Consider the following 144,179-nt stretch of genomic DNA (forward strand, 5'->3'; position numbering starts at 1 on the left):
AAAGTGCATGATATATGTTCACTTCCTGGTAACTGTTGTGAAGCGGAGGATGCAGCCAAAAGACGCTTCTTTATCCCTTGCCTGTACATGTGTCTGAAATTGTGGCATGTCAACACTTTAAAATATACAAAAATTAATACAAAAAAAATATGCAAAATTAACAAAAAGTTAAATCTAAAAAATGTTGTCTTATAAATGTCTAATCAAATGATCCTCTGGAGAGCACACTCCAAAAACTTGCCTATGCTTCTGATTTACACATATCATGAAATTTTATTGAGTAATCTTAAACAAAATTAAATGAATAAAACCTCAATACATTTAATCTAATTTTTATAAAACTTAATTCAATTTGATGGAATTTTGTAATGAATTTAGTTAATTTGAGTGAATGAAATTCTATCCATTTATCAATCTAAATAATGTTTAAGACATCTTCACTTATATCCATTAACAAATCACAGTAAAAGGTAGTAAACCGCTGTCCTCACATTTAGAAAAACTGAACACACTGAGTGCTGGTGTTAAAACTCGTGTCTTGAGGACCACATCTCTCCACTTATGCTTGCACATTTTAGTTACATCATTTACATCATTCAATCATCCTTATCCTAGTTAAAATCATTTTCTTAAATCCATTTCCTTCTTTCCCCGGTGGGCTGGTCAAGTATTTGGCCATTGGGCAGAGAAGTGGGGAACATAAGTAATTTTATGGAGGTTTTTTTATAGTTGCTACATGTTTAGGATACTGTTTTTCATTACAAATTCCATTTTATTTTTTTCTATTTTTATTTTTTTAGAAACCATAATTACATCTAACCATGGTAATGAGAAGCATGGTTTTACATGTGATTACCATGATGCTACTAATTCCAAAGTTAAACTCTGTGTACGATGCAAAAACTATGGCAATTTTCATAATAGCAAGTACAGAGGAGAATTTAACAAAAGGGTTTAAACCCTGAACACCCATGACCTTTTCTCCTCTGTAACTATTTTCAGTTCTGACAAACTTTAATTGAAGTAAAAAGTCAGTTCAATAATTAACTTGCCAGATGAAAGATCAATCAGTAAAGAAGTCAATTGAGAGAAGACGACACTTTAAAAGAACAAAGGGCTTGGATATCTCTAAGATGAGTCATTATAAAGTCATTATAATCATCAAGCAACCTAGCCAAGATCAGCGAATGTTAGGCTGTTCACCTCCACAAGTCCAATCAAAAGTTACAGTGCTTTACAAATATAAAAGCATCAAGCTCTGTTATAAAAAATTAAAAAAATTAATTAAAAAAAAATCATGACAATTTGGCTAAATTATATTGTTTTCAATTATTATTAATATAAGAAAAAAAAGGCTATTTTTATTCTTTATCATTTACTTCATCTATTGGAGAACAACAAGTTTGCCAACAAGATAACTTGTCAATGGACTTTACATGTAGAATACATTTTGACAGAATGCAACAGCTGCACCAAGCTGCACTGCAAAATGTGGTAACCTGTCTACTCGATCTAACCCATAAAATGACTTTTGTGGTTGTTCATTGGTTTCATTGTATTTTTAGGCAGGTGTTAGATCTGTCACATAGATTTAAATATGATTTCTCCCACAGCTATATTCCCCTATGATGAAGCAAATGGAACCAGACCCCATTGAAAATATGGCACCACCACCTCAAAAAAAAAAAAAAAAAAAAAAAAAAAAAAAAAAATATATATATATATATATATATATATATATATATATATATATATATATATATATCGTCTGATATTTTAATGTTTTGTTGTTGCTGTTTTTTTCTTTCACTTTAAGCCATTAAATAATTGTGCAAACAATTTCATGTGTCACATCCATTATTTTATTTTTTTATTATTCATTTAATTATGACGACCCTAAAGGTGAAGCCAACCTACATACTGTATGACTTAGTTGTCTCTGCACATTAAACTAGGACAGGATAAATTATATTTACCTTTACCTTTAATTTGAAAAGTTCTTTTTATAAGGTTTAATTTATGCCTTTGTCTTCTGACAAACATTTCCAAAAACAAAATAATTGTAATATTTTAAATAATTATTCATTTATTATTGACAGTTATTTTTATTACTATTAGTATAACATTTTTTTTAATTATTATTATTGTATATTTTAAAACTGAGGTAACTCTTTGCAAGCTGACACAAAACATCAATAACAATGACCCGTTTTTGTAGTAAATGCTTTGATGTGGTTTGATGAAATAAATGGTGGCTTTTGAACTGCTGTTGAACCAGTTAATGCCTTCCCTTGATTAATAAAACACTTACCTGGCCTTCATAAAAAGTGCTCGTTTCAAAGAGATCACATTTGTAGAGGCCTTCTGCCACAGAATTGTTATTTATTGTTAATAAAATTGAGTACATTTTATAGTCAACACTTAAATATTCTATATACATGCATTTATGTATGTATGTATTTGCATTGTATTTGAAAGATTATAGGACAAAACTATGAGAAAATGTCCACTGATTATTGAAAATACGCTCCACCTATGTATATTGTATTTGTACTGCATTTGTAACTGTTCTGTAATGAGTCAGTAACAGAAACATGTAAATCAAAATTTCCTTGACACTCAACCATAAAATAAGTTGGTTAACCATTGGCTGCACACCACCCAAAATCTTCTGGCACTTTAGAACTGAAAAGAAAGCAAGTGACCCAAGAGCTGCCCCTGACAGGAGGCTCCTCATTCTACAGACGACACATCCGAACACTGTTTTATTCTGCTAGCATTCATTGAAAAACAACAGCCAGTTTTTAAATTGTAAGATCAGATTATATTATTTTCATAGGTTTTTCAAAACTTCAGTATCATTTAACCTTCTATTGCCATTGTGAGCTACAATTAAGTTAGTATTGATGAATATCTATAGGCTGTATAAAATGAGAAAAATTATATGAAGAACAAACAGTGAAGCATTCATCAATTGAAAACAAGCCACAGATCACAAAGGAAACATACACTTTAATTTTTTTTTACAGCTTTAAGCACCATTTAGAAAAGAAAGAAAAAAAAAATCCAAATAAATAGAGAATATTGATAAACAGTAGTAGAGTAAAAGGTGACATGTGCTTTGCTGGACATCAGTAGCAATGTTTTTATTAGACATTTATACTGTTTTGAGCTCAACGCTAATAGTGTTAGTGACTAGGAATGGTGCCTGGCACAAGACAAATCATTTACAAAAGCATGCAGGATAAATTATTCTCAACAGTGTTTGGAGGTGGAGGGTGGGGCATCATGACATTACAATGCTACAGAATACCATCTGAGGCTAGAAAAACCTCTGAAATATAACAGGAAAAACTTCTAATTTAGAAAAACATTCTTGTCCCTGACATTTGAGACCACAGTATTTCTGCCACTTTTAAAAATCATGATCTCACTGACACACAATCTTTATCAAATCAAACTGAATAGTCATTTTGTTTTTTAAGTGGACCTATAACAGAACTCCTTTTCTCCATTAGTTGGCTTTGCTGTTGTGTGTTTCTGAGGCTCTGGCAAAGTTTCGAGGGTTGATATGGGCGATGTAATCTTCCTGGAACCGAGAATTTGGTGTACGTCGCCTTTTCCTTTCACTTTGTGTGGTGAAGAATGCATCTTCAAAACGCATACTGGAAGCCGTGGACTGCAAAGCACAATTGTATACAAACACATCAAAACCACACAACCAATAGATTAATGCAGAAAACGAACAACAATCAAGCATTTACCGACCACAGATACAAATTAAACAAACACAGAAACACAACTCAACAAAATATGGAAATACAACATAATGTCTTTTTTTTTTTTTTTTTTTAAGGAATAGTTCACCCAAATATGAAAATTCTGTTATATTTTACTTACTCTCATGTTGTTCCAAACCTGTATGGCTTTCTTTCTTCTGTGGAACACAAAAGGAGAATCCAATCAAAATTCCCATTTGAATAATTTCCTTTAAAGAGGAGTCACTATCCATTGCCATTGTATTGAAAAGAAGCACTGGAACATTATTCCAAATTTCTCCTTTTGTGTTCTGTTAGAACGACATGAGGGTGAGCAAATGATGACAATTTTAATTTTGGGGGAACTACTCCTTTTAAGTATATGATTAGAACAAAGAGTACATTAAAGGGCCAGTTCACTAAAAAACAAAAATTCTATCATCATGTATTCAGCCGAGATGTTAGGCAGAATGTTTTCCTCACTCCCCATTACATTGTATCTTTTTTTCCATACAATGAAAGTGAATGGTGACTCAGACTAAAGGTCGATTTATACTTCTCCTTCGAACCTACGCCATAGTAAGCTACGCGTAGCTATGGTGGTTACGGCGTAGGCTGACGTGCACCTCTTAAAAAATTTAACTGCGCGTCGCATCGACAAGACCACAACAGCTTTAACTGGGGCACTTTGTAACCAGCAAATTAAAAAGCACCTGATAAGAGTTGGTTATATTGCCTATATGCATTGTAAAGTCTTAAGACAGCCATTTAGTGTTCACCAAGCGAGGTATAGTTAATAATTAATTTGATGATTTCTTTTTCAGCACGGAATGTCAAAAGTATGCTGAAGTATTTTATTATTATTTAAGCGACTCAAGAGCAAGCATACAGTATTTTTCTCATTCGTTTGCTTCCTACAACACAGGCAACATGCATAATAAATAATAGGTAGCCTACCTAAATTTCAACATGTTCACTTACTTTGTAAGTGAATCGTGTAATCACAGAACGATGCAGAAGCCAACGCAGAACTATAAATTCAAACCAATGCGTTGGCCAATAGGTGGAGCCTACGCCGTAGGTTGAACGCAGAAGTATAAATCAGCCTTAACATTCTGCTTAACTCCTTTTGTTTTCCATATAAGAGAGAAAGTCATACAGTTTTGGAACAACATGACAATGACTAAATGAGACAGAATTGTCATTTTTGCGTAAACTATCTTTTTTAGTTAGAACTCACCAAACGACCTTTGACCTTTTTGGGCAGATCTTCATCCAGTGTGTAAATATCCTCTCTCTTTGCCAAATTTTGAGATCCATCTTCAAATTCCACCTTGCACATACAAAACACAGAACGTACCATAGATGATTAGTAGGGTAGCAGTATCTGGAACCAGATTCCAGGTTGTCTTTAACAGACATTCATATCGGAGTCACTGAAAGAATATGGCTGTGAGAGTTTGCGTGTACCTGGTACATATATGAAGTGTTAGAGCCAAGATACTTGGCTCCATAAAAAAGTCCATCAGGCCACTTCACCTGGACAGCCTCCCCCACCTCAGGAGGCCCAAGCTGGGCACAATCTCTGCTCTGCAATGGACATGAGAAGGAATTCTACTCAGAAAGCAGGTTAATGCAGGTTACGCATCAGGATGGATTAACATTTACATCTAAAATGCAATGTGGTCACATGTGTTTTTGACCATCTCTGTATGTGGTTTCAGTGATGCAATCACAAAACGTTTTGGATGGCATTTACACCTGTACTTAGTGCTGTCCACTTGTGATTGGATAACCCCATACGCATCTTAATAGGTGTAAATTTGGTCAGTGAGATATGGATAGCCATTCTTGCACTGTTTGTTTGCTTGTATGCCTCAGTTCATTAAAAACATGCCACAAACTATTCAGAGACACAACTTTTTGCTTGCCTCCAAAGACATGATGAAACTAGCAGTAATAAAGTCACTCACTACAATGTCTTCAGGGAACGTATCATTGCTGAATGAGCCATCATCGAACATGACCTCGTAGAATGTCTGGGCCGTAACCTGGGTAATACGAGAGCTATAGTAACGAAGGTTCTTGTGTTTGGAGATCACGGTCTGGCCCACCGCCAACTCACTTCTGCTCACTTTGACTTTCTAAGAGGGGAAAAAAAAATCCTGTTAATGTTAATAGGTCAATGACGTGACACTAATTTTCAGTGCCTTGATCTATTCATTTATTTAAAAATACATTATAAAAATGCAATACATGAAATGATTTTAATAAGCCTCTTTTTATTTTGTTATTTTTGTGGGGTAAAGTTACAAATCTCAACTGTTCCAAGCTCACAACCAAGACTAAGGATAATAAGTAGTAAAGTAGTTTTGTGTTACTTCAAAGTCAGTGTGTTATAACCAACATGCAGTAAACCATTTTGTTGCCATATGATGTGAAAAATCGCAGAACATGATGGAGCGAGGACCCTTGTAAACCCTCATGATTCTGTCATGGTCAGCAAGTGTTTTAACCCTTGGATGGTCATAATGATCAAGTCCCTACTTTGAACCTGCCGGGTCAAACTGACCCATTCTTTATCTTCAATTTAAAAAGCTTGTAATAAAGGCTCTGTTTGCTCTGTCTCTCTACTTTTGATCTTGAGTCGTTCCTCTAGGTGGCAGCAAACACTAGAAAAAATATATTTTTTTCTCTATCACCTTCTCTCACAATAAACAGATCTAAAACACCCCAATGCAGCTTCAAAAGTCTTGTAATAAAAAAAGCTTCAAAAGCTTGCAATAAAGGCTCTGTTTTTTCTATCTCCCTACTTTTAGTTTTAGATCATTCCACTAGATGGCAGCAAACACTTGAAAAAACAAATTTTTTCTCAATCACCATCTATTACAATTTACAGATCTGAAATAGGGGGAGCCCCAATGTCTTTTGTGACTCCACCCATAGACATCCAGTCTTTTTTGGGAACCCATGTTTTGTGGAATATCTTGGCCTCTGACTGGACTACAAATGTGATCTTGGTGTCATCTGAAATTTAAAAACCTAAAAAAAAAATGGTGTATAAAATGTAATCATCAATAGTCAGGAACATATTCAAATGATGATTTGTTAATTAGTACTTTTTTTGCTGAACTGCATTTGAGATATAACAGTGGATTATATACCCAGACAAAGCTGAGAGACCAGTAAAAATAGACTAATTTTGTAGAAAACAACCAGTTTGTGGCCATTTTGGGCTTACAGAAGCAGTGATCGGATTCGACATAAGACTTTTTTTATTTTTTTTTATTTTTTGTATCCACATGCATTTATGCATGTACACTATATTGCCAAAAGTATTCGTTCATCTGCCTTTAGACGCATATGAACTTAAGTGACATCCCATTCTTAATCCATAGGGTTTAATATGACGTCGGCCCACCCTTTGCAGCTATAACAGCTTCAACTCTTCTGGGAAGGCTTTCCACAAGGTTTAGGAGTGTGTTTATGGGAATTTTTGACCATTTTTCCAGAAGCGCATTTGTGAGGTCAGACACTGATGTTGGACGAGAAGGCCTGGCTCGCAGTCTTCGCTCTAATTCATCCCAAAGGTGCTCTATCGGGTTGAGGTCAGGACTCTGTGCAGGCCAGTCAAGTTCTTCCACACCAAACTCGCTCATCCATGTCTTTATGGACCTTGCTTTGTGCACTGGTGCGCAGTCATGTTGGAACAGGAAGGGGCCATCCCCAAACTGTTCCCACAAAGTTGGGAGCATGGAATTGTCCAAAATCTTTTGGTATGCTGAAGCATTCAGAGTTCCTTTCACTGGAACTAAGGGGCCAAGCCCAGCTCCTGAAAAACAACCCCACACCATAATCCCCCCTCCACCAAACTTCACAGTTGGCACAATGCAGTCAGACAAGTACCGTTCTCCTGGCAACCGCCAAACCCAGACTCGTCCATCAGATTGCCAGATGGAGAAGCGTGATTCGTCACTCCAGAGAACGCGTCTCCACTGCTCTAGAGTCCAGTGGCGGCGTGCTTTACACCACTGCATCCGACGCTTTGCATTGCACTTGGTGATGTATGGCTTGGATGCAGCTGCTCGGCCATGGAAACCCATTTCATGAAGCTCTCTACGCACTGTTCTTGAGCTAATCTGAAGGCCACATGAACTTTGGAGGTCTGTAGCGATTGACTCTGCAAAAAGTTGGCGACCTCTGCGCACTATGCACCTCAGCATCCGCCGACCCCGCTCTGTCATTTTACGTGGCCTACCACTTCGTGGCTGAGTTGCTGTCATTCCCAATCACTTCCACTTTGTTATAATACCACTGACAGTTGACTGTGGAATATTTAGTAGCGAGGAAATTTCATGACTGGACTTGTTGCACAGGTGGCATCCTATCACAGTACCACACTGGAATTCACTGAGCTCCTGAGAGCGGCCCATTCTTTCACAAATGTTTGTAGAAGCAGTCTGCATGCCTAGGTGCTTCATTTTATACACCTGTGGCCATGGAAGTGACTGGAACACCTGAATTCAATTATTTGGATGGGTGAGCGAATACTTTTGGCAATATAGTGTATGTATGTGTGTGTGAATGTAAGTATGGATTTATGTATGTATGTGTGAATGTGTGTGTGCTGGGGCCCTCCTGGGGGGGGGGGGGGGGTGTTTGGGGTGGTTAGGGGATGGGGGATTATAAGTATAGGATTACTTATAATAACATTTTGAAATTTTCTTCCACTTTACAGCTTTCTTGTAAGTTTTTATATGATCTGGCTCAAATTGACCCAGATTAATTTTGTTTATAGACAAATGAAATTAAAAAAAAAATTACATTGCCAGGTTCAGATCACCTCTGTGGAGGATGTCATGAAGTTTCAAGCCGAAAAATTTAAGTTGATGTAAATCACTGTTAAGTTTAAATGGGTCAAATTGACCCGAAAGTCCATAAAGGGTTAAAAAAAATAAAAAAATTAAAAAAAAATCAAATAATACATTTTGAAGACATTGCAAGGTGAATTCAGGTTGACAAATGTCATGATGTCATGGATCAATAAAAAGTTCAAGATATTTATAAACAAATACTTTTTAACATTTAAAAGTATAATTTAAAACCTTTTTGATAACATATATTCAGTGTAAGGAATATATGCTATTTTTTACTTGATGATTGTACTATTTTTTTTTTAATTTTTAGGGTCATTTTAGAGTCGTTTATAACACACAAGCAGAATGAAGAGTTTGTAAAACCAGTTAAAAAACAAATTAATTGAATGCAAAAAAATTACCCAAGAATGGTTTTACAGAGTTTGTCCTGCTGTTATTGAGACAATTACCCTTAGCTTTATCATGAATGAGGAGTTTTATCAGTAGCTAGAGGAGCCAGAGTACCTTGACATTTTTAACAATTACCAGAAGGTTATTACTGACCAAACCAAAGAGGACTTCCAAGAACATTTACAAGAACTTTAGGTTACTCACCTAACACCGAGTTCTCTGATAACAGGAGTGAGGTACTGTATCTCACTATGGGTAAACACCTTGGGTGTGGCCAATCCTGGAACATTTACATTTATGCATTTGGCTGACTCTTTTATCCAAAGCGACTTACAGTGCATTCATTCTATACATTTTGTCAGTTTGTGTGTTCCCTGGAATCGAATCCATGATCTTGGCCTTGCTGCTGTAGATCCCTTTGCATCGCACAAAAACGCTCATTGCTCTCTGTTCTTCTCTCTGGCGAGAGACAGTGCTCCTATGGGTGTGGATGCTCTAGCACAACCTTGGCTAAACGCGCTACTTTACGCATTACCTCCACTGAACCTGATTACTCCAACTCTAAAAAGAGTAATAGGATACAGCCATTCAGTCATTCTGATTGCTCCAAACTAGCCAGGGAAACTGTGTGCCCAGCTTTAGGCCATCCCTCTGTGCAGGGACCTCCTGTTGCAAGCGCAGGAGGAAATCTTTCATCCTGCCCAGACCGAGTAGCTCTTTGGGCGTGGCCCATGAAAGGCTAAATTTGAGTGTTATGGGTTTACCCCCGAGGGTGACTGAAATGATATAGAGCATGAGGGCTGCTTCAACACACTCTGCGTATGATTGGAAATGGGCTGTGTTCGAGCAGTGCTGTGCACAAATTGCCCTCTCCACCGACAGGGATCGTGGGTAGGTTCCTGGGCCGGTACGAATTCTCGAACTTTTCCACCGCTGTAAAGGCCATTCTGGGGCAAAAAATCTGGTTCCGCACCAGCCCCAAAAGGAACCGATTACGTCAGGGAGCGAAGGGCATGATTATGTTTCGTCCCCAGGTAGTTTCCAAACAACAAACGAGTGCTCTACTTGCGATTTGGTCTTCTAAGGAGATCCGCGATAAACTAGAGAGATTGCAATGGAAAAATTCAAGTCGGCTTCAAATCATAAACAAACTGAAACCTTTAAAGAGCATAAGAGACCCAAGCAAAAGGTGGAGGGAGCAACAATGTCTTGGTCTCTGTGCTCGGACACCGACCATCCAGCTAACTAACCAGGGCACTGAATTCAGTCAGTCTCGCTTGAGATAAACATTATATTTGCCAACTTTGTTAGCTTTCCTAACACTCTTTTCATCTTATTTTGTGCGTTGTTTTGTTCAGTAGGGGGATTACTCACTTAGGAAGATCGCTGCTATATCTGTTGTGTAAACTAGTAGGATTCTCAAATCAAGGCATAAAAATAATATTATATGCAATGGCAAAACTCCAAATGTAACCATCTGCTACACCAAATGTAATAACGATTACACGGTTACAGTTTATAGTACTTAGCAATATAAGCCACTTTAAAAAGTTTATATATAATAATGTAATTACGTTACCTGTCGCATAATATCATCTCTGTCAATCTTGTTGAGCAATGTATTAACGTGATCACATTTCTCTGTGCGTTTAAATATTTCATTATAAAAAACAGGAGTTAAAACTGTAGGCTACACAAACACTGTGACACGCCATGTTTTTTTATGTTTGAGGTAGTCACATAAAACTACCACATAGTCACGTAACCTGAAAAGCACGGCCGATTTACCAGCCAAGAACAGGCTCGGCACAAGAACCATCGCCATTTCGGTGGAAAAGGGCTAAGAGACACATTGTCCCATTTTTACGTTCAGTAAAGTATAGTTTTTTCTGCAGAAACTTATTCGAATACAATGGGTCAACACCCGCTTGTTTGCAGGTTTATGAGGGGCGCAAGGCGTTTGTACAGGGTGTCCAAACCACTGGTTCCATGAAGGGATATGTCCTTGGTCCTGAACGTGCTTTCTCAGCCGCTCTTTGAGCCAGTTGAAAGTATAGAATTAAAATTCCTTTAAAGGCAGCTTTATTACTGGCCTTAACAACTGCAAAGCGGGAGTGAACTCCATGCTTTGTAAGTTCATCACTCTTGTATGCATTTTCTGTGGATTTATCAAGAGTGTTTCTTAAAATGAAAATCCTTTCTTAAAATCTTGCTTTTGTGCCTAAGGTGAGCGACTCTGTGCTCAGCTGTGAGCCGGTGGATTTGCAAACATTTCACTCACCGCCTTTTTCCTCGCCGGAGGACAAGCGAAAAACATTTAAAAACATTTTTTAACACATTTTGTTTCTGGGGGCCTGGATAGCTCAGCGAATAAATACGCTGAGTCGCGAGTTCGAATCCAGGGCGTGCTGAGTGACTCCGTGCTGAGTGGCCCAGTTGCTAGGGAGGGTAGAGTCACATGGGGTAACCTCCTTGTGGTCACTATAATGTGTTTCTTTTCTCACTCTCGGTGGGGCACGTGCGGAGTTGTGCGTGGATGCCACGGAGAATGGCGTGAAGCCTCCACATGCGCTATGTCTCCGCGGTAACGCGCTCAACAAGCCATGTGATAAGAAGCATGGATTGACGGTCTCAGATGTGGAGGCAACTGAGATCGTCCTCCGCCACCCAGATTGAGTCGAGTCACTACGTCACCACGAAGACAGAGCGCATTGGGAATTGGGCATTCCAAATTGGGGAGAAAAAAAAAGAAAAAAAAGAACAAGTGTTTCTTTTCCCCTTCCATACTTTTAGAATTTGTGGGGTTCTTATATTTTGGACACTACGAGTCGGTTGACTAGTCTGCTTTGGACAGCATATCTGCAATACAGGAGTTGGCTACCCCAGTTCTCTGATAACATGAGTGAGGTATCTCGCCACACCAGTGTTATTATAGTAATTATTATTATTTTTATTATTATTATTTTAAATTTTCATTTGAATTTCAGTTTTAGTTTCAGCGTTCTTTGTTTTCTGTCGTTTTTATTCATTTTTTTTAAATAAAAATTATTTTTATTTCAGTTTTAGGAATTGACTAATCTATGACGTACATTAGCTGACTGGGTTAAAATGGAATAAACCTATTTATTGCACACTTTAAGGGTTAGTTCACCCAAAAGTACAATTTTCTCATCATTAACCCCCATGCCATCCCAGATGTGTGATTTTTATTTTTCTTCTGCTGAAAACAAATGAAGATTTTTAGAAGAATATCTCAGCTCTGTAGGTCCATACAATGCAAGTAAATAGCAACCAGAACTCCTAATGCTCCAAAAAGCAAATAAAGTCAGAATAAAGATAATCCATAAGACTCCAGTGGTTTAATCAATGTCTTCTGTAGTTCTATAGTTGGGTTTTGGGTGAGAATGGACCAAAACAAAAATGTTCACTATACACTGTATCTTGATAGCAGTCTCTTTGGGGATTATGATTTCAAGCTCAATTACACTTCCTATAACGTCATCTAGTGTTCCGAGCATGCGTCAAGCACTAGGAAGCTTGAAATCATGATTGTGCCTAGAGACTGTAATGACAAGATGTATAGTAAAAAGGTGTTATATTTTGGTCTGTTCTTACCCAAAGCCAACTGTATCACTTCAGAAGACATTAATTAAACAACTGGAGTCATATGGATTACTTTTGTTGCTGACTTTATCTCCTTTTATGGAGCTTTTGGAGTTCTGGTCACCATTCACTTACATTGTATCTACAGAGCTAAGATATTCTTCTAAAAATCTTCATTTCTGTTTAGCAGAAGAAAGAAAGTCACACATCTGGGATGGCATGAGGTGAGTAAAGGATGAGATAATTAAAATTTATGGGTAAATTATCCCTTTAAGTTCTGGTGGTACTGTTAATCTTACCAAAATAGTTAATTTCTTTAACAGAGATAATTATACAACTATACAGATTTAACCATAATATTATTTATTTTATACAGAAGCAATGAAACATGCTCACTTTGCTACTGAGATAAACGTATTTCCAATTACTGCCAACTAAAGAACAAAAATAACATACGTCAATTTAAAACAAACAGGGAGAAATTATTTTTTTTACAATAACGGCCCTCACCTCTACTTGTACTTTTAAGAATGTAGGGACATTGCAAAGTCTTGTAGATATGCCTGTGTCTGTGAATAAATTAACGAATGCATCTTCTCATGTTTAATACTAATTTGAACTAGTGGCCCAGGCGTGTGACCTTTCAAGACATGATGATAACGTCTGCTGTGTTTTTTGTTCAGTTTGTATAATGCTTTTCGTTGTTACCTCGTTTCTGCTGTCTTTGCCACGGTTTAGGAATGCCTGGTGAACATCTCTGTGAGAGCACAGGTGCAACTTCAAATTAGTGAGGTTTTTACCCTTCATTTTGGTGCCACAGATAAATTGTGACAAAACAAAGCATTTGCTTTTTAGAGTCACTGTTCTATTCAAGGTATTCCCACACAGCACTCCTTTGCTTTCTGCCATGAAACACATCTCGCACGTTTTGAAGACACAGAGTAGGCGTGGTGCCGAACACCTCAACCTATTGTTGTAGTGCATGATCTGACCATTCAAAATTTTACATTTTTTTTCAAGAGTTATATTGCTTCTTGATATTCACATATTGTAATTTTGGACGGAAAAATGAAATGAAAAGAAAAAATATGAAAACTAAATATCGTTTTTGTGTGTTTATTTTATTTTAGTTAGTTGTCAAGGCAAGATTTTTTTGTTTTCATTTAAAAAATGTCTGTATTAGTTTTCGTTTTCATTAACAATTATAACCCTGCACAACTCTTCCCTCCTTGCAGTTGCATGGAGAAGAGATTTGTGGAGAATGAAGTAGGCACCTATGACAGTGGTTTTTAATAGGGAGTTGGGACTCATCACTGCTGTGATTGGTCTGTCAATTGACAGATGTGGTGTTATTGGTGCTTCCACACGCTTGTTAAAGACTCTTGGTGCTAATGAAAATCTGAAAGGCACCATCAAAATGTAATAACCTACTCCCTGATGCATGTGTGAAAGTATGCGTCCTTCAGATCGACTGACGTTAACCAGTTTCTAATACGAATAAATTGAGAGAGTGTTTTGCGCATGAGCATTTTGAACTTGTACCTTCTGAAGGGGTTTGTTGAGGTTCCGCAAATCCAGAATGGGACTTTACATTGGCTATTTCCTCCTCCAAAATCCAAGCTGTTGACATTAACACACTGTTGAACAGAGGTGGTTTTACCATGAATTGCAGCCAATAACCCTGTTTTATTGTAGACAAAATCCAGGGGTGATCTGCGCATGAGCAGGAACTTTCTGTGTGAACAGAGGGGGAGCCGCTGAAGCGCTCACTCAATGATGGTGCTGCTCCACGATCTAGCTGCGGAGCTAGGGATTCCAGCTCTGAGTTTGGCATTATTTTGTGATTTTGTGTGTTTATTTTCACACATTGCTGTGCCCTTGGCCCTCGGGCTGGTCTGGGTTTTAGGATCCACTGAGGTGTCAGGAAATCTGTCTTCTCCCTCTCAGATAGGCCGAGCCAAATAGCCCGTTTGCCCACAGCAGAGAGACCCTTGCTGCAGTCGCAGCTCTGGACGGCTCCTCTTGGCATATGTAGGTTGAGATCCACAAAACACAGGTCTCTTCCCACAACGCTGCATCCAGCCCTTGAGAGCATTAAGAGCCTTTGCGTCTAGGGCTGAAGATCGGTAGACCTTCTGTTAAATGGAGGCCAACAATCTCACCGTCCATCCCGGTAATGAAGAGGGAGCAAACGAAAAGGCCGGCCAACGATCCGGGGGAAGTTGATTCGCCACCGACGCCTCGACTGGAGTGGGGCTGGACATCCTCAGCTCACCATCTCGTGCACATCCAGCCTAGAGAAGCCTTTAACAGGCACTCTGTGCAAAAACGGCTTGTCCCAAAAACAACACATCTCCACAGCGCAGGCTGGAATGGCTGGAATTAATTGTTGGACCAGGGCAGCATGTGACGGCAGCCATTTGCCATCATACAGATCCCTCTCTGTACCCTGGCCAGCTTGCCGTGGCAGTCAGTCGATGGACAGCTTGGCCGCCACCCTCCTACACATCTCAATAAGGTCCAGATCTCCCTGGCTGCCCAGCCAGTAAGGAGGACAGCAGTGAGAATGGCATCATCTTCGTCCTCCTTGCCATTGTCCTCTAAAAGACGATCATCATCATCGTCATCCTCCTCCACTTCCCTGTCCCCCATCAAAGGAGCTGGGTCAAAGAGGGGAGGAAGATCGGGGGAGACTTTGTCCATGAGTTCACCCCAGCTTCGCTGTCCCTGCACCTGGGGAGGGGGGTCTTTCTCCGCTAGCGGCAGAGTAAAACAGGAATCTCAATATTCGAAGCTGCGACCCACACTCTCCTTTCCAAGACTCTCCATACGAAACAGGAACAATGCGGGCAACACTCGGGATTAGCGAGTGCAGCCTGTGCATGCCTGACCCCCAGACAGGCGATACATAGCGGGTGCTAATCATTAGACGAGATCATAGATCCACAAGCCCACGGATGTGAGGGATCCTTTCCCTTCACTCTGCGAGCTCTCAGTTGCCATGACAGAACCCGAACTCAACAACAAAGCAGCAGTTCACCACAAAGTGCCACTTGATTCTGTGTTAATACCCTTAATGTGACAAGCGCAGCCAATCTGCCACACCACCACAACATACCGGAGAGGTAGAAGCTATAAAAGCTCAAAACTCAAAACACAAGCTCACCTCCACGCACTGGTTAATGCCACCCGGAGAAACGCAATATAAATACAGCAGAAAGTATATTCAGTTTGACAGTAAATATACTTGCAAAAAGAACAGCCGCGCTCTGGGACGTACCTGAACGGCTCGTCTGATGAACTGTTTAACGACCACTTCTTGTGTGTCCTGCTGAGGATAGTTTCCAATGATCTTCATGAGTTAAAGAATGAAAATGAAGTAGGCACCTATGACAATGGTTTATTTTAGGGAGGTGGGACTCCCTCATCACTGATGTGATTGGTCTGACAGACGTGGTGTTATTGATGCTTCCAAGCTTTGGCCACGCCCGAGGTGTTTACCCATAGTGAGATACTGAACAAATGTTACAAAGAGAACTCTTTCCTTTAGTTTTGTAAGACACTAAGCCCATGTCTAAAAAATTAGAACAGACAACAGATCGAGAATGATAAATCCGAACAATGGGCCAAGTCAAACTGTCAGGAGACAGATAGCAATGGAACCTTTTCACAGTCTGTGATGACGCATTTCCACCTTATTTAGCAGAGTGAATCAAGTAATCCTTTCTATATTTTAATTTTTTAAATTACAGTAAATTTAGATTATACTTTGTATTATATTACACTGAAATTAGTTAAAATAAATAAATAAAAGAAAATAAATAAAAAAATAAAAATAGTTACCACAGCTGTGATAAGGTTTCTAATATAGCTGCTAAGGGAGTGACAGTAAATTTGGCATCTTTCTCTCTTCTGTCGTAATCCACCGCACTCTATTTTTTTTTCTCTTTGTGTGAAGTCGTTGAAACGTAACAGTGGAATTTATATATATTTTTTTTTTATGATGAAGCAAACAGGAATAAAAAAATAATATTTGCCGTGGTCTCCCATTCACCACTATAGAAGTTTACCCTGCAACAGTTTACTTCTACATTGAAACCCGGAAATGTGAAAAGGGTCCGTAAAGAATCTGTAACAAACTGAATTTATCTGATAATTTTCATCCAATCAATATGTCTGTGTAAGTGGTCCTCATATTGGTCTGGAAGTACAGCAGCAGTGAGTATACTCACAGCACTGGAGCTCCGTGATTGGTGTCTGTGACAGGTGATAAAAACCACATACGGCCAATCATCAGGCTCCATGGGCACTCCAGCAGCGTGAGCACAGGTGACATGGAAAGAGGTGGGGCAACGGCCACATGAGCACTGAATACACGCTCCAGACAACTTTTTTATCCTGTTACGGCAATATATACACTTCTACAGACAGAGAGAGAAAGTATACAGAGTACACATAAAAGAAGGTCAAGACTTCAAACTGTCTAAAAATTGAAATGAGAAGAGAACAGTTCTTTGACCTTTTTTTTGTACTAAACCGGTGCTCCAAGAGACATTAACTTGCTCAGCTTTGAAGGGCTATTAAGATGCTTTTGCACAGATTTCAATTTGGTTTGCAATTCTGCAAACATAGCTACCTACACTATGCGGCAAAAAGAATGGGGACGCTCCCTATTCTTCTTCTTACAGGGTTTGGCTACTTCAGCTACACTCATTACTAGGTGCATAAAATAAAGCATACACCCATGCAATCTTCATTCAGTAGAAAGTGGCTCATTTTTGGACATTTTTCAGACTGTTATTCAATATAAACATGCGCTAACCGAACGTCTTTTGCAGCTGCGGCACTCCTATCCATTTCTTTTAACGTTTCACGCTATTTAAAATGTGTTTACATGTGCACCTCCCATGCTGCCGATCGACCTTCGGCTGGGGGGTGTCGGTGGACACGGCAAATGGGGCTCCAAAGGGAGTCAGGGGCTTTACATTAATGTGGCCCTGCATGTTGTCTGTATCTATGAATGTGAATATGTGTTTGTGTGTATGTGTGTGTGTGTGCTTATTGCTCACCAGTTTATATCTCTGTACAGGTATGCCACTGATGTCAATAGGAGCTCTCTTCACCACATCAATGAACTTCACCTCAGGAAGACCCACAGCACACATCACATGGGCCCATCTACAGCATGTATAATTCATGAGCTGCTTGCACTACATCTAAGAACACTGGCCTTAATATGTCTATATTTAAATAGTGGAGAATTGTTGTAAAAAAAGTATGCCCAATCTTATGCTGTTTTGTATAAACAGTAATACAACATTAACAACACTATATTCATATTAAAGGGATAGTTCAGCCCAAAATTCTGTCATCATTTACTCACCCATATGTTTTTCCAAACTTTTATGACTTTTTTTCTTCCGTGGAACACAAAATGAATTGTTAGGTAGATAACAATAAGCCTAATAATAAGCTAACAAGCCTCAGTCAACATTCACTTTTATTGTATGAAAAAATGAAAGAAAGAATTGAATGGTGACTGAGGCTAACATTCATCCTAACATCTCCTTTTGTGTTCCATGGAAGAAAGAATGTAATTTGGATTGGAACAACATGACATTCAGCTAATGTTAACACAATTTCCATTTTTGACTGAGCTATCCATTAAGGGCACTAAATGAGGTAAATTACCTATCATCTGAGGTTTTTTTCAATGCACCTCCCCTCAGGTTACACAAACAGCATTCCTATTAGAACAAACACAAACAGAAACAAACATAGTAAAACAGCAACCAAAAAACAGCCACGCTTTCCATTTTTAGGTTTAAAAAAGTGTTTGTAAAAAAAAAATAATAATAAAAAAAAAAAAAATGGGTGACAGTGATAAAGAAAACTTTGATTGAATGATTACATACAGCTGCCAAGTCTCTGCTTAAACATCGGTCACATGTCCATGGTGGGCCAAAATCATGAGCAGCAACACCGTAGCAACCTGTGGACCAACCAAACGGTTACATTATCTCCTTTGTGCTAATGAAAGCTAGTGTTTATGGATGCAAATGAAAACTAAAGCTAATGAAATATGAGTAGTGGCTTTTAACTTCAATACTATTGACAAAATCTGTGATTGTTTTGGGTTCTGGGTGGTTGCTTACTGGCCCAATTCAAAAGAGCCCACTCTGAAGTCTTTAGCTGCTCTATAGTACGAGTAAGTGTTTTTTCCTTTATATTTAGTGTATTGTGATTCAAAACGTTGAAATATTGTGATCTTTTACTCGCTTGTTTCTCAATGTCTATAGCCTCATTGTAAGCAATTGTGCTCGTGCGTTTATGTTGTCATTTTGATCACCAGTGTGTCGAGATGGCTGCTCAATTTCCCCAGTAACAAACTGTGACTCGAGCAGCACAGTGGAAGGGGTGTGGGTTTGACCTGTGTGTCCACTGCAAACTCTCATTCAGGTCTGCCTCCAGTCCAGTATGCAACGCCCTCTTTTCACAATCCAATCATCAACAACCGAATCATCAAGTCCCCACCCTACATTTGTTTCTTGTTCATTAAGCCGTTTCACTCAGAAATATGTCACAATACAGAAGTAGGTCACAACTTCCGTTTAATACCGACTTTAAGGTATCATTCATGTCCGTAGCACGAATGGTGCAGGCATAGTTACATGCTGAAGTTTGTAAGCAATAATAAATAAAGTGATTAAAAAGCACCACTTACTAAATATTTAATTTTTATTTAATCTACATATGCCAAAAAGCCTGCAGCAACAGAGCACCAATCTTGAGACCTACGCTGCATCCGAATATCCATACTTTCCTACTACATAGTATGCCAAAAACAGTATGCTAATGGAGTAGTATGTCCAAATCCACAGTATTCTTGAAGCAGTAAGCGAGAAATACCCAGATGACCCACTATTTCAGGAAGTATGGATCGACTTGACATAGCGAGCTAAGGTGACATGATGTTCAAAATACTGGGTTTAAAGGAACAGCGGTGAATCGTGAGTCAACTTTAAATGTTGTATATACCAAGATAATTGTTCCTTGTGCTTAAATGGTGCTTGTTTAACAAAACCAGAGCAGATAGTTTTCACAGTTGTTTTTACGTCATCTATTAAGGTCACGAGACAATGCCCACGTCCCCGTGCATGCATACCTAAAATAACGTACTGTTTTACTGGCCGAGAAGTTCATTCTTCATCAGATATAGTACACTCTGTGTGGCTAATTCTCACATTAAAAAAAATAATTATCAAACAAAGGAAGAAAAAAAAAAAACACTTTAAGGTATCCGCAAAGGCCTATTTCTGGTATAAGTTTTGTGGAATTTTATAAAGTCAGTTTGAATGCTTTTGTACTTAAGGCAAACACATTATATAATAATTTACAGTGCAACTGAACACCACAAACATACATTTTGTGTATGCATTAATATTAATGTTAGTTAGTGTAAGTTAGTGTGTTGTTAGTGTGTTGTCAGGTGATCTCATAAACGTACTGGCATGAACTTGAACACAGCAATAGTTGCAGGCAACAAGTGGACTGGATCCATCCTCCTCCAGGAGTGTATTCAAGGGACATGGACCCTCCTCGTACGCAAAGCAGATTTCAGGGATCAGGGGTCGTGATCTCAAGCCCACTTCCCGTAAACAAGATTCCTGTGACTCTGAAGCAGCACTCATCAAGACTTCATGCCTTCTCTCCTCTGAATTCTCAGGCTGACAGAGAACAAAACAAAACCTTGAAATAAATGCATTTGTCACAATATATACAGTTGTGCTCAAAAGTTTGCATACCCTGGCAGAAATTATGAAATTTTGGCATTGATTTTGAAAATATGACTGATCATGCAAAAAACTTTTATTTAAGGATAGTGATCATATGAAGCCATTTATCATCACATAGTTGTTTGGCTCCTTTTTAAATCTTAATGATAACAGAAATCACCCAAATGGCCCTGATCAAAAGTTTATATACCCTTGAATGTTTGGCCTTGTTACAGACACACAAGGTGACACACACAGGTTTAAATGGCAATTAAAGGTTAATTCCCCACACCTGTGGCTTTTTAAATTGCAATTAGTGCCTGTGTATAAATAGTCAATGAGTTTGTTAGCTCTCACGTGGATGCACTGAGCAGGCTAGATACTGAGCCATGGGGAGCAGAAAAGAACTGTCAAAAGACCTGCGTAACAAGGTAATGGAACTTTATAAAGATGGAAAAGGATATAAAAAGATATCCAAAAACTTGAAAATGCCAGTCAGAACTGTTCAATCACTTATTAAGAAGTGGAAAATTCGGGGATCTCTTGATACCAAGCCAAGGTCAGGTAGACCAAGAAAGATTTCAGCCACAACTGCCAGTAGAATTGTTTGGGATACAAAGAAAAACCCACAGGTAACCTCAGGAGAAATACAGGCTGCTCTGGAAAAAGACGGTGTGGTTGTTTCAAGGAGCACAATATGACGGTACTTGAACAAAAATTAGCTGCATGGTCGAGTTCCCAGAAAGGAGCCTTTACTGCGCCAATGCCACAAAAAAGCCCGGTTACAATATGCCCGACAACACCTTGACACGCCTCACAGCTTCTGGCACACTGTAATTTGGAGTGATGAGACCAAAATAGAGCTTTATGGTCACAACCATAAGCGCAATGTTTGGAGAGGGGTCAACAAGGCCTATAGTGAAAAGAATACCATCCCCACTGTGAAGCATGGTGGTGGCTCACTGATGTTTTGGGGGTGTGTGAGCTCTAAAGGCACGGGGAATCTTGTGAAAATTGATGGCAAGATCAATGCAGCATGTTATCAAAAAATACTGGCAGAAAATTTGCATTCTTCTGCATGAAAGCTGCGCATGGGATGCTCTTGGACTTTCCAGCACGACAATGACCCTAAGCACAAGGCCAAGTTGACCCTCCAGTGGTTACAGCAGAAAAAGGTGAAGGTTCTGGAGTGGCCATCACAGTCTCCTGACCTTAATATCTCAAAGAGATCTCAAATGTGCGGTTCATGCAAGATGATCAAAGACTTTGCATGACCTGGAGGCATTTTGCCAAGATGAATGGGCAGCTATACCACCTGCAAGAACTTGGGGCCTCTATTACAATACAATAGACAACTATTACAAAAGACTGCATGCTGTCATTGATGCTAAAGGGGACAATACACAGTATTAAGAACTAAGGGTATGCAGACTTTTGAACAGGGGTCATTTCATTTGTTTCTTTGTTGCCATGTTTTGTTTTATGATTGTGCCATTCTGTTATAACCTACAGTTGAATATGAATCCCATAAGAAATAAAAGAAATGTGTTTTGTCTGCTCGCTCATGTTTTCTTTAAAAATGGTACATATATTACCAATTCTCCAAGGGTATGCAAACTTTTGAGCACAAATGTAATGCATATACAGTACACAAGATTAGTACCTATGGTTGTGCAGTATCCATCAACACGTTACCTGATAATATGGCATGAAGAGGGTGCAGACAGCACAGTGTGGAGCAGTTTTAGCTGCAGTTATGTTGTACTCTCTTTCATGCTGGAGATGAGCTTTCCTGTGCTGCCACAGATGCACTAAAGGCTTTGCCCATTCCTCAGTCTCTGGCTCCTCTTCTTCAGCTATGCCCTCCTCTACGGTCTCTGAGACACACACAAACACACACACACAAATAAATGAATGATACATTTACTCACATTACCTTCTATTAAAATGAGAGGTAAAAATATTTTAAAAGAACCGCTGCACTGCTACGGTATATAGTACAAGAAATTGTATAGTTGAGCAAGTGAACTTGCAGCCTGAACTGAATGTGCTGAGAAAGAAAGACTGAGGCCCATGAATTAATAGACACAGGCAATAAACAAGACAACCACAAAATTCTATTGTGCTGTCGTCGCCAGTTGCATTCATCAAACTTATACAGTAGCATGATCAGTGTTTTCGGATTATGATTAATTATTAATGAATCAGTCAAATAGACAACATAAAATTAAAAAAATATTACAATACATTACAAAGTAGTACTGTTATAGGACTAATCATATGCTTTCTCAAGGAATTGGAATTGTTAGGTGGAATTGGAACAGGAGCTTCATTTATAAAGACGTTCCTAGAATGATCTTAAATGTGAACATACAACAATTTCATAAATGTTCCTACAAATGATTTATGAAAATGTCTGTACACTTGAAAACATTTTCCTAAATGCATCCCATTTTGAAAATCGTAATTCATCTTAAAGGTGCACTCAGTAACGTTTGTCTTTGTGTCATCTTGGACTTACACTGACACTTAGCGGCTTGGATGCAACATCATTTAAAATCAATGGTTTTCAGTTTCAGATGCCATTGAAGAAATTTAGTATTCACTGTCAGCCATGAGTACTTTAATCAATGAGTGAAAGTGTCAAATAACAGGATGGTTACTGAGATTATACAAGTAGTATTCGGCTGGTCATGTGATTCTAAAATGGCAGCCCCCATGTGCAGACCCTCTCCACAATAAAACAGCTTTTGTAAGGTTACTGATATAACTGGAGTCTTCATTTTAATGTGAGTGGTCATGATTTCCTACATATATTGCAAAATGACAATCCATGTATTTAGGAGTTAAACTTTTTTAATGAGGAAAAAATTACTGGTGCACCTTTAAAATCATGCGCACATGAATGAACGCATGGACTCCTCCTACAGAATGCCTACAAATATTCTAATTGATGAGACAAAATACAATAAAAGCGCATGCGCAAATTATTCATTCGTTCATTTATTTGTTCATGAGGAACATTCTTGTACGGTTGGCAAGGTTTTCAAAAAAAAAATAAATAAATAAATAAAGTGCAGCAACCGGTTTCTACTCATATAATGTAGCCTATTCAACAACTCATCATCAGTTATTAATTTTAATTATCAACAATAAATCCACACCATTCTTCAATCAATGTCCATATTCTTGCTACACCTTAATTCCAAAAAGAAATAACGTTCTTTTTTCGCTATTCTCTTCTGCTCGCTATTGATATTACGCTGCACTTTTCAGTCAAATCATTTGTTTTTACGTCCTCAACAACAGCAGACAAGAGGCTGATGGATGAATTGATAAAAAATGGTAACACTTTACAATAACGTTCCATTTGTTAACACTAGTTAACAAAATTAACTAACAATGAAAAGTACTTTTACAGCCTTTATTAATCTTGTTTATTGTAAAATTCAAAATATAGTAATACAATTGTTTTTCTGTGATCTGTGAATGCTCTTTACCCTCTCCCCTCCCCTCTCCTGTCCTTCTTTCTCCTTTATTAACATCAACCTGCCCAGGGACTACAGATGAAAATTAATCATCTTGGCTAAATCTGGCACATTTTACATTGATATTATGTTTCTTAATGTGTATTGTCCCTGATTAAATAAATACATTTAAATGGCGTGAAGCCTCCACACGCGCTATGTCTCCGTGGCAACGCGCTCAACAAGCCACGTGATAAGATGCACGGGTTGACGGTCTCAGACGCAGAGGCAACTGGGATTCGTCCTCCGCCACCCGGACTGAGGCAAATCACTATGCGACCACGAGGACTTACAAGCGCATTGGGAATTGGGGATTCCAAATTGGGAGAAAAAGGGAAAAAAAAAATTATATATATATTACCTAATATAATATAATAACTAATGCTAATGAATGGAACCTTATTGTAAAGATTTACCAAAAAACGTAGGCGAGTTATAAATAGGAGACTGTTTCCGGTGCTTTCAACCATCTATATATTGATTTAGCCATGTTTTAAAATATAATCTCTACACCTCCTCACTCTAAAAATGTGCTTGACATATAACATACCATATATTATACCAGCCTGTCATCTCACAGGTCTCAAAATTAATTTATTATGTAAACATGCAGGACTATAAATAAATATTCTGTTGCTCTGGATTAATATGTATTTCATTTATTAATAAATTCATTCTGTCACTGATTCGTATTTGCACCACTAAAAATCGAAATCAAGTCAGTGCACTAACACACTAGAGCATGAGCACAAAAAACATTCCTACACATGCTTGTCAGTTGACGTACATATAAGAACATTATAAATCCAGATTTATTCCTCTATTTTGAAGTAGGATAAAATCCATGGAATGTAGGATAAAATCTGATTGTATGTATGTTTTATAAATAAAGCCCCAGAACTGACAGATTTCTTAAGATTCCCATCCCTAATCCCCAAGTGTGCAATTTGCTCATAATTTGGTTGCATAGAAAACTAAAATGGTTAAACATTAACCGTCATCACTGGTAGTCTGCTGCTTTACTGCACTGGGAACTGCTCTTGCGGTGGGTTTTCTTAGGGGGTGACGCCAACTTTTGGTGGTCTTCTTACAAGTTTGTATGTGATACTGTGAGAAGGAGAGAGAGATAGATGTCAGTGTGAGAGAAAGCATACAAACATGAAACTGTTGTTTCCTTTATTGTGCATCTATTTATATGCGTATGTACATTTATTGATGCTTTAGCAATGGGAAGCTTTGTTTATAGTGCCAGTAGAACTTTCTTTCAATCATGAAAAAGTATATAAAGGAACAGATTAAAGAGGGTAAATTGTGATGGAAATGAAGGTGTGAACAGCAATTAAGCACTTAAAACACTTCATAGCGAAATCTAGTTAATATAACAGTGTGTCCTAACCAGGTGCGATGCGACAATTTGCCAGCGAAGCTTTGTCTGTTCACACTAAAAGAGAAAATGCTAACAAAACCAGTCAATCAGAACATATTTATTTTTGAATATACAACTTTGTATACGGCAGTTTTCATCAGTGAGATTTCAATCTAGGTGGCGCTTCCCACAGCGACATAACAGATACAGAAACCAAAGATCAACTAAATGTATTTTCACTTGTCTCATAATTTGTCACAATTGCGGCTGGTTAGGACAAAAGCTCTGCTCAATGGACCCTTTTCCATTTCCAGGTTTGTAGAAGTAAACTACTGCATGGTAAACTGCTATAGTTGTGAATGGGAGACCAGAGCAAATATTATTTTTCATTTACATTTATGCATTTGGCAGATGCTTTTATCCAAATCGAATTACAGTGCATTCAAGCTATACATTGTATCAGTTTGTTTGTTCCCTGGGAAATAAACCTATGATCTTGGTGTTGCTAGCGCTATGCTCTACCAGTTGAGCTACTTCTCCGTTCTCATTTGCTCAACAGTAAAAGTCGACTATTCGACGACTTTCCAAAAGAGGAAAAAGAATAGAGAGAGATGTACTTCGACAGTCAGAAAAGAGAAAGATGTACCAGATGTACCCTACCAGCTCAGCAGCTGTATTTAAAACCCCACTGCAGTGGTAACTAGTTTTTTGGTAATTAATGCCAAGGTAATATAATATAAAGTATAATGTTATAAGTCTACACTTGCTGCTAAATAAGGTGGAAACGTGTCATCAGACTATGAAAAGGGTCCATGTGGAAGAGAAGATTTATTGCTTGTTGTTTTATTGCTGCGGGCCTTGTAAAGGCACAATGCAGAGTTTAGCACCAGGGGCCGGTTGCACCAGCTATACGTAAGTTACAACTTAGTCTAGTTGTGGCGTAAATGGGCACAGAGTCACAATTTACACACTACTAAATATTTGAACATTGCACCATTAAACTTAGGTAGAACATAACCCTACATATAATCTAAATATTTACGGAAGCCTTTCGACCAGGAGTAACGACTGGAATAAAAAAGCAGGCTGATATTTAATGACATCAATGAGCTCATGTTTTGCATGACAGGCTTCAATCCTTTCGACATAAATGATAATGTTGACATTTACACTCGTTTATATTTACGAGAGAAAGAGAACATGTAAAAAAATTAAATAATTCTTGGCGGCTCTTCAGCATGAAACCAATCTAACGGTGCACTTTCGGGGGTGCGTCGCACGGTGACAAGTTTCAACACATACAAAATATATAGGATATTAAAATGAATAAATGTCTATTTTTACAGCTTGTTGTATTAGTATTTATTTATCACCCCTTATTTTAGATACAGATCTTATATATTTACGTATGGCAAATATACTATTTATCAAATCTACTTTTATTACATATCGTATTTTAATGGGGTTATAATTTATTACAGCTGACAGTTACTTGAGTAAACAATGTTTGAACATCAATGTAACAAGATCAAACTAAAATTCACAGCTTTTTAACATGTCTGTGTACAAATTTGAAGGACACTTATAAGGGGCGACTATGCATTATGGAGAGCTTACGACCTACTAGCTAAGTCTTGCCTTAAGAACAGGCGGTGCAACCAAATTAATCACTGACTTATTTACAAACTAACTCGTAGTTGCTAAGCCCTTAGTGTGAAATTTACATCCCAAATTACGTGAGACCTTATGCACAGCTGGTGCAACCCTAGCCAGGACTTACTGAGCAGACTTCCCCTGGCTCCAGACCTGCTTCCACAAATTCTGGGTCACTCATGGCATTCTCCTCACTGGATTCACTGCTGGTGTCAGCACCTTTATCTCCAGATTCACAGGACTCAGAATCACTCACTGACCCATCATTTTCTGACTTTGCACCTTCAAAATATTCTTGACCTTTGATCTCATTCTCCTGTGGTAGCTGAGAGCTAGTCTGCTCATCGAGCTCACAAGCTTCAGTTGCTTCCACCTTCAGCTGTTTCAGATCTTGGGGTAGATTTTGTGCCATCTCTGACTCTGAGCATTGCAGGGAGCTGGTTTCCAGGTTGCCCCATGTCTGTGCGCATGGCGAAGAGTTTAGAGAATCTGGAAACTTGTCTTGTTGGCAGCTTGAATCGGACCACAGTGTGTAGGGCAGTGCGTCATGGGCATAGTCTGTGATATTGCTCTCACCTTTGGTAAGACCCACTACCAGCTCAGGCTGTAAGCTCTCAATCAGCACTGCAGGATTCTGGGAGCTGAGGTTTTTCCAAATGGTGGAAGTAAAGGGTGTAGAATCTGCGAAGGAGCTCTGGAACGCAGTGAGAGAGCAGGACTGCTTTTCAAGACATAGAGCAATTTGCTTATTCTCTCTGTCTGATGAAACAGAGGGAGGACATGAGTTATCAATCACTGCAGAGTTGTGAGCATATATAAAATCCATCTCTGCTACTGTAGAGAGCTGTAAAAGACTGCTAGTAGTGATTTTAAATTGTGCAGTGGACACTGGAGTGTGTGTGTCCACAGTGTTCTGTTCTGCGAATGGGAGTGTGTGTTCATGTCCTTCCTGTTTGTACTTCTTCTCTGGTGGTTCCCATTGTGTGAACAAGGAAGGAGATACTGGTTTTGCACTACACATGTTTGGGTTTAAATTCTGTAGGCTGACAACTTCTTGGGGTAAAGTGAATGGCCAACTTGGACAGGTGCTTTCAGAAGATGTCCCCATGCCATCTGTTATAACAGGTGGGTGTGATTTTTCCAGATGGAAAGCAGGTGTCACGTTAGTGTTCTGACTGTCAGGTCGGACAGCGAGAGTCAGTGAGGGCATTTCAGGTGCAAGACATTGAGGATTCACTCTCTCCTCTTCGGTGAGCTCAGGTGTCAGAAGAGGCATTTCGGAAAATTGAATAGTCTGTTGCATTTCAGAGGTTGTTTTGTGTTCTGCGTCTTCAAAATGTTGAAAGACTGAGCTTTGCTCTTTGTAAAGTGCCGATGTGCAACAGTCAATACCGCTTTCAATCAAGATATCGGTGGCTGTTTGATCGGTTTTAATTTTAGCTTGTCGGGAATCACTTTCTGAAAATAAAACTTCACCACCACTGGAGGTCACAGAAATAGAAGGTACACTTGTTTCTGAGGCAGATTCACAGTTTAGTTTTAATGTTTGATTTGAACATTCAGAAGTTTTTTGTGAGTCGAGAGTCACATCCATAGTGATGTCTCTATCTGAGGATGTTTCAGGCCCAGGCTGTGCATTGGAGCTTGTGTTTGTGGATACCTGACCTTTTTCTAAAGTTAAAGACACCTGGGAGTTTGTGTGACCAGGATAAGGGTCACTCTGGTTGGATGTTGTGGTCAGTGGAGGGGTCGCGGGTCGCTCAGGAGAAAATTCTTTGAGTTTTCTGGTGGAGTGGGCCAACAAATCACTCTCCACTCTTGTTACCTTAACGACACACATTTGTCGACATGGACCAGTGAGCCCTAAATAAAGACAAACATTGAAGTAAAACATTCAGATTAGCTACTTATTGTCTTAAGTGAATGGCCAAAAAAAAAAAAAAAAAAGTATATGGCCAAAACCTAGAAAAAGGCACTCTGTCAAATTGTGAGAATGAAAGAGAAGATATTAGCCTTTTATTTCACTTGAGTACTGCAATTCTTTCTGGGGTTTCTCTGGGTCTTCCTCTTCCTTGTCTCTTGATGTTAAAGCTGCCCCTCTACTCCTTCGACCAACCCCTTTCATTGCCATGGTGTCCACTGTTTTCAATCGTTTGGAGCATGTGCGTGGGTAATGGAGACTGTTGATGGGAGAACAAAAGAAAAAAAAAAGACGTATAACTCACTGTCCTAGACTGTGACTGACAAATCACCATGAAAAAACAGAACATGTCATGCAAACGGATGCATTTATTTGAGCTTCTTAGTAAAGGGCATTTTTTTCTTTGCAAATTAAAAACTATATGGTTCAAGATACTAGCTAATAGACACTGATTATGTTAGGTAATAGAGACTGATGTTTTTCAATAATGATGCTGACAGAGGAAGCATTTGGCTATTTGGCTTCATGTGGCTCTCTGTGTTTCAGACAATAAATTCAAATGTCTGTACTGTATATTTTGTAGTATTGTACTGTTGTTGTATTTTGTAGTATTATGTGTAGGTACGCAAATGCAGAGGTGATTGCTTCTTTTGTTGCAAGCATGCTGTCCCACTGAACACATGTAACATGCATTCTTGCATTATTGAGGCAGTCACAATCCTCAGTACACAGGGGGGCAATAGAGTTACCCTCAAATGTCTGTGCTATATCTGCTCTATTTAAAAGAAGTGGAGACAAAGAGTTGTATGTTTATAAGATGTACATTTCTACAAGCAAGATTCTCTTCAAACTGTTGTGCCACCAAGTCTGTGGTTGATCTGAAAGAGAAAACTGACTGTTGAAGACAGTTTATGCTAATGCATACTATGTCAGCCCTTGCTGCAATGCTGAAAATGCAAAGCATACTTGTAATTTTTCACTGTGAAATGTTCTGATACATTGCAATGCAATGACAAAATCAAGTTAGCAAAGCTAGAAGCGTTTACATTCATGTGTTGGCATAAAATATGCTTTGTGCCTTATAGAAAAAAGATTGGTTTGGTCAATTGTTTCATACCTTTGGGTAGTGGGTGTTTTCCTACGACGTCTCTGAAGCCAGTTCTGCAGCTCAGGAGTGGTGCTGGGCGTGGCCAAGGTGTGATCCAATGGGCATGTATCTTTGCCTTGTGTCCACGCTTGGTAGCGGTCTGGCTGGAATCGTCTGACAAACGGATCCATGGAGATCTTCACCATGTCCTTACTGCATGTGCACTGCAAGCGAAGACGACAAATTTAAACAAAGTAATTTTTTTTTTTTTAAATAAAGTAATAGGACTGTCAATCGTTTACATTTTTTATCGAATGAATCGCATATCAATATTTGCAGAGAAAGGCCCCCAAATAATTCAATATATAATGATTAAATAATTCCAAGCATATATATACACAAGTAGGTGCTTATTCATGCGATTATCTAATCAGCCAATTGTGTGGCAGCAGTTCATAATAGCAGAAGACCATGTCGGGTCAGAGAGCGTATATAATTCAGGTAATTAAAATACATAATATTGTGGCAGGCAAGTATGGCATTAATTATTCAATACAATAAGTGGCTTGTCTGTTGTCAGTACATACATGGGGTTTGTTGCCTGTACAGCTGTGTGCTACCTGTAAAGTAGTGATGTTTAGTTTGTGAACGAATCTGTATTTTTGAACTAATCTTTTAAGTAAACGAATCATTCTCGTTCACCTCCATACACGACACATATTTCTCGTTCACTGATGTCACTGGTGTCACTGGTGTCATTTGAGACTGAATGAGACGAGACTCCTCGTTCATGAACAAACTGAATGCACTGGTGTACTGGTACACCACACAGTTAAAATTACATGAATTACAAATGGAAATTCTGTGCTATTTGTCTTGGTAAAAGTGAAGCCCAGCATTTGACAAAATATAGGAAAAATAAGATAAAAACAGGTATGGTGTTTTAAATCTTTTTTTTTTTTTTTTTAAGTGTCTTCGTACATTTGTAGACATTCAAATACCATGTATGTTGCTTTGTCCTGCTTTTAAAGATGTCTGTGAAGAACATATAATTGTTTTGACCCACTTAACGAATACACCCTTCACTGAACTAGTCCGTCATTTGAGTCTAATCGAAATGAGATATCTTGTTCATGAATGAACTGAATGTACCGATACACTCGTTCACAAACTAAATGAATAAATCAGGCATCTTGTTCATGAACAAGGATCTACTGACAAGCTTAACGAGAGGACGCATGTCGTTTGATCAGTTTGGCAATCTCTTTCAACAAGAAAAGGGGCCGGACTAATTATGAATAAAAGTGATGACCACATTACAACGACATAGACATTACTGAAAAGCATAATTTTTTAAGGCTAATATTGTTGTCCTTTTTTGTATAGCTTGATAAAAACTCACAATATGACAGATATGCTTTGTTGTCATTTGTGGGGAAACGCTTATGATGCTTAAACAATATACAGTGCTGAAATCTGTTAGCAGAATTGTAGACATGGAAAATTTAAAGGATAATCAGACTTGTTTCGTTCTCAATTGACTTTGTGTGCTTTTGGTTCAATGCAATGAGGCTTAGCTTGCAGAACTATCAAAAGAACAAATTAAAAAAAAACTAATCTTTTTGGAGAATGGATTAAAAAGACTCGAGTCACTGGGATGAATCAAAATCCCCACAACTACCGTACAGCTGGATTTGCGCTTACTGCCGAAGGTACTTTAAGCTTGAATTACTTTGATGGTTGTAATGTTCCTAATTATGGTCCGGGGGCATGATTAAAGAAAATTTTTTTTTTTTTTTTTATAGTATTAAAGGGATAATTCACCCAAAAATGAAAATTCAGTCATTGTTTATTCACCTCTGTGTTGTTATCCCATATGACTTTCTTTCTTTTTCTCAACACAAAGGGAGAAATTGTGAAAAAATTTTGTGCTCAGTGATGTCATACAATGGAAGTTTATGGTGACCACCTCTTCAAGCTTCAAAAGGATGCAAAAGTATAATTCATAAGTCTAATAAATTATTGTATGCACCTCATGCCTTGTTCTGAAGGCATATGATAAGGTTTGGTGAGAAAATACAAATAAAATAAAAATAAAAAATAAAAATGACTTGACAAACAGAAATCTAATTTATTATTAAGTGAAACTCTTGACCAACAATTGATCTCCTGAATATGCTCTCCTGTGCATGAGTTTGCATAAGCTTTAGAGCCCCTTGCACGACAGCAGTAGTTACATGGCTGCACCCGCTTGCAAGATGGTGCGTTCAAGTGAGCTTTGTTTTGATTCAACCAGACCAGCAGCGATATTAACAACAGAAAACACAACACAGCTGCACACAAACAGAAAATAGAACTTACAAAACATGTCTAAAGTGTTCTAAGTCAAAGAATAGATGCATTTCTAAGCCCAGCCTTATTATTTGAACTGGAGTACTTAGAAATCAAACAGAGAGAAATAAAAGAGCCTGAAGACAGCCATAGAGGTAGTCACCATAAACTGCCATTGTATGACGTCACTGAGCTCAAAATCTTTTCACAATGTCTCCCTTTGTGTTAAGAAAAAGAAAGAAAGTCATATGGGGTTAAAACAACACAGGGGTAAGTAAACAATGACTGAATTTTAATTTTTGGGTGAACTATCCCTTTAATCGAACTGAATTAATGTGTTAAATCATCAGCCCTATTAATAAAAAAAAATAGAGTTTCCTCAAAACAAATAGGGTGTTAAATGTTCACCAGCTGTAGATGAAGCTAACATGTAAGATGTAACTGTTTGCCAGACTTGCATCATGTCAGCCACAGTTGTTTAAAAGTGCCTCTGAGTACCTGTGTGGCGACTTTGCCATAATCGATCCACCTAATACTGGCAAAATTGGTGGATTCAGCACAGTTGAAGCCGTGGTTGAAGCCAGCGTGGTAACCATACGGAAATGTGATCATAAACTCCCCCGCCTCCTGCGTTATCTGCAATAATATAACGGTATGTTGTATCAGTATAAGTATCTATGAGGAGAACTGAGACACCACAACAGTATTCTTAAAGCATAATATTATTAAAAATTATTAAAATAAATGTATTAAAATGTATTCTAAAAGACTGGATTGCCTTATCAAATGGTATGCTGTATTTCTTTAGTACAGAGGGGGATATCAGTGTCATCTTGTGCCTCAGGAACGCCTCACAGCTTTTAAAGCTGTTAGGAAAGAAACCTAAGGACAAAGACACATTTATCACACCAAATACAACATTGTAAAAAATATAAAGGCACCTTTCCACCATCGAGCTGAATGGTTCTCCTAACGGAACCATGCCGTTACATACTGATCCAGGCTCATTGGCACAGTTACAGTTTCTTTTGTCTAAATCAGGATTAGAATGGACTGATTAAGCAAGTCACCAATTGTGAGTTGCCACATACTAAAAGCATTCTGCCAGCATGGAAATCTAGGGCATGAACGGTTTGTAATCATACCATACCAAACTGTTCTTAAATGGAGATGCAACTGGAACCGATACTCACCATGCTCAGAACTGTTCAGCCCAATGATAGAAAAATGCTTTAAAGAAAATGCTAAGATGTAGATTACAGGAGCTATATAAAAATTGAAAAATGGCACAAATGGAAATATACTATGGCTCACCAGAATGGGTTTACCTTCTATGGTTAAGATATCTGTATGCAGCACATTCCTTAGTTAATGATCCAATTTTTTTTATTATACTTTTTTAAAAGACTACTACTGTAAGAGCTTTACCTATAGCAAGACGCTCTAGTCTCTTCCCATGCTCTGGAGGGATGGCATACCTGTGGAATTTGTACACTTATTTATTTTTTTCATATAAAATGGTGGTTCAATAGCAAAATTTCTGGTCTTCAAGATAGGTGGATGAAGAAAGAAGACCTCCTCATATTCACTGTATGAAACACATCGAATAAAATGATGTAGCCTACCAGGATTTGGGCTCGCCAAAGTGCAGGTAGTTGATACTGTAGAGGTCCATGTCCTCTGTGTGCCAGGAGAAGCTGGTCTTCCACATGCCAAAGTATAAATAGGGTGTATTTACTCCCTGAATGGAAACACCACAGTCCTCCTCTATCACATCCAAGATTGAGTTTAAGTGCCCAATATTCCACTCTTCAATGTCCTGAGATACAAGGGGGAACATAATATCTCAACTATCACCTTCTTACCAGAATACAACACTAACAAAAAAGTACCATTGTACTACCATGTTTTGTTTTGTTCGTTTTTTTTGGATGTTCCATGGTAATCCTTTTTTTTTTTTTTTTTTTTTTTAAATATCATGGAATTCCATATAACTACCCTGGTACATAAATATAATCATTCAGTTCCATGGTATATAAGTTATATAACAAAGAACCAGAACTATGTCTCAGTTTTATAACACAGTTATGAAAATGTGCATTTTACACATTCTACCAATTTCAAAGGATTTTTTTTTTTTTTTTTATTGCTTTAATATATTGACCTGTAGTCAGCCAATTCTTATAAAACACATGTATAGACCTTATCCACAGTAGCACCATCTTTGCTTTTTGACGTGAAAGAAAATTCTGTGAGGGATAGGCTTATCACCGCTTCAAAGACATGCACTGTATAAAGCTATCCATAAGCTTCTAGAGCACATCTCATTTTCCACAACTCGTGTTGTCTGGAGTTTTTTGTCTACTGAAATGTTTAGTCAGCGGAATGATCCAAAAAATCATTAAACAACTGCACAACCCATTGAAGAGACTGTACGTCTATACCTCACAGTCTCGTTGTCATTCCCCTCAAAAAGAAAAGGTCTATTCACTCCATCATCTCATGTGTGGTTAAATGCATCATTTGAGGTACATAATTGTACGCTGGACGTTCAGAAGTGCACCTGCATCCTCACCTCATCATAGAGGGTGCCGCTCACATCAGCACCGTAGATGGGTGAGACAAATGTCAGATTCTTCCAGTACTTCCTCTCCAGGTCTTCATAGTTCAGGTAGCGGGGTGTGCAGTACCTGAGTAGGTAAATCACACATCTCCTGATGGTCTTAATGAATATAGGTAACCATCATTCAAAGGAAACTCAGGTTTAGTTCACACAGCAGGAAAATTCAGATTTTTTCTCAAATCTGATTTTTTATAACTGCAGGTTATATGTGGACAGATCATATTTTTTTTTTCTTTTCAAACTGCAGTCACTTTTGCTAGCACATCCACATTTGTTGTCATAGTAATGATGCAAACTTGCGTATGTTCACCATGCGTGAGTGTTTAGCAATGGATGTTTTTCAAGAGGCAGTATACAAAAATTAACACATTCGTCACAGACAACAGCTTAAAAAACGAGAGAGGTGGCATATGCAATGTTTATTGCTGCTAGGGTTCACAACGGTCCCGTTTTAGTCGGACATTCCGTATTTTATCCCATACGGGACACTTACTGTCCTGTATTTTTAGTGGGTAGCGACACGTCCCGTACTGAAGGCTTTGTGTCCCATATTAAAGCATAAATGTGTTGGACAGCGAGACTTTTGAAGAGAACCCCATCCTGAATTGAAGCACTTAAAAATGCTCAAGCTTCCCATATTCGTGTGAGACATTCAATACCTTATTGAGTCATGATGGCTCACAGTGGGTGTATGTTACCACATCTTAGCGCTTCTCTGACTGATGAGTAAAGCCAGTGTCTGTATTATTTTAACAATTGCACTGCTTTGGCTGCCCTGTGACATAGAAATTACATATGGGTGCGTACCATTCAAAAGTGATCATTCCTATGCCTTCTCTTACATTCTCTTATAGCATGGCCATCATTACTGTTTTCCCTTCAAAGTGCCCTATGAAGGCATCAAAGAGCCCGTTTACATGCACACCAATATGCCAGTTACTCTCTAAAATCAGCTCATTCAAAAAATCTGACAAGGGAAGAAATCCACGTTTACATGATTTTTGAAATAATCCCATTATTCTCTACTTTTGATGTTAAACCGTGAAGAGGTATACGCTCAACACATGCGCACATTAGATGAGCAGGTAAGAACATGGGGTAGGTGTTCACGTGGCACGTCTACCCATGTCGATCGGGTAATTCTTAAGCCGTTTACGGCCTTTATGCTGATAAAAGAAAGTGGTTTATTTAGTTTACATGACCGCACACGTTGTCGGCTTATTAAGCATAATTGGTGTAAGAACGTGCATGTAAACGTGCTCATTGATGCCGCTTAGAACACAGTATATGTCTTCTCGTTGCAACAACTGATGAATCAACCAGTCGCGCACCACGAACTATTTAACCAAAACACCTATGAATGTGGTTTAGATCAGGCATGCAAAAATCGTGATGCTTTGTGATTTTGTCCTGTTCAGACTACAAAAATCTAAACGGATGAGTCAGACAGGACAAAAAATCTGATTTTTTTCTGCCTGTGTGAACACAGCTTCAGAGTACAACAGAAGTCTAGCACACACATGAAACGATGAATTAAAACCAACTAAGTAAAGCATCCAAACCAAAAGTGTTTGTCAACTGCATGACATATATACATATATATATATATATATATATATACATATACACACACACACACACACACACACACACACACACACACACAGGTGGCCAAATGTTTGGAATAATGTACAGATTTTGCTCTTATGGAAAGAAATTGGTACTTTTATTCACCAAAGTGGCATTCAACTGATCACAATGTATAGTAAGGATATTAATAACATGAACAATTACTACTACAATTTGAAGAAAAAAAAAATCAGAACTTCTTAAACTACTTCAAAGAGTTCTCATCAAAAAATCCTCCATGTGCAGCAATGACAGCTTTGCAGAACCTAGGCATTCTAGCTGTCAGTTTGTCCAGATACTCAGATCACCCCACGCTTCCTGTAGCACTTGCCATAGATGCGGCTGTCTTGTCGGGCACTTCTCATGCACCTTACAGTCTAGCTGATCCCACAAATGCTCAATGGAGTTAAGATCCATAACACTCTTTTTAACTGTTGTCCAATGTCTGTTTCATTGCCCACTCTAACCTTTTCTTTTTGTTTTTCTGTTTAAAAAGTGGCTTTTTCTTTGCAATTCTTCCCATAAGGCCTGCACCCCTGAGTCTTCTCTTTACTGTTGTACATGAAACTGGTGTTGAGTGGGTAGAATTCAATGAAGCTGTCAGCTGAGGACATGTGAGGAGTCTATTTCTCAAACTAGAGACTCTGATGTACTTATTCTCTTGTTTAGTTGTACATCTGGCCTTCCACATCTCTTTCTGTCCTTTGTCTTTGAAGACTGTAGTGTACACCTTTGTATGAAATCTTCAGTTTTTTGGCAATTTCAAGCATTGTATAGCCTTCATTCCTCAAAACAATGTTTAACTGATGAGATTCTAGAGAAAGATGTTTTTTTTTTTTGTTGCCATTTTTGACCTAATATTGACCTTAAGACATGCCAGTCTATTGCATACTGTGGCAAACTAAAAAAAACCCACAAAGACTTAATTTAATGAACCAAATAGCTTTCAATTGTGTATGATATAATGGCAAGTGATTTTCTAGTACCAAATTAGCAATTTAGCATGATTACTCAAGGATAAGGTATTGGAGTGATGGCTGCTGGAAATGGGTCCTGTCTAGATTTGATCAAAAATTACTTTTTTCAAATAGTGATGGTGCTGTTTTTTACATCAGTAATGTTCTGACTATACTTTGTGATCAGCTGAATGCCACTTTGGTGAATTAAAGTACCAATTTCCTTCCGAAACAGCTAAATCTGTACATTATTCCAAACTTTTGGCCACCAGTGTGTGTGTGTATGTATGTATGTATATGTATATATATATATATATATGTATATATATATATATTGCATACAGTACAGTATGCAATCATAATTCCAATTGTGGCACACTACATCCTTGGTACCTACAAATTGCTGCATCCCCTAATATTTCCCTAAGAAAATGAACATTTGCATAAACATGCATTTCATTGCTTTTTGGGAAATACAAAGCAGCAGCCTAGCCTTTAGTTTCTAGCCAATTACTTAAAAAATAAAGGGAACCAATTGTACTGATGATGTGCATACTAGACACAGGAATTTGTACTCCATATACATACCTCTTTTAAATGTAGTTTTGTGTGTGTGTCACTTACATGTCACTGTTGGCCAGTCTGCGGAATTCCTGCACAGTTAGCGGTTTCTTCTGGATGTTGTACTGGGTGAAGAGTCCTGATTGGCCAGCCACCATCTGCTGAATAGGTGCTTGTATAACGAAATCATCAATATCATCATAATTACTACGAGGCTTCCAGCCCTTGGGTGGAATTACCTGTGAAAATAATTCAAATCTGCTGTGAGTATCATGGAAAGGGGCACTCTTTTGGTGGCAAAGGTTAACATAGGCTATATCTTATAAAATATGCAGAAGTGTATTTCCATATATATAAATCACTTTAGTGTAGGGATAGTTCACCTAAAATGACATTTCTGTTATTTAAAACCTGTATCACTTTATTTCTTCTGTGGAACACAAAAGGAGATGTTAGGTATGTTAGTCTCAGTCACCTTTTACTTTCCTTGCATCTTTTTTTCCATACACAAAACTGAATAGTGACTAAGGCTGTAATACTGTCAACATCTCTTTTTGTGTTCCACCAAAGAAAGAAAGACATACAGGTTTGGAACAACATGAGTAAATGATGACATTATTATTTAAAAAAAATTTAAAAAGTGTTTTTTCATGCACAAAAATTAAGTGCACAAAGATACCACTATGCACACAAACATTGCAACATACTATTAAGAGTACAACTATATCATGAGAATTGCTAAATCTCAGTACATCAACTGACTTTTAAACACATGCTATACAAACACACATTGTAAGGATGGTTTGCTGACATGCATAAATATACACACATGCATCACACCCACCCACCTTGGCCAGGCCAGCACGATGAGCTCCCTGTGACTCCATATAAACCAGGTACTGGTTGAAGTCCTTAAACTCTTCCATGGTAGGTCTGAAGGTCATGATCTTACAGGCAAGGTTAGCAGCACTTGCCCCAACACCAGCCATCCTGACCTCTCCCTCCTGCCTCCCAGAGGCTCTCCCTGCAGACCACACAGCGTGCAAATAGTCTTTCCACATTCCACATTTTTAACCATACATGCAAAATCAACAGTTTGATATGGTCTGCCCAAATACCACAGAAGTTTGGGTGTTACAAAAGTAGAACAGCTTCCTCTAAACTGTCTTTAACTGAATGATTTGAACTGTCATTTTTATTATTTTCATACAATAATTGTATTTAATTTCCTGATGCATACTGATGTGAACTGTACAGACAAATCAGCTGACAAAGATTTTATCACCGCCTTTGTTGCGATTACTGACCGTCTACTCGACAGTGACACCAAACAGTCTGTGATTATTTATAGCATCTTTTATTCTGATTTAATTTGTCATTACGTATCATTACGTATCGTGTAATCCAGTACTGATGCACAATGCATGATGACTGAGACTGGCTTGTTGCACAGGGTACGCGTCAAGTTGCATGAGTTTGTTTTTTTTGTTTTTTTAATACAGGCCCACTTCCATTATCTGCTGATAAAACACTGGTATAAAAACCAGCAAATACGGACTATGGCTGAAATTCACGCATACATTCTAATCGCATAGATGCAAGCTTTCTGCTTTATGGTTTTTATCGTACAGAATGTGTTTACTGTACTCCTATTGGTTTATTTACAGTTAGCATATTAGCTGCCAGGTGGACAATATTAAATGTCCAGTCTTACGGTATTGCTGTCAAAGTTCTTCTCTGAGCCCATGGTGTTTAGATAAAGCTACGTATGTGATCTTATTACATCCGCGACCTTTCAAATGTATTGATAACAAATACCTCAGAATAATGTGATCGTGGGCACGCAGTTCAGTCCCTTTAAATGTCCCAGCTGTTCTACTTCATGACAGCCCTCTCTTCTCACACGATTTCACGTCTGCTTCTCTTAATCTGGTTGTGAGTTAAGCAGATTACAGTGCCATCTGGTGGATTGTATGTCAAACACTACAACGCAGTACTAGTACAATGCAATTTGTCTCCAAGGTGCAATTTAGTTTTGGCCAAACAAAAGGAAAATGTATGTAAATAAACTTGTGTTTATTATGTGTTTATATGTAGGCTACAACAAATGTTTCACTATAACAAATGTATTTTTACTCAATGTTTGTTTTGTTTATTTATTTATTTATTTATTTAGAGAGAGAGAGAGAGAGAGAGAGAGAGAGAGAGAGAGAGAGAGAGAGGAGACTGATCTCGCGCTGAAAGCTGATTAAACGGTTAAACTGAAGTGTCTCTCTTCTAGTGCTTAGAAACTCCAGTCGGACTAACCCTCCTTCACTTCACGCCTTCATTTATTTACCGGCCCAATTAAAGTGTTACGCTTCATGTAAGGTGAGTGATATGTAGCATGCAAATATTGTTGATTAACGTTGTGGCGTAAAGATAACGGCGCGTCTCGGACGGGACGAGACGAGACGAATTTGACAGATTAAAGGGAATTAAGCGTGTAGTACTTTCATGCACCGCCTCTAAAACGAACTGTGAGCGATTATAGAAAAATTGATGTATTTATTATGATTATGAAGAAATGGAGAGTGAGTTTTGTATAAACGGAGTCTTTTCAATTTGGCAAACGTAACTGAACATTTTTATTTTACAGTTCCGTTGTGCTGGCGTTTAATTTCCAGTGACTAAGAAATACAACCTATGAAATACAGATATTATTACTATTAGGCTATAAAGTTAAAAGGTCTAATAGTATTACTATTTTGTCTTTCAGTGCAAGTTGTCTGGTACAGAGCTATATAATACCATAGCCAATATAATATTATATTATCTCCTTACAGCATTTTAAGGAATGCCAGCTAACCTTGTTTCTTTGAGTGAGAGATGAATTCAGTGCTTTCCTCTCTTCCAGGATATATCTCAATGTATCAAAATATTCTTTCATATTATAAGTTATAGCAAGCTGAAAACATATATTAATTCTATGTGGATTCATAATGTAACCAAAGTTGGGACAGGCATTAATGCATTCTGTAAGATGCATCTATTGTTGAAGAGCTGCAGCACATTTTCTTCATTCACACTCATTGATGTGGTTTTACTTTTTTAGTAAAACATTAAATTTTTTAAACGTTACACAACAGTGTTGTAAATAGATTTAAGATATGTGGTGAAGCCAAGGGCAGACAGATGAATCTGTGTGTGTTTTGGGCAAAATGTGTAATACAAACACACACAAGAGCAATAGACCACCCCTTACTGGAAGTCAATCAAGCACTTGACTGCTCAGTCCACACACACATTGTCCTAAACCTGATGTTTTAACAGTTACACATTTTGTCAGCATATGCAAGAATGGAGAGTGAGATGAGGCAGGCTTCAGAAAGACCCATAATTCATTTATGCTGTTATTTTTAGGAGCAGCTGAATACTGTGAATTCTTGATGCCTTGTAATTGTAAACATACCATAACAGACCATTCATAGATGTCTGCCACATGTTTAAAACCCGACAATTCAATGACGACATTAATCAGTAAAATACAATAATATGCATGAGCACCTAAAATAATGCTTAAAACATACAGTATGATTAAAATTGCAGCTGAGATCTTGCATGTACTGCACATTAACATAAAAAAAAATTTCATAGCAAATGTGTCTTTCAGACATGGGCCAACTTTTTACAAGGTGCTGACAACTGAAATGGACAATTTGTGTCAAAATTCACATAACTGGCTCTTGGCGAGGAAGATAGTGGTTTGAACAGGAACTGATTTGATTACGCTCTTCATATGAGAGTGACTGAAGTCCCGAGGGCAAATGACAGCTTCTATTACAGACACACACAAATGCAGCACACACATTGGTACATAAAAAAACACTATCACATCCATTCAAAGACAATGACTTTGTTCACACTATTAGACAGTTATATACTTAAAAACACAAACAATGATCTTGACCTTTCTCACTAAGGCCTACTTGCTAACTCTTACCTCTGTAAACAAAGATAGTTTTTAGATTATTGACTATGAACAGAGTCTTTGCTTGTTTGTTTGTTTTTTTTTTTTTACTGACGATACTGTAATTATAAAGTAACATTTTACAGCCTCAGTAAGTATAATCGGAACAAGTACGTGTCCCTACATTGATGTGATGATTGTAGAGAGGTTTGAAACTTGAGCATTTAGTAGTACTCATATGAAAAGCTGATTTCTACATCTGAATTTAGCTGCTGTAACCCTTTATTCTGATGTCAGTATGTACTCTAGTCGGCACTGCTTTTGACCAGGAAAATAAAAAAACGGCGCTCCATGTCAAAAAGGTTGCCGACCCCTGATATATACTATATACAGCACTATATACTGTAGACAGTCTGTTTACACACAATCATGCTGACGTAAGCACCCTTACAAAAAATCTAGAGTTCTGCCAAAGTGCCGCAAATTTGCCACTCATTATTTTCACATGCAAATGAGCTTGTGATTCGCTGAAAATGTTTGCCAGAAGTTTGCAGCTCTTCACCGGTAGTGGTGAACCTGCAGCAAACCTTTGGCAACAATGGACAATTTGCAATTCGCAAGTTTTCCTCAAAGCTCATTTGCATGTGAAAATAATCAGTGGCGAATTTGTGGCAAGTTTGCGGCAAATTTCCCATGAACTCTAGATTTTTTGTAATGCAAACACAGAGGGGGGCTCTTCTAACAGACATTGTTATGCCATGGCAATACTACTTAATGTAGTTTAAGTACTGTACGGCAATATTTCTTTCTCTGCTTGAATAGCTTCATTATCCTGCATTTTAACTCTTGCAAATCGGTGCTACTGCGCTCTCCCTCTCTCGTGCAACATTCCAAAGTTCATTGAACGCTTGTCCCGTGCTAGTGATGGCACCCCTGCTTACAGGTAATAGTGACTGACATCCTATTTGTTTAAAACTGTGCAGTGTTGAAGAGTTGGGGTACTCGAGTTTGGACTCGGACTCGAGTCCGAGTCACAAGTCCAATTTTAATGGACTTGGACTTGTCACGGACTCGGATGCATTTTTACTCAGACTTGACTCGGACTCGAGCCTTTGGGACTCTGGATTTTTTTCAGAGTCCAGTCGAGTCCATGACATTTGTGATGCAATGAAAAAAATAAATAAATAACAAAACAGAAATTAATGAACATCTCTGTCTGCATACAGCTGTATTAGCCCCTGAAGTTGTAGACAGCCAAAGTTGTTTCACTGTGTTTAAGCAAACACACGCTCACACATACGCACGTGCACAGGCACACTCATCAGTCAACAGTCAATCAAGATCTTCACTGAGTCAAGTCAACCATATCATGTCTCTCACAGTTTACTAAAAACAGCATATTGAAATAAAAATACATACAAATAGTATTAATATTGGATATTAAGTCTTTTTAGGCATAATGTATCTACACATGTAAGCTTCTGTAGTCTCTTGTGGTCCACGCAGTGTTGTTAGCTTGAACTGATCCATAACAGCTTGATTCATTAACTGTGTAACTTTTTAAATAGTCTGGGAAAAAAGCGTTATTGCCGGAGCAGACAGCAACTCTAAACAGATAAACAGCCCCTATTTATTATTGATTGGCTATTTTCAAAGCATTGATGATCTGCTTAAAATACATTATTTTACAGCATTTGTCCACCATTCACAACATTCAACCATGCACAATAAAATATTAGGATATTTTAGGCAGTGAAATGTTTTGTTTATAATTTAATTATAGATTATAAAATAAATGTATTATTTGATGACAGAGTTTGTGTATGAAGCTAAACTTCATGTTACGAGTTGAATTTAGTTGGTTATAATGTTTTTATTTTAAATGTTTATTTTATTTTTATTGTAAATCACCGGGTAACTTATGCACGTCTTTTTTAGCCTATATCTCTCACTTTAGAAGGACAATCCTGTTAAATTTATGACACAAAATTATTATTCTCTATGTTGATTATTACACGATCTTATTATGCAGTCTTATTTTTAAAGATAGGTGTGATTTTAAAATGTTTGTGTATGGTACTGTGGTTATGGCATTTAGACAGTGTAGAAACAGAGCCTTGCTGATGTTGGCCTGCTATGATTTTATGTTTCGCATCTTTCCACTGTGTCGTTTCGTCACCATTGCAAAATCAAAATAATTTTTTCCCCCTCATTGAACGGCATGGCTATTTAACTTGGTGCAATAATAGAAATAGTTTTGTTGCATTAACAAACTCAGTGTGATCGCTAAATGGTGACTCACACTGCATGCGCTGTCACATATCATTCAAACATATGCATCGCAGAATACGGCAGTCGCAAATGGTCACGAGACACTTGAGAGCCAATGAGCATGCAACATCACTGCCGTGGCTGTAATGCTTCTTGAGGTGGCAATTTTTGAATTTTGAAAACGAAACCAACACGGGTTGATGGTTGAATAAAAGGCTTGAATTTGGGTCTGTTCTTCACAGAAAGCAATCTGAAGATTTGGATTACAATTAGCAAATTTATGGATAAAAGTTCTTATTGTTTTATGGTGCTTTTTGTGGTTTATTTTGTTTTTGGCATTTTCTGAAAACTCATTTTGTGTCCCATGGCAAACAAAAATAAAATTAAATGCTTAATAAATGATTAAACAATTACAGATTTTTTATTCATTGTAACATTTTAAAGTGTAGTCTTGCTTAAAGTGATATAATCCTTTAAAACGTTGTATAGGGCAGCAGAAATCACACAGAACTGAATGAAACCGTTAAAATGTACTATCTTACATAACTAATCTCACTGATTATAAATTAAATGTAATTAACTGATTAGTTCTATGAATTCAATATTAATCGATTCAAACAATACACGTAAACAGTTTCTATAGCTGTTAATACGTAAAATGATGACGTTTAGATGCTGTCAATACGTCAATATTGTGCGTTTCGGTGTCTATGCAAACGTAAGAGAATGTACGTTTGCTAGAACTAAACTTAACGTAAGAATACCAGTGTTCCCTATCTGTCATTCACTCGATGTTGTGTCGATGAAGTGACACTAGGGGTCACTCTTGGGAGCCCCAAACACCTCTGCTTTTTAAAAAAAAAGGCCAATGAGAATTGCCGAGCGGAATTTGCATGCCACTCCCCCGGACAGACGGGTATAAAAGGAGCTGGTATGCAACCACTCGTACAGATTTTCTCTTTGGAGCTGAGTGGTTGTATTCAGTGCACTGAAAGACGCGACCTCAAAACTGCTGGATTTATGGGCCATTTCAGTGGCTTCTCCCCCTCTGCACCCGTGGAGTACAGAGAACGCCCCTGGGCGCTTCGGCAGAGCGAAAATAAGAGAGTATATTCTAAAAGAGTATATTTTCATTCACAAAAAGAGCGGCACACACGGAACGTCTTTTTAAAGATGTCTTTCCGTTTGTGTGCTATTCCTGGTTGCGGTCGTTATCTCTCCGCTTCTGATGGCCACGATCGCTGTCTTACGTGTCTGGGCACTGCCCACGCGGAGACATCATTTGTGGATGAGTCATGTCCTCATTGCGAGAACATGACCATGGCAACGTTGCGGTCGCGGCTTGCTTTCGTAAGAGGCAAGGGGGTATTCGGTGATCCCCCAGGTGGATAAGGTGCTCACGGTGCACTTGTGTCCACAGAACGCCGCCACCTGGCGCGGGCACCCAAAGCTCCCATCCAGGGCCTGTAGGTTTACGTCGTCCCTGACGACTGTGGCCTGCGGTGCCGCTGGACATGCTGCCTCCGCCCTGCATGCCATGGCTCTCCTGCAAGTACACCAAGCCAAGGTGCTAAAAGAACTGCACGAGGGTAGTCCTGACCCGGGATTGATGCGGGAACTGCGCTCGGCGACTGACCTCGCTCTCCGGGCGATGAAGGTCACGGTGCGGTCTCTCGGGCAGGTGATGTCCACCCAGGTGGTCAAGGAGCGCCACCTTTGGCTCTACTTGGTCGTGATGGGAGAGGCGAACAAGGCACGGATCCTTGACGCCCCCATTTCCCCGGTTGGCCTGTTTGGTGATGCCGTCGAGGACTTTGCCCTGCAGTTCTCGGCGGTGAAGAAGCAGACGGAGGCCTTACAACATATCCTGCCGGTGCGGCTTAAGACCCCGCACCCTGTCTGCTCGTTGCCAAGGGCGTCCTCCTGCAGCAACAACACCGGCTCTGCCGCAGCCCGCCCCCGTGGCCCGGCTCCGGCGTGGAGCCCTCCGCAGGAAGCAGACGCCACCCATCTCGCGGCCAGCCGCTAAGAAACCAAGGAAGTCTTCGAAGCACCCCCGAGATGGGTGACCCAGGGGCAAGGAGACCCACTTCTCTGGGGCTGGTCGACAGACCTCTCCATCCCCCGGTGGAGAGCCGGGAGGAGAATCTTTTGTCGCCGCATGCCCAGGAGGCTGCGGCACCCAAAAGCCTGACAAAAGAATGGTTCCCTCGTCTCCTAGGTCACATATCCGGTGCGCACGGCCGTTGTCACGACCACCATCCACCGTCCCATTTTGGTAGGTATGGCGCTCCAGCGGCGGACCCCCCCGTGTGCCCAGCTGTGGCACAAACACGCCCACATGGGATTGGTTCCAGTGGACTATGATGACGAGATTCCTCCTCCCCCCTCCTCGGCCAATCTTATGGTGGGCGGCAGGAGCCAGGTAAGTGCTTCGATGTCCCTGGACTCAGCACGGCCATGGGGCTCGAGTCCCCTTGATGTGGCACCTCGAGCTCCGCCCCGCTGCGAGGCCCCACCCACCGGTATGTCCGAAGTGATCATTCCCTTGGTCCCCCTCTCCCAGAGTTTGGGCGCATGGCTCACGCTTTCCAACCTGTCGCGATGGCTGACCCGGACAATCTGACTCGGCTACGCGATTTAGTTCGCCAGGCACCTGCCCAGGTTCAGCGGCGTCCACTTCACCTCAGTGAAGGGCAAGAATGCCGCTACCTTGCGTAGATCACTACCCTTCTGCGCAGGGCGCGATAGAGCCTGTCCCTCCAGCCGAGATGAAGAAAGGGTTCTACAGCCCTTACTTCATCATACCGAAGAAAGGCAGTGGGTTGCGACCAATCCTGGACCTGCGAGTACTGAACCGGGCTTTGCACAGACCCCTGTCCAAGATGCTGATGCAAAAAAGCACTCTAATGAGCATCTGGCATCAAGATTGGTTCGTGGTGGTAGACCTGAAGGACGCGTACTGCCACATCTTGGTCTTACCTCAACACAGACCCTTCCTGCAGCTTGCCTTCAAGGCCAGGCGTCTTCACGAAGGTCGCAGAGGCAGCCCTTGCCCCGCTAAGGGAAGTGGATGTCCGCATCCTCAACTATCTCAACGACTGGCTAATCCTAGCTCACTCTCGAGAGTTGCTGTGCGCACACAGGGACCTCGTGCTCCAGCACCTCAGCCGACTGGGGCATCGGGTCAACTGGGAAAAGAGCAAGCTCACCCCGGTTCAGAGCATCTCTTTTCTCAGTTTGGAGTTGGACTCAGTCTCGATGACAGTGCGCCTCACGATCGAGAGCTTGCAGTCGGTGCTGAACTGTCTGAAGGCGTTCAGATGGAGGACAACGTTTCCACTGAAACTTTTTCAGAGCCTCCTGGGGCATATGGTATCCTCAGCGGTGGCCACACCGCTCGGGTTGATGCATATGAGACCACTTCAGCACTGGCTTCAGACTCAAGTCCCGAGATGGGCATTGCGCCGTGGGACACATCACGTGATCATCACGCCGATCTGTCACCACCTCTTCAACCCTTGGACCAACCTTGCATTTCTACGGGCAGGGGTTCCCCTAGAGCAGGTCTCCAGGCGTGTCATGGTTACAACAGACACCTCCAAGATGGGCTGGGGTGCCGTATGCAACAGGCACACAGCCGCTGGCTCCTGGACTGGCCCGCGGCTGCATTGGCACATCAACTGCCTAGAGTTGTTGGCAGTACTGCTCGCCCTGCGGAGGTTCCGGCCATTGATCCAGGACAAGCACTTGTTGGTCCGGATGGACATCACAGCAATGGTAGCATACATCAACCATCAAGGCAGTCTACGCTCCCATTGCATGTCACAACTCGCCCACCGTTTCCTCCTCTGGAGTCAGCAGCGCCTCAAGTTGCTACGAGCCACTCACATCCCAGGTGACCTCAACACTGCAGTGGACGCGCTGTCACATCAGGTTACCCTCAGGGGAGAGTGGAGACTCCACCCTCAGGTGGTCCAGCTGATTTGGAATCAATTCGGTCGAGCACAGGTAGACCTGTTTGCTTCCCGGGAATCCTCCCACTGCCCGCTTTGGTACGCCCTGACCGAGGCACCCCTTGGTGTAGATACGCTGGCACACAGCTGGCCCCCTGGACTACACAAATATTCGTTTCCCCCAGTGAACCTACTCGCACAGACCCTGTGTAAGGTCAGGGAGGATGAGGAGCAGGTCGTCCTAATAGCAACCTACTGGCCCACCCAGACGTGGTTCTCAGATCTCACACTCCTCGCAACAGACCCCCTCCGGCAAATTGCCCTGAGAAAGCACCTTCTTTCTCAGTGACAGGGCACCATCTGGCACCCACGACCAGACCTCTGGAATCTCCACGTCTGGCCCCTGGACAGGATGCGGAAGCCCTAAGTGGAATACCACCTGCGGTGGTAGACACGATCACTCAGGCTAGGGCACCCTCTACGAGGCACCTGTATGCCTTGAAGTGGCATCTATTTGCTAAGTGGTGTTCTTCCCGACGCGAAGACCCCCAGAGATGCGTAGTCGGATTGGTGCTTTCCTTCCTGCAGGAGAGGCTGGAGGGGTGGCTGTCCCCCTCTACCCTGAAGGTGTATGTAGCCGCTATTTCGGCTCATCACGATGCAGTAGATGGTAAGTACTTGGGGAAGCAGGACTTGATCATCAGGTTCCTGAGAGGTGCTAGGAGGTTGAATCTCTCCAGACCGTGCCTCGTCCCCTCGAGGGACCTCTCTGTAGTCCTTTGGGATCTACAGGGAGCTCCCTTTGAGCCCTTGGAGTCAGCTGAGCTTAAGGCACTCTCATTGAAGACTGCCCTCCTGACTGCGCTTACTTCCATCAAAAGGGTAGGGGACCTGCAGGCATTCTCTGACAGCAAATCGTGCCTGGAGTTCGGTCTGGGTTCCTCTCATGTTATCGTGAGACCCCGACTGGGCTATGTGCCCAAGGTTCCCACGACCTGTTTAGGGATCAGGTGGTGAACCTGCAAGCGCTGCCCCAGGAGGAGGCAGACCCAGCCTTGGCGTTGCCGTGTCCGGTGCAAGCTTTACGCATCTATTTGGATCACATGCAGAGCTTTAGAAGCTCCGAACAGCTCTGCTTTGGTGGACAGCGGAAAGAAAACGCTGTCTCCAGACAGAGGATCGCCCACTGGGTCATTAACGCCATCTCGATGGCGTATCAGACTCAGGACATGTCACCCCCTGCGGGGTTCGAGCCCACTCTACCAGGAGTGTGGCAGCCTCCTGGGCCCTGGCCAGTGGGCCTCTTTGGCAGACATCTGCAGAGCAGCGGGCTGGGCAACACCCAACAACTTTGCGAGGTTCTACAATCTCCGGGTTGAGCTGGTCTCGTCCCGTGTATTGGCAGGCACGAGCAGGTAAGTTCTGGGACAGCTGGCCGGGTGTACCACTTGCGCATAACGCCTTTACCCTCCCTTGAGGTGAAGACGTGCGCTCTTGACTCCCATTCGTGTTCTCAGACTGTGATCCCTGGATGACTTTCCTCCTTAGCCCTCTGGCAGTTGAGTTTGCAGAGAAACTCGCTGACTGGCCCAGTACGTGCGCTAATGAGACCCTGTACTGAGGTAGGTGCTCCACATGTGCTCGTTCCCCAAAGGCGACCCCATGTGATATCTTCCGCAAAATCGTTTCCCTGTCAGCAAACTGCTTCTTCCTTGGGCAGAGGCCATGCTCTGTAGAAACTCCTCCCCCTTCGGGTAGGACCTCTCCACATGACATACTTCCGACAAGACTCGGTAAGACCATGTGATGTATTCCACTCAAACCCCCCCCCCCCCGCCGCCAAATGCCCGTCTTGGTGAGGTATTCATGTAAACACAGAGAGTGATGTCTAAAGTGAACATAAACAGTGGGAAAAAAGCAGATTTGTATTAATATATCAGAATTGTAAGTGTAAATATAAGCGAATAGACCTGCTGCTGTCTAGTGTGCCATTATAATAATCAAACAAGCAACTTAAAAATGAGAAAACAATCACAGCTCTTGACTGAGTAACTTTAGTAGCTTTAAAAAGTATTAATGTATTATAATCATACAATGAAGAGCAGTAGTAGTTTTATGTAACATTTCATTCTGAATGTTTACTTGAATGCTTGATAGCCTACTGCTGTTAAAAATGTTAAAAAAAATATTTTTTTTAACAAGTCTGTTTACTAGTCTTGAATAATTACTTAAGAACTTGAAACCATTCTTCCATAATTAACAAATTAGTTATTGTCATTACTTGTGGTATTGAAGCTGGTATTGAGAATCATCAAATTTCACTACAGGCTACTGAACTTTTGGTATTGTGATAATGTATAGCCAATATTGTACATGGTAGATCTTGCTGCAATAACATGATGAAAAAGAGAAATCTCATTCCATAGAACTATGAGCATCCCTGCTGTTAATGGTGGCGATAGAGGCTTTTCTTTATTTGACTACCATACATGTCATAAAATAATTACCATATGACAATTGCCTCCTCCCCTACCCAGTGCAGTTTACATTTCTGTTGCAGAGAATTGAGTTGATTGCATATGTACATTATTAGGTTGGGGATGGGTGGTAATTTTAGGAAACATACAACAGAAACTTTAACATGTTTCTTGAGCATGTAACTTAAATGTCCATTTTTCTATCCAGACAAGTAACTTTTTTAATCGGACAAGTGAATGACCAATTTACTTGTCCGGAGGACAAACACATGACAATGCTTAATGTCAAGCCCTGCAATGTATAACAGCAAAAAGATAATGTTACTGCAGAAGTTATCATTGATAATTAAAGTTCATCTAACGTTAGCTAAGTTAGGTAACGTTAACATTAGCTAACAACGTTAGCTATCAGTCTCCTCGCTTATGTCGACTGACATATCCGGCTGCTTGTCGTGAAAAACAATGTATAATGTATGTAACGTTATATCTAGCTAGCTAATGTTAGCTAATTATCTAACGTTAATGTTATAACCAGCAGCTCTGTCAACATAACTATTTTCAGCATCTGAGGAACAAGTTGGCTCATCATGTAACGTTAGGCTATTTGTAATGCTAACTAATCAAGTTGAACTAATACTACTGTTTTAAGTTAATGTTTGTACCCTTGATTTTCATATCATGTGCATTTTTAAATATTTCAAGAAGAGAGAGCGAAATCCACCACCAGATGAGGAAGAAACAGCAGGTGATTTTGACAGCAGAGAAAGGGGCAGTACGTCAGAGTAGTTTCAGTTCTGTTTTTGAACTGCGTTAAACTCCATCTCGTTTATCATGCTTTGTGGGTGTGACTTTTTTGCTGTGTCATCACCATTCATATCTATACAACCAATGTGTTTGATTAAATTACTACTAGAGCGCAAAATTGTTTACAAGAGCACAAAGTTCTTCATAGATCTAGCCTCTTAATTTTGCTCTCAAAGTGCACCAGATTGATGCATTTAACATTAATATGTAAAAAAAAATTCTTATGGGAGACCAGGCACCCCAGACACCACTAGAGGGTCCAAGGTCCACCCACCGCAGTCTCACAAAATCCTGTGGGAAACACTGAATACATATGAATTCTCATGAGATCACGTTGGGATAGCAAGCCAGTTGCTAATATATAGCTAGGCGCTTGCTACAAATTTAACTGCAAGTTCACTCGCATTGTATGGCAACGTATGATTGTGTGGCGTTACAACTTGAACTAAATATTGAAATCATCATTGTGCCACATGGCAATTATTAATTTGGAAAAGTGAGCAGAACTGTCACAACTTACCTTTATCTCGCTGAATTGCACAGGATGATTGTCCTGCAGATGAGTGGGACAAACATGTTGGAGGTGTTCCCGAGTTTCGCTGCCACTTTTGTGCCATGTTTTACACCAAGGAAAACCATCTTCGACCAACTATTCCTCTGCATTTTTATGGAACCCAAAATATTTCCACACTTCTGACTTAACCCTTGTAAAAGGCGGATAAAGGGTCGGCTGCATTCCTTCTTCAGCCATGCTTCTCGTCCACATTAGTTTTGTTTACATCAGTGCGCATGTGTCATTTATGCCGCATACACGCAGTGTATCAGACTGTGTGATCAAAAAATCTAAACAATTTGGCTAAAAGGTTATATTATTTAGGATATTTTGAAGTGCCCACAATAACAATACCATGCATGTTATTTGCCTTGATATACCATATTATTAAATACTGTCAAACTCTACTAAGTTGTGTATGTGAAGTCCCTAGAGCCAACATTTAGGGTGTCATCCAGCTATTCAGATTTCCACTTCATCTTTACTGCACAGCTAAAATAATTCTCATATTAACTTGTATAGGCCAGTAGTTGCATTTTAATTTTAGCAAGCACATTTGTCAGATCGTAAGTGAGTGTATATCATTTACTGGTCTTATTTAATTTACAGTAGGCCTAATTGTGAACTTAATCACACACCATACATTGTTCCTTATACTGTACATACATATTAGAAGATGTGAAGTTGAAAGCATCTTATTCTCTCCTTTCAGCTTCATCTTCTTCACCACTTTCTGTCCAATCTCCTTTTCTATTCTGTCTACATCTATTTCTCATTTTATCATTCCCTGTCTCTTTCAGCACAGAGAGAAGGATAATATAAAGAAAGGAGAGAACAAGAGAGTGAGAGGGAGAAAGAGAGCTGTGTTCTCAGTTTTTGCACTGAATGCATTAATAATTCAACAGCTAAGAGCTGAAAATGTTCAGAGGGGACTCCAACAAGCCTGACTGTTCTCTCTCTCTCTCTCTCTCTCTCTCTCTCTCTCTGTCTCTTTCTCTTACTCTCCCTCTGTCTGTCTGTCTCTCTCTCTCTCTCTCTCTCTCTCTCTCTCTCTTTCTGACTTCCATTGTTAGTCTATATATCGCCATAACACCATTTTGTGACCTTGACATTAAATGGAGTCCTTTTGTCATCTATCCATTCCGATTTTTTAACGTGCTTTCTCTTCCCCTGAAGAGTTCAGATTAGCCCACTCTGAACTTCTCTCCATTTGTCTCAACAACTTCTATTCAGAGTAAGAGTCATTTTCTTTTTCACTGAAGCACATATCAGTGCCAATCACCATGACAGATTGCTGAGAGGAAATGTCTAGATTGATTACATTGTGAATTTTTCGACAGGAGGTCGAAAGTTCTGCTACACAATTCGGTCTGTGCTTACCGAAATTTTAACCACTGCCCTTAGTGGCCAAAGCTGGAAGTGTTGATGAGATGAAATGTCCATTGGATGGCATATTTTTTTATTTGTAAATGATGTAAGAAAGTCAACAGGAATGCATATTGTATTAACCCTACTCCCTAAACCAAACCCAAACCCTCAACCTAACCATTAAAAAGTACAAATCTAATTTTAGAGCAAAATTGCAACCTCCGAATCACGCTCGCCATTGTTTATGTGAACCTGACTACTTCCTGGTTTTCAAGGGACCAAAATCAGTGTCTCGGAGTGAACGCGATGACTTTTTGGTTTTCATGGGACCAGTACCCATGTCACAGAGATTGTGCGCAATGCGGTATCAGTAGCGTCACAGGGAAAGGTGAGCATGTTTGAAATGATGCAAAACTGTCTGATGGGAATGCCGCTTGTCAGTGATTTGGGAGATGGGGGATAGCACTTGTCAGAAATTCTGCAGTATGGGGTCAGTTTCAGGGTACATGACATTCGGAAGCAGAATATCGATTTTCCCTGTGATCTTTTTGAAATGTCACATGCTATACTATAAAGCTAAGAAATAAGAAACCCAGGAAAGCCTTACAAAGATCCTATAGTACTTGCAAATTCACAACAACTGCAAATGCATTGGGCTTATAACTAGGGATGTTGCGATTATACGGTTTCACTAATAACCATGATTAAAAATGTCATGGTTAATGTAGCAAACACAGATAATTTAACTGTAAGAATTTAGAATTTACAAAACAATGAAATGTTCAGTGTTTCCCCTATATGCATTCAGCATACTGCCACTGCTGCTAAATTATGAGCACCGCTGCTGAAATTTCACATGGTCCATTAATATTTCTGATGCAATGTAACGCTTACAAGGTATATTCGGATAGGGTCACAGACCTAAAATCTAAAAGATTTTTGGCTGCCGAGGCAAATTAAATCATAATCTTGAGTTTGGCGCTTTATAAGTGTTAAATATGCTTCTCATCTGCAACACAATATTTTCGAAGTGCGATTGAATCCTGGTTTTTGCGAGAGTTTGGAGCAAGCCATTATGCATCCACCTGTGCCAATAATCTGCTCTTTATCTCTAGAGCGCACACCGCACACATCGGGTTCCCTTGATATCGCGGTGCAGACCTGTTGCAAATAGTTTCATGTGATGTCACCATTAGGGTGATAAGTGTACCATTTGGTCAAGTGCATGTGCAGTTAAAGTGCAGGTATATGCATTTCTTTGGAGAATTAAGTTTATTTAATGACTGACCTAGAATCAGTTATGATCTTTATTTGAGCTGTGCTACTGTTTGATCTAAAAGTTTATCAACTCAATTAAAATGTAATTTACAACAGTAGAATCAACAATATTTAAATAGCAAGTCTGAGTTAAGTCTAGTTACTTTTACCTAAATAGTTATGTTCATTCTATATGAACATCAAGTTAATTGAATTTAATTACATAATTACATTTTGGAGATGCCATTACTCAGTTCAACTGAGGGAACGAGTTTGCTCAATCAAATGAGTAGAGTCAACTTATTATATACACTGCCATTCAAAAGTTTGGGGTCACTTGACTGAAATGTTTCTCATGATCTTAAAAACCTTTTGATCTGAAGGCATATGCTTAAATGTTTGAAATTAGTTTTGTAGACAAAAATATAATTGTGCCAACAGATTAATTTATTTCATTACAAAACTAAAATTGTATAAAAAATAAAAAAAGTTTTTGAAATGGATGACTTGGACCGAATAATAAAGAAAAGCAGCCAATAAGTGCCCAACATAGATGAGAACTCCTTTAATACTGTTTTAAAAGCATCCCAGTGTGATACCTCAAGAAGTTGGTTGAGAAAATGCCAAGAGTACATTTCTGCAAATTCTAAGCAAAGAGTGGCTACTTTGAAGATGCTAAAATATAACATATTTTTTATTTATTTTGGATTTTTTTAGTCACAACATAATTCCCATAATTCCATTTCTGTTATTCCAATTTTTTGATGACTTCACTATTATTCTAAAATGTGAAGAAAAAATAATAATAAAGAATGAGTAAGTGACCCCAAACTATTGAACGGCAGTGTATAGATATATACAGTTTTATTTACTCATGGCAAAAATATTATAGAATCCTAACTATTTAGGTAAAGGTAACTAGACTTAACTCAGACTTGCTATTTAAATATTGTTGATTCTACTGCTGTAAAATAAATTTTAATTGAATATGTACATTATTTTGGCCACCAGTGTGTATGTATATATATATATATATATATATATATATATATATATATATATATATATATATACACACACACACACACTGGTGGCCAAAATAATGTACAGATTTAGCTGTTTCGGAAGGAAATTGGTACTTTAATATACCAAAGTGGCATTGAGCTGATCACAAAGTATAGTCAGGACATTACTGATGTAAAAAAACAGCACCATCACTATTTTGAAAAAGTCATTTTTGGTCAAATCTAAACAGGCCCCATTTCCAGCAGTCATCACTCCAACACCTTATCATTGAGTATTCATGCTAAATTGCTAATTTGGTACTAGAAAATCACTTGCCATTATATCATACACAGTTGAAATCTATTTGGTTCATTAAATGAAGCTTAACATTGTCTTTGTGTTTGTTTTTGAGTTGCCACAGTATGCAATAGACTGGCATGTCTGAAGGTCAATATTTGGTCAAAAATGGCAAAAACAGCTTTCTCCAGAAACTCGTCAGTCAATCATTGTTTTGAGAAACGAAGGCTATACAACACTTGAAGTTGCCAAAAAACTGAAGATTTCATTCAAAGGTGTACACTACAGTCTTCAAAGACAAAGGACAACTGGCTCTAACAAGGACAGAAAGAGATGTGGAAGGCCAGATGTACAACTAAACAAGAGGATAAGTACAACAGGGTCTCTAGTTCTAGAAATAGATGCCTCACATGTCCTTAACTGACAGCTTCATTGAATTCTACCCGCTTAACACCAGTTTCATGTACAAAAGTAAAGAGAAGACTCAGGGGTGCAGGCCTTATGGGAAGAATTGCAAAGAAAAAGCCACTTTTGAAACAGAAAAACAAAATGAAAATGTTACAGTGGGCAAAGAAACACCGACATTGGACAACAGATAATTGGAAAAGAGTGTCATGGATCAGCTTTTGTGGGATCAGCTAGACTGTAAGGTGCATGAGAAGTGCCCGACAAGACAGCCACATCTATGGCAAGTGCTACAGGAAGTGTTGGGTGAAATGTCACCTGAGTATCTGGACAAACTGACAGCTAGAATGCCAAGGATCTGCAAAGCTGTCATTGCTGCATGTGGAGGATTTTTTGATGAAAACTCTTTGAAGTAGTTTAAGAAGTTCTGAAAAAATATATTCAAATTGTAATAGTAATTTTTCATGTTATTAATGTCCTGACTATACATTGTGATCAGTTGAATGCCACTTTGGTGAATAAAAGTACCGATTTCTTTCCATAAGAGCAAAATCTGTACATTATTCCAAACTTTTAGCTGCCAGTGTGTGTGTGTGTATATATATATATATACAGGTGCATCTCAATAAATTAGAATGTCGTGGAAAAGTTCATTTATTTCAGTAATTCAACTCAAATTGTGAAACTCGTGTATTAAATAAATTCAATACACACAGACTGAAGTAGTTTAAGTCTTTGGTTCTTTTAATTGTGATGATTTTGGCTCACATTTAACAAAAACCCACCAATTCACTATCTCAAAAAATTAGAATACATCATAAGACCAATAAAAAAAACATTTTTAGTGAATTGTTGGCCTTCTGGAAAGTATGTTCATTTACTGTATATGTACTCAATACTTGGTAGGGGCTCCTTTTGCTTCAATTACTGCCTCAATTCGGCGTGGCATGGAGGTGATCAGTTTGTGGCACTGCTGAGGTGGTATGGAAGCCCAGGTTTCTTTGACAGTGGCCTTCAGCTCATCTGCATTTTTTGGTCTCTTGTTTCTCATTTTCCTCTTGACAATACCCCATAGATTCTCTATGGGGTTCAGGTCTGGTGAGTTTGCTGGCCAGTCAAGCACACCAACACCATGGTCATTTAACCAACTTTTGGTGCTTTTGGCAGTGTGGGCAGGTGCCAAATCCTGCTGGAAAATGAAATCAGCATCTTTAAAAAGCTGGTCAGTAGAAGGAAGCATGAAGTGCTCCAAAATTTCTTGGTAAACGGGTGCAGTGACTTTGGTTTTCAAAAAACACAATGGACCAACACCAGCAGATGACATTGCACCCCAAATCATCACAGACTGTGGAAACTTAACACTGGACTTCAAGCAACTTGGGCTATGAGCTTCTCCACCCTTCCTCCAGACTCTAGGACCTTGGTTTCCAAATGAAATACAAAACTTGCTCTCATCTGAAAAGAGGACTTCGGAACACTGGGCAACAGTCCAGTTCTTCTTCTCCTTAGCCCAGGTAAGACGCCTCTGACATTGTCTGTGGTTCAGGAGTGGCTTAACAAGAGGTATACGACAACTGTAGCCAAATTCCTTGACATGTCTGTGTGTGGTGGCTCTTGATGCCTTGACCCCAGCTTCAGTCCATTCCTTGTGAAGTTCACCCAAATTCTTGAATCGATTTTGCTTGACAATCATAAGGCTGCGGTTCTCTTGGTTGGTTGTGCATCTTTTTCTTCCACACTTTTTCCTTCCACTCAACTTTCTGTTAACATGCTTGGATACAGCACTCTGTGAACAGCCAGCTTCTTTGGCAATGAATGTTTGTGGCTTACCCTCTTTGTGAAGGGTGTCAATGATAGTCTTCTGGACAACTGTCAGATCAGCAGTCTTCCCCATGATTGTGTAGCCTAGTGAACCAAACTGAGAGACCATTTTGAATGCTCAGGAAACCTTTGCAGGTGTTTTGAGTTGATTAGCTGATTGGCATGTCACCATATTCTAATTTTTTGAGATAGTGAATTGGTGGGTTTTTGTTAAATGTGAGCCAAAATCATCACAATTAAAAGAACCAAAGACTTAAACTACATCAGTCTGTGTGCACTGAATTTATTTAATACACGAGTTTCACAATTTGAGTTGAATTACTGAAATAAATGAACTTTTCCACGACATTCTAATTTATTGAGATGCACCTGTATATATATGATATTCTATGTGTTTGTTAATATAGAACATGCAAGTCATTTGAATGAACTTTTGGACTTAATAATAACTTTACCCCCCTTATCTCCTCCTTTGAACTGCCTCTGGTGTGTAGTTACTATCAGCGTGGTAAACTTTGAGAAGCTGCATCTTAAATCATTATCATTATTTAAAGCATAGCCTGTGTACAGATTTAATTTGAGTCATTTTCAGACTTTAAATTACCTGCTGTAAGCAATGTTCCCATTATTATGCATAGACCACAGGTTTATTTGTGAGGAGTTTGTTGACGATTCTTTATGGTGGGCTGCCTAACAGAAAACGGATTGCTTTAATAAGATAACAGAAGAAAAATCTGTTGGATGCCATGAACAACATTATGCGCACCCACTATAATCTTACAGTTATGCTCTTTTTAAGTGACTCCAAACACTCTGCTTACATTGAAGCGTATCATTTTGCGCCCGGGATGCGCATTAGCGGTGTCGTGCCCTATGCTGGAGTGTCTCTTATTACATACCTCCTATTTATTTGTTGTGTATTTATCCATTTTTCTTTTGTATGGCTGTACTTAGCTTCCATATATTTCTAAGAAACTAAATGAAAGACACAGTTTGTGTTTGATTTTCTCAAAAGAATGAAAATCCTCTATCATTACCGGTTTGACACTCTCTTTATTTGATATAAACTCTATAGGCATTGATAAATCGTGTTCAGTTGATAACACATAGTCTATGTTAATGCTGTTAAACCTATAAATAATCACATGCTGTGGGCAGGTGCGTACACAATACAACGGAAAAAATATAAAATCACTGCACACAGTCGTAGCATCGAAATCTTTATTAGTTTACAGCATTTTGGTCAAAGACCTTCTTCAGGCATTCTGTTAATTTTTCTGAAGATTCTTCCAGTTGCGAGGGATGTAAATCATTGCTAAACATCATGATTTGCCCAAGAAGTTTCATCAATAATGCTGGTGATGCGCTCAAATGAGCCAAATACGTAAAGTCAATGGTGGTGGGCATTCTGAACAAGTACATTTTTAATTAGAATAAAACACACTAAAACTCCATGTCAAATCTTTTTTCATGACCTCTTGAACTCTTTCATTCACGAAAGAAAGATGACAGCAAGAACTTGCATTCTTGACTGTGAGTTCTTCACTTTCTTTGAGACCGGACACACCAGTGTGTTTGCTAAATCAATATCTTATGATTTGAATACACTTCAGTTTCCCTTTTATTACTGTTCTGCATAGATGTTAAAAGCTTTCTTTTCTCATTTACTAGGGAGTCTGATGCCTTCCTTGGGTGTTTTCATGGGTGTGAATTATGATAATTGTGAATGAGTGTGCACGCACGCCGTATTTACGAATGTTTAGAATAAACTAATATACACACATTTAACTTGCACATCATTTCTGAATCCGGAGGAAAGTTTTCAGGAAGGTCCATTGTACTCAGAATTTACTCATATATTTAAAAAAAGTTTCATGAATGAGGCCCAAAGACCGTACTGTTGAAATACATCTCCAAACATTGATACAGATATCCCTAAAGACGAGATGTGACAGTGAGCACAAAGCATTTGCAGTGCAGATGTAGAGGTCAGTATGAGTAGGTGAATCTTTAGAAGCGGTATGCTTTGTGTATTTTTTATTTGTTGGGTAAATAAGCTGTTCTGACAGATATTTGTAGGTTTTTTTCCCCAATGAAGAGTAAGGACTGCAAAATTTTGGGGATCTGCATGAAGCAGGAAGATTTCCATGAAAAGATGAGAGACCTAGGAGACCAGCAGTCTTGCATAGCTAGATTTTTCACTATCAGCATAAAGTCTGGTCCACTTCTCCAATTATGGCCAAGAACCACCCACTTAGACAGGAAATGGCCACCTGACCAACATATAAATCAACTAGGGCTGTCAATCAATTAACATTTTTAATCAAAATAATTACTAATTTAATTAAATTAAAATAATTTAATTTAATTAAAATAATTAATAATATAGTGGATATTTAATTTAATTAATTGCATAGATTTATATTGGCCAAATATTTAAAAAAATCAATATATAACAATTAAATAATTATACTTAAATAATATAAAATATAATATTTTTAAAACTTTATTTTAATATATTTGTATATATATGTATTATTGTTATATGTATATATAAGGTACACTCACTGAGCAGTTTATTAGGAACACTATGGTCCTATTAAAGTACCCAATGTGGTCTTTCGCTGTTGTAGCCCATCTGCCTCAAGGTTCGACGTGTTGTGCATTCTGAGATGCTATCATAGCCTTTCTGTCAGCTCGAATCAGTCTTTCTATTCTCCGTTGACCTCTCTCATCAACAAGGCGTTTCTGTCTGCAGAACTGCTACTCACTGGATATTTCTTTGTTTTTGGCACAATTCTGAGGAAACTCTAGAGAATGTTGTGTGTGAAAATCCCAGGAGATCAGCAGTTACAGAAATACTCAAACCAACCCATCTGGCACCAACAGTCATGCCACAGTCAACATCACTGATATCACATTTTTTTTTTTTTTTTTTTTTCCCATTCTGATGGTTGATGTGAACATGATTTTATGCACTGCACTGCTGCCACACAATTGGCTGATTAGATAATCGCATGAATAAGTAGCTGTACAGGTGTTCCTAATAAAGTGCTCGGTGAGTGTAAATATATATATATATATATATATATATATATATATATACAGTGGTGGCCAAAAGTATTGGCACCCTTGGTAAATATGAGCAAAGAAGGCTGTGGAAAATATGTCTTTATAGTTTATCTTTCGTCTTTCATTGATATTTCATTCAAAATATTCACAAAAATATATCCTCAATTATATATACAATTGCAAACACAACACAAGTTTTATCAAAAAAACAAATATTTTTTGTCAAATATATGTGTGGCACAGTTATTGGCACCCCTAGAAATTATTATGAGTAAAATTTATCTGAAGTATATTCCTATTCATATTTAAAAAAAAATTAGTACACTTGGGTGACTAGGAACATGAAATTGTTCAGCCATGACTTCCTGTTTCAGAGGGGTATAAATATGAAGTAACACACAAGCCAAATTCCCTTAGTCATCTATCACAATGGTTAAAACCAAAGAATAAAGTTATGATGTGCTTCAAAAGGTTGTTGAGCTTAACAAAATGGAAAATTGCTGTAAGAAAATAGCTAAAGCTTTGAAAATACCCATTTACAACATCAGGGCTATAATTAAGAAGATCCAATCAACTGGAGATGTTAAGAATCGACCTGGAAGAGGATGCTTGTCTATATTGTCTCCAAGCACGGTGAGGAGAATGGTTTGAGTGGCCAAAAATTTTCCAAGGATCACAGGTGGAGAATTGAAAAAATTAGTTGGGTCTTGGGGTCTGAAAGTCTCCAAAACTACAATCAGAGGTCACCTGCATCACAACAAGTTGTTTGGGAGGGTTTCAAGAAAAAAGCCTCTGCTCTCATCCAACAACAAATTCAAGCATCTACGTTTGCCAGACACTATTGTAACTCCAAATGGGACCGGGTTCTATGGTCAGATAAAACAAAAATAGAGCTTTTTGGCAGAGATGGTTTTGGCGCACACAGAGAGCTAGCCATGTGGAAAAGTACCTCATGGCCATGGTTAAATATGGTGGTGGATCTTTAACATTGTGGGGATGATTTTATGCCAAAGGTCCTGGACATCTTGTTTGGATACATGGCATCATGGACTCTATCAAATACCAGCAGATAAAAAAATCAAAGCCTGACTGCCTTAGCCAGAAAGCTTAAAATGGGCCCTGGTTGGATCTTCCAGCAAGACAATAATCCAAAACACACATCAAAAGCAACACAAAAATGGTTCATTGACCACAAAATCAAGGTTGTGCCATGGCCATCTCAGTCTCCTCACCTGAACCACATAGAAACCTGTGAGGTGAACTGAAGAGGAGAGTGGACCTCAGAATTTGAAGGATCTGGAGAGATTCTGTATGGAGGAATGGTCTCAGATCCCTTGCCATGTGTTCTCCAACCACATTATGCATTATTGGAGAAGACTCAGAGCTGTTATCTTGGCAAAGGGAGGTTGCACATAGTATTGAATAAAAGGGTGCCAATAATTGTGCCACACATATATTTGACCAAACATATTTGTTTTTTAATAAAACTTGTGTTGTGTTTGCAGTTGTTTGATATCCATTAGATTATATATTTTTGTGAATATTTTGAAGGAAAGATCAAAAGGATAAACAATAAGTTTTAGAATAAACAACAGCCTTCTTTGCTCATATTTACCAAGGGTTCCAATATTTTTGATAATAATTGATAATTTAAATGATAATTTTAATAATTAAAATACATTACATTATTGTGGCTGACGAGTTTAGCATTGATTAGACAATAAAAAAGTACCTTTAGAAGGCAATGTATTGATTATTTCCATATCATTGGCCTACAGTTCACAGCAATCCATTTTTCAACTGAATTCATCTGTCTGAGGCAGACTTATTATAAGGGCTTTTCTTAGTAATATGTACCAAATATTTCATGGGCGTCACTGAAAACAAAGTGAAGTATGCAGTTTTGCTATGCGCAGCCGCAGACAGTGGTTGTTAAACAGATGCTGATGTAGGGTTAGATAAGATATGCAAAAGTCGATGGTCGAAGTGAGGTGTGCAAAATGATGAATGAGTAGGGAGACAGAAAATTTCCAGTAGTGTAACCCAGGAACAGAACAAGGGAAGAGACATGAGACAAATTCTAGAGGTTAAAAACAAAATGAGCGACAGCATTTTGAATGCGCTCTAGGAATATGGCACACGGCCAGCAAGGACAGATGTAGCTGTCTAGCCATCTGACCTGAACCTGGATGAGCAGTGATTAGGAAAGTGCCTGATTTTCTTTTTAAACAAAGACAGAAAGCCTTTTTTTTAGCTTTCCCTCTGATTCACATACATGACATTCACATAAATGTAATACAGTAGTAGGAAATAAATAGGATGAAGTTGAATTATAATACTTTGACCAAAACAGCAAAAAAAAAAAAAAAAAAAAATGCTCTCTTTAGACTGTTCTTATTTCGGCCCTCATTTGAACATGAAAAAATGCATTTTTAGTTAAATTAAATGGTAACACTTTACAATAAGGTTCCATTTGTTAACATTAGTTAATAGATAAATATATAACAAGTTAACATGAACTAACAATGAACAATACTTTAACAGCATTCATTAATCTTAGTTAATGTTAATTTCAACACACACTAATCCATTTTTAAAATCAAAAGTTTTATTAGTTAACATTAATTAATGCACTATGAAGTAACTTTTAAAAGTAATTTTATTTTTATTAACTAACATTAACAAAGAAAAATCAATGCTGTAAGAAATATATTGTTAATTGTTTGTTCATGATACCTAATGCATTAACTAATGTTAACGAATGGAACCTTATTGTAAAGTGTTACCAATTAAACAAGTCAAAGAGCTTTCCTTTGCGATAAAACAGCTTTGAACATCAAACAAATTGCAACCTACGAGAAAGGTCTATTGCAATCTACAGTGTCTATTCATTTTATTGGTCCCTTTCTGAGCATTTTATTTATTTGTTTATTTTTTAACTTGCCTCATCCTCCTTCTTGCACATTGATGGGATAACTGTCCCCCTCGCGGACAATGGACTGGAGGGGGGCCCGCTGAACGCATTTTGTACTGGGCCCAAGAATCCCTACCTGAAGCCCTTATTGTTGGCACATAGATGGCTGTTAGGAGAGAGGTTACATTTAGTTGCCTCACTTCCAGGACTTAAGATTTGTATATCTTCTGAAAAACAGAGGCAGTAAAATGGAAATAGAGTAGGCAGGGTGGTGCTAATAGAGGAGGGTACTACCTGGCACTGCAGTTAGAGATGGTTAGCCACAGGCACATGGACGGGATGGGGACTCTTTCCTCCTGCTGATTTGGTAGACTACCACTGAGAAATTAGCATATATCTAGTAATATATTTGTTAACAGAGACAACCAGGAACTTAAAACACAAAGTGTTACCTTGATGGTTCATCGATTTGATAAACTGTTAAATGACATATGTCTTGCCACACTTTGCTGAAGACTGCTTCCAGTGATCTTCAGGACAGGAAAAAGAGAGTGAAGCAAAGGCAGGTAGCATTGGGTTTTATTGCAGAGAGTAAGATGTAAGATGGTGTCATTGTAAGATACTGAACGGATGTTAAAAAGAGAATAACATTATATGTGTCTTTTTGACAGAGCTGAGCACCCTTAGAGCTCCCACCATGGCAGCAAACAAGAGTCCATGTTTGATGGAGAGGCCATGGACCATTGAAACAGGAAGAAAGCACTCTGGATTTCATTACAGATGGAACAGGAACTCTCAATCTTTCTGTTTGCAGCCATATGTCAGACATCATATCAAACTAGGAGAACAAGACTTATGTCTTTAAACGCAGGTGAAAGGTCAATTCCAGATTACTGAAATCCACATAGATGCAGCACAAATGGATAGGACAAAAAAACTTCTAAACGACTCGCACTACATTTAGTCCTTTTGATTTTACTATTGAAATAAAAACATTTCTGTCATTTCAAACTGCTGAACTGCTGAAGGCTGTAAGTGGTTGAAAGGCAATGCTCTGCAAAGTCCTTGAGAATGATGGGTTGGACTGAGGAATAAAACGATAAAAAATAAAGCTTTGAAGAATTAGTGATGCTGTGGAAGGACAAGTTCCTCTTCAATGGAGCAACATATCATCACAGTCTAGGGTAAGTGTGGAGTTTGTGTACGTGTGTTTTGGTGTGTACTAGTTTGTCCATAGTGTGGGATGTTTACGTGTCTGTATATGCCTCAGTCATCAGCTCAGTGTGTGTGACTCAGTAATACTCTGTCCCAGCTTCTACAAACCTAATCCAATTAGAATTCCCTCTCATTACTCTTAAGCCAGCACCACACTAGCAGACTCTAAACAACTCGATTTTGGCTGAGGGTGTCACACTTGCCAACAGTTTTGCTGAGATCTCTCTGTTTTCAGTCAGAGGGGTTACACTTGCTGATTCAAAATGGTGGAGGGGTGACAGACATAACGACTCCCCCCGACTCTGTCTCTCTCTCTCTGATTCCCTGTCACATGGAACAAAGGTACCGCGTGAACATAAACAATTGTAATAGAGTGATTTAGGATGTGATTCATGGAATAAATTTACCTTTTACCATGAATGTGTTTGACTGTGTATTTAACCATTCGAGGCTTGCCATAAAACCCATTTGTCCAAATGCTGCTTTCAGTGAATAAATAAATTAATTCCTGTAAAAACAGACTGTAGTGCCTTCGCTTTCTGATTTCAATAGTCATTTTAGTGTAGGAGAACCCCAGGAAAAATGCTTGGTCGCAGAATCACTATGGATTACAATCTGTATTTGTGATGATGTGCAGCTGAGCATGATGAAAATGTTCAGATCAGCATAACATCTTGTCAGTTCTTCAGTAAAAGAAGAAGCTCATTTGTCACTTGATGAGAACAAAATACTTAGTCTTAGAGCTGCCTGTGAGTGGTGTTTGTGAGACACCTAATGTGTGAAACTGAAATATATGAGAGATTGTGCTTGACACTTACAGCCTGCTGAAAGAGTTATTATAGGCCAGGATCTTATAACTGTCAGGATGTGTACGTTTTCAAAGTATTTATCAACGGTCATTGGTGTGTAACATAGTAAGCATGGTCTGACAATTCTTACCTTACCACATGCTAATGAGCACAGCCATTATCTTGCAGAGAAAGCATGAGCAGACCTTTTTGTATGAGGGAACATGGGCGTGAGGGGGAATTAAACCTCACTTTAGTGAGGCCTCTAATCTAATTGTGAAAAAGAGAGAGACAGTGAGTGAGTGAGAGAGGGAGAGAGAGCAGTAACCTGAAATGAGCATATGATTGTAAAATTCATTGAATATTGTCCACTATCCCAATGCTACATCCCAGATTTAATTCCTAGATCCATTTTAGTGACCAGTCCACAGATAAAAGGAAATACCCATAATTGAATCCCTCTATCTTTAGAGTATTCTTAATGTGCGCAATATGTGTCTGATACTGGCTCCCAATTTTGCAGTGTAAAGAGGCCATAAGTGCTGTACATAAGGACCCTATTGATTAAGAGAAGGCTGAAGCATACAGTATATCATGAATAAAATATAATAGTGCTGATAATATAATGAGAGTCATTAAATTAGGTTTGTGTAGGGAAGCCTACACAATCTTTGCCATGAAATCTTAAACTTTGTTCCCTGAAAGGAGGGAACAAGAAGCTGCATCAATATGGAAATATGCAAACAAGTCTAGTTAATATCATTAATATACTACATTGTTGTAACACGACCTCACTATTTTGTTTAATTTCTGCAAGTGGCATTCAGTTATCATCTTGAAAATAAATATGGTTAATTTGCATGTCTTATTCTTTGTCTTTCCAATCAAATGATGGGTTAAAAATATTAAAATGTTGTTAAAATATTAAAATATTGTAGCTGACCACAAACTGCCTTCTGTTTGCCTTCTGCCTTCCAAAAAGAAAAACTTTTGTGTCCAACTCCACATCTAATTTAAAGGTGCAATATGTAATATAAACTCAGCAAAAAAAGAAACGTCCCTTTTTCAGGACACTGTATTTTAAAGGTAATATTGTAAAAATCCAAATAACTTTACAGATCTTTATTGTAAAGTGTTTAAACAATGTTTTCCATGCTTGTTCAATGAACCATAAACAATTAATGAACATGCACCTGTGGAATGTTTGTTAAGACACTAACAGCTTAAAGACAGTAGACAATTAAGGTCACAGTTATATAAAACTTAGGACACTACAGAGACCTTTCTACTGACTCTGAAAAACACCAAAAGAAAGATGCCAATGGTCCCTGCTCATCTGCGTGAATGTGCCTTAGGCATGCTGCATGGAGGCATGAGGACTGCAGATGTGGCCAGGGCAATAAATTGCAATGTCCATAATGTGAGATGCCTAAGATAGTGCTACAGGGAGACAGAAAGGACAGCTGATCATCCTTGCATTGGCAGACCATGTGTAACAACACCTGCACAGAATCGGTACATCTGAATATCACACCTGCGGGACAGGTACAGGATGGCAACAACAACTGCCCCAGTTACACCAGGAACGCACAATCCCTCCATCAGTGCTCAGACAGAGGGCTTTTAGGCCTGTTGTAAGGCAGGTTGTAAGACAGGTCTTAGACATCACCAGCAACAACATCGCCTATGGGCACAAACCCACCTTCGCTGGACAAGACAGGACTGGCAAAAAGTGCTCTTCACAGACGAGTCGCAGTTTTGTCTCACATGGGGTGATAGTTGGACTCGCATTTATCATCGAAGGAATGAGCGTTACACCGAGGCCTGTACTCTGGAGCGGGATCGATTTGGAGGTGGAGGGTCTGTCATGGTCTTGGGCGGTGTGTCACAGCACCATCGACTGAGCTTGTTGTCATTGCAGGCAATCTCAATGCTGTGCGTTACAGGGAAGACATCCTCCTCCCTCATGTGGTACCCTTCCTGCAGGCTCATCCTGACATGACCCTCCAGCATGACAATGCCACCAGCCATATTGCTCATTCTGTGTGTGATTTCCTGCAAAACAGAAATGTCAGTGTTCTACCATGGCCAGCGAAGAGCCTGGATCTCAATCCCATTGAGCACGTCTGGGACCTGTTGGATCGGAGGGTGAGGACTAGGGCCATTCCCCCCAGAAATGTCCGGGAACTTGCAAGTGCCTTGGTGGAAGAGTGGGGTATTTTCTCACAGCAAGAACTGGCAATTCTGGTGCAGTCCAGGAGGAGGAGATGCACAGCAGCATTTAATGCATCTGGTGGCCACACCAGATACTGACCGTTACTTTTGATTTTGATACCCCCTTTGTTCAGGGACACATTATTCCATTAGTCACATGTCTGTGAACTTGTTCAGTTTATGTCTTAGTTATTGAATCTTTTTATGTTCATAAAAATATTTACACATGTTAAGTTTGCTGAAAATAAAAGCAGTTGAAAGTGAGAGGACGTTTCTTTTTTTGCTGAGTTTTATTTACTGTACTAAAGCATAAAATTATCATAATATGTTATCAGAGATTTAGGAAACATGCTAAGTTGAAATACTGGCTTCTCCGAAAACAATGCTACAGCCAGTATATTCTACTTTGAAATGTCCGTTCTGGGACGGAATTTCTATTTGTGTTTTGGCCTGTGTGATCCTGCCCACTGCCCATTTCCCAATAGTATGTCAGCACCCCGGGTTGCCAGATTTAAAACAAATTAGCAGGCAAACACAGTGCGCTGCAGCCATTGAAGCCAGCAATACATCTAGCTAACATTGACAGAGTTATAAAAAATCCACATGAGCTAGTTTATTATTTGCAAACAATAAAAACATTGCAAACGTATACATTAGCTGATCAGTTTACAGTGTAAGGCTCGTCGCTTGCCATTGTCAGTTTGCTCGTTCCTGTTGCGAGTCCTCAACCTGGCAACCCTCTTGAGCTTGGAGTCTGAGGAGGAGGGGGCTGGGGAGACAACTCTCTCAAATATTTTGAATTTGGACTGCAGTACCCATTTTAAACACTTGATGTCAATGTTACATATCAAATCACTTTTATTGTCACACAACAATAAACAAGTGCAATAGTGTGTGAAATTCTTGGGTGCAGTTCCGAGCAACATAGCAGTCGTGAAAGTGATGAGACATATACCAATTTACAGTAAACTTCAGATTTACACAACACAATTTAAAATCTAATATACACATAATTACACACAACACAACATACAATAATAACACACAATGTACATTATACAATACACACAATATAGAATACACATTATACAATAAAAAAATAGTATATATAGTATATATAAAAAGTACAGTAGGTTGTATTGTACTGTATTGACATTCAGGCTGTCGGTTGATAGTCAGTTGCCAGTGTGTTGTTAAGAGAGATATAATTATGACAGTCCAGTGTGAGATAATAAGATTAATAAAGTGCAGTGCTGATGTATATTGATCGTGAGAGATCAAGAGTTCAAAAGTCTGACTGCTTGGGGGAAGAAACATATTGCTCCTTTAAAGAAACTAGTTATTCATAGATTCACTTAGATATTTGAAGTGGAGGTGTTGCGGTTCAGATAAGATAATAGTGACATATCACACGTAATTGTGCCTTCCCTTTATAAATTTGTATGCTAAAAGTATTCTAAAGAGAGTACTTCTTTTATATTTATATGTCTCGGAATACATTACTGAATACATTTAAGAGAGAGTATTAAGTATCCAGAATAGTCCAGAATACTTTCTTAAATACTTTCTTAAAGTATTCTGCCCAACCCTGGAAATCAACCTACAAATGGCTTATAGTTGAACGAGAAATAATTTTACAATCGAAAACATCACACACGTTAGCTTTAAGCTCTAAGCTAAAGAGAGGATTGAAGAAAAAGATTTATGAATGCCACACCTCTATATTTCAAAAAAATAAAAAGAGAGCTGTTACTTTAGTGGAAAAAAAAAACTGTTTCAGCAGAATAGCTACTTGTATGTTAATATCATTTGTTATTAATATTATAAATATTTAATCAGGTGAAAATAATGCAATAAGCGAGGTAGTTGATAAGCAAAGAAACTGATTTGTTGCAGCAGAGTGGAAAATGGCAGGTGTAGCTTGGTCAAGGGTTGTTTTCATTATTCATAATGTAAATTGCCTGAGGTACAAACTTTGTTTAAAACTGTTTTTCAAACTGTTCAGAGAGCTGTTTCTTGCTTTTGCTATTTGGATCCTAAAGGTGTTTTTTATTATTATTATTATTATTGATAGGGTAGGGAATTGAAAACCAGTGTTGGGCCTCATGTATTCAGATAGAAGACAAAGGCAGGCCTAACACAGTAGTAAAACCTAACTCAGGCCCCCACATACCAAGTCATAAATTTTACTGATAAAAATTGCGCCAAAATCAAACAAAGGGAGTCCAAAACAGACTACAAATCCCATGAAGCCTTGCTCACTAAAGGATCGAACTCTCAACTCCTATTGGATGAGGCACACAACAGAACGTCCCTCAACCATGACATCATCAGGAGTAGAAATACCTCTGAAATGCTTCCGGGATTTGCTTCCAGTAACGCAGCTCATCACTGCTCTCAGGTGCAGCCTCGTGGCACAAGGAAGTAACGTCTGACTTGAAACTGTGGCCATACAATCTCCATCTCGCTGGACGAGTTGAGATTACTCTGTGTTCCACCGAACACTCTAACGGATCTGAAGGAGACCGCCGAGCAATCCGCATCTTCATCCGTTTGCCTGCATAAGTGAAGAGAAAAGATTTCTCTTCCCTCTTCAATCAAGTCAACGTAGCTGATTTCTCCGCCAGCCCGCCGAGAATCAGCAGCCGTACCGCCCGCCGACAGAGTGAGGAAACGGCCTCCCGTCATCACCCAAGCCTCGAGGAACCAAGTCTGAGTTAAAGGACGGATGAAAACACATTCTGCATCCTCATGTGATTCAAGTAAGAGGTTTACATCTGGGCAGAGATAGAATATTATAGTGTGTTATTCTTGTGTACCAAGGTTATTGATTGTACAGTTTACGGACCGCCATGTCCGCTCATTATTAATACTCGGGGTATTAATTATCATACATTTGATTTGCTGTATTGTGGTCCAACCACATTGGACTGTTGTGCATTTCCACCATCACGGGTGAGACCGGCAAACAGAGTTTATCCATTAAAGAATCAAAGAACGCTGGACGGTTTACGAGCCGTCCACCGCGTCTCTGAGTGATAAACTAACAGCTGCTTCCTCTTCCACGATCGCAAAACCAGTTTTGGGGCCGTCACTTTATCTCTCTCTCTCTCTCTCTCGTACTAACCACACACACACACATGCGCGTGCGCGTGATCCCTCACAAACATTCTCGGACACATTTTTGGCTAGTAGATAGCTTCGTGATAAAGCTCAGCTTTGTCCCTAAGCTATCGTACAAGCGGATACACGCGGTAGCTGGTAGACGCCATTGACTGGTTTCTCTCCGCCCACATTCACGGCCATATTTTCTGGCCAGAAGTCTCGCGTGACATACTCTCCACGATAGTCACGTCCGCCATTTTGTGCGCGTCCCTCCTTACACACACACACACACACTTGCTCTCTCACACACACACACACCCTCATGTGTTATAGGATTATTTTGATTTCCATATCTAATCATATCACTGTTTAGTTTGTAGTTGTAAGTCGGAAGTTTATTGACTGCATTGTATTAATTATTAATTGATATTACTGCATAAATAAACTTTGTTATATTACAAAGAGAAGTGTTTTGGTTTGTTTTGCATACACCTGTGTCATGCTTACGGGATGTCAGTGCTCGGATTCAAGCCTTCATTCACTGTTTTTTCCCGAAAATCGATATTCTTCGGATGTCGATTTTCCTAAGAAAACAATCTAATATTGAGTCTGTTATACTATCTGGTTATTAGTCCCTGATTCCAGGGTGGTGCCCTGTCAAAATTGATCCTTATTAATATTCTACTGATTTTTGATAATTGATAATTATCTTTAACGATTGTTGATTTTGAAGGATCAATAAGCTAGTGTTAATTTTAATCCTAAACGTAGTGCACTACATTTACTGGAGCCCCATATGAGGTTTTAATGAGTTAGATTCAATTATTTAATTTAAATATTAATTAATAACTAAAGAAATAATTATTAATTATTTCTGATAGTAACACTGATCTAAACAACCAGTAAAGCCCTATACCAGTTGTTACTCAGAACCAGTTCCACAAAAAAAAAAAAAAAAAAAAAAAAAAAGAAGTCACAGACAGGCCTACACCAAAATTCACTAAAGCAGACATGGCATCTTACCTTTAGAAGAGTTGTAGCCGATGACTGAAAGTGTTAAATTTTCTCAGAACGAGGTCTTTCCATTCGTTGCGTAATTTGTTTATAAGGTCTCGCTCAAATGCAAGATGCACAAGCTGAGCCTTACGAGTGTGTGTCATTGCCTGTAAAAACTTTCTTGGGCACAGAGTAGGTGTTTTCACACATGGCAGAGTGACAGCTATTTTGAGTGCAAACAAAACACTGGACATCCCTTCAAGTACTTTGTGTTGTTCAGAGAGAAGTCTTTTTTATAACTATTGAATTATAAAATGAATTATATGAACTATTATTGAATTGCAAATACAGTTAATATTGATATTGCATATTTTTGGTCACAAAGAATGCACATTTGACAGTAAAGCACTGATTTTGAGTTTGGATGCAGATGTAAATTGCTGTCGAAATTAACGCGTTAACGCATGCAATTCATTTAAAATGTTTAACACAATGATTTTTCTTTTACGTGATTAACACATTTACCAATTTTCACATTAGATTCTGCCATTTTATTCAGCTCTGTGTAGTTCTGGACACTGATTGGAATAGGGAGGAACCTTTGCAATGCGTCTGGGGTCATTACACTGACACACTTACCACAAACACACACAACAGTGATTCCATGTCAATGACCAAGTGATGGAAAAAGGACCTCTTAACCGTATTTTTTGTACAAAACAAACCCAGTTGGGACCTGTGAAAAGCTTCATTCACATTACTCGCTGGATTGAAGAATCAGTTTTTCCCAGGTGCCTCATTGCACTTCTGTCTTACCGGACAATTTGGATGAAGTATAATTTACGTGGGCAGTGCCAGCGCTCTGAACAAAGAAAGACGTTCTCTGTAGCACTTTTCATGTGACTTATAAAGACATTTAATCTTCATTCTTCAATCAATATGCATGGCAAGAATAAATAAAATTACTAAATCATTTTAAAAATATATTTTATATTAACTGTTATTATTATTTAAAAAAGTAAGGGGGCACAGTGACTGGCGCCGATGCTGATCAAACCCAGCTGCACCATAAACAATATATATAAAACGGTCATCATCAGATTTTGTGGTCGGGTCCAATAGTGTTTGCACCATCTTTCAATGACAGTTTCTTTGCAAAACTTAGGCTACATCATAGTGTGACTGGATCATAAACAATCCACACTGAAATGTGCTGAACACACAAATAATTCACACTGATTTGAACCGAACATACATATAATCCACGATTAAATATACTTAACACACACAATACAATCAGCAGTGAAACATGCTACACACAAATATAATCCTGCACTGACATGATCAGGAATTTTGTTAAACTTCAGCCGCTCTTTCCTAATGATGCTTCAACAGAGGCAAAAGTAGAGACGATAGTCTTCACAGCCACGACATCTCACACTTTCCATGTCTGTTTACACACAGGACTGAACGCGGTTCTCACAGCCAGCAGCAGCAGTGGATGGAGCAGAACGAGACACGTTTTTAACTTGTTCCACTCTTAAAACATGCTGCCCATCGCCACAAATGCAATCAAATGGTCAAAGACATCCACAGGGGTGTAAAAAGTAGTCTGAAATTATACTTACATGAAAGTATGGATACTGAGTGAAGAGTTTACTTAATTATAAGTCCAAGTATCTAGCCATGTAACGATTCAATCATCTCATGATTCGGTTTGGTTCACGATACTGAATTCACGATTCTTTTCAGTTCATGATACTTCAAACAAAGCCTGAATCAAGAAAAGTTCATATTGAAATTTTTTTGTAATTATTATTATTATTACTTTTAAGACATATACAAAACCGTTCCTTTCCTTTACTAGTAAAACGTAACTAAAAGTACTGTTCATTAAAGTGTTAAATGATCCATCAGGGATGTACTGGGAATAAAAATCAGCCCAACACAGGGATATGGTGACACCAAATGGAAATATTAATAATTCTGCTTAGCTGAAAATAAACAATTATGTTAGATACATATGCTTTCACACTGTCACTGATTACATATATTTACAAAATTTTAAATTAATGTACTTTTCCAAAATAGTGTTGTCACTGATTGCATCTAAAATATTGTTTTCAAAAACAATTTTTTAATGTTAATGCTCTTGCTCCTGATGCTCCTTGTATTCAATTACATGGTGAGGGGGAAACCATTTAAAATGGTTTAAACCTGAAGACTTTGACACCTGGGACATCAGTATCCATGAAGGATGCAGAATTATTTGTATTAAAAATGGCGATATGGTGTTGCGTGATTACTAAAGGCCTATTCATTCTAAATCCTTGACGATTTTGCAAGACGAACTTCATCAGACCAGGCTATGTTTTTCCAGTCTTTAACTGTCCAGTTTTGGTGAGCCTGTGCCCACTGCAGCCTCAACATTTTGTTCTTGGCTGACAAAAGTGGAACCCGATGTGGTCTTCTGCTGTTGTAACCTATTCGCCTCAAGGTTTGACATGTTGTGCATTCTGAGATGCTGTGCTGCTCACTACAATTGTACAGAGTGGTTATCTGAGTTACCGTAGCCTTTCGGTCAGCTCAAACCAGTCTGGCCATTCTCCGTTGATCTCTCTCATCAATAAGGCCTTTCCATCCGCAGAACTGCCGCTCACTGAATGTTTTTTGTTTTTGGTGCCATTCTGAGTAAATTCTAGAGACTGTTGTGCGTGAAAATCCCAGGAGATCAGCAGTTACAGAAATACTCAAACAAGCACATCTGCCCCAGCAATCATGCCATGGTTGAAATCAGTGAGATCACATTTTTCCCCCATTCTGATGGTTGATATGAACATTAACTGAAGCTCCTGACCTGTATCTATCTGATTTTATGCATTCCACTTTAATAAGTAGGACAATAAGTAGGTGTACAGGTGTACCTAATAAAGTGGTCGGTGAGTGTATATGAGTTATATGTTTCTCTGCTTAATTTTGTATGTAATTTTTTTTTGTAATGTTTCATTTCTGTACCGCGTACAGCGTACTTTGGAAAGGCGCTATCCAAAATAAACTTAATTTTATTATTATTTTTAACAATCATATTGATCTACTGACACACTCATGGCTAGTATTAAACGTGATCGATATCTCTTCGAGGTCATCTGCTGGTGGAATCCCTAAACTGAAAATGCAGGAACTGAGTTTAGACTTTGTGCTGAGAATTGTGTAGGGCTTTACTGGTTGTTTAGATCAGTGTTACTATCAGAAATAATTAATAATTATTTCTGTAGTTATTAATCAATATTTAAATTAATTAATTGGATCTAACTCATTAAAACCTCATATAGGACTCCAGTAAATGTAGTGTGCTACGTTTAGGAGCAAGTTTGGTTATTAGCAATAATTAATAATTATCAAAGATAATTATCAATTATTAAAATCAATAGAACATTGATGAGAATCAATGTTAGCTTTTTTTTTAATCCTTTAAAATCAACACTTATCAATTGTTAACATCGAAGAAACATTAAAATTAACACTAGCTTATTGATCATTCTAATTCAATCAAAGATAATTATCAATTATCAAAAATCAATAGAATATTAATAAGGATTAACATTGACGGGGCACCACCCTGAAGTCAGGGACTAATAACCGAATATTAAAACAGTCTCAATATTAGATTGTTTTCTTAGGAAAATCGACATCCGAAGAATATCGATTTTCGAATAAAAAAAACAATGAATGAAGGTTTGAATCCGAGCACAGACATCCCGTCAGCACGACACAGGCGTATGCAAAACAAACCAAAACACTTCTCTTTGTAATATAAACAAAGTTTATTTATGCAGTAATATCAATTAATAATTAATACAATGCAGTCAATATACTTCCGACTTACAACTACAAACTAAACAGTGATATTAGATATGGAAATAAAAAAATAATCCTATAACACATAAGGTGTGTGTGTGTCAGTGTGGTTAGTGAGAGAGAGAGAGAGAGAGAGAGAGAGAGAGATGATTAAGTGACAGCCCGAAAGCTGATTTCGCGATAGCTGGAGATGAAGCAGCCGTGTTCATCACTCAGAGACGCGGTTTTACGAGCGGGGCTCGTAAAAGTCCCTTGTTATTTGACTCTTTAATGGATGAACTCAGTTGCTGTCTCACCCGCGATGGCGAAAATGCACAACAGTCCAATTTGGTTGGACTACAATACAGCAAAACAAATTCGTGATAATTAATACCCTGAGTATTAATAATTAGCGGACATGGCGGTCCGTAAACTGTACAAGCAAAAACCTTGAAACACAAGAATAACACACTATAATATTCTATCTCTGCCCAGACGTAAACCTCTTACTTGAATCGCATGAGGACACAGGTAGAATGTGTTTTCCTCCGTCCTTTAACTCTGACCCGGTTTCTTGAGGCTCGTGTGATGACGAGAGGAGGTTTCCTCGCGCTGTCGGCGGCCGGTACGGCTGTTGATTCTCAGAGGGCGGTACGGCTGTTGATTCTCGGCGGGCTGGCGGAGAACTCAGAAATGTCGACTTGATTGAAGATGGAAGAGAAATCTTTAATCTCTTCACTTCTGTAGGTCAATGGATGAAGATGCGAATTGCTCGGCGGTCTCCTTCGGATCCGTTAGTGTTTGGTTGAACACAGAGTAATCTCAACTCGTCCAGCGAGATGGAGATTGTATGGCTACAGTTTCAAGTCGGACATTACTTCCTTATGCCACGAGGTTACACCGGAGAGCAGCAAAAAGCTACGTCCGTTTTCGGTGAACGAAGTAGCCGGAAGCAACTTGGAAGCATTTTCAGAATTATTTTAAGTCCGGATGATGTCATGTTCGAGGGACGTTCTGTTGTGTGCCTCATCCAATAGGAGTTGAGTGCTCGATCCTTTAGTGGGCAAGGCTTCATGGATCTGTAGTCTGTTTAGGACTCCCTTTGTTTGATTTTGGCGCGATTTTATCAGTAAGATTTATGACTTAGAAGGAGGGGGCTTGAGGAATGTTTTTTATGACTGTTAGGCCTGCCTTTGTCTTCTATCTGAATACATGAGGCCCAACAATTGATATGCTCAGGGTTGGGGAATAACAGAATACATGTAACGGGATTATGAGTTACAATTAAAATCATTGGTAATTAGAATACAGTTACATTCAAAAAGTATTTTGATTACTGAAGAGATTACTTTGCATTTTATTGTCATTTTTTTCATTTAATATTTAGTCCTTTCAGATGGAAAACATTTATACATATAAATGATGCGATCCAAAGTGCATTTGAACAGCGGTGAAACATTTTCTTATGATGTGTTACATTCATACGAGCAGACAGAGAAGTAAGTTTGAAGTAAGTTTGGAGCAGAAGAAATTGAAATAAACCTTGTGTAAATTGTCAGCTTTACGCTAAGCTAAAATGATATTTCTAGCCATTTTACATGCACATTACCAGGCACGATCATATTTTTTTATCAAGAAAATTCACGTTAGATCATAATTTCTTTTTTTCTAGTATGACCTTTGATATAAGGGACTAAAATTATATTCTTGATAATAATTTTTGTATTGTTTTCCTGTAAAAATATCTAAAAATCCTTAAAACAATATCAATTTGATTTATCTTGTTTTTAGAAACAACACTGTATAAGACATTTAGGTTTTTCAGAGAATGTATTTTTAACATGTGTATTTTGTCTTACTGTACTGGCAGAGTTTTTATAGTCAAAACAAGTGAAAAAAATCTACCAGCGCTGAAGAAGTAATCCAAAGTATTTAGAATACATTATTGACCTTGAGTAATCTAACGAAATACGTTACTGTCACATTCCCTGTTTGTGATTAGACTTCTATGTTGAAATTCTTGTTTAGTTTCCCGTTCCTGTTTCCTGTGTTAGATTTGAAGTCCTTTGTAGTTTCATTTTATGATTGATTTACCCTGATTGTTTTCCCAGGTCTTCCTCATTCCCTTGTTTTCCCTTGTGTATTTAAGCCCTTGTTTCCCCTGGTTTCTTTGTCAGTCTTCGCATGTGTTACCTTATGCTCTGTGCTTGGTTCCCTGTGTTTTGTTTCTTTATTTTCTGAGTTACTTTGTTTATCTTTGTTTTATTAAAGCTGCATTTAGATCCTTAACCCTCGGCTGCCTCGTCACAGTTACAAATCTGTAGTGGAATATATTTCCCAACCCTGGATATGCTTCTCAGACATCTTGGCACAATGACCTATTTCTCAGCAAAATAGCAAATTGCGCTTTATGCCACTTAATTAACATACAATACACCCATGGCCATTTGCTCTTTGCACTGGCACGAAAAATTGCGCTCAGAATTAGCGCTCTCACGAGAATTTAATAAGACATAGTGCACGGCCATTGCGCATTGTGGTGCGCCTAGCGTGGTAATGAAAATAGAGCCCCAAAACAGTGAGAAACTAATTTTAAACCCTATTCTGATGGGACTAGTTTTCCTTGTGGAGGTTAGGGAAATTTGTGTTTCACAGACATACTTTGTGATTTTAATCTTGTCTGAATTTGACAAGTCTGTGTTTTTCTCACACAGCCTCTGTAAAAATTCCAGAGCAAATTACCTACTCTTTTTCGGCTAACTCAGGGGTCCTCTGAGAAATCTAATCCCATCCAAATGCGAATGTCTGTGATTGCTGATACTGAAATTTCACAAGGCTTCTCATGTATTTTCAGCTACTTGAACTACCGTACTTATGCGCAGCAATCTTCTGCCTGCTTTGTGCCTTTAAATTTGGATGAAGTTTTTTGCCATCCGGGTTTATTGGGTTTAGTGGGTTTATTATAAGCAGCCACTTCTATAAACTCATGTGAAGTTTATTTTAATAGGCTTTTTAAAATAAGTAATATATAATGTATAATTAATAATTTAAAATTGTCATTTAAAATTTATTTTATTTATTTCTAGAAGGAAAAATCATTTTCAATTTAAACAAAGTTTAAAAGATGCGTTAATTTGATCACCTAAATTAATTCAATGTGTTCAACCTTCTGTAATGCCCACATTTAGAAAACAGACACTCCTACCTCTGTAATAACATATAGATCTTAGTCCTGTCCAAATCAGTACATGAAATCACAGACATCAGGTCATAATAATTGTAAATCAAACATTGTTTAAAAAACAAATCCCTTCCGAAAAGGGCTTTAATCTTAAGTTTGGTCAAAATGCCTTTGGGTTCTCATCAGCACTGATTAAATGAATGTTTTAATTTTTATTTATTTTACTTTAAAATGTAAAATTTGTAGGTTTTTATAATACTTGTTTATATTTACGGAATGTCAAACTTTTTGTCTCTCTCTCTCATACACACACAAAAGCCTGTACCATATTTATTACACTCATTTCAAACATTTTCTATAAAATAATGTACGTGTTTTTAACCAAGCACAAACTGCTTTAATTCAGCAAATACTCATTTTGAAATATTCGTAACAATATAAACGTACTTGTTACTTTTGCTTTATCAAAATCAGCAAAGATTACACTGCAAAAAGGGATGTGCATTCAAAATATGAAGGCGGCCAGTGTAAAAATTATATTACAAAGTCTTCTATTTCCAAAGAGCACAGAAACTTTCACCAGGAGGCAGTAGACGTCTAGTACATTACATACAACAGGTTTTTCAGCTAAGTATTTATTATGTTGATTATGTAGACAGAGGCTTTAGATAATCATGTATCAAATATGATACGCACAGCTTTATAGGGTTAACTTTTGCAGATAATACACACACCTACACATACTGCCAAAACTGTTTAGTGCAAACACAAACACACATGTTGATTTGAGAATGCTGACAATGTTGTACAATAATATATATATATATATATTTTTATTTTTTTTTTTTTGCAATATTCCTATGGTTGTGATGTTGCATAATATAAACCATGATTGTTTTTCTTTCAAACAAATAAAATTAGTTTAAGAAGTTTATTTTAAGGACATCTTATCCTTACAGTAAAGCTAAGGATTTATTGTATGTCTGCTTTACTACAACTGACGTATAGGTGGCGCTCTTTCCAGTAAAATGCTACTATGAAAGCCTGTTTGAAACATGTTGGTAAGCCTATGCAAGTTTTTATGTTCATAATTAATAGATGAGTGTGCTGTATATCTGCTGCAAATCTAATGTACTAGATACGGGTCATTTTTGACTGGAACATCACAGTTGTTATTATTTTTAAACATAACAGATGGGTTAAAATACTTTCTCCTATCCCAGCTTAATATGCAGAGACAATTATAAGTAAACCACTCATAGGTTGATTTCCCAGAAAACTGAAAACACTGTGTCACTGTAATGATTTCAGTCTTCAATGTTTGGTGGCCTGGCCAGCCCGACACAGCAACATTGGCTCGATCAATGGAGTGAGTTTGGCCAATGGAAAACGGAGGGTGTTTTCAGAAGTCTGTGATCAAAATGATGATTATTTTTGGTATTCCATGAATAAAGTTGCACAGTAAACAGTTAAACATAGGACATCTGTTATTTAGACCCAACATACCTGACCAATTAGAAACAACTTTAAGCTGCTACTTAACTGTGTCCTAGCATGTATAATGTTTTTTTCGAGCAGCCCTCTGTGATATACTTCAACTCACTTTTGCTGTTATCTACCTCTTCACCTGCTAGAAGTAAGTGCCATCAGGTAAAGTTAATCAAATTACATGTTTTGAGCCAGAGTGTTTTTGGGGAAATCAGCCTACTAATAGCTTATTTATAGTTGTCTCTTCTTACTAAGCTTGGATAGGATAAAGTATTCTAACATTAAAAAAACTAGGTTAAAGTAAACCTTTTGGTATATCCAGGCTATTTATATTAGCACTTTTTGTATAGGGTCAGAGTAGTCTTAAAATAAATATATTCACAAAATATGATTCATAAATTTGTAACACAATTTCAATTGATGAAGTACGATTCACAAATGTATAGCCAAATTCACATTCACAAAATATGATTCATAAATGCAAATATGATTCATAAATATGATTCACAAGTGTGGTACATAAAAACATATTTTTTTTTTATGTTTTTACATTTACATGAATTTGCAAATTGTCAATTTTTTTTGGATTGCCTAAGATTCTTAATAGTGGTTTATAACAGGGACTAAAACAGTTCAAGGAACGAAATCCAAAAAATGAAAAAATATATAATTCTTCAGAAAGTAACCAAAAATGGGAACATAGACCATTTCAATTGTTCTGGAGTGAAAACTTTATTTTTAAATGCTGGTAACAGGTTAATAGCCATTTAATTTTGTTCAGATAGTTTTTTTTCATGTAAAGACAAAAGGGTTTAACACAGTAAGTTTTCAGATTTACACCACTTCCTGTTGCCCAAACACTGGGGCTTCACTCTTTTTAGTAGAACATGATAAGAATATGCTTTGATCCTGAAGGAAACCACTTCATCCCGCAGTTCTTTGCCTAATTGCACTTTGTGGATGTCACCTTCTGTAACATGCTGAAGATCTTTTTGCAACAAGCCTATATACTGTATAATTACTACATAAACATGCATGATTAATCCAGATGCAAGGAAAATTACTGAATTAAAAAGTATGAAGACATTTCTCAAGTCCTCACTAAATTATGGTAGGTAATAATGCATTAATACAGATTTTATGCTTCCGGGTTTTGACTGAGAAGCAAATCTGTAATTAAAACAAATAATGAAAATAAAATAAAATAATTAAACAATGATTAAATTATTAAAATAAAATAATTCGCATAAGATGTCGTTAAGTCCAAATGTGCCCACACAGTGTGTGCATGTGTGCATGAGAGAGATTTAAGCTATTAATTGATTTTACATGTCCAGATGTATATTTGCAACAAATAACACAAATGTCAATTGAAAAACAAATGTCTTTGTATCAGAGAAGTCTTTACAATAAATGGTGGCCCAATGATAACCTTTCACCCTGTGTGTAGATAAATGGAGGAGAGGGACCGCAGTCGCTCACCGTCTCGCAGGCCCAGCAGAGTGGAGCAAGTGGTGGGACGTTGGCTTCGCCGCTCCAGAGAGTCCACCAGCCGGTACCATTCTTTAGATCTTAGTGTGTGTGCAATGAATGAGTGTATGAACCTTTGCATTTCATTTTTTAGAATTTTGTGTTCGAGTAGCTTCATTATATCTCTCTTTCTATAGAGAGCGTGTGCTAGAGGATGGGAATCTTGGTGACCCTGGCTCTCAGGAGCAGAGGAGTTGTCCAATTAGAGTCACGGTTAAGATCCCACTTGACCCCACCCTCAACTTCCATGGCTTTACTGTTTCAGAACACAGTCCACCCCAGGTGCAGGATGTGATAGAAGGTACACACAATACAGTCAATCACAAACACACAATCAAATGGATTCTTGTAATTTTTTCCCCATAATCAGTTATTGATTTTCTAATGTTTTTGGCTTCAGCTTGCTATTAATTGGTATGAAAATTATAAAATTATATATAGAGAGTATATATATATATATATATATATACTGATGAGCCAAAACATTATGACCACCTGCCTAATATACTGTTGGTCCTCTGCGTGCCACCAAAACAGTGCCGATCCGCCGAGGCATGGACTCTACAAGACCCCAGAAGGTGCCCTGTGGATTGGACCTCTTGGTCCAGCACATCCCACAGATGCTCAATCAGATTGTGGTCTGGGGAATTTGGAGGTCAGGGCAATACCTTGAACTCTTCATCATGTTTCTCAAACCATTCCCGAACAATGTGTGCAGTGTGACAGGGCACGTTATCCTGCTGAAAGAGGCCACTGCCATCAGGGAATACCATTGCCATGAAGGGGTGTACCTGGTCTGCAAGGATGTTTAGGTAGGTAGCACGTGTCAAATTGACATCCACATGAATGGCCAGACCCAGGGTTTCCCAGCACAACATTACCCAGAGCATCACACTCCCTCCACTGGCTTGTCGTCTTCCCACAGTGCATCCTGGTGCCATCACTTTCCCAGGTAAACGGCGCACACGTACACAGCTGTCCACGTGATGTAAAAGAAAATGGGACTCATTGGAGCAGGCAACCTTCTTCCACTGCTTTAAGGTCCAGTTCAGACATTTGTGTGCCCATTGTAGGCACTTTCGACAGTGGACAGGGGACATCATGGGCACTCTGACTGGTCTGCATCTACGCAGGCCCATAAGCAGCAGGGTGCGTTACACTGTATGTTGTGACACATTCCTCCCATAACATCATTAAAATTTTCTGTGACTTGTGCCATCTTCTGTCGGTTCGGACCAGACGGAATAACCTTCATTGCCTTCGCACATTCGATGAGCCTTGGGTTCCCAACACCGTCACCGGTTTGTGGTTTGTCCCTCCTCGGACCACTGTCGGTGGGTTCTAACCACTGCTGACCGGGATCACCCCACAAGCCTTGACGTTTTATTGATGCTCTGACCCAGTCATCTGGCCATTACAATATGGCCCTTGTCAAAGTTGCACAGGTCTTTACTCCTGCCTATTGCTCCTGCATTCAACACGTTGACTACGAGAACTGATTGTTCGCTTACCGTCTAATCTACACAGACCTTGACATGTGGCCTTGTTAGGAGATGATCAACTTTATTCGCTTCACCTGTGAGTGGTCATAATGTTTTGGCTCATCAGTATATATATATATATATATATATATATATATATATATATATATATATATATATATATATATAATTAATTAAAATTGTAAAAACTGATAAATTGGTGGCAAAGTTCCCATGGATTGCCCATAGTTTGGTGGCACTTTGATTGCCCATAGTCAGCGAAGGAAGACTAGTTTTGGGTTTAAAACACTCTGAGCCTTCTTGGCACCCTTTTCTCTGTCTCAGTTTGAATGAATACACTGTGAATACACTCATAGATCATGGCTGGGTCAGCTGTGCTAAAAGATTGACAATACAGCACGATTGCTAGTGTGATATTGCTTTTATACAGCAGTTCAATAAATAAATAAGAAGGGAAAAACTAAAGACTGTCCAAAAAACACTCTTGTGTGTTGATCTACACCCTTACACCACAGATTCAGGATCTCCCATTGCTAGTTTAAAAGATGCACCCAAGCCTCCATTACTAATTCAAAAACCATACTTTAGAAATTTTAATGACAGATTGGGCTGTTTCTAACAAGTTATTAGAGAAACAAGGATGTGTGTGTGTGTGTGTGTGTGTGTGTGTGTGTGTGTGAGAGAGAGAGAGAGAGAGAGAGAGAGAGAGAGAGAGAGAGAGAGAGAGACTGAGCATGTGATTTCCTGGTCTGTTATAATGCTGCAGCTGTTATTTTAACTCTATTCCTCAGTTGTAGTGTGATAGTATTCTGCTCCGATTGGATTTATCATATGAGTGTTTCACTCATGTTCAAGTGTTTTGTTGTAGGAGGACACCAGTTTCATTCTTGTATAATTTTTTTGGAGAACTCTTATTTTTACACTGAAAGCACTCTCTTCTGCCATATCGAAACTTTACGTCTCCTCCCAACTCAGAAACTTCTAGGCACCCTTAGCGTGTTTGATTACTCCATCTGTAGCGACTCTTGAGTTGTGATCGGCAGTCATGCTGAAGCTGTTAGTTTAACTCTATTTCTCAGCTATAGTGTAGTAGTAATCCAAGCGATCATGGAGTAAGAGACTATTCTGGATGACTTCAGAGATGTTTGGGCACTGACTGACAAATTACACACAGTTTGTCAAAGTCAGCTCAACTTGCTCATAGCACACACAAGACAGTCTTTGGTCACCTCCTGTTGGTTTAAATCTTTAATATCACAGGGATAAATGAAAATTCACACATCTAGCTGCTGTTACTCATCTGCAATGCTGTTACACGGAGTGATACAAGTGGAGTGACACTCATTTTCGTGACCATATCATTGATATCACTGAAATTGATATAACAGTTCTATAAAGAAGTTAATAGTATGTAAGTTACATTTAAACACAATATGCCATATTGAATATGTCCAGTTATTTTGTCTATTGTCCACTAACAAAAATAGTCTCAAATCATCCAATCACTGCAAAATTACACGCGGACATGACATCGGTTCCTGGCTGGTGAGATTTCAGTGGCACATTAATGTACTGTCAGTCTCTATCACACTATTATCAGCTTTCTCTTTCTCCTGAGTTATAGATCAGAGTTGAGAAATACTTTTACTGTTCTTTGATGTCACTCGCTACGTTCTCTCTACTCCATTCTGCTCTCATTAACAGTTCAGTGTTTCTGGCGACTGCCCTGCCTGCACTGCTGGTAGTTGCGCCACTGACAAGAAGCCAAAGCAGGATCAACCGTTGCATGTCGCCAATCAGCTGTCACGTTTAAATGTGTTTTTGTTTATGTTTTGATTTCTTGTCTTCTGTTAATAGTTTAGTTCCTGTTTTATAGTCGTGTTCATGTCATGTGTCTTGTTTTCAATGGTTCATTGTTAAATATCTTGTTAGCAGTCTTGTCTTTTCATTGGTTTAAGTTTATTAGTCTTGTTATCTTGTTTATATTTCTGTCTGTTCATTGGTTGTCGTGTTACCCTTGTCCATGTATTTAAGCCCTCATGTTTGCCATTGTCAGTTGTCAAGTATTGTGTGTTAGTGTAACGTCGTGTCATTGTTCTTTCATGTCAAGTCAAGTTGTTTATATCTGTTTTGTTTTCACGTTGGATTTACGGTTTTTGGATTTCACGTTTGTAAATAAACTGCACTTGGGTTCTTCACATCATCTCGTCTTGGTCTGCCTGTCATTGCCAGCAAACATTACATCAGCACACAGACTGAGAGCCTGTCTGGCATGCCGTGAACACACAACATGCGAACAGGCGGAGTGATTCAGTGTTCCAGTAGTGTCATACTAAATATCAGCACTATTGGAATGCTGCTTGTCCAACCAGATATGGGGATCGGACTGTTGTATAATTATATGACAGATTTTTTATAGATATTAAATAAGTTAATATTTTACCTACAATCATTTATACATACATACATACACACACACACACACACACACACACACACTATATATATATATATATATATATATATATATGTTAGCTTTAATAGAGCAAAACACTATGAATTTCTAGTCTGGTTCATTCAGACAAGCATATGAAAAATGTTTATTGAACATAAGTTTGAATGTTGAAATGCTGTAACCCAGCAGCAATTTGCATGTACTGCCTGACCTATTCAGCAGCATGTTGGCTGATGGGGTTGGCTCTTGGAGCTATGACTACAGGAAACCTTACTCTTGGAATGGCTGGAGCCATCTGTTTACACCACAGCCAAAAACTAGCCAGTAACTAGGACAACAACGTTTTTAAAGAAACAAGTCATATAGAGTGTCTATGCAACTAAGATGACTCAGAGTATGGTAATTGAAGCCCTGAAACCTTGTACACATGATTGACAGTTATCATGGTACTCTCCATTATGTGCTTTGTCTGTGTGCTTTATAGGTGGTCCTGCTGATGGAAAGCTTGTCTCTGGTGACCAGCTATTCAAAATAAACAATGTTGCTGTTGATGATCTATCCACAGAACAGGCTGCTGACATCATCAGGTATATGGCATGTGTGAGTGTGTCTATGTGCATCTACAAAATTGGAGTCTTTTTGTATATGGCTCTATCTGGGGGACCAATGTCCAGTTTTTTCCAAAACAGTCCCATATTTACTCAGATCCTTTTCATGTTCCCCAAAGGAATAGTTTACCCAAAGAAGTTCCAAACACGTATGCTGTAAAACAATTTCTGTGGAGCATAAAAGGGGAAATGTTTAAGCATCTTGAGCAACTCTTTTCCTTACAGTGACAGTTCATATGGACCACGTGTGTCAAACTTTTAAAAGGGGGGTTGGGGGGGCACCATAACAGCACCATAACAGTAGTCTTTATGACTCATGCACTGTATTCTAAGCCTTCTGAAGCCATATGATAGCTTTGTGTAAGGAAGAGACTGATATTTACATGTACTGTAAGTCTTTATTGCTCCCTGCTGAAGCTCTAAAATTGACTACAAAATTAGTATGGAATATAAAAATAGTATGTCAACAAGCCTGTGCAAACTTTTGACATTATGAAAGGAAAACACTATTATAGTTTGTGTGTTTGGTGGCTAAACATCAGTTTATCAAACCTGACATGATAAATCTAAAGGCGCCAAATTTGATTGAGAGCTACGTTGGAGTGCAAGACTTTTAATTAATAATGTTACATCGCTCCACATGTAAGGTTAGGGACGAGTAACAATGAAAACAAAAATGAAGAGAGAAGGGATGTTCCAATCTCCTGGTGTCAGAAGTGGGATAATAACTACTTACATTTCTGCTGTAACCCACACAAAGCTAACACATGGCTTCAAGTCTTGAAAAGTAGCGTGCAAAACATATGACTTCTTTTATGTTGTTTTTCTGTTCTTTTAGGAAAAGAATGAGCTTTTGTTGTATGGACAAAAGTTTGCTTGAAGATTCTTAAACAATTTAGTTTAAAATATGTATATATCTTAGAACATGTAATATCCTACAAAAAATAGGATATCTAGGGCCTAATGTATAAATATTGCCTACGCACAAACCATTGAAATCTGTGTATGCAATTTCCCACGCATGAATCAGGATTTGTAAAAAATAAACTTAGCGGGCCTCATTCATGAAAATGTTATAAATATCTGAAAGAATTGGGAGTAATTTCCGTGTAAAATGGAGCTTCCCGGAAACGTTCTGCCGGATTCATGAATGCTTCGCATTCCCCAGATTTGTATGTTAGTGAATTCCAAATGTTTGTAAATAGAGCGCGCCTGCACGTTCATTCGCAATTATCATAATCCACGCCCCTGAAATGCCATATAAGGAAGGCTTCAGACTCTCTAGTAAATGAGAATAGGAAGCTTTTAACATACATCTGCGGACAGTAATAATGTTTTTTTTTTTTTTTTTTTTTTTTTTTTTATGGAATGCATTCAAATCATAAAATATTGATTTAGCAAACACATGCACCTAAAAAGAAAGAGAGGAACTTACAGTCATCTTTGTTGTCATTAGAGGATCTTTTGTGAATTAAACAGTCCAAGAGGTCAATAAAAATGGTTTGACATGAAGCTTTAGTGTAATACATGTTCAGTTCATGCTGACAGGAGGATGTCCACCACCATGAACCTTCTCTGGTGTAGATGAGCGCATTGCCAGCATCACTGGAAAAACTTCTCGTGTAAATCCAACTGTACAGTGACATACTTCACTTGCAACAGAAACAACCTTCAAAGAAACTGATAGAATGCCTGAAGAATGTCTTTGACCGAAGCGCTGTAAGATATTACAGATTTAAAAGCTACATGACAGTGTGCAGGCCTTTTCTTTTTCCCCATAGTATTGTGTACGCACCTGCCCGCAATGTGTTCAGTTATTGTTTTACCACTGACCATACGTCAACTGAACACAATTTACCGATGCCTATACTAAATTATGAAATCTAAATAGTAGAGCTTACATCAAATAATAATAATAAAAAGTCCAGCCAGTCATGTTAGAGGGCATTATTATTTTTCGTATTTATTTTTTTTTTCGAAAAAATCAAATGCAACGTCAAGAACTTCTGCTAGAAATAAGCAGAGTTGGGAAAATGTTACTTTGAAAAAATAAATGCAAGCAGCAAAGAAACATTTCTATATAAAAGCTTTTTTCTTTTTTGTTATTTTTAAGGTTAATTTTACTAATTTAAATATTAATAATTTTTTTCATTACTTATTTAATTTGACTTCTATCAAAATGTAGTCATAGCAGTTTGTCTGAAAGAACACATGTTCGGATGTCTTACGCACAATTTACACATGGTCGGGAGCAGGTGTAAATTTTGTTCGTACCAACTAATGTTTTGAAAATACGAAAATTTTAATGAATCCAAAAATTTACGTCAGAACGGCTTTACGAATGATTTTTGCAAAAATGTGTCTGTGTGATAAGGATAAGTTCTTGGGCAATGGATGAGTCAGGAGACAGCGAACAGTTGAGTGTTTATTCTCACACTTTAGCTTTACACACACACACAAAGTAAAACGGCTTTTAGTGGCCAACTCAAAATAGCTCTCTCTAAATGATAGTCTCTGTTGCGGGTCTTTCCTCCGCCACTGCTCTGGGCCACTCTCTGTCTCTCACCGCCATCACTATAATGAGAGACAGTTGTTAGAGTAATTACAGCCCAGGTGACAAGCCTTACTGCTTTCCGTCTCCCGCAGACAGACACATGACCATGCCCCCCATGCCACAGTCTGGCTTGTGTTTCATGAATGAGGCTGAGTGTCAATATGTGCAAACTGTCCGCACAATCTTGACTGTGCATATGCACTCTTTTACTTGTGTGTGAACTGGTGACTCCAGTGGGCCATGAAATGAACTGAACAGATTGATTATAAACTCTGCTTTTCATTTAATACACCACATTTAGATTAAGAAGTATGGAGTTAAGTACTCGATTCAGAAATAATCGATATCCAGGTGGTTTTATTTTATTAATTTTACATTACTAATTTAAAAGGCATTAAAATAAAAGCTGTCAAAAGGAAATGTTGGTAATGGATGTGCTGCTTTTGTAAATATTTTTATTTGGCATTATACAGAGGGAGCATGCTTTTAATGACAGTGAAGTTCTATTTCCTTTCGTTCCAGATGCCAGAAGCAGTACTAAAAGCACTAGTGGAAAACTCTTGCGCTTGCACTTTGACCGAGAATCGAATTAGAAAGTTGTCACCCCGTGACACATGACGTGTCTTTAGCTATAAAAACCCTGAGCACGTCAGCTCAATCTCTTCTTCATTCTCACTTGACAAAACAGATTGTGACAATATTTTGTGCAGTTCATTTTTGAAGAGTGCTTCAGCTGATATCCACGAACGTTTCGTCACCATGTTTATGGACTGGATTATGAGCAGTTTTCTCCGTGAAAAGCCGCTAACGACCGGGAAGTGCCGTTTACGAGTGTTTTCAAACTTCTGGTTGCCTGTAAGTTTGTGTACCTTTGTAAACACATACACTCTGAAGCCCTGATTGCCTAGGTTTAATGAGTGCAGGATCATCATTTGTTTCATGCTGGATGTGAATCTTACGTGAGTGTCGGTAACGCTGGATTTTTGTATTTTATTTTTATTATTTTTTTTATCCCCTTTTCTCCCCAATTTGGAATGCCCAATTCCCACTTAGTAGGTCCTTGTGGTGGCGCGGTTACTCACCTCAGTCCAGGTGGCAGAGGACAAGTCTCAGTTGCCTCCGCTTCTGAGACAGTCAATCTGCGCATCTTATCAAGTGGCTCGTTGCGCATGACACCACAGAGACTCCCAGCATGTGGAGGCTCATGCTACGCACAACTTACCACGCACCCCATTGAGAGCAAGAACCACTATTTGTGACCACAAGGAGGTTACCCAATGTGACTCTACCCTTTCTAGCAACCGGGCCAATTTGGTTGCTTAGGAGACCTGGCTGGAGTCACTCAGCACACCCTGGATTTGAACTCATGACTCCAGGTGTGGTAGTCAGCATCTTTAATGCTGGATTTAAACTCAATGAATTGCTTTTAGGTGAATATTGACATCAGTATGGATACATCTAGATGTTTTACATGTCCTAATGTGATGGATATCATGGATGGACATAATCAGTGCCCTGCTTGTCTTGGTGTGGACCATCTTAAAGAGGCTATGTCTGACCCATGCTCCATAATTTAGGGGCAGTGATGGCTCAGCGGTTAAGGCTCTGGGTTACTGACCAGAAGGTTGGGGGTTCAAGCCCTTGAGCGAGGCCCTTGACCCTATCTGCTCCAGGGGCACCGTATCATGGCTGACTCTGCACTCTGACCCCAGCTTAGCTGGGATATGTGAAAAAAAGAATTTCACTGTATATATGCAAAAAATGTATAATGTGTGACAGAATAAAGGCTTCTTCTTCTAATGCCTCTTGCTGTGCATCAAGCAGGACTGGCAGGTCTGGAATCCACTGCAGAGGATTTGCTGCTTTCTTTGAACATCCCTATGTCTGATCATAAGTGTAAACAAACACTTCAGCATGACAAAAGGAATAAAAAAAAGAAATCTTCTGATTTAGCACACAAAGTGGAACAGCTGCATTCTGCTGTAGAACCTTTACTGACGCTCCTGGCTAGAGGATAGCCTACAAAAGACGCACAGGACAAAATGGAGCCAGAATCATGCATGCCATCATCACCAGCTATGCATGCAGAACAGGAGTTAGATGCGATGTCAGTGGCTGCCTCTGACTCACTTTTTGGCGCAAATCCAGTTGCAACCTCAGTGGTTGATGAAAGTCTGCCTGCGGCCCAGTCACACCACTCTGACAGTGATAATTTGTCTAACAAATCTGGTGGGTCATCTTCAGTGGTAACATCTTTGGAGGAACGTTGAAAGCAATGCTCACCCGTATTAATCTGCACCCCCCCCCCCCACACACACACACACACAACCAGCAGTGGGCTCTGAGAATGTTTTTCTGCTTCGTGCATAAAGACCCTCCTTTCTGATGCCTCAGTGCAGTGATTTTACATCCGTATTGGTGTCTGCATTACAGGGTTCATCAAAAGCCGCACGTCCTGATCAACTGGCCCACACACTGGCTGTGATGCAGGAACCAGAGGCAGTGGGTCTTGGCAGCATGCCACCTGTAGAACCCAGTGTTGTTGTGCCCATTGTGTTTCCTGATGAGGCACTCCGTGGGAACGTGCACTGCCCCAACGTCGAGTGCAGATGTGCAGATGAACTGCTGTCACAGGCATACAACTCTACAGCATGTCTTGGTCATGTTTCTAATTCTTTGTCACACATGCTTGTTGTGTGGCACTCCTCCCTGAGTGCAACAACATCTGACCCTTTAGTGATGGATCTAACTGAACTTGCGTTGCAGGAGATGGGTGTCATTGCCAACCACTACAGTACAGCTTTTGGCACTCTAGTGCAAGCACAGTGCCAGGTTTGGTTGGCCCAATACCCTTTGCCAGAGGTCTGTCTGAACAACTTGAGACAGTCGCCACTAGTACCTGGTTGAATCTTCGGACCGACAGCACTGGAAGCTCTGGATCAGCATGTTTCAATCTCAGAGACTTGTTCCCATCATGTCGGGACATCTTCAGGCCCCAGGGAACCTACAGCGACTCCTGTTGCTTGCTATCAGAATGTTGGTACAAAACCTACATTTAAGCCTCCTCATCAGTTTTGCTCTCGGAGCCCTCAACCTCCACTTCCTCCTGCCAGACATGGTGGCACCTTACTACAGGGGCATCAGTTTCACATGCAACACCATGGCCCCCATCATCGCCCCCCCATCTCTGCAGACAAGCACAGACATGAGCACTGACATGGAAAGGCCAACTGTGGGCTGTTTTTCGGGGAGTCAGCTGGCTCATTGGGGATCAGTAACAACAAACCAGTGGCTGCTGACTACCCTCTCAAGAGGCTATCATATGCAGATTTTCTGTCGACCCCCTGAACACCCTGGCATGAGACCCACAGTAGTCCACGATCCACGTCAGGTAGAGGTCCTTGCACACAAAGTTCCGGTGTTGCTGTGCAAAGGAGCCATAGAACTTGTCAACCCCCAAATTCATCTTGGGGGATTCATTTCCACATATTTTCTGGTCACAAATAAAGACGGCGGGTTTCAGATGATCTTAGATTTAAGGAATTTAAATTGTTATCTAAAGTTCCTGCCATTCTGAATGTTGCACACGGCAGATGTTTTACAGGCCATAATGCCTCAAGATTGGTTTGTACCAATAGATTTAAGGAATGCCTACTTTCATATTCCAATTGTTGTGGAACACAGGCAATTCCTTCGGTTTTCATTTATGGATCAAATATTTCAGTTCAGAGTTCTCACATCTGGTACCAAGGGTGTTTTCAAAGTGTGTCCAGGCTGCATGAGAGTGTTACCATACCTGGACGATTGGCTTGTCTGTGCGGCATCATCATAGCAGGCATTGAATCAAAGTCTCCAGTTTCTGGACAATATTATGGCTTTGGGGTTCATAGTTAATTGGAACAAACGCAGGCTTGTCCCAACTCAGTCAACCCATTTTGTAGGTCTGACACTTAACTCTCCCACGATGCTGGCCTCCCCCACACCGGAGAGGGTACATTCAATTCTGACAGTGGTGAAGTGTCTCAATGCTACATTACTTTAATGAAGCTCTTAGGGAAGCTCATAAATACAGCAGCAGTGGTGCCACTGGGATTGCTATGGCTGCGACCATGGCTGGCTCATTCAGAAACGGCTGTGTCCAGTGCGTGACAAATACTCAAGGGTCAAAATCACACAGCGTTGCATTCAGGCCCTGGCTCCATGGTCATGGAAGCTGTTCCTCCTCAAAGGAGTTCCACTGGGTCCTCCACCTTCATGGTGGGAGGTAATAAGTACAGATGCCAGTCTTCTCGGATGGGGTGGAGTCTGGCACCAGAGAGGAGTGAATGGCACTTGGAGCTTTGTGCACAGCACATATAAACGTTCTGTAATTTACTGCAGTGTTTCTCACTCTACTCCATTTTCAGACGGTGCTCAGGGACAAACATGTCTTGGTGTGCACGGACAACGTGACAACATTTTTTTTTACAAATATCAACATGGGTTCAAGGTCACGGAGTGCACTTCAAGTAGCTCACAATATGCTAATATGGGCTCAAGCAAACCTTCTTTCCATTCGAGCGATTTACCTGCCCGGTCGACTCACGTGGCAGGGTGTTACAAGGAGATTGGAGACTACACCCGAAGGTGGTGAAGATGATATGGTGGACTTCTGGGACCGCAGGATGTTCACAGACCGTCAGACAAATCACTGCCCTCATTGGTTCTCTCTGATGGATGAGCCAGGATCACTGGACCTGGATGCACTGGCTCACAATTGGCCGGATGTAATGTTGTATGCTTTCCCCTCAATAACACTGATTTGGAGAACTCTGTACCTTGTGCACGACTACGGTCACTGTCTGCTGTTAGTTGCTCCTCAATGACCTGTGAGGCCATGGTTTCAGACCCTCCTGTCATTGTTAGCAGGGCCACCTTGTCCTCTACCCAGCAGATTAGATCCGCTGACTCAGTTGGAGGGGAGAGTTTGGCATCCTCACCCAGACTGGTTGAAATTGTGGGTGTGGCCACTGGGTCCACTGGGCCTCTTTTGGAATGTTCACAGGGGGCCAGGGGTACTGTTTTGAATGCTCATGCAACATCTACATGAAAATTGTATGCTAGTAAGTGGAAGGTGTTCTGTGACTGGTGCACCGACCATGCCGCTGATCCACTACACTGTTCTGTAGGATTTCAGATTTTTTGCCAGACCTTTTGGAGCTTGGGTGTTCTGCATCTACACTCAAGGTGTATGTATCAGCTTTGGCATCGACCGTTCTGGGGTGAGCAGTGTCTCAGTTGGGTCTGACCGGTTAGTTGTGGCCTTTTTGAAAGGGTATAATCATCTGTGCCCTCAACGGGGTGTGCGAAGCCCAACGTCGGATTGATTGTGGAGCTCCATGCATTATCAGTGAGCGTTCCCTGTTTGCGCTGGGGGCCTGATTTTAATAATATTTCATTGTGGCCCAATCCAGCATTTTTACCCAAGACATTGTCTCCACAATTTTTGAATGAGCCCATTGTGTTGGATGCTCTGTCGCCAGATTAGGCTGACATGCGGGTTGAGCTATGTCCAGTTTGGTCTTTGAAGGTTTACATTGACAGGACAGTAGTCTGGCGCAAGACTGACCAATTGCTTGTTTTCTTTAGTGATGCACGCAAAGGGACTGCACTCTCCAAGCTGAGACCAGCACACTGGGTGACGCAGTTAATTTCTCATGCATACGAGTCTTCAGGGCATCCTGTCCCCTCATCTATTCACTGTCACTCTACGCGTATTCTCGTAACATTTCGGGCAGTGCTCAGAGATGTATCGCTCTCTCTGAAATTTGTGCAGCAACAACATGGGCTTCAGCTTGCACTTTTTTTCGGTTCTACATACTGAATGTGACTCCCCTGCCAGCAGTGTGTGCTTCGGTGCTCTCTGCCTGCACTGATGCATCACAAGGGGATTCCTCATGACTGCGTAACTATTCAACTTCCACTAGTGCTTTCAGTACTACCTCTGGCGGTCTGGAATGAAAGGAAATAGAACACTGGTTATGGATGTAACTGTGGTTCTATGACTGAGTGAAAGACCGCCAGAGTCTCTAGTCACTCGGAATTTGCAGAAATGATCTAGAGATCGAGCAGAAGTTTTCAGTGTTTTTATAGCTAAAGACACATCATGCGTCACGGGGTGACAGCTTTCTATTTCTATTCTCGGTCAAAGTTCAAGCGCAAGAATTTTTCACTAGTGCTTTCAGTACTGCCTCTGGCAGTCTACCACTGAGTCACAGAACCACAGTTACATACGTAACCAGCGATTTCTTGGCTTGTGATGTTTTCAATTCCCAAAGGCTGTGCGCTTGGAATTGTGTTCTATTACAGAAATCACATTTTGAGATAAAAGACAGCATTCTACAAAGGTAAATCTGTGACGTGCACTTGACTCACTCTGACTGACGTGGAATGACCTGGTATAACAGACGGTATAATGACAGACACTACCGGACACATTCAGTATCAAACAAACCATTGGAAAGACTGGTGGTCGGCTGTCTGGATAGGTCATCAGAAATGCGGTACTGTAAAGCTGCAAACAGGTACAGCACTGCACAACATGTGCATAAAATGTTCTGCCTGCCCCACTTTATCCTGACCCGAATCGCAATGAAAACCCTGTTCATAGTCTTATAAAAAACATTATGAAAAATACCTTTGCCATTCAGCTGTTTTTCTAATATAAAATATCAATTAAATATAAAACAAATCTAAGATTGCACATTATTTATTTTTTAAAATGCGCTTAAATTTATCCGATGATACGGTATCAGACAACAGTTTTACACTGCACAAATAATTTTTATAATCTTTCTTTTGTTTCCAGGATTAAATATCTAACTTATCTATAAAAACACTCTTAAAACGATTTTGTTTTTAATTCTGAGAAAAAAAATTGTTAAGGTTAGATTTATGCTTGCAGCAAACAAAAATAATTTGCCATGGGATATTCAGGATATATTATCTTAAAACAATTTAATATCTTATAAATAATGTTTTTAGGTAAATTGATCTTGTTTAAAGGATGTCTATTTTACTCTAAAACATGACAAAGATTAGGAGAAATTAGCATCTATCTTATGGGCACATGGCCCATTTACACTCAGTATACTGTCTAGTATATTATTCAAAACTGACTTTTGTGCATACGCAAACTTTTAGGATGAAATCTATGCAGAGTTTCATACATGAGGCCTCTGGTGACTATAGCTTAGCAGTATCACTAAATATGTTGTACTCTTTTACACTCATTTACAGGGAATGTCAGGGCACCATAGTATTGACTGTCCTGAGAAATACTGTGGTAAGTGTATATGTGCACATAGAGATGTTGTTTTGTTAGAGATGTTGTTTGAGCAATGTTGTTTCTTCTGACTAGGGCATGGCATGAGGATGTGGTGTTTTATTGCCATATGGTATTAGGCAGAAATTATTTCCAATAGCATTTTATTGATCACTATATTGGAACAACCCAGTGACCAGGCCCACATGGAATCTGTGACCGCAGAGTGCAGCAGAAAGCTCCACAGCTTATACCAAATTTGGAACATCTATCAATCACAAAGTTCTAACCATCCCCGCCTTATTTTGCCTGGTTTGCTCTTAAAGACAAAGCATCAGGTAGAAGATGTACAGAAACAACACCAAGATGCATGCCCTTGCCCTTCCCTTGTGTTCCCTTTAGAGATTTAGGAAGTCTCAGCAAACAGGCTTAAAAGTTAGTTTGATAAACATCCTGGTTTATTTTGTGCATTCAATCCATTAAGGACACATATATTAAAAAATAAAAATCACAGGTGGTGCAGATTAAGAAATTTAGCTGATGATTTGACATCCAATAGTCCTGACTGTACAACTGACTATATTTCTTAGTGGCAGGTAAAAGCACATGTCCCAGTCAGTGCAGAGAAATTTGTGAATACCTATGTAAAAACATTTTGCAATAAATGTTTTTTGGGAGAATATTTCATTGAAAGTAAAACATGTCAATTAATGGCTGTGTCATAGGGACCTAAGTCATCCTTCATAACTCCAGAGAAGAGAGCAAAGCTGAAGTCAAACCCAGTTAAAGTGAGGTTTGCAGAGGAGGTGGTGGTCAATGGTCACTCACAGGTTTGACACATTCTGTTATTCATATTATGTTATTAATGGAGTGTGTGAATGCTAATTAACAAAAAGGACAGAAAGAGTGAATGATGGAGAAAATTAGAGAGAAAATGAAAAAAGCACTAACGTTGGGGTCAACCCCCTTGGTGGATAGAGAGATGGAACAGGGACACCAAGTTACAGTATATATTGTTTAAAATTGGGTGTTGCATTTTAGGCCTGGTCTATAATAAAAAAATGCATAAAGTACCATATCAGTGGATATACAGAGGCAAGAAAAAGTATGTGAACCCTTTGGAATTAGCTGGTTTTCTGCAATAATTGGTCATAAAATGTGATCTCATCTTCATCAAAGTCACAAGTAAAGACAAACACGATGGTGCTTAAGCTAACTATACACAAACAATTATAATCTTTAATGTCTTTATTGAACACATCCCATTAAACATTCAAAGTGCTGTGGAAAAAGTAAGTGACCCCTTGGATTTAATAACTGGTCGATCCTTCTTTGGCAGCAATAACCTCAACCAAGATTTTCCGCGGATTAGACCTGCACAACGTTCAGAAGTATTTTTTGGACCATTCTCTCTTACAGAACTGCTTTGGCTCAGCCATATTCTTAGGATGTCTGGTGTGAACTGCTCTCTTGAGGTCATACCACAGCATCTCTATTGGGTTAAGGTCTTGGCTCTGACCGGACCACTCTAAAAGATGGAATTTTTTTTTTTATAAGCCATTTTGTAGTGGATTTACTTCAGTGTTTAAGGTCATTGTCCTGATGCATCACCCAACTTCAGCTGGCACACAGCCACCCTGACATTATCCTGTAGGACATCTTGATAAACTTGAGAATTAATTATGCCTCTGATGGCAAGCAGTCCAGGCCCTGAAGCTGCAAAGCAGCCCCAAATCATAATGCTCCCTCCACCGTACTTCACCGTTGGGATGATGTTTTCATATTGGTGTGTGGTGTCCTGTTTACACCATACGAAGTGTTGTGTGTTTTTCCCAAACAATTCAACCTTAGTTTCATCAGTCCACAAAACATTTCCCCAGTAGCGCTGTGAAGTGTCAAGGTGGTCTTGGCAAACTTCAGGCACGTAGCAATGTATTTGTTGGAAAGCAGCAGCTTCCTTCATGGTGTCCTGCCATGGACACTATGCCTGTTTAATGTTTTCCATATTGTAGGCTCATGAACAGAGATTTTAACCAGTTCCAATGATTCTTTCAAGTCTTTAGCTGCCAATCTAGGGTTCTTTTTTTTACCTCATTGGGCATTATGTGCAGTGGCGATTTTAGGGGGTGGCCTGTGGTGGCCTGGGCCACCCCTGAAATCTCATTGGCCACCCTGTGGCCACCCCAGAACTGACTGGTAGTTCATCATGTTCATCAACACAAGAACGAAGAACCAATAGAAACACCTGTCAATCAAAGATGAAATCTCAGGTCATTTGTTGATTTAGAGCCACACTGACCCAGGGTCAGTTTTATATTTCTGACCAATATAGTAGTGGTGGGACTGAAGCTGTGTGAGCTGATCTTTGATCAGTGGGGGGAGGGGCAGGCCGCGGATGGCCAGGCAGGTGCCGCAGGTCGCGGGCAGCGGGCGCCAGGTGTGGAGTATAATGGTCGGTAAGAAGCACGAAGCTGACACGAGCTAGCGTCTACCTCCAACTTCCAATGAGCTGACGACGTCGATTTGTGGTCAGAAAGAAAGCTGTTATTTGAGAGGTATGTTCAGCTAATCTATCATTTAATTTATCCCGAATTTCCATGTGAATGTGAACAGTAGCTAGGTTAAAGAGTAAGCTAGACCCTACACCACATTCAGCATGTTATCTTTATATTGACATGAAATATGAAATGCCATGTTTTCTGATTTAATGATGGAGGTGTGTAAAGTGTTTTACAGATGTATATGTTCAATAGCTAAAGTTATATATATGGCTAACCTGTGTGTGAAATGGAAAGGTTTGTGCTGTGACTGTACTTTAAATCTTTACATGAGTTATTTATGAGCTCTTTGAGTGTATTATTGGTCAGTCAGACCAATAAAATCTTCAAAGTTTTTATACCTTATTTGACATTTTAAATATGCAGAGGCAGGGCAAATTGCACTTAAATGCCACAAATGATTTGACTAACTATTTTATTTGGTAATATTCAAAGTAATTGAAGCTAACATGAGTTTAAGAATTAATTTATTCCCATATGTGTGGATGTTGAAGCGAAAGCAATGCGATATTTACACATTTTGATCATGTGCCATTCATAAAGCTTCTCCCGGTATCGCCACCCCACACTAGGTCTGTGCTCCATCTTGGCCACCCCAGTAAAAATGTCCTGGATACGCCACTGATTCTGCAGTGTGCCCTTTGAGTCATCTTGGCTGGACGGCCACAGTACTAGATCATCTCCATTTATAGGCAATTTGTTTAACTTTGGACAGATAAATATCTAAGCTCTTCGAGATAAATTTGTAACCCTTTCCAACTTTATGCAAAGCAACAATTCGTGATCATAGGCCTTCTGAGACCTCTTTTTGCAAGGCATGTTCCACGTCAGCAGATGCTTCTTATGAATAAAAAACTTCAAAATGATGAGTGCATATTATAGGTCAAAGTAGCTCTATCCCACATCTCGTTTCATTAACTGGTTGCCAGGTTTGCCAAATCCTGACTCTAATTGGCTTTTGTTGACATCATTAGCCTAGGGGTTCACATACTTTTTCCAACCTACACTGTCAATGTTTGAATGATGTATTCAATATGTACAAGAACAATACAATAATTTGTGTTTTATTAGTTAAAACAGATTGTGTTTGTTCATTATTTAACTTAGATGAAGATCAAACCAGATTTTATGAAAAATGTATACATAAATGCAGATAATCCAAAGGGTTCACATACTTTTTCTTGCCACTTTACATACAATAGGATGCTTGGAAAGCCTTTAAAATAATAATTATTCATGTACAGAGTCATATACTTTTACATTACTTTTTAATTAACACATTTTATTGGGGGAAGGACAATTAAATATTCGCAGTAGCTGAACTTGATCCTCTTAATTTTTACATTGGAGTTAATATTGTACAGTATTTTATGTAACATATGTAATTTTTGTGTAGTTGTGCTGACATGATGCACAATATAGTTGCAGTTGTGGTTTAGGATCAAGTACCTTAAGTGGAGTGCCGAGAGCTTATTTATTTCCCTCGGCCCTATAAATGTTTTTTTTATTTTTTTTATTATTATTACACACCACATTACTAAGGCAGTGATAAAACAGTTAATTTTTTATTGCATGTAGCTTAAACGTTTTTAATGTGATAAGACTTTGGTCATAAGCTGATAAAAATTATTTATTTCTCAACCAGAATTTATTGAACAGTTTGTTAAAACAGGTTGTTTCTGTGTATTATAGCACATGCACTATCATTACTATTAGAATTAGGTATTTTACATATGTTATTATATGTATAAATAAAAATTGTGCTTTGACTTTGGACCATATATTGACTTCTGACCTCCAGGGTAACTCTTTGCTGTTCCTGCCCAATGTTCTGAAGGTCTATTTGGAGAATGGCCAAACAAAGGCTTTTAAATTTGAATCTAAAACTACTGTTAAGGTACTGTTGACACATTCACTATAGTCTGATGTTATATGAAGTTTTGTTTGTTGTTATAACAAAGGGGTAAAAATTGCAGTTTGAACAACACATCTTCAATAAATATCCTTTTGCATAATTCATTCTGTTGCTAATGTTATTAGCCAAGTACCATTGTATTACCATGGATTTTTGGAATGGTAATTGCATGATTTTGTTTTTTGGACATGTTCCATATAATCTTTGAAGTACTTTGTGAATACCATGGTACGTACATAAATATAGTAATCATTCAATACACTACATTGTCAAAAGTATATGAACTCCACACCCATATGTGCTTCTTAAACATGTAATTTCAAAAACATAGGCATTAAATGGGAGTTGATCCTACTCTTACTGCTATAACAGCTTCCATCCTTCTGTGAAGGCTTTCCACTAGATTCCACTAGCTCCCATTCAGACACAAGGGCATCAGTGAGGTCATGCACGATGGGGCCTGGCTCGCAATCTCATTCCAATTCATCCCAAGGGTATTTAGTGGGGTTCAGGTCCGAGCTTTGTTCTTCCACGCTAGACTCAGTAAACCATTTCTTTTTGGACCTCGATTTGTGTACAGGAGAATTGTCACGCTGTAACAGAAGAAGGGCCTCCCCAAACTGTTGCCACAATCTTGGTAGCACACAAATCTGTAAAATGTGATTGTTGTGTTTGCTTTAGCATTTGGTTTTGTCTTCACTGAAATTAGTGGATTTGCCATACCTGTTCATTAGAAGTGGGTGTGCAAATGCTTTTGGCCATGTAATGGTATTACCATCTGATACTATAATTGTACCATGGTGCCACCACAGTACTCTTAAGGAAAATGTTATTAGCTTTAATCTATGTTGTGTATTAAATATTTACTGTGATGGTAGATACTGTAATGGTATACAACTTAAGCCTGTGTTATACAGTATAATGATGCCCTCTATACTGTATACTGTCATGATTTTTGTATCTTATGTTATGTGTTATCCACCCATGGCCTGGCACTAGGACATAGTGATGACTCTGAAGGAGAAACTCTCTATCACCCGTATCGAGCACTTTTCTCTGGTACTGGAACAACAATACAGCATCAGCAAACTATATCTACTGCACGAGGAGGAGATTATTCAACAGGTACATACACATACATACAAAAGGACTTAGTTAAAATACAATATAAAATTATATACTAGAGTTTCTTTTTTATACACTCATACTGTATATCTCTAATAGTGTGTGTGTGTGTGTGTGTGTGTGTGTGTGTGTGTGTGTGTGTGTGTGTGTGTGTGAGACAGGTGGTTGAGAAGAAGGAGACTCATGACTACAGGTGTCTGTTCCGTGTCTGTTTTCTGCACAGAGATTTTGAGAACATGCTCAAAGAAGACCCTGTGGCCTTTGAGTATCTATACCTACAGGTGTGTGTGTGTGTGTGTGAGTGTATGTATGTGTGTACGTATAAATGTATGCACATGTTTTTGACCAAACATGCTTCATTAAAATGAATTTCAAATACAATGATTGTTTTCAAACAAGTGTCTAGAACATCAGTGCCCAACCGGCAGATTGCAATCTACCAGTCGATTGAGTTATTCTTGCAAGTTAATTGCAAAATGGTTTAGCATATAAATGACAAAGATGTAATGGACATTGCAATAAAGGTGGTGTGCTCTATTCGGGTAAGAAGCTTGCAATGCAGGCTATTTCGCTCTCATGGACACGGACCACACAGACTTGTTGCTGCACACAGACGTGCGATGGCTGAAGCAGAGATACATTTTTTGGTGAGGTTAACACTTTCAGAAAAAAACTACAGCTGCTCTCAACTAAGCTTCCACATCAAGATCTGCAGCTCTTTAATCATTTACTCAGAGCTTGAGCATCAGGGAAAAGACTTATCACAGGTCGACAGCACACATTAAGTGTTCAAAAGTTCAAAACCTCCCATCCCGAATTCAGCACACAGAGTTTCAAAGACTTCTCATTACTCGAGCCTGTTGCTTCATACATGTGCTTGCCATTTTGCCCAGTTAGACGTGGGTGAAATTGCCTCCAAAGTAGGAACGCTCTTTCATTTGGACACAGCCTTGGAGAATGAATTTCTCAAACTACAAAATGACCTTGAGATGAAGGCCAGGTCATCATCTGTAAACAAGATGGAGTTCTGGGAGCTTCTGTTGGAGGAGAAGTATCCTAATATAAGAAGATGTTCCTTTTACCTGCATTATTTGGATCAACCTATTTATGCGAATCAGCATTTTCTCACATGAAAATAATTACGTTTAAAAACAGATCTACTATGACTGATGAACATCTTGTGGATTGCTTGAGACTTTCATTTTGCTTTTATAACCCTGATTATCAAAAGCAAGCCGGCGGAAAGTTTTCCGTCTCTAGATGGGAAAAATTATATGTTGACAGTATGTTGCTTCCCTGTATTGGTGTAAATTAGTTATCATTATGATATCACTATTGCACAGTTTGTTTTTTGTTTGTTTTTTTCCATGGCCTGTTTTTCAATATCAGAGTTCCAAACTGACATGGGTACATTGTGATGAAGTAGTTAAAGAAAAAGTAGATCTTATATTAAAAAGGTTGGGCACCCCTGGTCTAGAATCCTTGCCCTGTCAGTCATTGATTGATAAACAGGTAGTCCCACCCCAAACTCATTCCATTGGTTGAGCCAATGTTGCTGTGTCTGGCTAGTTTGGAAGCTCAATCAAACAGAGCAATATCTAGATGATGCTACAGAACACTGTTTACACTGTTTGGGAAAACCTACTAATAGCTGTACTAATAATCATTGTCTGTGCATATTACACTGGGATAAGAAAAGTATTGTAATATTGAAAGCATTATACACTTCAGGTTTAAATTATATAGTCACAGATGGAAAACAACCATTTTGTATTTTGTGTGTGTGTGGGGCGGGTTTGGGTGGTTTACGAGGAAATGTTTTTATGTTATAAACTGATAATTACAAAGGTATTATGCTATAAATGTGGTTTATAAGGACATTTCTAGTGTCCCCATAATTCAAATTGCTTAACAAAACATACTAAATTATGTTTTTTGGAAAATGTAAAAATGCAGAAAGTTTTTTGAGAGGGTTAGGTTTAGGGTTAGGGGATAGAATCTATAGTTCGTACAGTATAAAAATCATTATGTCTATGGAGAGTCCTCATAATGATAGCTGCACCAACATGTGTGTTTGTGTGTGTGTGTGTGTGTGTGTGTGTGTGTGTGTGTGTGTGTGTGTGTGTGTAGAGTGTGAGTGATGTATTACTGGAAAGGTTTGCAGTGGAGATGAAATGTAATACAGCTCTCAGATTAGCTGCTCTACATGCACAGGAAAGACTAGCCAGCAGTGGACAATCATTAAAAACACCACTAAAGGCCATCATGTGAGTGTAAACAAACACAACACACCAACACACACAGTCCAACTCTGTGCCATAAGTTTACTCAAGTTAAGTCTGCACTATTTTCAAAGTAAAATTTTTGTGTGTGTCATAGCTAAAGTGTGTACTATTTCTAATCATTTATGTTTGCAGGAAGGAGTGGGGAACTGAAAGCTTTGTGTCCCACACCTTACTGCGAAACATGAGAGAGAAGGACTTAAAGAAAGCCATCAGTTACCACATGAAAAAACTTCTATCTCAGGAACCCAAGCTAAAGGTGTGTGCTTGTCTATGTATATTTGTGTGTGCTTATGCAGCCTTTTGTCTGTGTGGTGCCCTCAGCTTTTTGAGTTTGCCGCCATATTATAACAGTTAAAGAATCTGCATAATGTGTAACCAAGTTCTGTGGCAGAACCATGGTACAGTGGTGGTGTCAGATGGTACCAATTGATTACCGTACTCGTTTGCCATAGTATTTACATGGTATGTCAAAGCATACTGTACCATGGTACAACCATGGAAAAACCTTGGTATTACCAAAGTACATGTCCAAAAATGATGGTATTACCACAGTTCCTTTGGTACTTTTTTGTTAGTAGTGTACAACAGCTATGTATTTACTTAGTTTCACATGTGTGTGGTGTTTACATAGGTGATTTCAGTAAATCAAGCTAGACTGAACTACTTGAATGAGATGTCTGAACTCAAGTCATATGGAGGAAAGGTTTTCAGTGCCACTATGATGGTAAGGCTCCAGACACTAATTGAGTCTCAATGATAATGTCTCAGAGAAAGATCCACAATGTACATAGTCAGTGACATTGACATTACAGTATTTCATTACTTTGCATTCAGATTTTCCATGTGTTTTTTGCTTTTTATGCATGTCAAACAATCTCTTTGTCTGTGTAAAACAGCTCAGAATGAAGACCTAACAGTGAACTGAAAAAAGGATGAATAATCTGACAATATTCTGAATAATTATTTTGGTTTATTTGTATCCTTTCTTAATATTCTCACTTGCTGTCTATTCTTCCATATACCATGGTCTTGGTTTGTCACATTTAATGTTTCTCTTTTTTCTTCATCTCTCTATTTAACCAGCTGCAGGACAGAGAGTCAATGGTGAGTTTGTTGGTGGGGGCCCAGTATGGGGTGAGTCAGGTGATCAACCACAAGCTAAGCATCATGGCCACACTAACTGAATTCAGCTGCATTACCAAAGTGGAACTATTACCTGAATCTGAGAGAGTTAGTCTGGTCAAGATCTACCTGCAGGACATAAAGGTATAAATATACAGTGCATATACTCTTACACCTGTAAACATCTAAGCATATTTACACTTCTGTACAGAATAATCCTCTCCTCTTTTTTACCCTCTCCATTCTGTCTTTCTCTCAAACTTTTTTGTCTTTAGCCAATAACCTTGTTGTTAGAGTCCGTGGCAGCTAAAGATTTACTGTGTCTGGTGGCTGGATACTGCAGATTGCTTGTGGACCCTCAGATCTGTGTGTTTCCTTGGACAGCTAATTCAAAGAGCCACCATATATCTGCAGAGGAGGGTATGCAGTGCTTGGTCATGTTTGTAAAACTATATGCGCCATGATTATACTACAGATTTGGTCTACAAACCTACAGTACCATATCTACATTGACTACCATGCTCTGTGAAACTTCGGACACCAAACTTTTTGGTGGGTGAACTAAACCAAGTGCACAAAAAAGCATACCCCAACATAATAATCTTCTCATACGACACACTTACAAACAATTTTGTTATGTGACCACACATGCAGGAAATGTGTGATTTCAGATGACATCCATCTGTTTTTGCATGCCAAAGATAAGTTTCAACCTAACACAATGTGATGTATCTGAATTTTGTCTGTGCTTATGCTTTTGTATATAGGTTATGTGTCACATTGTGGCAGTGATTCTGAAGACTCAGACACAGACATGGACGCTCTCCTTGCACATATTGCTAGCACTACCAAAAGCAATGAAATAGCAGCTAAGCCCAGTGATAAGATACCAGGAGAAACTGATAAAGAACAAAGTGATGTGGAAAAAGGTGAGGTGGAGAGGGAAGAAGCGGTTGAAAAGAGAGATGGGGAGAAGGACAAAGAAACCATCCATGAATCTATAGATGATAATATTGCAAAGAAAGAAGAAACAGATGATGAGAGAGTGGGGGCAGAAAAGGGTGACAAAGAACAAGAGAAAAAGCCTGAAGAACCACAGTATGTTATCATTGTGAATGACTCTTCATCTGAAGCATCCGATTCATGCCACACTGAGTCACATTTCATGACAAGCATGTCCAGTGACTCTATGGATGCCTTAGAGGAGGACAACCTCATGGCCTACTGCTCTGCCAGACGCCCATGCCACTTACCAGTGAAAGCTTATTATTGCCGTGAGGACCGCTATTCACCATCATTGTCTCCAAGGCAACTGCACAGTGAAGATAGTCATTCCCAAAGTGACCTGTGCTCTGCTGATTCTCATGGTGAGTCTGAGATTGACCAGTTCTTTTGTTTTGCTGTGCTCTCAAATATTGTTGAATGTCTGCCAAGCCCCCCTGAAGCCAGTGATGAGGAGGATTGTGAGGAACTGGGAATAGAAAAAGAAAGCCACAAAAAGGGGTTAACTGCAAAATGTCCAGGAAGTGCCGTAGCCCCTTATAGAGACTATGTGTTCACATTTGAGCAAGGAGACACAAGACACTACTACAATATCTGCTCCAACGTTACACCTGACAGTGCCCGAAGCATCCTACAACCTCTCTCTCCACCAGGCTCTAGGGAAAGACAGATGGATCAGGAAGCAGAGGGAGTGAACGAAATAGAAACTGTGCCAATTTATCAGCCCCCACCAGGATTTGGAGACAGCAGCTCAGATGATGAGTTCTTTGATGCTCAGGAAAGATTCACATCTCCAGAAGAACCCTCCTCAACAGCCATTACAAAAGGTATGACAAAGGCAAGATTCTCCAGGAAATGTTCTCAAAATGTTCTGATAATGAATGTTGAAGACACTAAAGCAGTTTATTTAAAGGTATATTTCACCCCAAAATTAAAATTCTCTCATTTACTCACCCTCATGCCATCCCAGATGTATATGACTTTCTTCTGCAGAACACAAACGTTCTTACAGTGCAAGTGAGCGGTAATCAGACTTTTTAAGCTCCAAAAATCACATAAAGGCCACATAAAAGTCTGTACGACTCCAGTTGTTAAATCCATGTCTTCAGAAACGATATGATAGGTGTGGGTGAGAAACAGATCAATATTTTATATATTTATATACATTTTTTTTTTACAAAATCTTCATTTTCACTTTCACATTATTTCACATTTTGAAAGTGAAAGTGGAGATTTATAGTAAAAAAGCACATACATATTGAACTGGTTCTCACCCACACCTATCATATAGCTTCAGAAGACATGGATTTAAGTATTGGAGACTTATGGATTACTTTTATTTGGCCTTTATGTGATTTTTGGAGCTTCAAAGGTCTGGTCACCATCCACTTGCATTCTGAGGACCAACAAAGCTGAAATATTCTTCTCAAAATTTTTATTTGTGTTCTGCAGAATAAAGTTATACACATTTGGGATAGCATGAGAATGAGTAAAAAATTATAGAATTTCCATTTTTAACTTTAAAGGAATGTTCACCCTAAAATGAAAATTCAGTGAAACATGCATTCACAGTGGCTTGCATGTTGACGTGAGATCTTTGGTGCTAAAAAGCACTGTTTTACATGCAAGCCACTGTGAATTAGCCTCTCACAAAGTCTTCATTAATGCACAATGGATGTCAAGATTTTCACTGAAAATGTTTATTTTGGGTTGATTCTCATCAAAACCTATTGTATACCTTCAGAAAACTTGAAATATGATGCACAAACCATATTTACTTACCATACTGTATGTTTACTGATATTTCTCTCTCTAGAAAATTCTACAGAGTCAAGCACCAAGATTCGCACTCTAAGCCTGAGTGAGATTAGCATCTATGTCGGTGAACAAGGGACAGATGATCTACAGAAGAATGAGCAGGAGAAAGAAGTGCAGGAAAAAGTGGTTACACAAGAATTGTCAAGTTTCCATAAAAGATCCAAAAAGCGTCGCTCATTCATGGAAACAAATTACACATCCATGGTATCATTTCCAGAACAGGATCAATTAGATAACAGCTATGGTTCTTTATCCATCAACAATGGCACTGGTCGAATGGCATGTTTTGATGGTGGGTGCTCAGATCAAAATCCATGTCCAACAGTCTCATCCCTAACCCATTCTGAAGGAGAACCAGCACAACTTGAATTCAAACCCATCAATCCATTCAAAGCCAATGGATTGGGATCCCATAATCCCACTGAAACTCAAGTGGGTTTACATGCAAACAAGATATATCAGCGGAAACAGCAACTTATAGAGATGGAACCAGATTCCATGGAGTCCAAATCAGTCACTGAGCGAATGTCCACTGTATCCCCAACTATAGTAGCAGTGCACTCCCACATGCAGCTTCAGAATACAGGTAACACCAGCAACCATGGCAGCGATGATCAGGAAGAGGGTGCAGTTGGAGGCTTAGTTGAGAGACTGTTTGGAGGTCACCTGTCCTTTGACACATCTAGAGGAAAGTGTGACAGCAGTGCATTGTATGGTCAAAGCAATGAACAGGGAACCAAACAAATGGAATGTTCATTCCAAAGCATAACATTGACTCAGAAGAGCAGCTCACTGCCAAGATTAGGCCAGATAACCCCATCAAGTTTACCTTGCTTCCAAGTCCCGACTATATCATACACCACAAGCTCTGATACAGAGAGGGATGATGATACTGTAAGAATAGAATTTGGTATGGGAAAACATGTGGTGGAACCAACAGAGAGGACAAGGAGTAAGAGCGTGTCTGCAACATCTGATAGTGGTGTACCACATTGCCCACCAATACACTTATTTCCCTACAGAGAAGCTGTAGTCTGCCCAATAGAACCAGAATCTAATGAAACTGACAGTTCTTGTGACCCATCCACCATTCCATCTTTTGAACCAGCACAAAGCCTCCAACTTTCACCCTGTTCATGTGGCATCCTTGGGCGACTCTCGGCATCAACACATCGGGGAAAGATCCAGAACATTCCGCTCTACCTATCACATTCTCAGGAAATGCTTTCTAATGTCAGTGGTAATGCTAAGCCAGCAAGAAGGCTTTCAGAAACTCAGCTAAAAAGAAATAAAGTTGAGGTGGCAAAAGAGGCTACTGAGGATGCAACCTTGAATGAAGGGGTTGCTGAAGTAACAGAGGTAAAAGTGGTTACTATTGTATCTGAGGAGCTCACTGAGGTCATTGATGAGGTAAGAGAGGTAAGCCACTGTAGTCTTCAAGCAAATGGACAGCAGAAAACTAAAACTGAACCTAAAGAGTTTTCTGTAATAGCCTCACCTTTGTGTCCTAGTTTAGTCAACTCTCTTCAGGTTAGCCCCTCATCTGTAGTGGTTACTACACAAAACCTAAATGGGCCCTGGGGGGTAGTAACATCTAGAGAAATGATTGGATTACAAGAATTTAGCCACCCTTCTTCAAATCTCCCCACAGCTCCCTATCACCTTACCTCTGGCTGTGAGGTTTTCAAAAACTGCCAGTCCATACCTACAATATCCCATCCACAATCCTTGCTCAGCCCATATCAACATGAGAAACCAGACTTTAGCTGCAGCTCAGCATTGGCTGTGGGGTGTGAGACAGTAATGGAGGGTGCTCAGACCCCATTAGAGGTCTGCCAAAAAGTCTACACCAACTGTTTCAGTGGAGTCCTGGACAGTGCCAGCTTCGATGATGAACTCACTGTCTATGAGTTTTCCCGTAGAATGAATCAAGGTGAAACAGAGGATGCACTGCTGATGTCTGTGCCTCCTTCCTCCCTCTCTGCATCCCCTGCATCTTTCTCACCATCTTCTCCACTGCTCTCATCCCATCATATAGTACTGCCATCTTCTTCATCTACAGAGCTCAGTCCCCTTCTGTTCTCCTTGGATACCCCTGATTGTTTTCTGTCAGACGCTCATGAAGATGTCATCACTGCCCTGCTGACTCGCCGGTATCCCCTACCACCAACAGGATTCCTTTCTTTGCAAAGGGATTTGGACACACTCTTGAGTGTCCTTGCTGGTGCTATGAAGAATGAGGATGTGGTCCACGAGCACCCCAAGGATACCTGTGTCGCTCACTTTTCGGAGAACAAAAGGCGATTACATGTGGAGGCTCGGGGGCTTTTGGCTGGATGTCAGCGCGTGGTGAGGGTTGGGCAGACACCTGAAGAGACACTTCAATCATTGTCTCAAAGCTTCCGCTCACTAGTGCAGCTGACAAGCGTATGTTTATGCTTCTCCAGCTGCCAGCGGTGTAAGGAGCGCCATGCCCAATCACTTACAGTACTAGCAGATGTTGCAAAAACATACCAGGACTTCGCTCGGGCGGCAGAATTAGTTGGAAGTGCTACTGAAAGGAAGACTTGTCATGATCTCAGTATTAAACTCCTTGCTTGCAAATGCACTGCACTTACAACCTCAGTCTTCTGCCTCATCCAGCTCTTTCGCACTCTCACTGCCCTTTGACCGGTTACTTTTGGAGTAATTCCTGAGACTAAAACTGCAAGAAATCTGACAGAGCAGCTCCCTCTCTTAACATAAATGCTGTTCCAAAAATCCTGTTGAGATATAGAATATTAATGTCGGAGCATCATTCAAAAGCACTGGCATACCAGTAATAAACATCCACTAACAGATAAACTCACACAAATCCCATTGAACCATAAAACATGTCATTGAATTGTTTTTGAATGCATAAAAACCTAGCCTAAACTTACATCTAGACTGAGAACAAAATTTAAATACTGTGTTCTAAAAAGCTTGTAACAGTAATTGTATGTTGGGTATTTGGAATTGAATATAATGATAATTGACTTTGTATTATGGTTGTCAGTCATTTATTCTGCTTCATGAGAAAGCATAAACAGGCATTTTGAGTAGTGTTTCATCAAAGCTTTTATCTCAGATCTGCTCTCTCTTTCTTGCTTTCATTACTGTAATGCACAGTATATTCTCTTCTCTCTGCTATACCTGATGACTATTAGAGAATAATGTGAAAGGTTCTGCTGCAGTTTTAAACAAAGAATCTGAGTTATAAATGTTTACTAAATCCAGAAAAATATTTAACTTGAATGGCCAGTAACTTTACTAGTTTATTTATTTATTTTATTTATTTTCAAATGTAAACCAAAGCTTATGGATGAATGATTTTTGAGAGTGCAGAGTAAATGCAGAGATTCTTTCAAAGGCTTAATTTTTTGCATATACTTCACAGTTATAACTTTTAGGTGGTAGACTTATTTGGCTTTTTAGATTAATTTTGGAGAACTTACAGTATAATATTTGGTGCCACTTATTAATTTATTTTTCACATGAGTTATTCCTTTTGGATCATCAGTTTATATTCCTCATCCTATAATGATCAAATTCTTACATTCGTAATTATGCTATGAGTAAATTATTGTAAATGTAGAAAATATTTTAAAAGTTGCAGGAGTGTAAAATTACAAATTAAGAGTGCGAAAACATGTTAAAAGGATCAAATGTATTAAATGCAAAGTATTCTACCCAACAGTACATATTTGAAAACCAAAAAGCTGCCACGTACTTTATTCCTATAAGGCATGCTCTAAGCCATAGACATACTGTATACCTTGGAAATAGTGGGATGCATGCAGAAATGAATGTATGATTGAAAGAATGACCAGTGAGTGAGTGTATGGTTATTGTTATGCTAAAAGGCTTTGTAATGCAGTATTCACCCCATTAAAATTACCTTAATGACTGGAGAAGTTTGTTTTATTATTGTTCTATTATAGAATTCACAGTATTCTATCTCCTCCTTTCCATACCAGTGCTAACATTTGTTATTGCTGCCATTTTCTCTCTGTTAAAAAATGTTTTTGCAAGTTAGACAGGGTCTTGTTCAGAGGCATAATGCATCTATTATATTTTGAGGGGGCACCTGTGTCAGTCTTTGTTCATTTGATGCCATGGCAAGATAAGACATGAACAAACTACAACAATTTATTTGTTCTTTAACAATGGGTAAGACTTGTTAGTCTATTGGTGCAGTTTGTGTTAGTATGCAAGCAGACCAGTATTCAAATCTTGACCTGTTTTGTAGCACATTGTTTTATAAATTTAACTTGAAAGAAAATTATCAACATGTATTTTTTATTTATTTATTTTTTTGTATGGAAAAGAACGGCTTTGACATTTAACAAAAACAGGATAAAAGAAATAGATACTAGATAAAATAGATAAACTCCTTTTGTGGTCCACGGAAATAAATTCTAGAGCGACATGATGGTCAGTGTAGGGTAGATTACTTCTAAAATGTATTCCGATACTGATAACAAATTACACATCCAAATTAGTAATCAATAGTAATCATCTTTTAGATTACACTTTTTAGGTAATCTAATCTAATTACTTTTGGATTATTCATTACATGTTTTGATAAATCCAGACATTTATTTTTAAATGTATTAAATAAGTACCAAATGCACCAAACACTCCTTTTAAAAAATATTAGTTGATATGAAATCATACAGCAACTTGCTATTTGTAAGTCGTTGAGTGAAACAAAAGGTGCTTGAATGGTCATGAAAATTTAACACTATGTTACCCAAGATGGAAGACAATAACTATGTTTACATGCACACAGTGGCAGTTCTAGCTTGTATGGTGCCCTGTGCGAAACCCGCCCCAAAGTTGTTGACGTCTGTGTGGGTGCCTCGTGCCGCCGCCCTGGGCAACTGCACTTGTCGCCCATGCCTAAATCCGCTACTGCATGCTCGGTGTGTAGCTCTTCAGTTCTTTTGTTGTTTTTGTTTGTTTGTCCTGTGTTTAGTAATATTTTTCCAGTCAGTTTTACCAGGGACAAACTGCTGAATATTCAGCAGCATATACCAGACAACCTTTTCCCGGTTTTTGAATATTCGGACGTTTTGCTGGACATTTTAGTCGGAGGCACAGCTGTGTTGTTTAAACGCGCTATGAGATGCAGACGAGGGAGACGAGCAGGCGTGCTGGTCAGGCTCCGTCGGCGCGGCTTTCGAACAACGCTGCCGAGCATTCATCTAGCGAATCTCCGCTCTCTTCCTAACAAAACGGATGAACTACATCTCCTCACCTGTACAAACAAGGAATTTTCAAACTCTGCTGCCTTGTGCTTCACAGAAACCTGGCTGAGTGAAGCCATTCCGGACAGCGCGTTACATCTGCTGGCTTTCAGCTGTTCAGAGCGGATCACATCGCGGAGTAACGGGGAAAACGAGAGGTTTTCATGCTTTTACATCAATGAAAGTTGGTGTACAGATGTAACAACATTAAAGAGGATGTGCTGTCCTAATTTGGAAGCGCTCTTTATTAACTGTAAGCCATTCTACTCGCCGCGGGAGTTTTCCTCATTTATTCTGGTGAGTGTGTATATCGCGCCAAACGCATGTGTGAACACAGCGCTGCAACAGCTGACTGATCAAATCACAGACACAGAACAACAATACCCGGACTCAGTTATTATTATGCTTGGGGATTTTAACAAAGCAAATCTCACATGTCAACTGCCCAAATACAAACAGCACATTACTTGCCCCACCAGAGACAGGAACACACTGGATCATTGTTTCACAACAATAAAGGATGCATATCGCTCTGTCCCTAGAGCAGCTTTGGGAATCTCTGATCACTGTCTGGTTCATCTTCTTCCAACCTACAGGCAGAAATTAAAATCAACCAAGCCAGTAGTAAGGACTGTAAAGAGATGGACCAATGAATCAGCGCGGGAACTACAAGCCTGCTTCGACTGCACGGATTGGAGTGTTTTTGAGGCTGCAGCCACAGAGCTGGATGAGTTCACAGATACTGTTACATCATATCAGTTTCTGGGAGGTTATGTGCATTCCTACTAGGACTTATTTAAAGTTCAACAATGACAAACCGTGGTTTACAGCAGAGCTCAGGTAGCTTCGTCAGGCCAAAGAGGATGCTTACAGGGGTGGGGATAAAGTCTTGTACAATCAGGCCAGGAACACACTGAACAAGGAAATCAGAGTGGCTAAAAGAAGATACTCTGAGAAGCTGAAAAACAAGTTTTCAGCTAACGACCCTGCATCAGTGTGGAGTGGCATGAAAAACTCACAAATTACAGGACTCCTACCCCCAACCCTGTGGTGGACCAACAACTGGCTGACGACCTGAATGTGTTCTACTGCAGATTTGAAAGTCCCAATCTCACACCCCACACCCACTCTGACCTTCACTTCACACCAACACCTCCTGCAACCCCCCTCCTCCCGCTACTCAACCTGCACTTAAGATCTGTAAAGATGATGTGAGCTGGGTTTTTCAGAAACAATAGACGAGGAAAGCTTTAGGCCCAGATGGCATCTCACCAGCGTGTCTTCGATCCTGTGCTAACAAGCTGGCCCCCATATTCACACAGATCTTCAATAGATCACTGGAGCAGTGTGAAGTCCCATGCTGCTTCAAATGCTCAATCATTATTCCTGTCCCAAAGAAACCAAAAATCACAGGACTTAATAACTACAGACCTGTCGCCCTGACGTCTGTGGTCATGAAATCATTTGAGAGACTGGTGTTGGCCCACCTGAAGAACATCACTGGACCCTTTCTAGATCCCCTTCAATTTGCTTATTGAGCAAACAGGTCTGTGGATGATGCAGTCAACATGGGATTGCATCATATCCTGCAACATCTGGACAGACCAGGGACATATGCAAGGATCCTTTTTGTGGACTTCAGTTCGGCTTTCAACACCATCATCCCAGCTATACTCCAGAATAAATTACACCAACTCTCTGTTCCCATGTCTATCTGTCAGTGGATTACCAGCTTTCTGACAGACAGGCAGCAGCTTGTGAGACAGGGGAAACTTCCAGCACCTGTACAATCAGCACTGGTGCCCCCCAGGGATGTGTGCTCTCTCCACTACTCTTCTCCCTCTACACCAATGACTGCATCACCAAGGACCCCTCTGCAAACTCCTGAAGTTTACAGACGACACCAATGTCATCGGCTTCATCCGAGATGACGATGAGTCTGCATACAGAAGGGAGGTTGAACAGCTGGCTGTCTGGCGCAGTCAAAACAACCTTGAGCTGAACACACTCCTTCGCCAGCTGAGGAAGTTCAACCTGCCACAGGCGCTGCTGATACAGTTCTACTCAGCAGTCATTGAGTCTGTCCTCTGCACTTCAATAACTGTCTGGTTTGGTTCAGCAATGAAATCAGACATCAGAAGACTACAAAGGACACTTCGGACTGCTGGGAGGATTATTGGTTGCCCCCTACCCCCCCTCCTTCAAGAACTATACACTTCCAGAGTGAGGAAAAAGGCTGGAAAAATCACTCTGGACCCCACTCACCCTGCCTATTACCTTTTTGAACTGTTGCCTTCTGGCCGACGCTTCAAAGCTCTGAGCACCAGAACCGTCAGTCACAGGAACAGTTTTTTCCCTCAGGCTATCCATCTCATGAATAGTTAAATTGCCCCATTGAGCAAGAACATCCAACCTCTTCTGCCATTTCATTCCTCTAAAAAAATAAAAAAAACATTTGCACTGTACATAACAGATTTATATTTTGCACTGTACATAACAGATAACAGATTTGTATTAGATTTGCACTACGTATGTGTGTGTGTGTGTGTGTGTGTGTGTATGTATGCATGTGTATAATAATTCTTTATTATTATCTATGTCTTGCTGCTGTTTTTGTATTGTTGTACACTTGGTTTGTCACCAAGACAAATTCCTTGTATATGTAAGCATACTTGGCAATAAAGCTGATTCTAATTCTGATTCTGATCAATATTCCTCATAATATGGCAATACTAAGTTTGCTGATGCATCTTGTAAGTGCCTCAAAACGATTGCCCAATTTCTTTTAAGGCTAAATTTTTCTCCCACCCCTGGCATATGGCTGTATTTTCTGTATAAATATCAGAATTTTGCATCATGTAAAGGCTTTATTCGAAATACTAACCATAACAACATTAATTTATATATGTGCATCTCCAAACAAAGGTAATTGGTTAATATTACTTGAAAAAAATTTGGAGCAAGGAGACAATTTTGTTTTTATTTTTTTACATATTACAAACATTAAAAGAAACATCATGGTAAATGTTGGTAAGGGTCTTGTGACCTACATTGTGAAATTCATTGTGCTCTTGTGTGTTACAGTTAAGGACATGAATAAGAATTAATGGCAAGTGCAAGCATCTCCAGTATTACCAGAAGAGAATAGCAGGAAAAGAACATGCATGTATTGTTCAGAATATGCTAATTACATACAGAAATTATTAAACTTAATCAGAAATTTTTTATTAATAGTCATTGATAACATGCATGTAGTTGTAATTTTTTAGAGAATTATTATTATACAGTAAATTAGGAACAGGGATTGGAATGTTTGGGATTGACTGTTATCCGGCTTTGAAAGTAATTGTAACGGGTTCAGGATGGGCAAGGAGGCGGGAACCGGCAGAACAGTCAACATAACTTTAATGATGTAACTGAACTTAAAACAACATAAAACAAACATAAACACACACTCAGCGGCCACATGTGTCTATCTCTCGCTCCAACTGGCGTCTCCGGTTCCCCTTTATCTCTCTTTCCCACTGATTACAAAACTCAGCACCAGCCTTACACCCTCACGGCCCGGCCATGCCCTCCTCCTCGTCAAATTCCTCCCCTGCCCGATTCAGGCCGGGGCACCATCCAGAGTGGCCTACTCCCCTGGTGTATCTCTGGAGGGGGGCGCTGCCCTTCCGGCTGTTCTGCCAGCCGATGGTCCACCCCGCCTCCTGGGAACCTGGGGAGAGTTGAGGGGAGGGAGAGGGGAGAGGGAAAGTGCGAGCGGGAGGGACACAGAGAGAGAGAGAGAGAGAGAAAAACCTGCTCGCTGGCCCCCGGACACGCCGTTGTCTGGTCCTCAGCCACTCCTCTGCCCTCTGGCGGACGACATCCGAGAGAGAGAGAGAGTCTCAAGAAGCAGAAAAATAAGTGATTTAATGAAACAGTCCAAAAATCACAAAAAATAGTGCAACTAAACTGAAATGGCACATAAAAACATATTCCATAGGGCAAATCATTATATTGGAGTTCAAAGAAAAAGCTAAATCTAAGAGCATAAACAAACAAAAGATTCAAGGCATTTTATTTTAACCAATGCCAAGTATGATAGGCTAAACTTTTATAAATCTGGAAGCACAGTCCCAAATCAGTACTGTGGTCTACCCATGGGTACAGTGAGAATATTATAACTAGCCCTATGGAACTGAAGTGTTTTTAAATTAGCTTAGTTTGATTTCCCATAGCACCTTAAATAGGCTCAAACTGAAAAAATAAGTACATTGAAAAATCTTAAATTTCATCATACATGATAACTAGATAAGGATGTTTCAATGTAATTTTACAGAGATGATGTCAGGGTTCTGGGGTGATCTACTTTTCTCCATGTTTCCTGCATTTTCTCTCGACACAACCTGTATTCTCTACTGATACTGCTCTTTGTGTAAAGTGACTTTTACCTTAAACAGAAACAGGATGTTGAACTGCCCACTATTAAGGTACCGCGAGGCCCTGGGGCTCACCATCCCCAGTGCCCTTGCCAGTCTCCGTGTTTATATCACCGTCTCCAGCTGAATGCATTAATATGTGCTCCTCCCAAGAGGGCTGATTTATAAGAACTTAGGCTGCATCCAAAAATTTAGGCAGCTGCCCAATTAGTTAATGGTTTAAATGCTGAAAATGCACTATAAACCTATTTATCAACACAATCTTTTACAATAAAGGCTTTTATGACTCAACATAAATTATTGTACTGAAATACTCAATACTCATTTACTTTAAAAAGACGTCTGGATGCAAGTTAACCAAGTAGTAACAGGCATGCAATACTTCCATCATGTAAAATAGATTTCATTACCGTTTAGTTTATTATAGAGTTCAATTAACCACTCTCAATAAACGCTGGCGCCCCCCTGTATATGGCGCCCCTATGCGTTGCATATATTGCATAGATGTTTTTTGTGCCTCTGAGCAATGCAATCACTTTGGGTGAAAAACGGATCAATCCATTTTTACTATATATCTCAACTTTCACTTTCAGAACGTGAAAAATGTGAAAGTGAAAGTAGAGATTTTTAGTAAAAAGGACTTAAATTTTGATCTGTTTCCCACTCACACCTGTCATATTGTTTTTGATATCAGATGTGGTGTAGAAAGAGATGAGGACCCAAAAGCTGATGACAATAATAGAGTCCTTATTAATCCATCAGCAGAGGAAAAAATGGCAGATAATTTGTACGTAGATCCCAGCTATTTAGAAGTGATAAGGAAAGATACACACACAACGGATAGTGGAGGACTCACTGAGATGAGAGGTCCAACTCCAGTAAGAAGAGGTGAAGGCAGGAGAAGGAATGTGTTAGCCGATCCACGGGGTCTGGGGGAATACAAAGGAGGCACACACTGGCCAGGCAACACAGGGAGAGAAAACAGTTAGCACTGGAAGGGTCCGAGAGCCAAGGCAGTCTAACAGAGTGGAAATACAAGATCGGCAAAGCAGGTAACAAAGGCAAAAAGTAATAAATTAGCTGCAACAGCAAATATTCAAAAGACTGGACTAAACTGCAAGAGCTGTTCTCAAGAGAAAATCCAGCAAAATACAGATCAAACAGAGCATATAAATAGACTTGGGGAAAATAAGCAACAGGTGGGTCAGGAAAGGTGGAGGTCTGGAGTGGGGCCAGGAAGACAGGCTTAATTTTGGACACATGAAAAACTGAATGGATACATATCAGGGCAAGGGGGAGCCTAAGGCGGTCGGACACTGGACTGAGCACCTTATCAACGGGAAAAGGGCCTATAAACCTGGGTGCAAGTTTACGTGATGTGACTTTGGGTGGAATGTCTATAGCCTAGAGCAAGACTTTCTGAACGAAGAGTACTTAGGAGGCACCATGTGGCACCAATCCGCCCAAGCCTTAATACGCCTCCCAGCCCTGAGCAAAGCCCATCTAGACTGTCTCTACTTCCAGCAGCAGCATGAAATAAAGGCGTGGGCCGAGAGTATCGCCACGTCGGGTGCACAGTCGGAAAACAATGGTGGTTGACACCCGACGCAGCACTGAAATTGGGAGAGACCCGTAGACGATGCCATACTCCACCCACATAAGTTGCTCATTCCAGTAGGAGGGATTCTGGATGTCCACCCAACGAAGCATCCCCTCTAGACTTTGGTTGGCTCGCTCTGTCTAGCTGTTGGTCTGGGGATGGAAACCAGATGACAAGCTAACCATATCCCCTAGGTGCCTGCAAAACTCCCTCCAGAAGATAGAAATGAACTGTGGACCCCTATCGGAGACCACATCCAACGGAACGCCATGGATCCGAAAGACATGGTCCACAACAGCGTCTGCCATACCATGGGCTGAAGGGAGCTTTGGGAGTGGGATAAAATGATCCACCTTTGAGAACCTGTCCACCATCCTCATGATGACAGTATTGCCACAGGACGGGGGAAGTACCATGACAAAGTCAAGGGCGATGTGCGACCAGGGCCTCGAAGGCACGGACAAAGGTCTGAGCAGTCCGGTCAGAGGACGGTTAGATGTCTTGCCTCGAGCACAGACAGAACAGGCCAAAGCAAACTGTCAAACATCCCGCCCCATCGCTTGCCACCAGAATTGTTGCTGAACAATGGTCTCAGTTCGTCTCACTCCCAGATGACAAGCCACATTGGACGAGTCACCCCACTGCAGGACGGCAGGTCGGACTGATCGTGGCACAAAGAGTAGACACCTGGTTGGCAGTAGTATCCCAGTGGACAATGGCTGTAAGAATGGTATGAAGCATGGAGGACTGGTCCATACAAGTCCCGCTCACCAGTAGCCCCATTGTTACTGGTGAGCGTTGGCTTTTACTGGATATCCAACCACGATGTGGCCTTCCACAGTAGGCACACAGGCCCAGCCTGTGACGTTATTCCCTCTCCTTCTAAGACAGGGAAGCTCAGCCCAGCTGCATGGGTTCAGGATCTGAAGTGACACACGACAGAGTTTGAAAAGAGAAGGCAAATGGACATGCACTAGGACTGAAATTCATTGATGTAAGCTTAAGTCGCAGATGCCGACAATGAGAGAGGCGATTGTTGACTCGGAAGGCCAGATCGACGAGATCGTCAAGACGCTCATGCAAGTCAAGCGAATAAATCTCATCCTTCATCATCTCCGACAATCCACCATGAAAATTGTCCCATTGAGCTCTTTCATTCCAACCACAAGAAGCCGCAAGTTTCCGAAACTCTATAGAATAGTCTGACACTGAATTGTTTCCTTGCCATAATTCTGTCAGCAAACGAGCTGATTCCCTACCATGTGCAGCCGTCGAAAACCTTGAGATCTGCAGAGAATGCCTGGAACGAGGCACAGAAAGGCAGGTTACTCTCCCAGGCAGCAGTTCCCCAGTCCTGTGCTTGAATGGATAGGAGGGTGATCACATATGCAACCTTTGTGGTACCAGAAGGGAAGGAGGAGGGTTGAAGGGGAACAAAAATCAAAGAACAAGGGGATAAAAATGGCCTACAATTCTTTGGCTCACCGTCGTGTGGGGCCAGTGGATTTAAATGGGGCTCCCCTGCAGGGGGGGAAACCGAACTGGGTGGTGGTGTGGCTGAGGTAAGCTGCTCCGTCTCAGGTGGAATGTGAGGTTGTTGAACTTGTGCCACGATGTCCTTCAGCTTGGCCCCCATGGCCTCCAAAGCTCTATTGGAAGTAGCCAGTTGTTTGGTGTGCCTTCCCAGTAACATTACCTGCTGGGCAAGAGAAAGGTGGTCTGATGGTTCTCAGAGAAGCATAATTTTCTGGGTAAATTCAGGCCGGATTTTCCTGTAAGGTGTGGTGTAGATAGAGATAAGGACCCAAAAGCTGATAACAGAGTCTTTATTAATCCGTCAGCAGAGGAAAAAATGGCAGATAATAAGTATGTAGATCCCTGCTATTTAGAAGGGATGAGGGAAGACACACACACAACGGATATGGGGGCTGAGAACCACTGGAGGTCTCGCTGAGATGAGAAGTACCATCCAGGGAGAAGAATGCCACGTACAGTCCAACTCGAGTGAGAAGAGGTGAAGAAAGGAGAAGGAACGCGTTGGCCGATCCACAGGGTCTGAGGGAATACAGAGGAGGCACAAACTGGGCTGGCAACACAGGGAGTTAGCACTGGAAGTGTCCGAGAGCCAGGGCAGTCAAATGCCGACAGAGTGGAAATCCGAGATCGGCGAAACAGGCAACAAAGGCAAAAAGTAATAAATTAGCTGCAACAGCAAATATTCAAAAGACTGGACTAAACTGCAAGAGCTGTTCTCAAGAGAAAATCCAGCAACAGACAGAGCAAACAGCATAAATTAGACATGGGGAAAATAAGCAACAGGTGAGCATCATCACTCAAATGAGCAGAAGATGAGGAGGGTGTGGTAAGTATGAACGAGTAGGAGGAGTAAGAAGTACACATGGCTGACATAAACATAAACAAAGTCCTGTGCCCAAACACAAAACAAAGATAAGCACACAAACACACAGAGAGCAGCCAGATCAGCCTTGAGTCCTGACATCTAAAGACATATATTAGACCACTGGAGCTGTGTGGATTACTTTTGTGCTGCCTTTATGTGATTTTTGGAGATTGAAAGGTCTGGTCACCATTCACTTACAGTGCCTGGACCTACAGAACTGAGATATTTTTCTAAAAATCTTTGTTTGTGTTCTGCAGAAGAAAGTCAAACACATCTTGGATGGCATTAGGGTGAGTAAATGATGAGAGAGTTGAAGCCTCAATGATCCGCTTCAACAACAACACTATGAGAACGCTCATAATGATTGACAGGCAAAAGCGTCAAAGACCGCGGCCCACTGACACATTTTTGTTTGCTGTTTACAGAGTCTAGTGCTGTCAGAAAGACCCATGAGATATTTCAGGACACTTGTTTCAGTGATATTTTTCAGGGAAAAGGAACATTTTCTGCATATTATTTCACAAAAAAATTGCTTACAGCACATTTAAGAAGGGCTGAAGGAAGTGCATAATTTTCGAAGCTTGTAACAGTAAATGGCAGGAGTATTGGGATACTTAGACATGACAACATTTGTATTATATAAAAAACAATATAAGACTAAACAAAATCATCCACATTTTCAGAAGCAGGCCATTTGAACATGCTTAAGGATAAGTCACACTAAACTTAATGCTACATTTCACCTTATAGGAAAGCACAGCACAGAATGGACCCTTTTCACATATCCAGGTTGGAAAGCGGAAGCAGACGCATGGCAGGGTAAACTTGAATGCTGGTGAATGGGAGACCACATCAAATTAAATGTATGCTTACTCATTTGCTCCAAAAGCAAAAGAAAAAAAAAAGAAAAAAAAAATCAACGATTACGCTTTCATAGCTTTGCAAAAGAAGCTATAAATATAGAGCGCTGGATAACAGAAGTAAGAAGAGAGAAAAGGGCCACATTTTTGTCACTCCCTCAGCAGCTGTGTTAGAAGCATCCTGACAGCTGTAGAAAATGATTTTTTGAAAACTTATTCCAGGGTAATATAATACAAAGTATTATGTTATAAATTTACACTAAATATTTTTAAAACTGGAAATATAAAAAGTTTGCTACATTTACGTTGGTTAAGAAGGAGGAAACGTGTCATAAGCACTGATATACACTACCAGTCAAAAGTTTTGAAACACTTACTCATTCTTTATTATAATTTTTTACTTTTATTTTATTTTTTTCACATTTTAGAATAATAGTAAAGTCATCAAAACTATGGAATAACATAAATGGAACTATGGGAATTATGTTGTGACTAAACAAAATCCAAAATAAATCAAAACTTATAAAATATTTTAGCATCTTCAAAGCAGTCACCCTTTGCCTAGAATTTGCAGACATGTACTCGACATTTTCTCAACCAAATTCTTGAGGTATCACTCTGGGATGCTATTCAAAGAGTATTGAAGGAGTTCCCATCTATGTTGGGCACTTATTGGCTGCTTTTCAATTAATATGTTGGCACAATTATATTTTTGTCTACTAAACTAATTTCAAACATTTAAGGGAATACAGAGGTTTTCATAAAAGTGCCTTCAGATCAAATGATTTTTAAGATCATGAGAAACATTTCAGTCAAGTGTTTCAAAACTTTTGACCGGTAGTGTATATAGAACTGGGGCACGTTCAGCCCCGACAATACGTAGCAAAACATTTATTTAAATGGAAACGGTGGTGCGTTGAATACCCTGATGTGTTACGCAAGCGTTGCAACTATGGCAGCTGTGAAGGCCATTCTTTGCGTTCTTTTTGAAGAATTTTCAGAGCCTGATTTAATCGGTTTAAATACGTGTTTAATACTACAAAATATGCTCAATGTTATAGTCACTGCCCTTGCCGTCCAGAATAGCAGAGAACATCGAGTGAAGGGATATGTGGAAACTGTGGCTCCTAATTTATGGTGATCCAACATTTGCCTCGCATTTCAGGATGATAAGGCAAACATTTCTTCTAATGTCTTCAATTGTTGCATACACCAAGCTGCAGTGGACACATTTGTAAAGGACTTTAGATGGACCCATTGTGCGCACTGCTTTTTTAATACCTCGGGGTTTATATACAGGTCTCTGCTGATTGGGTAACACCTCTGACACACCTACCAAACGAGAGAAAACAAACAATACAAATACAATACAACATTTCAAATGCTAGGGGGAGGTATAAACAATATTATAAGAATACTTTAAAGAGTGTACATGCTTGTAAAATTCAAATAGCTTTTTGTTTCTTCGAGGGCAATATTGACTTAATATAATGCTTCACTTCATTTTTAAATACTATTAAACATGGTTTTTTCCCTGAAAATGTACATTTATGAATGTGAAATTTAGCCATTAAAATAAAAACATTAATAAAATAAGTGCAGGTTTGTTTATCTTTGGAGTTTATAATAATACCTAAAAGAACATCTTTCCACTGTAATGTAAAATTTTCATCAACATTTCCAACAATAAAATCAAGTACATTTTGCCAAAAATAGACATAAGGGCAGTGCCAAAAAAAAAAAAAAAAAATAAATAAAATGAACAGCTGTCTCTGGCTTCTGCTTGCAAAAGCTACAACTTTCATCTATATCTTTTTTAAAATTGGTTAAATAATGTTTAGCAGGGTATATTCTGTGAAGGAGTTTAAAAGATACTTCTTTAACCTTGTTTGTTAAGAGATAGCGATTGGGTAGAAGCCAGACTTTTTCCAGTCAACATCACTCACAAACTGACTCCAATATGCAATTACATTTGGTCTCAAACAACATCCTTCTGGAAAAGGGCTCTTATTGATTTATTATAATTATTACAATGACAGGAGAAACATATTTTACCTACAAGGGAGTGATTTGGTGAGAGGGGTGGGAGTTGCTGGTAATCTAATCTTTTTTGCTGTTTAAACAACATACATATTTTAGAAGAAATTGTGCCAAAGACAGTTGCGAATTCCCTTGGTGGTATGGGAATATTATATTTTGCCATGAATTCCTTATAAGTAAAAAGAAGGCCATCTGAATTAAATAATTGTTCCACCAAAACAATATTATTTCTAAACCAATTTTCAAAGAAAATAGTCTTCTTTTTTTTTAAATAGAATGTCCTTATTATTCCAGTTAAAGTATTGGTGAGGTGAAAAGTTGTGTTTGTAAATTAAACTCATAAAGTTTCACAGGTATTTTGTTAATATCAAGATTGCAAACAAGGACGAAATTTATGCCACCAAGACTAGATAAAATATGGAGGGGAATAATATTCCAAACAGATACTGGATACTTAACAAGCTGTCTAATCCAGTTGATTTTAAATGTATTGTTTAATGTAGTGAAGTTCAGGAAATTGAGACCACCATTTTTATATGAGTTCATTAAGATTGTTTTTCTTATATAATGTATCCTATTTTTCCAAACAAAATCAAAGAGCATCTTATCAATCTCCTTTGATATTTTATAATCAACCTGAAGAGCCATAGCTGTATAAGTTATCCGGAATATACCTTCTGCTTTGGAGATCAAAACTCTCCCTCTTAATGACAAGTCTCTTAAAAGCCATTGATTAAACTTCCTGAGTTTTTTGGATAATAGGATTAAAATTTAATGATCTTCTATTCTGTTGATTCTTATTTATTGTAATTCCTAGATATTTGACTTCTGTTTTGACTGGAATGTTACAATAAGATGCCACTGAACATTCTTAGACCGCCATATGTTCACACTTCTTTACATTCAAATAAACACCAGATGCTTTAGAAAACTCTTCTATTACTTTAATTGCGATGGGTATTTGGTTATCATTTTGAAGAAAGAGGGTGGTGTCATCTGCTAATTGTGTTATAACTAGTTCTCTATCAATAATAGTCATACCTTTAATCGTACTGGCTTTAATATGATTCGCAAGGAGTTGACTTATTATCAAAAATAGATATGGAGATAATCCCTTTAGACAAATTAAACCTACTAGATGTGCCAAATAACAATTTAATTGAACTACTGCTGTTCTTATAAGAGTTTTAATTGCCCTAGTGAAGAAATTTCCAAAACCAAATTTTATAAGTGACTCAAAAATAAACTGATGCTCTACAAGAGTCAAAGGCCTTACAGAAATCAAGAAAAAGAATAAACCCATTATCTACACTCAATTCAGGATAATTCAAAATATCTAAAACTAATCTTATGTAGTTTGTAATGTGCCTATTCCACATGAAGCCAGATTGTGTTTCTTCGATAATTGAATCTAATACAGCTTTTAGCGAATATCAGGGCATATACTTTATAATCATTGTTCAGTAAACTAATTGGACGCCAATTATCAAGAAAGAGTAAATCCTTTTTTTGGTTTGAGTATTAATGTGATTAACCCTTGAGTCAAGGTGGGTGGAAGGCATTGATTACTGATACTTTCATTAAACATCTTGAGCAAAAAAGGGGCCAAATCTTTAATAAATTGCTTATAAAATTCTGTGGTCAAACCGTCCGTACCTGGCGATTTATTATTTTTCAAATGATTAATTGCCTTTATCACTTCCTCAACAGAAATTGGCATATCACAAAGTTCATTTTCATTTTTGTCAATAGTTTTCACCTCTATAGAACTCAGAAAAGCATCAGATACTGTTTGAGAATAATTGGATGTATACATTTTCTTATAAAATTCACAACAGTAATTGGAAATTAGTTTTTGGTCCTTTATTACAACCCCATTCACATTTAATTTACTAATGTTGTTATTAAGATGGAGTCTGTAAATTAAAGAAGTATTGTGGTTTTTGTTCACCTTCTTCGATCCAATGTCTCCTTGATCGGACAAACGCACCTTCAGCTTTCTTTCTATATAGTTCATCTAGTTTGATTTGCAGATCTGATAATAGTCATTTTTCTTCATCCAATAAACTGTCTGGGCATTTATTTGCTAATTTTGTTAATTCAACAATAATGTCAGTTTCTTCAGCTCTTTTGTGTCTCTGGCTATTCGGCTGTCAAATTTCCTTAAATATTTAGTGACCTCAAATTTCAGAAGTTCCCAATTTGAACAAAATGCATTCTCCTTATTGGCTTTATCCCAAAAGCTACATATCAACCCAGTGATTACTTTTTTTACTTCATCATATAGTAGCAGTGAATTGTTAAGTTTCCAATATGATCCATTAATAAAACAACTTGTATTAGAGAATTTAATATTAATGCTGATAGCTTTATGATCCGTTAGTGGAGTAGAAATAATGTCAACTTCCACACCATCTTTGTTAAAGCTTTCAGACAATAACCAGAAGTCAATTCTGGATTGACTAGACCCTGTTTTATTACTCCAGGTAAATGACTTATTATGTGGTAATTTGGCTCTCCAAATATCTGTAAGATTGAATTTATCCATTAAGTTTTTAAGATTGTTGTTATTTACGTTAGGTCGACCTGGTGGCCATTTATCTATTGTTCCATTTAGTATAATATTAAAATCCCCTCCAACTAATCAAATGGCATTTGGATATTTATTTAACCATCCAATAAATAATCTTTTCGAATCCATAGAAAGTATATTTTCCAAACTGTTATTATACCCATATAAATTTCCCAAGATGAATATATTATCAACATATTTAATTACTTGACAAATAAAATGTCCTGCAGGATCACATTCTGTATGTAGAATATTTACATTAAATCTATTCTTTAAAGTAATTACTCCAGCTGAGTGTTCAGACCCATGAGCAAACCATACTGAATTACCCCATTGTGAAGTCCAAAATTTGGTATCTTCTTTAGTAGAATGAGCTTCTTGTACAAAACAAAAATCTGCCCTAAACTGTTTGGCAAAAAGATATAGAGCTTTTCTTTTAACGTTATTTCTTAACCCCCTAGCATTAAATGAAATAAGTGATATATGTGACAGATTAGTTAAAGAATAGTGCACAACTAAAATGTCTGGTCAATCTGGTAAACGTTGAAATCAAAGTGGTATCGAGATCAGCACCTACTGTATAGCTGAAGTAATTAAAATTTAGGAAAATAGCCTATCTTTAATTACCCGTGGTGGCTGTCTAAGTGTAACATCTCTCTTATAAATTTCTGGATTAACATTAACATTATAAAAGAACAGAATAAATAGTATATAAAACTTACTGTAAAACATTTTAACGAACTGGTCATACCTTTATGAACACAGGTTGTGACCCGGACTTGAGTGTTAAATACATATTGTCCATAGTTATTAGAGTTCACAGCAGCATATTGGGATTCAGTGTAACATAGGAACTCAGAATTCTGAGAATCTTGAGAAAGTATTGAAAAATAGTCCTTTGTATACTCCTCTCACCCCGTAAATTCAGTTCCTTCAATAAATCCGTGGCCTCCGACAAAGCAGATTTGCCATCATCGTGTGCTTTTTTGATCAGAGGCCACAACTTCTGTCTACAATCTCTGTCCTCCTTTGTGAGATCCTCCTTATACTGCATGCCTTGATTCCGGAGAAACTCGCTGCTTTTAGCCGCCTTCCATACTGCATCTCTGAATCTCCTGGCAGTGAACCGAATGATTGTTGCGCGGGGCCTTGTCTCATTAGCACGTTTGGTTCCCAGTCGGTGAGCGACATCTATAGCATCTGGTAGTTTCGGCACTTCATGTGGTAGCACTTCTTGCCACACGCGGATAACCTCCTCCCGCACATTCTCTTTGGTCGTCTCTGGCAAACCACGTAGTCGCAGGTTCCAGCGCCTACCGTACCGTTCTAAATCCATCACCCGACTCATACACGCCGTAGCTGTTTGTTCGCCCCTGTCCATTCGTTTCTCCATGTAAAGCATTTAGCTTTTTAGCACTTTTATTTCTGCACAGGCAGTTCGCACCATCATTTCCAGGGCATCACTTCTTGTATTGATAAGATTAGCAAGCGTTGTTATGATCTCATCAGGATTAGATATATTTCCAGCATGAACTTTGACGAATGTTGGTTTTTTTTTTTTGCAAGTGGAGGTTTGCTTGGAGTTACAGGGAATGGCGGAAATTCTTCATCTTCATCTTTTTCCAGATGCTTGTCTTGAATCAAACCACTTTCGTAGTCATGGCCGTTATTAGCAGGCACAGGTGAATCAGGTTTTCCGGAGTCACTGGCTCTTTTTTGTGCAGATTTAGGCATGTTTTCGGGTAAAAGATACCTAAGATTGGTGCAAAATACCTTACGATCTAAAGCAGGTATAAATTTTGCTGACAGCTATGTTAACTGCTTTCCTATTAAAAGTTTGGCACGGAGTGCTCGAAACTTTTGACTGTGCACGCTGCCATCTTGCCGGAAACCCTCCACACCCTTTTGAGATTGAACGTGCTCCTGGATTGCTCATGACGTCATACCAGTGAAGCCACTGCGCCACCATATTGCTATGCCCAAACATTCCAATGTCCCTATTGACTTCATAGGAAATCATCTCATTTCAGCGAGTAAACATTAGTCATTCAATCACCGATTTTATATCTGAAATCTGCATGTGCATCCACAACGCAAACGTCCTACACATGTAATAATTTATTTAAAGTCGGGAATTTTTCCTGTTTCTTGAAAGCCCGAGCAACTTATGTATATCTACTGTATATCAAACAGTATCCACCTCTAACAAACATCATCAGCGAGCAGATCAGCTGAATGTAAACAAGTTCACTGAAACTGAGGTAAGATACAAACAGACATTTTCAGACTTATTTATTGACAATCGAAGTGTTTGTTCATAGTTACTTGTTTTATGTTTTTATCAAAAAGAGCCTTGTTCTCGCGGTCACTTGAGTAAGAGTGACTCTATCACGCGCAGCAGGTGCTGAGATTGAGGGAGACACGCGAAGCAAAGCTGGTAAAAATTAAACTGATATGAGTTAGACTGGAGGACAATGAATTAAACTGACTACAGAGAGCAGTACTTCAGTGTGAAAACAAGCAAATCCCGGGCATTTAAGGCGATTTATAAATCCCAGTCTTACTTTTTTGAAGTCCCTTTCGGGGGTAAGGATGTATTGTCACCCTAAACAAGCAGATATTACAGCTTTTCCTACTGATATTACAACTTGTGGACAGTTTTCCCGCCTCCTTTGGTGATCGTTGAGCTGCTCTGATAGACTGAACACCGGGGCAGGTGAATGCTCTGACATCGCGATCCGTATATATCTTCTCCCTCGTAACGAATATTATCCATAACAAGCGAATCCTTAACCATGATTGTAATCACTAGAGGGCGAAATGCAACTGTCGTATCCGCATGTCGGAGACGGTGAAACGGGGGTGTTTTCTCCTGTCAGTCATTAACTACGTTTCCAACCAAGGTTTTTTTTTTTTTTTTTTTTTTTTTTGAGACAAAAAGTGTAGCGATCAAAAAGTTTATCGATATAGCTGATGGAAACGCAAATTATCGCTAAAATTTCACTCAATATTTTATACATACAATTGTGTCGACACAATATTTTTCCGTTTAACTCTAATGTTGATACTTAAAATGTCGCGAAAAACTGGTTTGAAATCATCTTTTTGTCGAGAAAATAGGCATTAACGCAAAAATATAGTGTCACATGACAGAATTTACACCAATCCTTAGCCTGTGTTAATCATGACAACAAGGAATACATCCTTGAAAGCCAATTTATTTTACGTGAAGCATTAGTGTTATGGATTGGTCTTAACTGCATGCACAGATCCGATGCTGCAGACAAATCTGTATCATGACACTAACAGGAGTGCTAACACAAATACCTGTCATGACAAGTGCACAGAACAAATGAATGGCCACTCTTTGCGAATAATTTAATCGCGGTAGCCATCCGTTTATTTATTAAAGTTGCTTTTCCACACCATTCAAAATAATAGACGGCAGTCATGGAATTAGCCCACAATACAAAAAACATATCACTTCTGTACACAAAGATGTTTTAAATAAAAAATAAATACACAATACTAGGAGAAAAGCTTCAGTGTGCTTTTTTGGAACACTAACATAGCTCAGTTCTATACAATTATTTTTTAGCTTACTTTTGAAAAAATGCTGGCTAAACCAAACGATTAAAGCATTAAATAAAAAAATAATAAAAAAAATTACCAAATGAAAAAATAATATTGTTAGGCCTATATAATTGCCTTTTCTTTACACAAACTTAAATTAGCCTTACCCTGTTCTGTAGACGAAAAAAGTCGGCTGAATGACATTCTCTGAATGTTCTACACTATAATTATAATTAATTAATTATAATTTATAATAATTTCAAGACTATAAAATCAGTTCATGTTCAGAAAACTTTTGAAAATTTTAAAACTTTTAAATATTTTAAATCTATCCCTCTTTACCTCGGATCACATTTGTTGAGCTTCTTCAGAAAATGTAAATTGCATTATGACATTAAATTAATTTTAGATGACAATCAAGTTCACTTGGTCGTTAAAAGTTGCTGGACAAATATGCGAGACATAATGCAGTTGAGATGGCAATGCTTTAGATTAGATGATTGTTCAAAATAGCCTATTGAATATCAGGAATGTATCATATGTGTAAACCCTGATATTACACTGCATCAATTTTTCTTAGCTGTGCACACAGCATATACACATCGATGGATGGTCCTTATACTAAGATCGAAAGTTTCCCCCACTACTTGGTGCAGGATGCCAGCTTGAACAGGGCCATGACGATTCGCTTTCGAATCGGAACTGGTGGCAAACTGCGATAGGCGCAACATCAGGACAGGACCAGTATTACAGTCAAGGGCAACTGCTCCCTTTTGATTGCATTTATACGTGAAATTAAAATGACAGTAAGCTAATGACTAATTTCAATGAATTGTCTCAATACTCCCCATTTTACCAAAACTTCGGTGGGGAAAAAGTAGGGACATCTGGGAGGCAAAAGGTATACACAATTAGCGATATACACACATTTCTGCATGGCTTAAGGTCAGATTTCTTTTGCGATAAACCAAAACGTATGCGACAAAGTGTGTGTTTTTTTTTGTTGTTGTTGTTGTTTTTAAGCATGCACTCCATTTTTATTGATTAAAGGCCATTTGAATGGAAACAGGCAGAAGACGGCAAATATTGTTTTCTGCGTTTTCACTTTGTCGATAACAAAACAGCGCGAAAAGTGGATGGAAACTAGGTTATTGACACTCTATGAGAGGTTGGGCATACTAAAATGGCCGCTCGAAAACTTCCGGTGGCTTCACCTCCTGCTGGCAGTTGCGTCAGCAATCCAGTTCTATTTGTATATCAGTGGTCATAACAGGTCTTTGAAAAGGGTCCATTATGTGACATCTGTTAGGTTAAAGAGACAGTTGAATATGTGTTGTTATACTCCATAGAGAACTGCTACAGTGTAATTCACAATTACCAACATATTAAATACAAGGTGCTGGTAAAATGATTAAGGTGGTTATGAAATTCATAAGGTATAACGAATTATCCACCCAAGTCTCTTCACACTCCAGCGCAGGAGGTGGCGGTATGCACCTTAATAGTTGGTTTGCAACCCGCCAGTAAATCCACTGAAGAAGAAGAACAGGACGTCGTCTGACGTAGAATGTGGGAAATTCAAATTTGAAAACATGTTTGAATGAAATGTGTTTGGGCAATTTTAGTTTTATATCGGATTACAAACACATGTAATCATGAACGGAGTAAACCATTGCCTCTTTTAACGTTAAATGTTGGTTCTTTGTTGTTTTGAACTTGCTTTTATCGGCGTTTTTAAGCGAACATTCACTAGAGCAGAGCTGGTGAGTTTGTTATTAACATATCAGTCAAAGCAAGCCTTGACTACTCCTATCGTAATGTATTTACAAAAATATTTATTAACGGGCAGTAGTTCCATACAGCTGTATTTTAAAGTCTGCAGCTTTATGGACTGTACAAACTGAAGGATCCACTATTCTGGTCCACGAGTATCCGAGTAAAAATTTTTTTTAGAGGAGCTACATCAGAACATAAGAAAACTAATACAACGCATTAAGTAATACGCTTATGATATTTTCTCATTTTTTCCACGGATAGAGAATAAGCATTGTTTGATTGACAATGAAATATAAAAGCCTTCAACTTTGCAGTTGAAAAATGCTACTTTTTTGATCACTTGACACTTTTCCATGATGTCATTATTTTGTCGCAAACACGTGGGGCCACTAAATCGGTGGTCTTCGATTGTCTCTTTAATATACTTAAATTGTATATAATACACTGTTTTTATATAGTTCTAAGAGGCCTACAACATGCCTGCAGAAAACACCTCTGAACTTCTCAAGCACTATGAGGTTTACGAAACCATTGGCTCAGGTAATGTCTTTTCTATTATGCTTGTGTACATGAGGTGGTGTGTATGAGAGAAAATTTGGAAATTCAAAAAGTTATTGTTTTGCTCAAGTTAAAACTTTCTAGTGCAAATATGTGGGAAGTCAGTTTTGGTTTTTTTCTAACCCACAGGGGGGTTTGCCAAGGTTAAACTTGGCAGGCACTTATTGACAGGAGAGAAAGTGGCCATCAAAATAATGGTGAAGAAAGACCTAGGGGTGAGATCTTCAACATTGCCTAACCAAACAACATCTGAATGAATATTGTTGAATTGGTGTTCCCTAACTTTGTTTTAGAAGATGCTGGCGGAACTTGGAGCTAAAATATTTCTTACATTTTTGTCTATTTCACTTTCAAGATACACTACATGAGCATGTTGAAGATGCAGAGGTCAAGCCTAATAATGAACACAGTCTACGTCTGTTACAGAAGTTACATGTTGAATGTTATTTTTGGTGGGATAAATTAGGGTGCCATTCCTTACGTGTGTGTTATCTGTTTCTAGGATGACCTGGCACGAGTTAAAATAGAGATTGAGGCTATGAAGAACCTCAGTCATCAACATGTATGTCGTCTGTACCATGTGATTGAGACATCCAGTAAGATCTACATGGTGCTTGAGGTATGTTTTGCTCTAACTGTCGATCTGTTTTTTGTTTGTTTGTTTTTTTGTATGTGTGTGTGTGGTTTACTTTTCAAATACCTCTCTCCATCTGTGTCTTCACTGTTTCAGTACTGTCCTGGAGGAGAACTGTTTGATTACATTATTGCTAAAGACCGGTTATCAGAGGAGGAGACTCGAGTTTTTTTCCGTCAGATCATCTCTGCTTTGGCTTATGTTCACAGCCAGGGCTATGCCCACAGGGACCTCAAACCAGTTAGTCTCTTGATCAGTACATGTGATTTTTAAAAGCTTATGTACTGTATATCGATTTCTCACATTCACACAGTGTTTGGTGAAATGACATTTATAACCGTTCTAACCTGGCCTTAGGAAAACCTACTAATTGATGAGGATCAGAACCTGAAACTCATTGACTTTGGCCTCTGTGCCAAACCGAAGGTGTGTATTAATCTACGGTGACTGTTTCTTATTACCTAAACCTTTTGTTTGTAATAGTGGCAATGTGAATGTTGCTTTGGTTTTAGGGTGGTTTGGGTTATGAACTGATGACCTGCTGTGGCAGTCCAGCATACGCAGCTCCTGAGCTCATTCAGGGCAAGGCGTACATTGGCTCTGAGGTCAGCTTGGCAAATGTGTAACACTGTGTATGTGTATCACATTTCAACAGCCCAACTTCAAGAAATTACATATTAAACAGGGGTGTATGTCCTATTATTATTATTATTATTATTTATATTTATTTTTTTCAGGCTGATGTGTGGAGTATGGGTGTGTTGCTCTATGCTTTGCTGTGTGGTTTTCTACCATTTGATGATGGCAATTGTATGGTCCTCTACAGAAAAATCACAGTAAGTGTGTGTTGCTTTGTGTGTTAAATCAGGCTTACCACTGTTAATTTAATATTTTGTTCATCTATGCATTAAGTATTTACGAAGTTTCTTAAAGGGTTAGTTCACCCAAAAATGAAAACTCACTTATCATTTACTCACCCTTATGCCATCTAAGATGTGTATGACTTTCTTTCTTCTGCTGAACACCAACGTTGATTTTTAGAAGAATTTCTCTGCTCTGAAGGTCCATTCAGTGCAAGGGAATGGTGATCAGGCCTTTGATCGAGCTTGAAATCATGATCGTGCTTAGATAATGCAATGGCAAAGTGTACAGTAAAAAAAAAAAAAGGAGTTATATTTTGGTCAGTTCTCACACAAAACCAACTGGATCGCTTCAGAATACATTAATTAAATCAATCCATTGAGTCATATGGATTACTTTTATGCTGACTTTATCTCCTTTTTGCAGCTTCAATTGCATTGTATGGACCTATAGAGCTACAAAAATTAGTAAAACAAAGTTTTGTATTGTGTGAGCTCCTAAAATATTTGTCTTGTGTTTTGACAGAGAGGCAAATACAGTAACCCACAATGGCTTTCACCTGCTAGTATTCTGCTTCTAAACAATATGATGCAGGTACTGTGCATGGTTAGTCTGTCTGTATCATGTGTTTTAGGAAGGCAATACAATTTCATGACAGTTCATTCTCTTCTCCTGTAGGTGGACCCAAAGAGGCGTTTGACAGTTAGACAGTTGCTTTATCACCCCTGGGTTATGAAGGGTTACAGCACACCAGTGGAGTGGCACAGTAAACATCCTGTGAGTTGAGCTCTATTATGCATTTTGTTACTTTATAAACAAGGTCATAGTCACATCATATGCTTCAGACACCCAATTATTTTGTATTTGTATGAGATATTTGTTGTTGTCATTCATGTTAATGACATGGCCTTCTTGCATTTACATAATTCAGACTACACTTTTCTGCAATTACACTTTTGCTTTAGCGTTGTACTGATCTAGCACTCAATTGAAATGTGGTATGGTAGTAGCAGCACTACTTGTATTCTTTTCTTCCTTGGATAAATCAACTTCTGCTTGCACTACTCTTATTTGAAAGTTGCTTTGGATAAAATTGCCTGCTAAATGATTAAATGTAAATGATCACTTTATATCCATACCAACAGGAGACTGAGATTCATCAATTTTCCCCAATCCTCTTATTGATTTATATCTACTTTAAATAGTTCCTTTAAAGCTTTAATGTTTTAGGTCATATGGGTTCAATATTAAAGCCCCCTCAGTGAATAATGCAGACATGAATCAAGCTGTTTATTGATCGGCAGTGTTTATTGACAGTCTCTTGTTACTGATCTCTTACTGAAGAATGCTTAGTGCTCTGTTCTTCCCTAACTCTAATTACAGCTATTAGAAGTAGAGTATACTGCATTTTCAAATAAATATGTTATTGTACTTTGATAAATAGTTAAGCAACTCTGTTAGAACTTCTTACCTTGTTGTGTATAATTTCATTTTCTTTTGTTCTGTTTATTTAGTTGGGTCACATAGATGAAGACTGTATTACTGAAATGGCAGTGGCTTTCAAACAGTCCAGACATTGCACAATCCAGCTTGTATCAGAGGTAGAGAAACTAGACTCCTCTCCCTTTCAATTTTTAAAAGTATAAAAAATGAGACATCCACTTATCCACCAAGTTGGTACATTGTGTCTTTGTTTTTTGATTGAACCGATCTAACAGTAGTGACAGTAATTGCCATATGGGTGTATTGTTAAATTGGGTAGTGTTTTCTCTTTGTTGGAGAAAGTGTCTTTGTAAAGAAAGTAAAATGCTTTTTGGCAAAGACATAAACACAGGTTACGTTTGAACCTATAAATGGTGAGTTAACTCCAAAATTTGACTCTGAAAAGTTATGCAGTTTTGTTGTATAAGTAATAAGAGGAAATTATTCATTAGTTCATAAATAATGAATTAATTGAAATCAATTATTTGGAGAAATAGTGGGATTGTGACTGCTTGGAATGGCTTTACATGTGATGAATTAATGGTTATGACCACCAGATGTCAGTAGATACTAGTCCATTGACCACTTCAACTGCTCCTAGATAGATTGTCAGAACTCCCTGTGTTATAATGGAGAGATAATTATAGATATTTCATAAGTCAAGTCATTTTTATTTGTATAGCGCTTTTCAAACACGCATCGTTTCAAAAGAAAATCATGCATTAACAGAAATGAAACTGTAATAGCTATAAAGTCTTAGAGTCATCATCGTGTAGTTTGATTAAATATGATTGTAAATTGTCTATAAAACGTAATTAAATAATAATTGTATTTAGAACCCCTGTGAGCAAGCCGAAGGCGACTGTAGCAAGGAACACAAAACTCCATAAGATGTTGGTTAATGGAGAAAAATAACCTTGGGAGAAACCAGGCTCACAGTGGGGGCCAGTTCCCCTCTGGCTAACCAGCATGAATATAATGCCAGTATTAGTTTTTTTATGTGCAGTGCAGATCATGGTTTAAAATTAGAAAACTAAGTGTTAAGGGCCAGTGTTTATACAAAGATTTTGTATGAACTATAAGATTAATGTCTAATGTCTTTGAAGTTCATCCTGGAATAACTGCAGAAGTTCACATTGATGCATTATCCATTTCACACAGAAGAGAAATGTTGACTTTGTGTGTGCTTCTTCAGTGGAAGTATGACCACACTACAGCCACCTACCTTTTACTGCTGGCTAAAAAGCGTCAGGGTCGTCCTGTGCGTCTGAGAGCAGAATGCCCTGTGCTTGACCCGACCTACTCCCCTTTATTGGACATACAAGTGAGTCTCTCATAATCGCACATTCATTACCAATTTATTGGATTTTTATTGAGTGCAGTAGTTTTACCCTGCCACACTACTGTACTGTGGCAGTACTATGGTACTTTGATATGTAACATGATACTGAATGATTACCGTATTCATATTCTGTTGTATTAATATGGTACTCCAAGGTTCTTTAAGGAAAACCATGGTATTACCTACATGGTAGTGTCCAAAAACATGATATTACCATGGTATAATGTAAAAAACAACAACAACATGCTATGGTACTTTTTTGCCAGGGCTTTTTATTAAAAGTCACAAGGGAGTAATAGATATGCTGTTCATTTATTAATATCACTATAGTCACAGGTGTAGTGTAATGTTGTGTAGGTGTAGCAGTTTATAGGAGTATAATTCTGTGTGTCTGTTCTCAGCTGAAGAAGAATCTACGCTTCAGTGAGGATGATGATGGTGTTCACCCAGTGGTGCTTGGCTCTATGGTCTTCCCCCCTGATTGCTACGATGACGAGAATCCCTGGACCCCTCTCATGCCCAAGAACACACATACCACAAACACTCCACGCATGGTTAGCCACCTTGTTATCTTTATCTATCTGCTCTTCACTCTCTCCATCTGTCCGGTGCTTCTTAGATGCCCCAAAGCTTCTTTTATTTTTTCTCTACCTTTAACCATAATCTAACCCTTTTAATTTCTCCAAATTAAAAAAAAACCAATTGTCTCGTCATTTAATTACCCTCATGCCATCCCAGATGTGTATGACTTACTTTCTTCTGCTGCACACAAATGAAGATTTTTAGAAGAATATTTCAGCTCTGTAGGTCCATAAAATGCAAGTGAATTGTGGCCAGAACTTTCAAGGTCCAAAAAGCATATAAAGACAGCATAAAAGTAATCCATAAGACTCCAATGGTTAAATCCGTATCTTCAGAAGCGATATGATAGGTGTGGGTGAGAAACAGATCAATATTGAAGTCCTTTTTTTTTTACTATAAATTCTCCCTGCCCAATAGGTGGTGATATGCACAAATAATGTGAATTGCCAAAAACAAAAGAATAATGTGGAAGTGAAAGTGGAGATTGATAGTGCTTAAATATTGATCTGTTTCTCACCCAAACCTATCATGTCGCTTCTGAAGATATGAATTTAACCATCAGAGTCATATGGATCTCTTTTATGCTGCCTTTTTATGCTTTTTGGACCTTCAAAGTTCTGGTCACCATTTACTTGTGTTGTATGGACCTACAGAGCTGAGAGTTTTTTTTTTTTTTTCTAAAAATCTTCGTTTGTGTTCAGCAGAAGAAAGTCATTCACATCTGGGATGGCATGAGGGTAAATGATGAGATAATTTAAATTTTTGGGTGAACTATCCCTTTAAGTTTTGATGTGCTATATAATTTATCTTTATCTTTTATTCAGAAACATACCTCTGAAACATCAGAGAAGCGGAATGAATTAGGCCACTCCCCCTTCATAGACCAAGGCAGGCCCCGCCCATATAAGCCAGAGACGCGTGATAGGATGAGAGAAAATAAAGAGAATCTTGCCATGACCAGCACAAATGGAGATGTTTTTGCTCTTCCTCCGCCCCGAACTCCAATGTGCAGTAGAAAAGCCAGACCCAACAGAACTGAAGTAACAACACCCAACAACATTACAAACACGAGCAGTGACACAAATAAAGGTGAGCTGAATAACTACTCAATTAAACATTGTAGCACTACAAGTGTATTATAAGTATACAATTGGTGCACTTTCGTCAACTTTTTAAGTTTAGTTTGAAAAGCATGTTATATTGTTTTCCTTCAAATAATGTTTTTATTTCATTCTTTCTGTGTATGTGTCTTTATCTACCTGAAGAGCACACTTTTTAAATTAATTTAATTCTCTCCGCTCAGACACCAATTCTTATGTGCTATATTTTCCAAATTTGCCTCATACAGTAGCCCTAAAAATTTATTTGGATACTTACGTCACACACTGCATGAATGTCATAACAAAATATCAAACAAAGAGTCAAATCTGTGTACAATGACATTAGACCTTTTTTCAGAACTAACTTCTCTTTTCTTAGCCATTTTTGCAATTGTATCCACTGGCTGCAAGGTGATTTTAAGTGGATGTACAGTTGAAGTCAGATGTTTACATACACTTTACAATACAATTTAATATTAGCAACCTATTGTTTTGGCAAGTCGTTTAGGACATCTACTTTGTGCATGACACAAGTAATTTTTCCAACAATTGTTTACAGACAGATTGTTTCACTTTTAATTGACTATATCACAATTTCAGTGAGTCAGAAGTTTACATACACTAAGTTAACTGTGCCTTTAAGCAGCTTGGAAAATTTCAGAAAAGGATGTCAAGCCTTTAGCCAATTAGCTTCTGATAGGGGGTGTACCTGTGGATGTATTTTAAGGCCCACCTTCAAACTCAGTGCCTCTTTGCTTGACATCATGTGGAAATCAAAAGAAATCAGCCAAGACCTCAAAATAAAATTGTGGACCTCCACAAATCTGGTTCATCCTTGGGAGCAGTTTCCAAATGCCTGAAGGTACCATGTTCATCTGTACAAACAATAGTATGCAAGTATAAACACCATGGGACCATGCAGCCATAATACCGCTCGGAAAGGAGACGCATTCTGTCTCCTAGAGATGAACGTAGTTTGGTGCAAAAAGTGCAAATCAATCCCAGAACAACAGCAAAGGACCTTGAGAAGATGCTGGAGGAAACAGGTAGACAAGTATCTATATCCACAGTAAAATGAGTCGTATATCGACAAAACCTGAAAGGCTGCTCAGCAAGGAAGATGTCACTGCTCCAAAACCGCCATAAAAAAAGCCAGACTACAGTTTGCAAGTGCACATGGGGACAAAATCTTACTTTTTGGAAAAATGTCCTCTGGTCTGATGAAACAAAAATTGAACTGTTTGGCCATAATGACCATTGTTATGTTTGGAGGAAAAAGAGTGAGGCTTGCAAGCCGAAGAACATGGGGATGGCAGCATCATGTTGTGGGGGTGCTTTGCTGCAGGAGGGACTGGTGCACTTCACAAAATAGATGGCATCATGAGGAAGGAATATTATGTGGATATATTCAAGACATCAGTCAGGAAGTTAAAGCTCAGTTGCAAATGGGTCTTCCAAATGGACAATGACCCCAAGCACTCCTTCAAAGTTGTGACAAAATGGCTTAAGGACAACAAAGTCAAGGTATTGGAGTGGCCATCAAAAAGACCTGACCTCAATCCAATAGAAAATTTGTGGGCTGAACTGAAAAAGCGTGTGCGAGCAAGGAGGCCTACAAACCTGACTCCATTACACCAGTTCTGTCTGGAGGAATGGGCCAAAATTCCAGCAACTTATTGTGAGAAGCTTGTGGAAGGCTACCCAAAATGGTTAACCCAAGTTAAACAATTTAAAGGCAATGCTACCAAATACTAACAAAGTGTATGTAAACTTCTGACCCACTGGGAATGTGATGAAAGAAATATTTCACAATAATAATAAATAATTATTCTGACATTTCACATTCTTAAAATAAAGTTGTGATCCTAACTGACCTAAGACAGGGAACGTTTTCTACGATTAAATGTCAGGAATTGTGAATGTAGTCAAGGCTAAGGTGTATGTAAACTTCTGACTTCAACTGTATGAAGTCAGTTCCCATAAAGTTCTGAACTTCTGAGCGTCCTAGCAGAGTGACCACAGGTGTAGTTCACCACATTAACTATGCACATGTTCCGCTAAGTTTAACAACCAGAAAGTGTCAAATGTTTTGCTAAATGTTTTGCTTGAAAAGTGTGCTTGTGCTATCCTCCTTTAGAATAAATGCCACTTGGTTATCTAATGTAATACCATTCATACATTAAATGTGGCTTAAGTGTCCAAATACTTTTATGATTATTACACTCATCCCTAGTGACTGGGAGCTTTACGCTTAAGGGTAGGAAACGACTGCAAAACAAAAACTCAACAAAAGTGATAACATGGATTTTATAAGTGAATGACAGTTATGAGGAGATGATGTCTTGGGTAATGAAGGCTCCCAGTGGTGACAGTACCTCAGATCATACCTTCATGTACTCTCTGATAAAGTGCACATAAGCCAAATGAAAATTCTGTTATAAGCAACCTCTTGTCATTCCAAACCAATTTGGATTTCATCCTTCTGCGTAACACAAAATAATATATTTTAAAAAATGTTGCGATCGCTGATTTCCATTCAGTAGCAGTTGATAGTGACTTGCTCTGAAGCTTAAGGCACCCAAAAATAAAAGTAGTCCATGCGACTCACCCATCATATTCCAAGTCTTCTGAAGACATGCGATCACTTTCTGTGATGAGCAGACTGAAATGTAAGTCATTATTAACTCAGATACAGAGCCCAAATGAAATACGGGGACATGTACAGTAAGTAACATCAAACCTCATTGGTTCTCATGTCATTATGTCATGACTTTTGGTCATGAGACATGCAAGAACCAATGAGGTTTGATGTTATCGACATGTCGCCATATATCTGATTCAGGCTCTGCATACATGAGTTGATTTATTATTTAATTTGTGAATGATTAACGGCATAAATTTTGGTCTGTTCTAAAGTAATCGAATGCTTTGTGAAAATTTTTAATATGACACTCCTTTTTGGTGCTTTTTTTAAAGCTTTAAAGTGAGTCACTATCAACATTTATTTTGGGGTGAACTATTTTTTGCAAATGTTATAAACATCTAGGTAAATGTTTTATTTTATTCGATTTTATATTATGTTGTGTAAGTTGTATGTTAAGCTTTGTTCTGCACAGCGACGTGACTAGATTCATTTAAATTAAATCTTGTTTTGGAACGTTTAGATTTTGGTGATTCAGAAGGACATTAGATGTGTGTTTTCTGTGCTGTACATTGTGTTACCTGGTATCTGTAGTTTGATTTAGTCTGAGTGAGTGAGTGTGTATGTGTGTCTTGGTATGGGTGCAGTGTGTCTGGGGAAAAGTCTTTATGTCCTAACATCCACTGTGTCCACTTCGTTACTGTCACACACCACCTCCTGCACTGGAACGGACAGAAGTACACCGGGGACGCAGCGTGTGTGTGGATGCTCATGTGTATGAGACAACTCCCGAAGCGCATACTGACAGGTGTACATGTCACTGTTCCCAGTGCTGCTGCCAGTGTGTAGCATGTAGTGACACGTGTTTGTCTTGTGTGAGTGTGCAGGAGTGGGCAGTGCTTCTAAAGACATGTCCCAAAGGAGAAACCTGGACCAACAGCAGAGCAGCCAGCAAGGAGAGCTGGAGATACTGGCTTTCAGCCCTGAGAGGAGGTAGAGAACATTTCTGTGTGGTGTGAGAAGAGTGGAATAACTGAGACAGAGAGAGAGAGAGAGAGACATTGAAATTACACAGATATTACACACCTAACCTTTAAGGGGCCATATCATAATTTTTTTCCACTAAGGGTCACTAATAATGTTAGAAATTTTATATCACCATAATTTAAAAAGGGATAGTTCAACCAAAAATTTAAATTCTCATCATTTATGCATGACTTTCTTTTTTTCTTCTGCTGAACACAAAGATTTTTAGAAGAAGATCTCAACTCTGTTGGTCCATTCTATGCAAGTGAATGGTGGCCAGAACTTTGAAGGTCCAAAAAGGACATAAAAGCACCATCAAAGTAAGACATATGACCATAAATTCTCCTCTCAGTCCAGTAGGTGGCAACATGCATGAAGAATGCAAATCACCAAAAACAAAAGAAGAAGAATGTGAAAGTGGAGATTTGTAATAAAAAGGACTTGAATATTGATCTGTTTCTCACCCACACCTATCATATCGCTTCAGAAGATATAACCACTCTTATGGATTATTTTAATGCTGCCTTTTTGGAGAAAGAAAGTCATGCACATCTGGGATGACATGAAGTTGAGTAAATAATGAGAACATTTTCATTTTTTGGTGAACTTTCCCTTTAAGATTTTTTATTT

At 39.0% G+C, this 144,179-nt stretch overlaps 3 protein-coding genes across 8 annotated transcripts in view; 2 read left to right on the forward strand and 1 right to left on the reverse strand.

Annotated features, from left to right (window-relative positions):
- Positions 1 to 2,374: 2,374 nt before the first annotated feature.
- kdm4c (lysine (K)-specific demethylase 4C) lies at positions 2,375 to 39,970 on the reverse strand. Of its 3 annotated transcripts, XM_051702333.1 has the most exons (23): positions 39,876 to 39,970; positions 38,906 to 39,081; positions 38,121 to 38,296; positions 34,864 to 34,978; positions 33,914 to 34,107; positions 33,717 to 33,766; positions 33,067 to 33,170; positions 32,787 to 32,924; positions 29,988 to 30,181; positions 28,963 to 29,129; positions 27,077 to 28,812; positions 24,926 to 25,037; positions 22,099 to 22,280; positions 20,136 to 20,355; positions 18,544 to 18,620; positions 18,320 to 18,375; positions 17,698 to 17,806; positions 16,861 to 17,049; positions 5,732 to 5,902; positions 5,229 to 5,348; positions 4,999 to 5,091; positions 3,901 to 3,937; positions 3,502 to 3,679 (listed from the first exon to the last, which is right to left on the reverse strand). In XM_051702333.1, the coding sequence occupies exons 2-23, from the start codon at positions 39,044 to 39,046 to the stop codon at positions 3,654 to 3,656; spliced, it is 4,407 nt and encodes a 1,468-aa protein (XP_051558293.1). In that variant the 5' UTR covers positions 39,047 to 39,081; positions 39,876 to 39,970; the 3' UTR covers positions 3,502 to 3,653. The 3 variants fall into 3 exon arrangements, with proteins under 3 accessions (XP_051558292.1, XP_051558294.1, XP_051558293.1); XM_051702332.1 differs by lacking the exon at positions 3,901 to 3,937 and having other exon boundaries at positions 2,375 to 3,679; XM_051702334.1 differs by lacking the exons at positions 3,901 to 3,937; positions 16,861 to 17,049 and having other exon boundaries at positions 2,375 to 3,679.
- Positions 39,971 to 40,281: 311 nt separating this feature from the next.
- On the forward strand, positions 40,282 to 111,482 carry LOC127443621 (FERM and PDZ domain-containing protein 1). Of its 3 annotated transcripts, XM_051702320.1 has the most exons (17): positions 40,282 to 40,427; positions 64,878 to 65,390; positions 82,481 to 82,585; positions 82,698 to 82,861; positions 87,002 to 87,104; positions 96,958 to 97,003; positions 97,708 to 97,812; positions 101,342 to 101,437; positions 102,455 to 102,580; positions 102,742 to 102,861; positions 104,711 to 104,847; positions 104,998 to 105,121; positions 105,497 to 105,589; positions 105,949 to 106,131; positions 106,263 to 106,407; positions 106,755 to 107,816; positions 108,806 to 111,482. In XM_051702320.1, the coding sequence occupies exons 3-17, from the start codon at positions 82,485 to 82,487 to the stop codon at positions 111,475 to 111,477; spliced, it is 5,277 nt and encodes a 1,758-aa protein (XP_051558280.1). In that variant the 5' UTR covers positions 40,282 to 40,427; positions 64,878 to 65,390; positions 82,481 to 82,484; the 3' UTR covers positions 111,478 to 111,482. The 3 variants fall into 3 exon arrangements, with proteins under 3 accessions (XP_051558280.1, XP_051558281.1, XP_051558282.1); XM_051702321.1 differs by lacking the exons at positions 40,282 to 40,427; positions 64,878 to 65,390; positions 82,481 to 82,585; positions 82,698 to 82,861; positions 87,002 to 87,104 and adding an exon at positions 95,982 to 96,242; XM_051702322.1 differs by lacking the exons at positions 40,282 to 40,427; positions 64,878 to 65,390; positions 82,481 to 82,585; ... (3 more) ...; positions 97,708 to 97,812; positions 101,342 to 101,437 and having other exon boundaries at positions 102,573 to 102,580; positions 102,738 to 102,861.
- A 21,611-nt stretch (positions 111,483 to 133,093) lies between these two features.
- The window catches only part of melk (maternal embryonic leucine zipper kinase), a 14,599-nt gene continuing 3,513 nt past the window's right edge, over positions 133,094 to 144,179 (forward strand). The window contains exons 1-16 of one of the 2 annotated variants that reach the window (XM_051702349.1): positions 133,094 to 133,310; positions 133,782 to 133,863; positions 134,011 to 134,096; positions 134,384 to 134,500; positions 134,612 to 134,755; positions 134,873 to 134,941; positions 135,028 to 135,120; positions 135,253 to 135,351; positions 135,902 to 135,970; positions 136,055 to 136,153; positions 136,891 to 136,977; positions 138,054 to 138,182; positions 138,602 to 138,754; positions 139,607 to 139,871; positions 143,411 to 143,516; positions 143,771 to 143,940. In XM_051702349.1, coding sequence (XP_051558309.1) covers positions 133,800 to 133,863; positions 134,011 to 134,096; positions 134,384 to 134,500; positions 134,612 to 134,755; positions 134,873 to 134,941; positions 135,028 to 135,120; positions 135,253 to 135,351; positions 135,902 to 135,970; positions 136,055 to 136,153; positions 136,891 to 136,977; positions 138,054 to 138,182; positions 138,602 to 138,754; positions 139,607 to 139,871; positions 143,411 to 143,516; positions 143,771 to 143,837 — 1,647 coding nt within the window. In that variant the 5' untranslated portion in view covers positions 133,094 to 133,310; positions 133,782 to 133,799 and the 3' untranslated portion in view covers positions 143,838 to 143,940. Of the gene's footprint in view, positions 133,311 to 133,781; positions 133,864 to 134,010; positions 134,097 to 134,383; positions 134,501 to 134,611; positions 134,756 to 134,872; positions 134,942 to 135,027; positions 135,121 to 135,252; positions 135,352 to 135,901; positions 135,971 to 136,054; positions 136,154 to 136,890; positions 136,978 to 138,053; positions 138,183 to 138,601; positions 138,755 to 139,606; positions 139,872 to 143,410; positions 143,517 to 143,770; positions 143,941 to 144,179 lie in introns of those variants that run through there. The other variant, XM_051702348.1, reaches the window with a different exon arrangement.

Source organism: Myxocyprinus asiaticus, chromosome 7, assembly GCF_019703515.2.
Source record: "Myxocyprinus asiaticus isolate MX2 ecotype Aquarium Trade chromosome 7, UBuf_Myxa_2, whole genome shotgun sequence".
Lineage (NCBI taxonomy): Eukaryota > Metazoa > Chordata > Actinopteri > Cypriniformes > Catostomidae > Myxocyprinus > Myxocyprinus asiaticus.

Excerpts from the sequence above, each read along its gene's own strand:
- kdm4c (XM_051702332.1), bottom strand. The coding sequence starts at position 39,046 with ATGGCTGGTGTTGGGGCAAGTGCTGCTAACCTTGCCTGTAAGATCATG. Across the intron at positions 25,038-27,076 it reads AGCCAGGGGAAGTCTGCTCA|TATCACATACAAACTTGTAA; the intron begins GTAAGTCCTGGC and ends TCCTTCTCACAG. Across the intron at positions 5,092-5,228 it reads ACACTTCATATATGTACCAG|GTGGAATTTGAAGATGGATC; the intron begins GTACACGCAAAC and ends TGTATGTGCAAG.
- LOC127443621 (XM_051702320.1), top strand. The coding sequence starts at position 82,485 with ATGGAGGAGAGGGACCGCAGTCGCTCACCGTCTCGCAGGCCCAGCAGA. Across the intron at positions 82,586-82,697 it reads TCCAGAGAGTCCACCAGCCG|AGAGCGTGTGCTAGAGGATG; the intron begins GTACCATTCTTT and ends CTCTTTCTATAG. Across the intron at positions 106,132-106,262 it reads TCTACCTGCAGGACATAAAG|CCAATAACCTTGTTGTTAGA; the intron begins GTATAAATATAC and ends TTTTGTCTTTAG.